Here is a 118,183-nt window from a genome sequence, read left to right on the forward strand (position 1 = left end):
AGATAATAGTAATACACCACAATTCAAAGAGAACACATTTGCTTACGAATGACCCAATTAAGACAACATTCAGATGAGATCACTTCTGTGCTCAAAATCCTGGACCTCAAAAATAAAAGCATGCTTATTTCCTATGACCAACAGGAGCCTAAATCTCCTGGCCCAACTTTACCTGACTTCATCTCCTAAAACTTACCCTTCTTTTCACTTTCAGCCAAATAGGAAACCTTTGCACTAGCTGTTCCATCTGCCTGGAAGGCTATTTCCCAAATTATCTCCTTCAAGTCTTTATGGAAAATTCACCATCACAGTGACACTGCGTTGGCCAAAATTTCAGTCCCCTGTCTTGAGGTTACATATCCCCCTTCTCTGCCTTCTTTTCCTTCTCAGCCCTCATATACGTGTATTGTCAGATTTCCTCACTAAAATATAAACCCCTGAAAGTGAGAATTTATCAATACTGCATACCCTAGAAGTGTTGGTGAATGTTTTCTGTAATAGATCAAACAGTAAATACTTTAGGCTTTGTGGGTCATGTGGTCTCTGTTACAATGATTCAGTTCTATCATTGGGATGCAAAAATAATCATAGATAATACATAAACAAAGAAATGAACATGGCTGCAGTCTTATAAATATTTATTCGCACAATTTTACATTTCATATAATTTTCAAGCACCCTGAGTATTATACTTCCTTTGTGTTTTTTCCATGCACTTAAACATGGAAAAAAAAAAACAAACAAACCTTTTTTTGGGTCACAAGCCATACAAAAGCTGGGAGCAAGCCAAATTTGGCCCAAGTCACAGTTCACGACCACTACTCCCCAAAAATGCTTGACATATGGTAGGTATTGAATGGATGAATGTGAAGATGTCAATATTTATACCTGAATATTTAATAGCAAAGATGAGTAAAAAATTACATTAAAAAAGAACTGACTAAAATGAAATAATCTATAAAATCATAACAATAATAATAGACCTATTTTATCATTATTAATCCTACAGATGAAAACATGGAGCATATCAGTGCAAGAAGTTGTACAACAGAGGTTGTAGGTAGATGCTGATTTTGCTTACTACAATTAGAAAGTACAACTAACTTGCAAGTACTAGAAGAACATCTATAAATGTTGCACCAGTTTTTAAAAATGGATAAACATTCATTCACACTCTTCACATTGAGGTAAAGTCTGTCCATTCAATTTGGATGGCCTTGGGACTGCTTTAAATAACAAAGTAAGCAGATGTGATGCTGTGTAATTGCTGATAGTAGGTCATTAAAGACCATGCAACTTCCACTTGTGTCACTGGGAATGCTCACTCTCTAAATGCTTCCACTTGGATACTACATCTCAGAGTCCAGCTGCCTTGCTGTGAAGCAGCCCAAACCATTTGGAGAGGTTACGTGTAAGCACTCAAGCTAACAATCCAAGTTGAGCCCAGTCTTCAGATCACCCCACCCTAGCTTCAAGGCATTCCTAACTAAACTCCAGAAGTCTCCAGGTCATTCAAGTTGTCCCAGCCCTAGTCTTCCTAGCTGAGGCCCCAGACATCATGAAGCATAGACAAGCCATTCTTGCTATGCTCTGTCTGAATCCCTGACTGAGGAAATCCAGGAACAAAATAAAATGGTAGTTGGTGAATGACCCCTCATTTGGGACAGTATTTCATCTAACAATAGTTCCTAGAAAACAATTCGTCAGCATACCAGGCCAAAAGAAAATTACTGTATAATCCAATAAAAAAATTCAGATTACCTATAAATAGAACTAAAAACTAAAGTGCTGATACAATACAAAATCTAAACACACTTTAACAATAGTGCCCTGAAAAGTGATTCAGTGAAGAACATGAGACTAGACTCTGTAGGTTCCTTAAATATGAATAAGCTGAAGTTTTAGAGAGTATCAATGAGTGGAATAATGCAATACAAACAAAAGGAAATTTTGAAAAAGACTCTGGCTCAGAACTACACTTTTTATTTGATTATTCCCATGACTAACCAGTTGTGAAATTCTGCAACTTTTACCAGTATTTCCATTATTTCTTCCTTTAAAGTGTTACAGACCAAATTCATCTTTTCTCAGCTCCTCTGCTTCATTATCTGAGCAACTTCTCTCTTGACTTCAAGCTTGTTGTTCTTCAAAATAGCTCTCCCTTGGCCTCCAGAGACTTTGATTTAAGCAGAAGCTGTATCATGTCACTCCCTTTTCAAAAACTTTAATGGGATCCTTTGTGTATAAAAGAATGCCTATAATCTTTAGCATCTCAAGCAAGTTCTTCAAAGGCTACCTCCTCCAAAATACTTATATCCATTCTCATTCCTTTTAAAAATCCCTACCTTCTAATCACTTAATATTATTATCTAATAATGTAGATATTATTTTTTAAGATTTTCTTAAGATTTTATTCATTTGTTGGGGGGAGGGCACACACGTGGGGAGGGGCAGAGGGAGAGGGAGAAACAGGCTCCCCCCCCCCCCCCACCGGCAGGAAGCCAGCCCCACTTGAGCTTGATCCCAGGCCCTGGGATCATGACCTGAGCCTAAGGCAGATGCTTAACCAACTAAGCCACCTAGGCACCCCTAATAATGTGAGTATTAGATGGATGCCTTATGCATTCACATTGCCCTAGCCGAGGGTGTTAATAATAGGGACAAATATAGTTAAGAATTAACTAGAAAATTAGGGCTTTTGCAAAGGATCATTTTGAAGGCAGTTCACAGAATACAAATAAAATTATTTTACTCTAAGAAAAAGGATTTGGTTGGTTCATGTATATGAAAAGTGGAAGTATATCTGGCTTAGGTAGGTCTTGGTCTAGGGATTCATGTGATGTCCTGGGTCACTCTCTGCCTCTCCATCTCTCAGTATAGCTTTCCTCTGTGTGGGCTTTATTCTCAGGCACTCTCTCTGCAGGTACTAATTCCTAGCAGCTCTGAAATTATATCTCACCATCTTTGCTTGTCAATACCATTAGTAAGTAGGCTTCTTTTTTCCTAGAAGTTGCAATGTAAGTGTTGTGCCCAAGATCGCGAATCCGAGAAACCACCAAGGAGCCGACACCGATGCAAACACACGAGGGTTTATTTACAAGCTCGAGCTTGGGTCCAAGTGTACCCGACAGAGCAGAGCAGGGATTTGGACCCCGAGGTGGGTTTCAGCTTAGTTTTAAGGGCTGGTCTAGGGGACCTCCAGAAGGGGTGGAGGAATTTCTCAAGTTCTGTTTACATTCTGATATGGGGCTTTCAAGCGCATTGAGCTCTGTTCTCATTCTGGTATGGATGGGGCTTTCTGCCCCTGGCTTGGGCTCTGTTCTCATTCTAATATGGGGCTTTCTAGGACGTTAAGCTGTAAACGATTTTCTTCCTGTAACTGAAGTAAGGTAAATTTCAGCTCTTATTCACCGGGTTGGGATGGCTGTACTTGTGCTAACGCTGAACTTAAAGTGGAATGGCCTTAATTTTCTCGGCCTCCACAGTAAGTCCTAGGATTGATTTGTATTGGCCTGACTTCAGTTGCATGTCCACCCCTATGCCAGGGGAAAGGAATTCACTGCTTCAGCCAGGCTGAGAGTAGAGTCAATACAACTCAAATACTAGAATGAAAATCAAACAAGAATAGTTACCCCACTGTGGTCTCACATCAGGGGTGGTCTCACATATTCAGTTGCCCCATGAAACATACCTTTATCTGTTCATACACCAACTTCCAGGGTTTTGAGTGAGCTGGAAGCAGGTCTGTGGAAACATCAGTCAATCACTGTATATCTAGTATAGGCCTACTATACAATTGTCAAATAAGTGATTCAGCAAATGTCTTAGATTTGAGTCCTCACAACACATTTAATTTACATAAATAATTTATTGAATAATTTGATCTGTAGGAGGCTCCATTTCTTCATCTGTAATGAGAAATAATAATACTTCCCTATCTGGGACAATGCTTTGAAGACCAAATAAGAGTGCTTCATCTAATGCAGTATTTAAATGCCCTTAGGATGCTGATTAACCACTCTGTCTTTTGCTCATAATTGGGGTAAGAAACTAGATATTTTTTACTTGACTTTGAGAAGTTTACAAGGGAGGAGGTGAAGAGAATTAACAAACGTAAAATAGGAATTAACCTAAATACTTAATAGTCATTTCAGCCCAATCTGGTAACTATGTTTTACAATCAATCTTATTTTACTCCAAAAATAATGAGTAACTTGACTTCAATTCTCTCTTCTTACCACCCACTCCCTACCCCCTTTCCATAAACTATTTTTATTAAGTATTTATCAATTCATCTGATGAGTTTCTCATGCAAAACAAGATAAAAGTTTCTCATTTCTTCTCATAGCGTCTGCTTGAGAAATGACTCTGCGTGGAATTCAGAGCAAAAAAATATGTTGCTAGAATATTAAAGCAACACAGATGATTAAAATATCACACCTTGCCTGTTTCTTTGGCAAGCTGAATGAAGAAAACAAAGATGAAATATTAGCATGTGTTTTCACATGAATATGTTAGGGGGGGAAACTTCACAAAATTTTTTTAATTTTGTTTTCACTTATATCAGATATTTTTAAATCTCAAAATTTATCTTGATGCTTCTCCTAAATAATAGCCAGATACAAAATATTTCATAAGTCAGACTTAGAACAGCATAACAGTATTTTTGACCAAGGAAAGAATACCAAATACTTTCTTCTCTTAGTATTCTGGCAGTTTGTCCTGAGTTCACAAATCTGAGTTTCATATACCCAGCTTTTCTTAAAACAAGATTCAAAATTAAGACTCCCTTTAGGGTCCCTTAAAGAATAAAATCCCTCAAGGGGCACCTGGCTGGCTCAGTCCATAGAGCATGTGACTCTTGACCTCGGGATTGTAAATTCGAGTCCCATGTTGGGTGTGGAGATTACTTAGAAAAATAAAGTAAAATCTTTAAAAAAACAAAATCAAAATCTCTTGAATCCGGCTTTATTTGGTAAAGGACCTTACAGTTTAGGTCATTTATCCTCATTAGGTCAAATGAGTTCTCCAACATAATTTTTTTAAAAATAATAATTTTGTTGAGATATAATTTACCTACCATGCAATTCATACACTTAAAGAGCAAATTCAGTGGGCATAAATATATTCACAGAGTCGTGCAACCATTGCCACAATCCGATGTTAGAACGTTTTCATCACCTCACGCCCATTAGCAGTCACTCCTCATTCCCTCCTTTGGCCCGGCCTGGCAATCTACAAACTCTTCTGTCACTATATATTTGCCTCTTCTGGACACTGCATATAAATGAGATCATGCAGGCCTTCTGTGACCAGCTTCTTTCACTTGGTATGTTTTCAAGTTTCAGTCAAATATGGTATACCAGTACTCCATTCCTTTTTATGGCCAAATGATGTTACATTGTAGGAATATGCCACATTTTATTTATTCATTCATCTGTTGAACCCCATTTATCTGTTGAACCCCAACCTCTGGGATTGTTTCTACTTTCTGGCTACTATGAATAATGCTATTTTGAATATCTATATACACATCTTTGCATGGACATACATTTCCATTTCTTTTGAGTAGACACCTAGGAGTGGAATTGCTGGGTCATATAGTATTTGCTTAACCATTTGAAAACTGCCACTTTGTTTTCCAAAGCAGCTGTGCCATTTTACATTCCTTGCACCAATATATGAGGATTCCAATGTTTCCACATCCTTATCAACACTTGCCATTATCTTTTTGATAATTGTCATCCTAGTGAATGTGAAGTGTCATTTTGGTTTTGACTTGTATTTCCCTAATGGCTGATGATGTTGAGTATCTTTTCATGTGCTTATTGACCATTTGTATCTTAATTGAAGAAACATTTATTTACGTCCTTGGCCCATTTTCTCAAGGGGTTGTCTTTTTGTTGTTGTGTTGTAAGAATTATTTATATATTCTGGATATTACAACCTTGCCAGACATATGATCTGCAAATATTTTCTTCCCTTCTGCAGGTTTTTTCACTTTCTTGATGGTATCCTCTGAAACAAACAAACAAACAAAAAAATTCAATTTTGATTAAGTCTAATTTCTCTCTTTTCTTTTGGTATCATATCTGAAAAAACTTTGCCTACTCTACAGTCACAAAGATTTTTTCCTATTTTTTCTTCTAAGTGTTTAGTAGTTTCAGTCCTTACAATTAGATCTATAAACCATAAACAATTAGATCTATAAACTATTAACTTTTGTGTATAGTATAAAGAAGTTCAAACTTACCATTTTGCACATGAATATTCAGCTGTCTAAGTTCCATTGATCAGAAATACTATTCTTTTCCCCCATTGAGTAGTCTTGGAAACTTGATATAATTTTTGATCCTTGAACTAGTTGTGAAAACACTAAATGGCCTAAACTGGACATTTTGAACTATAGTGACTAGATTATTACATTTTTCCATTAGATTTTTCTTTAATTTGATTGTCCTTTAAACGACACAGAGAATATCTCAATCCTAAACTTTAAAGGGGCTTTTGGATTATTTCCAAAACTTAATTTTCACTGTCTCTGAAAAATGAGAAAATTCTTGAAATTTTTCATTGACTTTCTTAAATCTTTGTCTCTGTTAGCTAGATAAGTGAGTATCCTAACTAATGCTTCCTTGTGAATTTTACAATTGACAAAATTTAATTTTTAATCCCAGTTTTATCCTTAATCGCAGTTCGATTACCCAGTCCTTTTCTGTTCTAGTGTAATATAAGGCAGGTTTGATGTACAAAGCATTATAAAGCATCACCTAGGCAGATGTATGTGAATGTAAATGGGAGTATTTTTAGCAATAATATTTTTACCACTAGATACTGCGTAATGAAGAGAGAGAGACATAAATTTTGTGTACTAAAAAACTTGTCATCCATTTTAAAGATTTACTTATTAAATATACACAATCAAGAGATATACTAAATTTGCTTGCCTAGTCATATTCAAGGATCATATCCGTTATGATCTTGTTAGTATTCACAAACTTTCTATGAGATGGTAGTAGTCAAAATGCCACTATTTATAAGAAGTGTATCAGTTAGCTTTCGCTACATAAGAAACATCCCAAAATACAAAAAAAATGACCACTTGCTTAGCTCACAACTCCATGGGTCCATTGGACAGTTCATCTGATCTGGGATTGTTCAACTGGTCTTGGCTAGGTTCACTTAGGAGTCATACAGGTAAACTGGCAGCTGGATAATCTAGCAGAGCCTCACTCACATCCTGGAGGTTGGTCATCTATCAGGGATTACTTGCTTTCATCATTCAGCAGCCTGCCCAGACTTCTTCACATAGAAGTCTCAGGATTCAAGAGTAGCAAGAGAGGGTAAGCCCCAATTTACAAGCACTTCTCAAGCCCTTTATATACATTTGCTACTATATATTAGCCAAAGAAGTCAAGAGCCAACCAGATTCTAGAAGAGGGAAAAATCCAGTTACAGAGAGGAACTGCAAAGTATGTGGCTAATTTTGTTATCTATCACAGAAAGCAAAACACGAGATTTCATAGGGGTAACAAAATAAGGTCTTTAGCATGGGACTTCCAATCATAATTTCTGTATACCTACTACTATTTAAAGTTTTCTGCTACTTCTGAATAATTCCTTTAACAATTATTTTTGCCTTCATTGGGAATTTTTGTTGTTATTTAAAAAGGCATAATGCAAGTACATAGAAAGAAAATATAAAGAAAAGAAAGAGATACAAAATGAAGAGAAAGACTCTCCCTCAATCTTTCTCATTCCCTCCCCACTCCACGCTTGCTCCTTATGGATCATTTTTGTATAGTTCTCCCTTCAGGCCTTTGGAGGTAATACTAAATAAAATGTTTGTGCCTTTATGTCCACATTTACCAACACTAAGCAGTGTCTGTTCCAGCCCTATGTGGACATAAGAAATATTTAGTTTATTTTCTCTATAGCTCTTCCATCTACTTTCTCTTCCTTCTTCTATGTTTGTTGATTACATTTTTAAATTTTAAGTCACATACTAAGATCTCTATTTCAGACTCATCAGCTCCAAGCTGTAGCTCTCAATTTCTCACTGTACAAGATGAGGTATTTCATGTTCTGACATCTTTCCACTTGGCTTTCACAGCCCACACCTCTACCACTTGTCAGAATCTGCCAGGCATCGCATTACTTTGACAATGTTGTGTACCATTTATATTCTGACTTCTATTTATAATAAAGTTCTGCATCCACAGTTTGGTTCTGAAAATCATGAACCAATAAACAATATTAAAAATATGCTGATCATGCAGAAATCATTGGCTAATTGAACTCACAAAGAGGTAATCCTGTGTCTCTTAACCTGAGTCATTTGAAGGAGAGTATTTCAAACATCAAGGTCAAATGTATTTTATGACATTCTGTCACTTGTTTGATATAATGACCCAGTTCAGTTTGCTTCAAATTTATGACGATTTTCTTATACTTTTACAAATCTGTCGAAGAATTTTATTGCATTCCCTTTGTTTTTCTTGTTGTCTGAGAGAAAGTATTCATATTTTATCACATTCTTTAAAGCACCAACTTGCCTTATCATGCTACTTGTTGGATGATATAAAATGCTTCTAGGCCATAAGCACAGCTGTCTTCTTGTTTCTTTTTATTGTTCTCCTGGGTTAGTTCTATTGTTTCCTAAAGCCTTTGGATTTCTCTTGGATTCTTTTAGAAATGGTGTATAGGAGTTGAGTTTAATGAGTCCTTACACGAATGAATGTATCTTTTATTTCCTAGAATTCTAGACCCCTGTTTTTTTTCTTCTTATAATTTGAAGGCATAGTTATACCATCTTTTAAGATACAAGGTTGCTGATGTGAGAATTTTAATGCCAATCCAATTCTTAATCTTTAGTATGCAATGAAGTTATGTTTATTTAAAAATTTTTAATGAGGTATAATGTACAATCCAAAAGTGGACAAATTATAGCTTGATGAATTATCTCAAAGTGATCAAATAAGAGATAAAACAATATCTGTGTCTCAGAAGCCCTCTTTGAGTCTCATTTCCAATTACTACCCTCTTCTTCTAATAAGGCATCATTTTCCTGATTCCTAACAGCTTAATAGTTTTAACTGTTTTTGAAATTTATAAAATAAAAACAAAATAACATATATTCTTTGTGACTAGCCCCTCTCACTCAACATTAGGTATGTGAGATTTATCCACATTGTTGCTTATAAAATTAATCTATTCATTTCAATTTCTGAAAAGCCTTCCATTTTATAAATATACAAAAACTCATATTTTTTAATGTTTATACACATTTGTTTGTTTCTAGTCTTTGGTTGTTGAAAATAAATTATAAACATTTATGTTAGTGCACATATATTTGCTTTTCTAATGTGTTCTATTTTATGCCATTTAAGGTTGTACAATATGATTCTGTTAAGTTTTAGAAGATATTATCAAACTATTTTCCAAAGTATTTTACCAATATCACTCTTACCAGCAATGTATAAAAGTTCTAGGAGGATCCCTGGGTGGCTCAGCGGTTTGGGGCCTGCCTTTGGCCCAGGGCGCGATCCTGGAGTCCAGGGATTGAGTCCCACATCAGACTCCCTGCATGGAGCCTGCTTCTCCCTCTGCCTGTGTCTCTGCCTCTCCCTCTCTCTCTGTCTATCATAAATAAATAAATAAATAAATAAATAAATAAATAAATAAATAAATCTTTTTAAAAATGTATAAAAGTTCTAGTTCCTCAAAATCTTCACCAGCACTTGGTATCATCAGTAGCTATTCTGACTGGTGTATAGTAGCATTTTGTTTTTCAAGCTTTGAGTATCTCTGTATTATCAATGTTGGCCATTTGTTATATAGATGATCAAGTTTTCTGCGAATTTTCCTAGTGGGTTGATTGTATTGCTTAATTGATTTGTAGGAGTTCTTTGCATATTCTGGAAAACTATAACCCTTAGTTGATTATAACATATATCTTCTCTCATTCTTTGGCTTGCCTTTTATACTCTTTCAACAACATGTTTAATGAAGAGAAATAGTTTATTTCATTCATCTTTTCCTCTGTGGTTAGTGCTGACATGCCTTCTTTAGATTCCTTACACAAGTCATGAAGATAGTCTATTTTATGGTCTTGCAGAAGTTTTGCTCTTTTATCATGCACATTTGATCTATAATCACTGGAATTGATTTTTGTGAAAGGTAGGGGTCAGGATTCAAGTTGTCCATATTGACCCAATACATTTATTAAAGGGAAAAAAGTTTTTTGTTCTGCCACCTTTGTCATAAATCAAGTATTAATACATGGATTAATACAATTAATAATATTATTAATTATTAATATTATTAATACAATCCATTAATACATGGATCTGTTTCTGGACTCTAGGATGTTCCATTGTTCTATCAGCAAATCCTGGCACCATGCTACCCATTTTTAATTTATGGTAGCTTTATTTTTTTATGACTTTATTTATTTATTCATGAGAGACATGGAGAGAGAGGCAGAGACATAGACAGAGGGAGAAACAGGCTCCTCGCAGGGAGCCCGATGTGGGACTTGATCCCCAGACCCGGGATCATGACCTGAGCTGAAGGCAGAAGCTCAACCACTGAGCCACCCAGGTGCCCCAATTTATGGTAGCTCTAAACTGAGGCTGTAGGTATTGTTGGTAGTGTAGGTCCTCTAATTCAATATTTTTTAAGATAGTTTTAATTATTCTTGGCCCTTACATTTGCATATAAATTTTAGAGTTAATTTGTCAATTTCCACAAAATCACCAGCTATGATTTTGATTGAAAATGTATTGAATATATATATTTAGGAGAATTAACATCAACAATATTAATTCTTTCTGTTCATGAAAATGATATATATCATTATGTATTTTGATTTTATTTTCTAGCAACAATGCATTACAGTTTTCTATGCAGAAGTCCAATACATTTTTACTAGACTTATTCTATGTGTTTGATATTTTCAATGCTGTTGTTAAGTAGTATTTTAATTTCAGCAAATTGTAAATATTTGCTGCTGTAGTACATGACACGATGATTTTTAAGGATCACCTTATATCCCTGACCAAATGTTACTTCTGAAGATCCCTTTAGATTTTCTATGTAAAAAAATCAAAGTGTGTTGTTTCCAAGTAGTAAGTTTTATTTCTTCTTTCCCAATATTAGCCATATTTATTTGTTTTTGCCTCATGCAGTGGAGAGAACCTCTTTTTGCAGTGGAGAGAACCTCTTATACAAAATTGAAAATATATGTTAATATCAGACATTCTTGTCCTAATCCCAACCTTGGGCATTTTCCCTAGACACTCATATTTAGATTAAGAAAGTGTCCTTAAAAAAAAAAAAAAAAAAAAAAAGAAAGTGTCCTTATGGGCACCTGGGTAGCTCAGTGGTTGAGTATCTGCCTTGGGCTCAGGTTGTGATGCTGGAGTCTTAGGATCGAGTCCTACATTGGGCTCCTCACAGGGAGCCTGCTTCTCCCTCTGCCTGTATCTCTGCTTCTCTCTGTGTGTCTCTCATGAATAAATAAATAAAATCTTAAAAAAAAAAAGTGTCCTTACATTCTTGGTTTGCTAAGGACTTTTTAAAAATTAAGTAGGCTTCAGTACCAGCATGAAGCCCAGCGTGGGGCTTGAACTCACTACTCTGAGATCAAGATCTGAGCAGAGATCAAGATTCAGATACTTAGCTGACTAAGCCAACAAGGCACCCTCCTGCTAAAGATTTTTTTTATCACAAATGATAAATTTTATAAACTGTCTTCTGCATTTATTGATTATTTAATTTTTCTCCTATATTCTGTTAATGTGATCAAATGAATTGATTTTTGTGTGTGTTTAACCAACTTTGTCTTCCTGGAATAAACTTAAATTGGTCAAGATATATATTGATATATATATCGATATTAAGTTTATTGATTATTGATATTGATATATTGATATATATTGTTAGTTTTTAGAGGATTTTTTCATCTATTTCCATGTAAGGTATCAGCTTGTTATGTTTGGAATATAACTGCCAGGTTTTGTTATCAAAGTTATGCTAGCCTAATAAATGAGTTGCAAAATGTTTCCCCTCTGTTCTTTGGAAGAGTTTGTATAAAATATGTATTCTTTCTTTCTTTTATAGAGAAGTTTCTGGAGAAGGTAACATTGCCTGAAGAGCTTTTTTTTTCCCTCTTCTTTATGTTATATTTTACTAACAGATTTGATTTATTCAATTATGGATTCAATTTAAAGATTATAGGTAAAATGGCATTTCAAATATCTCTGAGGATTTAAGCTTAAGTTAGCAACTCTTCCCCTAGGTTATTTATGCATCCTCTTCAGTCTGTTGTCTTTTTGCTTATCTTGTTATTTCTCCTTTCCATGGCCATTTGTCTTCAAATACTTGGAAATGTTGGTTATCCAGTGATTTACTGCAGAGGACCAGATTAAAAACATCAACAGCTGGCTTGAATATGCTCAGCCCTTATCAACTCCTACACTAAAGGACACTTGCTATAAAATCTGTGTGTGTGTTATGAGATGATGTCAACTGGCAGGCTTCTCTTTTACTCCCTAATAGAGCATGAAAGAAGAAGCTGTTCCCCTCCTCCAAATGGCATAATTAGAAGGGTCCTAATATACAAAGCTAACCCCTGTTCTGGATGCCCACTTTCTGACCAAAACTTCTGTTTCTTTAAGGAGTATCTCTCTGGCTTTATCCTGGAAATTAGTTCTGCAGCTGTACTCAAGGGATGATGAAGAAGGGTAGGAGAGGCTATCCTAAAAGCCACTTAGCAAAGAAGTCAGCCAGGCCCCTACTCTATCCCTTCTCTCAGTTCTGCTCTCCATATCTGCAGTTTCACTGGTCACAGCATGAATCCCACACTCAGCTAACAACTTCTGAGCTCATTCAAATCACCTGTTGGTATGATCCTACCTTTCAGAAATTTCTAAGTATCTTTGTTCCACTGATGTTCCCTTCTGTTTTAATTCCTTCCTGTCATTTCAATATTTTCCTTTTTGTTTAGCTTTTTAGATTTTTATTTCACAAGGTTTTTTTTGTTTTTTTTTTTTTTTGGAATATATAGGATTAAAAGATGTATTCAATCACAGTTCTTGAATTTAAACATATTTTTAAAAATTTGAATAGTATTTATTACTTAGTAATATTATATAAATAACATGAAACTAAGGAATTTAAAGTGATAGTGGAGTATGTTCAAGATTATTTTTAGAACATCCAAGAAATACAAAAACACCAACATACATGTAGGTAGGGAGAAGGGAGAGTAAAGACAAGAGAGAGAAGGTATAAAATTTAGGACAATATCCAGCCAGCTCCCTAGGGAGTTTCTTTGTTTTAATGAAAAAGAATAATAAGTATGCTGGAATAAGATTTAAAATGTGCCTATGCTATAAATCTTCATATAAATCAGAAATTAACAAGCATTTTAAAGGTCCATGTCTGCTAAAAGTACTATTTTATCTTCATTTTACTCATACATATCAAATAGATTATGCATATCGCGTGTAAGATATATCACCAAGAAATACCCTAATTTATCAGTAAAATCATTCATTCTATTAACATGATAACTTCATGCTTATACTAATTTAAAGGAATGTATGTTATTGGTCTTGAAAATAAAAACATACATCTTCAACCTCCCTTTCCCTGCCTCCTAACCCAGTGGCAACCTCACTGGCTAATCTATATGGACCTTAAAAAGCTAACAATAAAACAAAGGACAACCCAGGGCCCAGGAGTGATGAGTAAGTGACTTAATTGGAAATGCCCTATTTACTACATAGGAACCACCCTGATAAATTATTTTATAAGGCATAAAGAATTCCCATTTATGCCACTTTTTAATTTTCAAAACATATTTTCTCGATCTGAAAAAAGTGTACCATTTTCAAGATGTGACGGTTCTTCTCCCTCTGCCTACTCCAGCTCCCTCTCCCATTCTCTGCCCTACTTTGTACCCCAGGAGGACACTTCCCTCAGCACAGCCTCTTGTAGACCCCCTTGCCAGCTGGCTTCCACTTGGGTCAGGCCACTAGGAAGTTATGGCAGGAGATCACAAGCTGGGAGGTGAGAAAAGTCAAAAGATTTCTCCCTACTCCGTCTTAGCTTCCCTCCCTGGTCTCTGACCCTGCCTGCCTATTTACAGCTTCCTCTACACTCCAGTGCTCCATGGACTCCAATGACAGCAATTCCTTCCACAGTGGTAATGACCTCCCATTAGGGCTAGTCTCCTTCCCTGGCCTGTTCCCTTAGCCCTGACCACATTTCTGTAGCTAGTCTTGTCACCAGAATCTCTTGTCACCAGGGTGAGCCCTGTTTGTGGTTGGAATACTGACAGATACACTAGATTTCAGAAATGATATATATAGTTCAAATCCTAGTCATATGGGGCCCTAAGTAAATCTCTGCTACCTTACAGTTAGAAATTCTGTTGATGTCCTCTGATTGTGAGATCATTTTAAATGACAGGAAGGAAGGAAGGGAGAGAGAGAGAAAAAAAAAGAAGAAAGAAAGAAAAAGAAAAAAGAAAGAAAGAAAGAAAGAAAGAAAGAAAGAAAGAAAGAAAGAAAGAAAGAAAGAAATCTGAATAGGCCTGACCTAATCATTCAAGCCTTTTAATGGGAGTCTTGTCCAGTTGGTCATGGAAGAGAAGTCAGAGAGATTCGAAGCATGAAGGGTTTTGACACCAAGGAGGTTCTCTGCTGCCAAGATGGAAAGGGCCAGGTGACAAGGACTTCAGAGTGACTTCCTGAGAGTGATTCCCAGCCGAAAGCTAGGAAGACAACAGTGACCTCAATCCTATAACCACAAGGAAATTAATTCTGCCAGCAACCAGTGAGCTTGGAAGAGAATCAAGAACCCCAGAGAGAACAGCCCTGGCCAACAAACTGATTTCACCTTGACGAGAATCCAGACACTATGCCCCTGAACTTCTGACCTATAGAAATTGTGAGGTAAGAAGTTTGTGCTGTTTGAAGCTGCTAAATTAATCCAGCAATTAAGCAGATAATGTGTTAAATGTAATAGAAAATGAATACAGCGATACCCCAACCTCCAAAATTCTGGGAGTTTTGGTTCATCTGGGTTGGGGTCCAGGCTTGGGGAATTTCAATACTTTTTATCATAGGCGATGCTAATATTCAGTCAGGAATGAAAATTATTTTTTCCCCTTTCAACTGAACTGGAACTTGCTGAAAAATAAACCCCTAGAATAGTTTTCATCTTTCCAGTTCGCCGAGTCAACAAATAGTTATTGAATGTTCACTGGGTGCCAGGTGCTCAGACCTGGGGATTTATTTAAAGGTAAACAAAATCATGGGATGCCCAGTGGCTCAGCGGTTGAGCATCTGCCTTCGGCCCAGAGCATGATACTGGAGTCCCAGGATCGAGTCCCACAGCAGGCTCCACGCAGGGAGCCTCCCTCTGCCTGTGTGTCTGCCTCTCTCTCTCTCTTTCTGTGTCTCTCATGAATAAATTAATAAAAAATATTTTAAAAAATAAAAAAGGTAAACAAAATCAGACACCATCATTTCCCTCATGGAGCTCACAGTCAAGAGTATGAGAGAACACATTTTTTGAACACCATGTTTTTTTCTGCACATAAGGCTAGGTTTCTTTTTACAGAAATTGGCAGAAAATAAGCACTTGCTTAATACTTCGGTGGTTGCACTGCATCTCGTATTTCAGGGTGCCTTCTCAAATATTTTAGCTTGAACCACAGAGTCCTGTGTGGGGAAGATAAATTTGCTGGAAATGCCCTTGATCAGCAGGAGTTTGGTATGCTTACAGAGGTCATTTGATTAATTCAGAAAAAAAAAGTCGGATAAGAAGTCAACATAGACTCAGTCATCATTCTCGGCATTAAGACACCGGGATTGCAAGTGTTGGCTGTCATAGTAAATAAGTCTTTTAAAATCACCTTTAAAAAAAGAGTTTGAGGGGCAGCCTGGGTGGCTCAGCGGTTTAGTGCCGCCTTCAGCCAGGGGGTCTGATCCTGGAGACCAGGGATTGAGTCCCATGTCGAGCTCCCTGCCTGGAACCTGCCTCTCCTTCTGCCTGTGTTTGTGTGTGTGTGTGTGTGTGTGTGTGTGTGTGTGTGTGTGTGTGTGATGAATAAATAAATAAAATCTTTTAAAAAAAAGAGAGTTTGGAAAAGAAAAAGATTAAACAAGTAATTTCACCAAGAAATGTAAAATAACTACTGTGATAGGTGTTTCCAGAGGGAGGTACACATAAAACAGAGGGACAGGAATTGGGGTTGGGACAGGGGAATGTCAGGGAATATGTCTCTGAAGAAGTATTCTTAAGCAAGGAAGTCAAAGAGGAGGCCATGGGAAGCAGGATTGAAAGGTAGGCTGATAAACAGATTGCTCACACATTGGTTCTCAGGCCTGGTTGCAAATCAGAATATCCTGGGAAACTTCCCAGAGATCCTGATTTAACGTGTTGGAGGTGTAGTCTGGGCAGCTGGAGATTGTCCCAGTGTACATCCAAACAGAAAAAACAAAAAAAAAAAACAAAAAAAACAGTATGTGTAAAGTCCTTGTGGCAAGAGGAGACTTCTCCAGGAACTGGAAGAAGGCTGGGCATAAGGAAGTCATGGCCCTCCCCAGATTTTCAATAGCCATGTTACAGACACATGTGACACAATTTGCCCTATTTGAGTCACTCTTATTCAAAGTATTTCTAACATGTTACCTTGTATTGAAAAGTCCTCTCTAGGAATTCAATATGTGAAGTAAGAGAGATTTCACCAAAATTAAAAGGATTGTCCCAGGTTAAAAAGTAAAGGATCTTGTAGTTTATTTGTACAACCTGCCTACCACCCCCACCACCCCTACGATCCCCACTCCCACCACTCAGCCTTGGTCCAGACAGAGACATGTTTCTAAATTCCAACATCGTGTGATTGGAGAGGGGCAACAATGCTCTCCTGAAAGAGAGAAAGAAGGCAGCATTTAATGGTGCATGTCTTTTCTTTCTGGCCTGCCCAACAGTGTAGTCAATATTACATTCCATATAGCATATAAAGAGTTCACTACTGACCAAAGTGCAAATTGTCCTTTTAACGGCATTTTGATATCAGCTGCATAATTTGCATACAGCATAGAAAATAAACTTGATTGATATGGGATAATAATCTAAAAGTCTCTTTCGGCATAAAAAGACCCAATCACTCTCAAACTACCAAATCAAACAGGGTTATGCAACAAACCTTGGTCACTGTTGCCTCTTATTCATCTTAAGCAAAATTGGCCTAGTTGCTACTTCTCTGAAACCCCAGTATGTTCCTGCCTCAGGTCCTGTGACTCAGTATCCCCTCTCTTGGGATGTCATCCTCCTGTATCGTTGCCATTCACTTCCTTACTTTCCTCAATTACCTCTCAGAGTTTCCTTGACTACCCAATTAACAGCACTGCTCTGATTCTCTATACTTCCTCCTTGCTTCAGTTTTACTTGCACTATGTATTATTACCCTGTGATGTATTATAAAATTGCTTACTTTTTGTCTTTCTCCTCAACCCTGACCCAGTTTGTAAGCTCCATGAGATCAGTAGCTGTATCTCATTTGGTTGCTAATTCTTAAAACCTAGAATGGTGGCTAGTGCATACTTAGTGCTCAATATATACTTTTTAAACTAAAATAGGACCATTGATAGTAACATAAAAAAACAAAAAAGTGTTTTCACAAAGAATATACTCTTATAAAAAAGTTAAGATTCTAAGAGAAATGGACACATGAAGGAAAACTATGAAATATTTCACGGCTATTTTCTGGATAGTTTGTGATTAAATTTTACAGAATGTCAACCTTCCTTGAAAATTGCTCTTTTATAGATAGGGCCACTTGCATAAAAATTAAATTACTTTTCTGTAGCATATTCCATTAAATTCTACAGGCATTTTATTCATCAAGGCAAATAAAAATAATATGATTTGAAGTTGAACAGTTCCTCATATTTCTGTTAGAAATCTCTGTGGAATGGACAGTGATAGATCAAAAGAAAGTTACATAACTTTTTAAATCAAAAAGCAATATACAAGATATAAAGATGTTCAAAGTGTGGAAAATAAAAAGTATGAGTAAATACATTTTCGGTTCCATTCTTAGTTCTTCCCAATTTTGTTTAGTATTGTACTAAGGTATCTAGTATAATAATAAATATATTTCCTAGTGATAAGAACTGAAATCCTTGCTTAAGCTACCCCCATTTCTCATCATCTCTTGGAAACCTCATATAAGCATTTCTCATTGAGTTTGGAGTAATGTCATGTGACTGCTATTTAGTCAATGTGGGCATTGCTTGGATGCAATTAACTGTTCATTATTTGAAAAGAAGTTATGACAATGTTTTTCAAAGCTGGGCGTACACTAGAATCAGCTGGAGGGCAAGTTAAAACAGATTGCTGAGCTCCACCCCAAGTATCTTTTTTTTTAAAGATTTTATTTATTTATTCATAGAGGCACAGAGAGAGAGAGGCAGAGGGAGAAGCAGGCTCCATGCAGGGAGCCTGACGTGGGACTCGATCCCAGGTCTCCAGGATCACGCCCCAGGCTGCAGGCGGCGCTAAACCACTGTGCCACTGGGTCTGCCCCCACCCCAAGTATCTTGATTCAGAGGTCTGGAGCAGAGCTGGAGAATTTGCGTTTCTCTCAAGCTCCCAGGTGATGCTGATGCTCCTGATTTAGGGACCATCTTTGGAATAACACTGGTCAGTTGGGTTTAGAGGGTTCCATTTCCTTCATCTACTCCTACATTTCAGAACCACCCTATGAAGTAGGCCAACCAGAGAAAGAATGAGTTAAACATATACACGTAATTGCCTGTGAAAAGTGTGTGTTCTTTGTTTTAATTTTCATAAATAATATCATTCTCTATATGTCGTTCCTCAACTTGTTTTCTTTATTTATGAGAGAAAGAGAGAAAGCAAGGGGAATAACAGAGGGAAAGGGACAAGGAGACTCCCTGCTGAACAAGCACAGAGCCTGATAAGGGGCTCAATCTCAGGACCACAAGATCATGACCTGAGCTGAAACCAAAAGTCAGACGTTCAACCCACTGAGACACCCAGGCAGCCCCTCAACTTGCTTTCTTTTACTTAATATTTGGTTTTGAGGATTCATGTGATGTGCTCGCTAAATATCTAGTTTATTCATTCTCACTCTGTCATGGTATCTGTTGTATGACTCTATCAAAATTTTAACTCTTCTCTTGGTGGACGTTTAGGGTCTTTCCAATTTTTTTTATAATTACAAACACTACTATAATCAATACACCTATACATGTCTTCTTATACATATGGGTCAGAGATTTTATGAATGGAGTTGTTAAGTCATAGGATATTTGAATCTTCCATGCCACTTAATGCATCAGATAGATTGTGTGAATGGTGTCAATTAATGGAAACAGTGTGAACTGTTTCCTATAATAGTGTAACCCTGAGCTTGGGTATGTAATTTCTTTGGCCAATTGGATGGTAGGAAATACGAAGCAAACAGAGGTTTGGAAAGTGATTCTATGATTCTACTTGCATCATTACATGATTAAACATGCTCACATTTGCTTTTCTGAGACTGCTAGGAGAATGTATCTCACCTGCTGGAGCAATGTAATAGATATATAGACATAGATATAGATATAGATATCAAAGAAAAATTAAGAAAAGCCCAGGCATCTCATTGGCCATCTTAGACTGGCCTTCAGCCAAAAATCAACAATGCAACTTATCTACACTTGTTTGACTTATCTAACTGACCCATAGCTGACCACAGATGTATAAGTTGACCTAACAGTAATAAATGGTTCCTGTTTTAAGACATTAAGCTCTGGAGTGGTTTCATACACAGTATTATTGTTGTATGACATAACTGATATACTTGATATTGGTAAATATTTTCCCAAAGTAGTTGAACCAATTTGCATTTCCATCAATGATGGTTTCTCACATCCTCCTAACACTTCATATTATAAGACTTAAATGCTTTTGCCAATAAGACAGTTATGAAACTGTACCTTGCTAAGAGTTTTATTTTTACCTCCATAATTACTAGTGAATATGAGCATACTTTCACATGCTTTTTGGCCAACCATTCCTCTGCCTTTTGTACTTTTTTTTTGCCTCAGCATGAATCAACAAGAGTTAAAACCATTCTAAGATCTTTAAAAATTAAATTTTCTGAGAAAAAGAATAAAACTTGACTAAGTTGGAGTGAATCCAAAAATTAATTAATTAAAATAAAATGTCAGTGTTCCCCTCAAAATTAGACTTTCTGATAAAAGAATGGGAATATGATCAATGGAAATCATCCTCCCAAAGACCCACTGGATCATCAATTATTCTGACTACTAGTAATAGGGTCTGTGTATGTGTGTGTTTGTAAGACAGATGTTATAATATCAAATTTAAGTGTAGGGTAATATCGCTGGATTTGCCGTAAACAATGCTAACAATTGCATGAAATTGCAATTTGGGATTGTCTAAATTTGGGCCACCAAAGCACCAAAGCTGATTTGCTAAACTTGGGTGAATCTCACTCACACCAGACATAGGAGAACATCAGGACTCCTGGGTACCAACAATCAACAGCTACCATTGGGCTTGATCAGTGCTCACCCATTGGCATTCTGATCATGTGACCCCTGGCAGTCTACAGCACCCAAAGGCAATGGGTGTGGCAGAGTCATCCCTTACCCTATGAGATCCTTGCAGCTGGTCCCCAGGATCTCCCCTCCTCATGCCTTGTGTCAGGAAGAAGTTGGCCATGCCTATCTCCTCCAAATGGTTTGGTGACCATTAGCCCCCAGTTCCAATGGACTCTTCATTCCATGTGGGAGAGTGGTGCTTTCCTAAGTCAATCTTTTTTGTTTTTTTAAGATTTTATTTATTTATTCATGACAGACACAGAGAGGAAGAGACACCGGCAGAGGGAGAAGCAGGCTCCATGCAGGGAGCCCAACTCGGAACTCTATCTGGGTCTCCAGGATGACCTGCTAGGCCAAAGATGGCGCTAAACCACTGAGCCATCCGGGCTGCCCTCCTAATTAAACTTAAGCCATGTCTCACAAGGGATGACTATTCCTTGCTTTTATGAAATTGTTCCACTTGTTCCTTTTCTCCTCTCTCCTCCTCTCAATCACATCTTTTTCTGTATCCAATTTTGACAAATATTTGTAAGGTATCTACATGTGCCAATACTACAGTGTAGAGACTAGCCAGCCATAGCTGCTACACCCTTGCCTAGCACAGAAGAATGCCATTTAAAAGGTAATTACAGTTCTCCTGGGGATCACATTAGCCATCTATTATTAGCCCATAGCTGAAGTCACAGTTATAGTTCAATGCTTTGCATTGAGTACCTTGGAACTTAAAATACAACCCATATATTTAAGCTGCTATTTTTAAGATTAAGATTGATTCCTGTCCTCAGTCCATAGCCAGAGCCACATTTTCTCATTCTCATTCTCATCCTCTCCATAGTAAAGAAGAACACACACACACATAAAAAAAAAAGAATAAATTTAATTATGAATCTGAACATAGTGTCATATTCATCTCAATCTTGTGGAAAACCTGGTTAAGCCTCCCAGAAGATCCCTCTCTGTGTCACAACATCATCTTCCTTGTGACAGATTTCACATTTCTTTTATATCATGAGGTAATGACTAAATTGCTGCTCAGGGAAATGGTATTTGGCTAAAGGAAAAAAAAATATTGGTGCAAGGGGAGAGATTTGTGCAGTCTGAATGCCTAGGTCAATTTCTGATCTGAAGAATAGAATACAAATTATGTGATGAATCAATATATTCCCCCACACCACAGCAGAAAAGAAAAGGGGCTGGGGCTAATCCCAAATGAGATACTTTGTAGAAGAGAATATGACACCAACTCATGGAGATTTTCTACTACATGTGTCTCACGCAAAAAAAAATAAATAAAAGTGTGGGGGAATGCCTTTTATACCAAACATATATCAGATAATGACATATAATGAAATGCACACATCTTCTTGGGGAAAAAAGAGAAGCTATTATATTCCACTGAGAGGCATAATGTATCAAAGAACTAAAAGGCTCCCTTCAATGCCATAATTTTCTCCAAAAATTTTCTGGAAGCATTTCACCACTTTAAAATACACCCATTAAGACCAATACTATCTAGAATAATTTGGAAGACTATAGATTAAACTTTAATACAATGCTTCATATATATTCCTTTGCATACTGATCGCGAGGGAGCGACAGCAAATTCTGTGTGCCATAATGCATACTGCCAAAACTTCAGAATAGTTCCACATTTCTCTATAGATGCTTCATGATGGGTTTTTTCACCCATCCATTCATTACTATTCAACAAATATACATTAAATACCTACTGTGTACCAAGCATCCTTCCATGATTAAAAATAAAATGATGAAAAGAGAGACGAAATCTCAGGCTTCCTGGTGTTTATACTGGGTAAAGAGTATTAAACTTTGAAACAAGTAAATTCAAGGAGGAATAAGTGTACCAAAGAAAATAATGAAGGGGAATGAGATAGAGAACACCGAGAGGGGATGGGACCTACATTAGATAGGGTAGTCAAAGAAGGCCTCTTTAGGAAGTACAACGACATGAAGGATGAAGGGGGCAGCCATGTGGAGATGTGAGGAAGGAGTGTCACACATAGAAATAGAAGCCCCAGATGGCTGTGAAATGTTCGTGAAGCTATACTCCTTCTTTGATTTTATCTCTGTAGTATGCACTATTGATAATCTGACCAGATACCCAAGATCAGCTTCCTGTATTCTTTATGTCTAACTTTGTGTACCTGCAGCTTCATTCAGAAGTCTTCTCTTGGGCCACTTTTGAGCCACATTAAGCAAAAAGTCAAAAGTTTGTGTCCTCTGAGAGGAGCTGGAGAAAGACATAGGCATGAAGGCTTAGCTCTGTAGCCTTGAGTGAGGGGTTGGAAAAGTCTCTGCAGTGTAATTTGCACTCCTGAGATCCCCTGGGATCAGGCTGAGGCTGAACCTTTGCCTTAAGTCATATCCCTGCTTGGCTCCCTCTTCTTCCTTGACCTGCTTCTTCTGAACTCTTATTGGTTTCTCCTGGGAACACATTTTAAGTGAATCACCTTCACTCAAATCCTCATTGGAGGATCTGCTTCATCCTCCATGCCGACGTGAATAACTGAAAATATATCATGTTGCATGCTATGAATTATCCTGGTATCTGAGAATTGTGGAGTTTGGGGAAGATACCTTGTTGATGATGATGATGATTGATGATGGGTTCTGGTTCCAGTTTTTCTAGCATGTAATCATGTGACCCTAGACAAAGTCATAACTCCGGACTTTAGTTCTTCATCTATAAACTGGGTGGGTGAAGGGATTGGTGACCTCCAGAGAAATTTTCCTAGGACAAAATGATATGCTACATGTATGCATGGATGGGAATGATCTACTGATACATAGTCACAAATGCTGCATGCATCTAGAGGGATAATGGTGGTATACCCAATGGGATGTGGAGAGATCAGTGAGTGATTTTTCCAGTAAGTCTCTAAGTGGTCTTCACTTTGTTTACTGCTGTGAGAAGTAATGAAGAGCGGTTGGTTAAGGCCAAGAACAATGATCAACGGAAGTTGCTGGGAGTCAGGAGAATTTGGGTGTAATTATGCTTTTACCTTAGACCTAAGTAAGATTGAATGATGGGAAACCTCATCAATGAAGGGAAAGAAAAAAGGCCAAATGAAAACACACTTAAGAAGTGTCTATTCTCGGGATCCCTGGGTGGCGCAGCGGTTTGGCGCCTGCCTTTGGCCCAGGGCGTGATCCTGGAGACCCGGGATCGAATCCCACGTTGGGCTTCCGGTGCATGGAGCCTGCTTCTCCCTCTGCCTGTGTCTCTGCCTCTCTCTTTCTCTCTCTCTGTGACTATCATAAATAAATAAAAATTAAAAAAAAAAAATAAGAAGTGTCTATTCTCTTGGTGGGAAGAGCAGAAGCTAAGAACCAAGACAAAAGCTGCCCAATGTGATTGCACCTGAATCCCTGAATCTGGACATGTCCACTAATTCCTGTTCCACTGTAGCTAGAAAGTAATTTCCAAAGCTTTTGAAAAAAGGAAAAAATGGAGAACAAGCAAAAAGAAGCTCAACTTTACATTATGCAAATAACTATATAACAGATATTCAGAATGTATTATTTAACATTACCTTAACAACCATTGCAGTAGAAAAAAAATAGATCTAAAAATAGCTGAGTGTAGGCAGCTAGGTGGCTCAGTCAGTTAAGCATCTGCCTTCAGCTCAGGTCATGATCCCAGGGTCCTGGGATGGAGTCATGGATCATGCTCCCTGCTCAAAAAGAAGTCTGCTTCTCCCTCTCCCTCTGTCCTTCTGTCTCACTTATGTTCTCTCTCTCTCTCTCTCTCTCTCTCAGAATAAATAAATAAAATATTTTTTAAAAAATTAGCTGTGTGGTGTCAGTGACATAACTGAGTCTCAGGTTTCCTACTTTGTAAAATGGAGGAAATCCCTGAATTCCAAAGGGGCATCCTGAGGTTTAGAGCAGAGAAATAGTTGGCATGGGAGGCACCACAATCAGCACTCCCTCTAGGACTCACTAAGCATTTTCCACCCCTACTCTGTTTCTCTGCTCTTCCCATGGCTGACTCTGTCCTTACTACTCAGTAGTGGCCCCTTGATAAAATACCAATTATTAACATGTTATTCTAGGTGTCTCTTGTACATTTCCTCAGGGCACAGATTCTGACATTCACTCCTAACTCAACATATGGTAACCATGGATAGAACAGACCTCACACTCTCCCACTCTGTAGTCTCTGAACTCCATTAGCCAGGTATATATCAACATTGGAGAGGGGTACCTGACATCAATCCACCAGGTCTTGCCTTTACTGCACTTCTGGTGAAAATCATGACTTTCTAAACTTATCTTGTGCTTCCTGCAAGCTTTTCTATACAATTTGATCTTTTAAGGAGGAAAGAAAACCACATCTTTATATCCCCAGGCATTTTGTGTCCTTCGCTAAAATTAGTACAGCTGCTGCTATGCTATTTTAGGAAATGCAGGGTATCTCTCACTCTTCAGACCTACCAGCTTAACCAGTTTTGAGTAGCATTATGCAATATGTAGTATGTAGGTTAGGCACCACCAGTCTGTTCTTTCTACCCCAGTGCACCAACATAGTTAGCAAGAGTGTGATCAGGTAGGTGCAAAAGCCAGTAGAATGGATACATGTGATATGAAGAGAAGTGGAAAAGTGAAAATCCCAGAAAGATAATGTTTTAGGCCAGTCTCCCTAGAAGCAGAATACTAGATGGAGATTCTTGACAAGTGATGGAGTGTTCTCAGGAGAAACCTGTCAGGGAGTGAGAAAAGTGGGGTAGTACAGAGAAAGAAGGTAAGCAAAATATATAGTTTCAGGTGAAGTCTAATCTCAGTTTGACCCCACAGGGAGTTTAAAGATGTGAATGACACCAAGATCAGTCTGTGTGAAGGCTGCCTCAAGAGAGGGGATGACCTACACACATCTCTTGATGGTGCAGCTCCTCGAAGCCTAGGCAATTCTCTGGAGAAGTGGGCAGCTGTGAGCCAGTAACAACCAATACTCACAGCAGCTGGGAGGAGAGGCTCCATCCTGGTAAAGGGGATTTGTGTGGGTACTCATCCTAGTGGCAAAAATAACAGAGACATCAGAGCAATGTTAAAAAAAAAAAAAAAAAAAAAAGCTTTGAAATCTTTAAATTCAGGGATTGTATCTTTTACACAGAATAAAATCTCCAGCACTAATATTGGCCCAAAAGTGAAACACATACTCAATGTTAGGTGACCAATGATTAAACTAAACCACAATTTATTTGGCATAGAATAAACTGGAAGAGGAAATAGTTATTAATCTCCAAGTGAGGACATCTGAGTTAAAAGAACATGGAGTTAATTTCAAGAAAAATGGAAAATTGTACCTAATCAAGTCTTCTTATTTTACCTGTGTCCTTCAGTGGCAGATAAACTGTGTGGTGAGGAAGAAAAGTATTGGATGTGGTATAAAAAAAGTGGGGAGTCATAATCACAGCTTGGTCACTTACTAATTTGTATGTCTATAGATTAGCCTCAAATAAACAGTCTCAGGTAACTCAATTCCCACATGGAAATTGTAATAACTAAGATGCCTACCCCATGAGGTTCTTCTGAAGCTCACACGAGTTAATGCACTTGGAAGGAAACCTGTGTCATTTCAATGCAACTAACAGACCCCAAGGACAAGGGCAAAAAGTGATGTATTGTGTAGGGTCTGGGTTCAGCTAGCCACATTGGCGGCATGCTGTTCCCCTCATATCTCTCATGTCTCTTCCTATCCTAATGTCAACTTCATTCTTGTGGACTGAGCTGCCATTCTTATGAGATTGATACTTGACAGTGAAAAGCTTTAAACTTTTATCACATAAGAGGGAAGAACCTTCTTCCTTTGGTTCTTAGTAAAAAAAAAAAAAAAAAAATGCTGACTAGAACTCTATTGCACTGATTGTAAACCCTGTGAAAGAGACAGTGTTTGAAAGCCACTCTGTGATATATGAAATTGGGGAATAAATAGTTTCCCAAAAAGGAGGGCTGGTTCCAGGAGAAAAGATTTGCTGGGGAGACACAAAAGATGACTATCCACTGGGATGCTGGAAGTGGTGTCAGAAGATGGAAGCTCAAGTATCTTTTTTAATGTATTGTGTCCCTGAGCACATCAATAAATCTATCTGAACATCTTCTTCATCTACAAAATGGGAATACTAAAATATATTTCACCAGGATGTCTGGGGATTAAAATAGGTAATTTATGGATGAAGATGCTTTGAAAAATGTAATATGCTTTCACGAGTTATAATAAGGTGTTATTATGAATTATGGTGTATTAAATACACAGTGCTTCCCAGGCATATATGCATTTTGGATTCATTTTTTAAGTGAAAAGAGAGAGAGAATGTTTTAATGCCTACCTTCTCAAAGTTTGCAGCTGAATCCACCACGCTGTAAGAAAATAGACAAACACTGCAAGGAAACAGCCTTAGCTGAAGATGGCGCTACCATCAGTCAATTCACCCTCCAGAATAGCTGGGCCCTGTAGGGAGTGACTAGGGGTACTGTTTAGAGAAGTGTCAATTCTATCGAGATTTCTCCTTTCATTCTGAGAAATCGAAAGTGATCCCAGCATAAAGCATTTGCAGCTGTGTTGGGAAATGAGCTAGTCACGCCTCGACAATTTATGGCCAATTTTCCATTAATAAGAGAGAATGGAGTGTGGTTCAATCACTTTACAATCCAAACACTTGTTCTTAAGAATGGGGGAGACAGAATACAACGGTTTTGTTCTGTTTCTGAAAGAGCATTAATTCAATATTGTGTATCTTTGAAGAAAAACATTTAGATGGCTTTAAATGATGGGAAGGTAAGCTTTATAGGAAAATACTTATAAAGACATGCATTAGAAATACCACCTAGAGTCCACCTGTGGGCCTGAGGCCATGACCATAGTACAGGTAAGAATAGGGGCAGGGAGGAAAAGAGAGAGAGTTGGAAGTTTTAGGGCATACATTTAAGAGTGGGGTCTCAGCTAAGTGATGGTTTCCCGTAGTCCGGAGCCCAGAACCACCAGTACATTGAAGGCTAGGTGAAGCAGAACTAAGAATCAGAGTGGGAAACAGAAACTGGGACACAGATGATGCCAAAGGCCCAGGATAGACAGTTTATAACGTTCAAGGCAAATGGAGTGAAAGAGACGAATTCGGGGAGGAGGCTTGTGATGATAAGACACCAATCAACTCTTGCCTCAGCGAGAAGCTTGTAACATATTCCCTAAGACATGTCTTCTCAAGGTTTGCCACAAAGAAAGCAAAACATTGGTTGCAAGAAAGCACTATGTGTATAAAAAATGAAGAATGGAAATTGCTTACAGGTCTGAAGAAGGAGAGACCAAAGTTTTCCCAGAATAGTGGAAGGTTCTTCTGTGGCTTCCATTCAATTGACTTGCCAGGTCCACTCTCTCAGTTCTCTCAACACAGCATATTGCCAGGTTGTAGGTTCCTACACAAGAAGACCTAGAGTTGAGAATTTGGGTGCAAATTTGGGAGGTGATATGAGGAAAACCCCTGAAAGAACAGGGAAAAGAAGCCAGTAGGAGAGGAAGCCAATAAAGGGGATACCTCTGTGGGCACCTGGGGGACTGAATAGAATCTGTCCCAGAACCATCCCCCAAAGCACAAGGGAGCCAGAGTGCTCATCCATCAACTCCTGCTCCTCATGAATCACATTCATTGAGGGTGGCTCCTTGGGAGGCTCGCTCTCCAGCACTCTCAGTCTGTCCTTGGTCACTAGAGGGAGGAGGGCTTCAAGGCTGTAAGTGATGTCCAAGGTGGATAAAGGGGCCTAGGGAGAGGCGAGGGAGCGGCCGAGACAGCACCTGCCATGAAGCCCCAAATATCCACACCCTTCATTCAAAGGCTTCTCCCTAAGTAAACCATTGCACTTCTACTCCGACTTGAAAACTTACCGGTGCTTTCCAAGAGTCAGCGGAGCGTCTTACCGAGTATGTTAGCATTCTAATCATTTTATGTGAGCAAATTAATTGCATATAAATTAAGTGTACAGAATCCATGAAATACAAGTGCACAGGAAGAGATGTTTCCATGAAAAAATAAGTCGAATTCTTCAGAAGAGTTTGATGTAAGCAAGCCAGTAAAAATGTAAGAAACTGTTGGATTGGGTGTAGCTAAGAAAACTGAGAAGAGCTCAGGGCGAGATTGTAACAGTCGTGGAAGATGATTCAATCAGATTGCTTTGCAAGTCACTTTAATTCTTGCTTCAATGTAAAGAAACCGAAGTTGAGGATCTTAAGGGATGCATTAGAAGTGTGATTTATGAAGAAAGACTACACATCATACCAATTAAGAGAAAAGACCTTCGCTTTACATCAAAGATTGGCAAATGAATGTCAATTTATATGTTTTAAGTTAAAATAAAAATGTTTAAGGCATGTATGAATCATTTTTTATGACCCCCTGCTTTCTGTTATTTTTTTTCGATTAATCAACCAATTGCCAGCCTTGCATGTGCTGCCTGAGAGGTGCCTCGACACTACTCCCAGGAAAATGCTCTGAGACGATTCCTCATACAACGTCAGCTGCCAAGAGTGTTTTATTTTAAGCATCCCACGAAAATTGAAGTACAAGGAACAAGTGCTTCCTCAGGGGGAAAGGAAGGGATTAGGGACCAAAAGGTTAAGAATTCGCTCTGGGAACTGCTGAGCCCAATCACAAAGAATCACAGGAGAGCAAAGCTAATGAAATAAGCAATGACAGGAAGGTGAATCCCGAGGCCTCTCAGCTGCACCCACACTGCACTGAGCTCTGCAGTTACCAGAGGCACAGCAGTACAGTTTTGAGCATAAACAGAAGACCCAACAAATCAACTTTTAACTAACTTTCAGAATAAGAAAGGCGTCAAACTCTTCGAGCCGCAAGATGTAGATGCTCAGTCTACTGCCTGCAGTCCCCTCCGCTTCTGATCATTTGACACCGAAAGCCGTTTATTTCATGCTTTGGCTACCTGGACGCTTGTCACTTTAGAGAAACTCATTATGTGGCGCTCTGGTTGGCAAGATTGAGAATCACTGAGGTTTGCTACAAGGCTTTGTGGTTCAGAACAAGTACCCTGGCTTACCACAGATATGTTCTTACTACCCTAGAAATGTTCTAGCAACATCAAAATAAATCTAATGGGTCTGCTTTTCATAATAACTCAAAGTTTCAGGACAATAGGGTAACCACAGAGTGATTTCTCCCTCCCACCCACCCCAACCCTAGGGTGCTTTCACTGATAATGGGGCTGTATTCAGAGTACAGACCAGATGAGTTTAGGTCTGTTTAGGAGGAGGATCCTGGAGTCCTGGTGTGGTGGGCAGAATACGGCCTCTCGAAGATGTGCACACCCAAATACCTAGAATCTGTGAATATGTTAGGTTACTTGACAAGGGACAAATAAGATTATTGCAGATGGAATTAAGGTTGCTAATTAACTGACCTTAAACTAAGATTAGCCTGAATTATTACGTGGGCCTAATGTAGTCACAAGGGAGGCAGAAATGTAAGAGTCAGAGTATTTCAATGTGAGAAATCCTAGACCAGCCACTCCTGGCTTTGAAGAGACAAGGGGATCAGGGGAATGCAGGTGGCCTCTACAAGCTAGAAAAAAAGCAAGAAAACGCATTTTCCCCTACAGCCTCTAGAAAGAAACCCAGCCCTCCCAACCCATTGGTTTTAGTCCCATAAGACCCACCTCAGACTTCTGACTCCTGGATAAATTTGAGTTGGTTTAAGGTACTAAGTTTGTTATAATTTGGCATAGTAACAATAGGGAACATATACAACTGGATTCCTGCTGCTTGGTCTCAAAGGTGTAGGGCCTCTGGGTAGGTACATTCCTGACCCTGCAGACTCCTTGTCCTTGGGGGGAATGCATGCTAGAGATGAGCTATAGGTTGACCTCCAGACAGCAAGGGCCTGAATGCCTGGGTCACTGCAGGAAAACGCCACAAGGAAAGAAGAAAGCCTTACTGGACAATGACAATGGGAAGACCTGAGTCTGTCTGCCAGGCAACTTGGAGGTTATCAGGTAGGCCAGTTTACTGGAAGGCATCAAGCCTTCAAGCTCTATCTCCTTTCAGAATTGGCCTTTGGCTTCTGGATTAGAAGGGGCCATATTCTGCTTTGCAGAAGAGAAGGAAAGTGAAGAAGGGAGATTCTGAAAGTGGGAGATGGGGACAGAACTGGGGGAGTGGAGAAAGAAGGAAATGAGCCAAGGACATGGTGGAAAGACCGCTCCCACAATCTCCAAAACCTGGTTAAATTATGCTCATTAAATACTTTACTTGGACATATTTCTTATGGAAACTGGCCAAGCAATGGAGCTTTATGCCTGCAACAACATGGGTTATAATGGATGCCAGAGCATATCATGCAAAGCCTCTCATCCTCCTAGCTTTCAACATTGTCAGCAGCTATTGGTGTAGAACTGAGCTCCTCCCTGAGAAGTGTCCTCACCAAGATCATGTCCCATCCAGGGTACAGCCTGTATGCACTGAATGCCAAATCAGAGTATGAAGGCCCAAATGCATGCCCCAACTGGAGACACAGGGCTACCCTAGCTTAGGTCAGATGAGTCCTCTGTGACAATTGGATCACAACCCAAATTCTCCCCGGGTCCAACCTGCCTCTTTCACTCTCCTACACAGGATCCCAAGAGAACCCATCAAAAGAATTCCTGCATGGAAATCTCAGAGTCTCAGTCAACTTCTTTCAGAAATGGATCTACAATAGGGGTGAAAAGATAGCAAAATGACCATGAGGGCCATGGAATTAAAAGAAAGTTGGGGGAGAACAGTCCTCCATTAGAGAGAAGTCAGGATTGCAAGTGGAATTGCATGAATTGGATCCTTGAGGGTCAGAACACCATCCATATTGTCACCAGGAGCCACAAATGCCTTGTAAATCTGTGTAAATCTGTGCGTGGCCCACCCAGACTGCACAAGAAAGGGCATAAGGAAATCTTCATTCTTGGGTCTCACAATCATTTCCAGGGCCTTTACGTTTCTATGTGCTTCACTAAAAAGCTGCCTTTTAGGTTTTAAATAAAAAACAAAATGGGTTAACTGGATGATGGGCACAGAGGAGGGCACTTGATGGGATGAGCACTGGGTGTTATATGTTGGCAAATAGAACTTCAAAAAAAATAAAAAATAAAATAAAAAAATAAACTGGAAGGCAGTGCAAGGTATGATTAAAGAGGTTGAGGAGTGACCACATAGCGGCAATTTGCCTGCAAAGTCTTCATTCATTCAGAACCTAAAACCCTACACAAATGTCCCAGGCCTGATAATCAGTCTAATTTGGCTTGGCATTTGTAAAAAATAAAGAAAAGTCTTAACAATTCAGATTCATTAATCCATTCATTGCAACAGCAGGAATGGCAAGAATAGTACTAGAGTATTTACTTGAGGGAGACCATCAGTTTATTTTTGAAGGTATGCTTAAATTGTTATTTATAATTCTCAACTTTAAAAATAAGAAACTTCTTTGATTAGAGCAAAACACAAGAAGGTTTTGCAAATTCTGAGATATCCATGTGATAGTGTTGTGCCTCCGATGAGAAATCCCTGGTTTTTTGCTGTTTTCTTTAAGCAGGTTCCATGCCCAGCATAGTGCCCAATATAGGGCTCAAACTTACGACACCAAGATCAAGACCCAACCTGAAATCAAGAGTCAGAGGCCCAACTGACTGAGCCACCCAGGCACCCCAAGAAATCCTGTTTTTAAAGGTGTTGGAATGCTGGGAGGAAACACATAGGATATTAAGCAAAAATAGGAATAAAATTGTTTATACAGTCTGGTATTTGCCATGTAAAAACATATGAATATTAATTATTAGGTGTTTCTTTTTTTAGTGGGAGAACTAAAAGCATACAAATGACTCTTAAAAAGGCAGCCTCTTTTTACAATAAAGATTAACTTTTTAAAGTGATTTTTAAAGGCCAATTTCTAATATCCGTCAATCCCCTGGAAGAACATTGTTCATGTTTTAAATAGTTCGGTTGCAAGATATGAATCAATACATGAGGAGCTATTTAACACTGCTATTTTGATCCCAATGGTGCCCTAAGAGAGGCATCAAGAGTGCAGCAGTTATAATAAACACAAATTGAGACTCTTTAGTGACTAAGCCTCACTCTGGAAAAATTGCAGAATTGGAGATGCATGATATAGCAGACCTAGTGACAGAACCATTAATCTTTGGTTGAGAGCAGTGGTTTGCCGTATCTGGGTCCCTGGGCCAGCAGTATCCACATCACCTGGGAACGTGTCAACCTGTTAAAAATGCAGTATCAGGTCCCATCCTAGCTCTACTGAATCAGAAATTCTGGGGCAGGACACAGCAATCTTTGACAAGCCCTCTAGGGGAATATAATACAGGCTAATGTTAGAGAATCATGATCCTTTCTTGAAATTCATGAACTAGAGGGCAGATGGGGGGAATGCCCCCTCCATTTATCAAGGGTGTTGATCTAAAGCTCTCATTACGTTCTCAGAAGAATTTGTGATCCATAGGGCACCTGGGTAGCTCAGTCCGTTAAGCCTCTGCCTTCAGCTCAGGTCATGATCTTGGGATCCTGCAATCGAGCCCTGCGTCAGGCTCCCTGCTCAGCAGGAAATCTGCTTCTCCCTCTCTCTCTCTGCTCCTCTCCCTTCTTGTGCTCTCACTCTCTCTCAAATAAATAAAATCTTAAAAAAAAAAATGTGATCCAGAAAAAGAAAAAATACATATATATATATTTATATATGTATTTAGACATTATAAATGTATAAAATGACTCATATATACGTGTGTGTATATATATATACAGACACACACTCACTGGCACAACAATAGCAACAGGAACAAGGACGTAACTATTCTAAGCAGACATCTCAAAGCCCCCAGTGGTTCTACTTGTCATCCAACGTGACAGAGTTGGATGCCTGATTGTAACAGCTTGTGATGATTCAATGCATTAAAGTCACCAATTATTGACCTCCCTGCACCCTGCAAATGTACAATCTGTAAAAGAGTGGTCTCTGCTTTTTTGGTCTGCCCAGCATCCCCTCCCCTTTCTAGTGAGACCACCTCCCAGTTCCATGTGATACTAGGGGAGCCTAGTTCATCACTCTATCCCACCTCTGTGGCCACAGGAATAAGTACATGATTTACAAAAATAGCAGTCCATCAGGCTGGTCAAAATGGCCAAGAGAGGTTCCCTCAACCCAAAATGGGCCAAAGGAGCCCTTTCCTGGGATTTTATATTTATATATTTATAGACAAGATGTGTCCCCTCTTCTCTGAAGCTACTAACTTGAATAGACATGAGCCTCCGCCTGTGCGTAATGCACCCACACACAGGGAAGCCATGTGTTAGGAGAATGTGCCCAGTAAAAATCACAAGAAAGAGAGACAGAGAAAGCCAGTAGACTCATTCACATTCTGGGTGAGAAAGGAGAGAGAGAAGGTGGGAGGCCCTTTTTTATTATCTAACTTTTTAGTTTAATTTTGTTGTAGTGTAGAGTTCTGTGAGTTGGAAAGTGTATGTAGTTGTGTGTTCATCATCACAATCAGGATGTGGAATCGTTCATCACCCAGCATGTCTGTCGGCAGTCACTCCTCCTCCTACATCCTGGCAGCCATGGATGTTTTCTTTGTCACTAGAGTTTGCCCTTTGCAAAACTGTCATATAAATAGTTCATATAGTATGTGATATTTGGGGTCTTCACTCAGTACAATGTATTTGAGATTTTTCCGTGCAAGTATCCCTATAAATACCAATACCATTCTTATCACTAGTCTGTTCCTTTCTATTGCTGAGTATTATTCCATTGCATGGATAAACCTTTTCCCTGTTGAGAAACATTTGCTTCCAGTTTGGGGCAATTATGAAAAGCTTCTAAAAATATTTGCATACACAGGTTTTCATCCAATTTAGGTAAATGTCTAGGAGTAGGATTTCTCGTTCATATGGTAAAGATATATTTAACTGTATAAGAAACTGTAAAGCTGTTTTCCAAAGTGGCTGTCCCATTCTGCATCTCTCCCTGCAGTGCATGAGACTCTCTGTTGGTCTCTGCAGAAGTTCTTAAGGTCAGTCCCTCCCCTTAATCTCCTAATGGAGTGATCAAATTCCTAACTTGTGTTCAGTTTCTATCACTTACTTCCAGCCGCAAAGTCTTGACTAATATAAGAAGTTTCTAATTACTGTGGCCAGCATGCGTTGTCTAATTTGTTCTTCCTTTGTATTCACCTTGTCATTCCTAGAGACATTTGTTGAATATCTACATGAAAAATATCATTCTAGGAATTGCAGAAGAATACAATTTTTAAGGTTTTTAAATGTTTTTCCCTCAAGGGATTCCAGAACCTGTTGACATCATTAGCCAGGACAAAGTCTCTCAGTGGCCGGGATGGAGAACCCTACCTAGCACATCCATAATATGATCTAGCCCACTTTTGAGTCTGAGGGGAAAGACAAAACTATCACCCCAACATGCGTTACTAATGTTTGCTTACAGGGATGGGGACCCTTCCATGGTTATATCAGAAGCTGTTATGTCATATATTATGTGGGAATAGTCTTTGTTATGTCATATTTTATGTGAGAATGTTCTTTGGTAATATTAGAGATTTTCAGGGGAAAGGTATTTTTGCCCAGACAATTTCTATCACCTAGATATGGTTGAGTATCATCTTACTAGACATTGTTTCCCAGTAAGATACACAGAAGTCATGCTATAAGTAAGATCCCCTTGTCCTTAGGGAGAATTGGGCAAAAGGGACATCTATCTGGGTCCTTGAGCTGGAGAGTTTGTTAGTAGCAGAACCAAGAGAATAACAGTTTAACAACTGGATACAAAGCTCCTATATAATGAATTGAGAAGCATCTGTGTCCTTTCTTAGCAAGTAAAATGTCCAGTTACTTCTAATATCAGCTGCATCTGCAGCAGACATAGTGGGGGAAATGGGCTATCTTTTCTTCCTCCTTCTCCTGCTCCCAAGAACAGCCTGTAGAACCTTTATGTGGGGCTACTAGGTTCTGTCAAAAATAAGGTATGAAAGATCTTCATATAGAATCTTCGTTCAATGTTTGTTTAGGTTTGAGGTTAGTTGGGAACATTTTTAAAATACAGTATACATTAACTAAATCACTGAACTATTTCCTTGCTACTAAAAAGGAAAACCATTAAGTATGGGTGCTTTGCCTGCTGTCCAAATAGGAACAGAGGGTTGGACTAAACCATTGCTCAGTGTCAACTTCAGTGACATTAATCTCTGGAAATGAAGACAAAGTGAAAATAACCAAGAATGTTCAGTCTGCCCGAGTTATAATGTAACAGAGAATTGTTAATTTCACAAAAATCTATGAACTGATAGACAACAACACAGGTTAAATTAGAATTTCTGAGGGGGCACCTGGGTGGCTCAGTTGATTAAGCATCCAACTCTTGATTTCCACTCAGGTCATGGTCTCAGGGTCATAATATCAAGCCTTGTGTCAGGCTCTGCACTTAGCAGAGAGTCTGCTTGGGATTCTCTGTCTTCCTTTCTCTCTGCCTCTCCCCCTACTCTCCAAATGCATAAATATGTAAATACATAAAATATATTTTTTTTAAAAAAAGGACAGACTTTCTGAGAATATTAACAAGTGATCCTAACGTTGGTAGAATACAAAGAAGGCATTGAGAATGGTATGTGTTTGTGTGCTTCTTGGCATTTCTTACGCACTAAACGAATCATGAGTTTTCTGATGAGACAGCAGGAAAGGATTTCTAGCATAAACAGCTACAACTGATCATACTAGAAGTACATACTGTGCAAAGACTATGAAAAAAATAACCAAGTTCTATATTCCTTAGATTTAACAATGTTTCAGAGTCAACAGATTTAACCAATGTGCAAGAACAGCAACCATGACCATATGCCCACTATCATATTAGGCAATGTAAGGGGATAAAATATAGGTAGTATATAGTGCCTAATCTCAATGAGTGTATAGCTTATTATAGTCAAGCTAAAAAAAATAAAGCTTTTGTGGCTGGATGATATTTTTTAAAATATCAACTTATGGTTTTCTCTTATTTTATTGTCCTCCTTTTCTCCCATTCAACTATGTATCCATTTGAAGATATTAAAAGTCAAATATAATTACTTGGAGATACCCATTTATGATTTCCTCTACTTTATGTTCCCCATCTCTTCTCTTGTTCAGTACTCCCAGAGTAAGATGAAGAAGGAAAGGAGGCCAGTCCAAGGGCATGTTATCTAATTACATGGCTCCATCCTGCTAGGAACCTCATTAGTCGTGGCATAAAAGCACCACTGACTGCCCTCAGGAGGAGAGAAGAAGGGAGTATTTATCCATTGGCTTCACAGCGTATGTGTGTGTGCGTGCGTGTGTGTGTATGTGTGTGTGTGTGTGTGTGTGTGTGTGTTTTGGTGGGGAGGTGTCTTAGATGATAAATATGTAGATGTTGTCTGAAAGACACTCTGGTTTTTGTGTCCAAAAACCTAAATCCAATGAGAGGGAGGGGATTGAAAGTAATAAACCGAGTGATCTCAAGAAGCAGGGAGACTTTCTCTCCCAATGAGTCAAATAAATGATACTATTTAAGATTTGGAAGGTAAAGAGAGGTGAGCAGGTGAGCAAGCATTTGGGAGCTGAAATCATCATTAGAGTTGGGTGGGGATTGTCTGTGAGGTTATCAGGGTAAGTAGAGGGTGAGATGTATCAGGGTGAGATGTTTCTCCAACAACACTGAAGCAAGAGCTTCAAAAATGTTGGGATTTGGAAGAAATAAGAAGCAGGGAGCTAGCCTAACATTTACTCTGCCTTCAGCCTCTGAGGTACAAACAGCTTTAGCTGGATGGGCTCTGTAACCCAGCCTCCCATCACCTTCTCACCTTTTGTCTCTCTCTTCCCCAGACCCCACCCCTGTACCTTAGGATCATTTTACATAATAAACTACCTGCACTCAAGCCCTTCCCTTGGCCTCTATCTAGGGAGGGGAGTGGGGAAACCCAAACCAAGACAACGGAAGAGATGAGCATGACTTGAGAAGCTTTCAGACCCAATTTGAAGACATTTATTCCCATTTAAACTTCATCACTACAGGTCACTCTGCTCCCATTCAAATTGCTTTCATTAAGACTCTATTAAACCTAGAAAGTCCCCTCCTGAATATCACACTCAACCAGCTGCTCCTACTTTTAATCCTTCTTGAACGTCTTTATAATATCTAATAATTCCTTCAAGCTCAGGTCTTTTTTGCCTCCCAGGGTACTGCCCCTGACTGTGTTCTTGACCTTCCTTTCCCAGATCGCCTCCTCTGGACTCTCTTTCTTGCTTCCATTAACCTTGAGAACAGGCTTTTGAACCTAATTTGTCTCTATCTCCATTCAGTTCAGTTGAAACCTTCCACTGTGTCTTTTCATGGGTGGGTTTCAAATTCGGATTTCCCTGAGATTTCTCCTGAATTCCAACCCCATGTTTACACCCATCTGGTGAAAATTCTGCTTTGGATATTATACACAAGCTCAGTAGATCTATGACTAAACCAAACATTCACTCCAACCTGGAAATGTAAACATTTAAAAACAACAACAGAAAAGAATGATTATGAGAAAAACAAGATAGACGTAAATGGCACATCTAGAGGTCTAATTTTAGGGAAAGACAAAAAGATAAAATACAAAGAAATAGAAGGAATCAAAATAGAATATTCCAGCCTGGTAAGCCAGAAGAATGGTGACATTTCAGAAGTAGATTGGGGGAATGGATGAAATTTTAGAATGAAAGGAAAGACGAAGACTTCTATGTTGACCGTACTAGGTTTCTTTTCTGTACTGACTTTTCTCCTTATTCTGTCTCATTTGTATCAGAAGACCTGGGTCCTTTTCTATTTTTCTCACTGATCTTTGTCAAATGCTGTTACCTCATTGATTTCTTTCTTCAGTCTCATGGGGATTTCTTGAGGAAAATGTCACCAACTTCCACAAGGCATTTCTTTTAGTTTTCTCCTGAAGCCGAACTTGTTTCTTTATCAACAAAACAGGAAAAAAAATATTTTTAAGACATAAATAAATTCAAAAATAAAAATGATAAGAATTAAAATATACCATGTATAAAAACAACTACCAAAACTCACACCTGGAATCCTACAGCTATCAAATCTTCTAAAACCCCTTCTTACTTTCCAGAAATGACTTAAAGTTTGCTTTGCATCATTTTAATACTTGAGATACACAAGGAAATATCATTCAACCAAACAACATAAGGGCTGTGACTGGAAGCAGGTCTATACATTCATGTGAAGAGTCCAACAGCATAGAGCATACATAGAGCATACATCTTATTTTATTTTTAAATCCTTCAAGCTTTCCACTCTGTTTAGAGGTCTGAAAGCAGCCACCTTCCTAATAGCCTGTTTTACTTGTCACCACCTTTGTGCCATTAGAAATCTGTTAATTGCTGTCTTGGTAACAAAGGAAAACAACATCATTGTGCTACTAATAAAAGACTGTGTGAATTGCTTTCCTTCTCAAAGGCAATGATTTTAATTGACTTTATTTTCTTCCAAAAAGAAATAGAGATGCACAATCATGGTGAGGTCTGCCCTCGTTAATGGAGATGCATCACTAATTTAAAATGAAAACTGAAGTCTGGTGAAAATCCATCTTGCGGTTCCCCAGTCTGCAACACACAGAATCTGGTACGTGAGCTTCTCTTATTCCCTTCCCTACTCAGCTTGCTCCTCCCAGACCCAAATAAAGGACCCAGGAGAAAGGGAGAAAGTAAAAAGCTGCATGTTATTCTGTAGCTTTGTCCTGGCTGCTCTTTGGAAAACAGATCTGCAAGCTCTGAACCAACAGGCAATAAGTCACTCAGCCCATTTTCTCAGAAGTACGGCTGTGCGGCTGTGCCGTTACTGTTTGCTTCCCAGCAACTATAATCACGGACAGTAACAAATACACCGAGACATTTTCTTCTCTGCACCTCAGAAAGCTATGCCTTCATGAATATCTCTTCTTTAGCTATTTCCTAATCCAACTTTTTCATGTCAGAGCTGGGAATTTGTGTGACAGGGTACTTGCATTTCATAAGGCTACAATCAGCCACGCTCTTGCTGATTCCAGGAAGCTTCGAGTTACAGCTTCACTGGTTAAGTCTGTGATAATTAGCTGGATTCTCAGGTCTGGGAGTGGCCATATTAATAAGAGCCCCAGATTATAAAAGGAAGCTAGGGGACAAGTATCAGTGGTGGGTATGAGATACATCCCTGTTTTGACCTGTTGGAAAAATTAGTTGATAAACATTTCATGTACTCAACAAATACTTAACAGTGTACCAACTGTGTGCTTATGAGGTCCCTACTATGCTGTGGGGGTTGAGGAATGTAGCTGTGAACAATATCCCTAAAATTCTTGCTGTCTCAGAAAATGCATACTTGGCAGGGAGTGACATTACAATTATGCGATTAAATAAATGCATTCACGGAGAAGTCTAGGTAATTGTGCTATGAAGAAAATCCAAGAAGTATTGTGACAGACAGTGATTGTGGGGAGGGCCAATCAGGGCCTCTAGGAGGAGATGACATTTCAGATGATGTGATTGTTTTAAAATATGTCTCCCTAATTCTTTCATACTTCTCCCATCAAGAGGTGGAATCTATGTCCCTATCCCTTTCCTTTGAATCCAGGCTCTCTGCTTGACAAACAGGATGAAGCAGAGGGGACACCATGCCAATTCCCCAGCCCAGGCATTAAGAAACCGGCAGCTTCTATTTCTGTGTCTGGGGAGAGGAGGGAGGAGCGAAGGTGGGGATGATGCTTGTTCTTGGAACTTGGCCAAAATGTTGTGAAAAAAGCCTAATCAGTACAGAGTGAATTTTCTACCATATAAAAGTCAGCCCCACGTTGTGGCCTCCTGCCACGTCACTTCCCAAAACAGAGTTCACTTCTATCATAGACCCTTCCTAACCCAAAATGCCACTTAGCATGACAGTGTAGAAATGTAGCCACTGAGATGTAATTCTATCCTCCAGGCCATTTGTTATATATGTGGTATCTATAGGTCAATATATTTATGGTCCGTGTAAATGCCTTATCCTTTAGATAGAAAAAGGACACCATGGGATCCCTGGGTGGCGCAGCGGTTTGGCGCCTGCCTTTGGCCCAGGGCGTGATCCTGGAGACCCGGGATCGAATCCCACATCAGGCTCCCGGTGCATGGAGCCTGCTTCTCCCTCTGCCTGTGTCTCTGCCTCTCTCTCTCTCTCTGTGACTATCATAAATAAAAAAAATAAAAAAATAAAAAAAAAAAAAAAAGAAAAAGGACACCATAAGCCTGCTACCACCAGGATGTAAGCTTCAAGTAGCTGGCAAGTGATAGGTCAATGTAAGAATTTCCTCAGGGTCAGACACTTGAGCAGCCTTTGGACGTATGGCACTTCGTTGGCTTCTATGCACTTTCCTTATGTACATCTTTGCTCGTGGACCAGATAAGACAAAGGGAAGTCAAACTCAGATCCCTCTTCTTGGAATGTTAGAAGTTGAATGCTTCATCACGATTTTATTTTTTTTAAAGATTTTATTTATTTATTCATGAGAGACACACAGAGAGAGAGCACGATAGAGAGAGAGGCAGAAACACAGACAGAGGGAGAAGCAGGCTCCATGCAGGGAGCCTGATGCAGGACTCGATCCCGGGACTCCAGGATCACGCCCTGGGCCAAAGGCAGGCACCAAACTGCTGAGCCACCCAGGAATCCCCCTTCATCATGATTTTAAATGTGATTCAAGACTCTTTCTCATTTATTCTAGGATGAACTGATTAAGTCGTTTTTACTTCATGAGCAACGGAAGGGTTTAGAGTTGATTTTTCTCCTAGCAACAGTTAATTCTGGTAAAACAACATCATGAAAATATTGATGGAGAATAACAATATTAATCCCTCAGACATTATTTATTAGTTATGTGCTATGTAACAAATACAAACCATAAATTTAAGGAAATTCAATGTTATTAATCACTCACCTTTTATAATGAAGACCCACAGAACCTCATTTGAACATTCTCTTCTCACAATCTGTTGATCACAAGCTCAGCTGTGGCTGCTTTTTCTATTCTGTGACAAATGTCCTTCCCTTCTTTACTTCTTAGTAACTAATCCTCCTTTATAATTCTATGAGAAGTAACTATTCTTTCTATCTTTTGTTATGGCTTACCAGCCTAAAGCAAGTTCTCTCTGTCTTTTTGCTAAAAGTAACCTGAATTTTTGTGTTCAGGTAGTAATGTGCCCAACTCCTAGGCAACACATTCCATTTACCTCTAATTTGTCTAGATATAGATAATGTAACAAGTTCCATCCAATAAGATGAATGGAGGATTCTGCTGGGGGATTTGGGTAAGACTTTTCACACTGAACAGGAGATATGAGGGGAAGAAAACCTGCTTGATGTCTCCTCGCTTCTTGCTCAGAGCACTATCATCAGACAGTGTGATATCAATAGCCTGATATTTACTCAGGCAGCCATCCTGTGACATGAGGTCAGACACCCCTATTCTGAAGATGACAGATGAGAAGGAAGGCAATGCCTGAGCCTTTGATGCTACTCAAGTTATTCAACCAACCCAGAGACTGCCTGACAACAGGATTCTTATTAAGTAAACAAGAGCCTCTTCATGAGTATAATTTGTATGTATCCAGGTATCTGGCCCAATGAGATTGTGTTTAGCAAAATGAGTGAAAGAAAAAAAAGATCAGGACCATTCCTATTACTTACGAGACTAGGACAGGATAGTAACAATGGCCCACATTGCATATGCCTGAGTACTTAAAAGTGATAAACCACTTTAACCACAAACCACTATATAAAGCATGTTCTGACCTTATACCTTGGAATATATTATTCCATCATAATCATCTGAAAGGCCAAATTGCAATTTTGAATGTTTGGACCCCTTTTGGATAATCATATTGGAACACAGTGGTGCAAGGAGAGCCAGCTCCAGTCCCAGACCTGTGGGTTAGCCCTCTTCCTTTCTCATTCCCTAGCTCTATCCTCCCTGTAAAGTGTCTTGAGTAAACATCTTCAGATACTAGCCTGCAAATTTAATTTTCATCCACATTCTCCCATACTTCAAACAGCCACCTTTGGCTACCCCCTGGGCATCAGGGTATATATACCTTTGGAAGGGTGGACCTCAGAAAGAGGCAAATGGGGGCTATGAAAACAAAATTTTTATGGCCCTTTGGAAAGAAATTTTAGGGCCCTAGCTGCCCAAAGAGTAAGGTAGACAAGAAGGCTTTGCCTCAGGACCATAACAGGCATGGGGCCCCCCAAAGCACAGGGCTTAGAGCAAGGGTCCTTCCTGACTGGGTCTAAGATGATACTGAGGAAAAGCCCATCCACAGATGATGTTAACCCAAGCATGACAGGAAGATGGGCTGAAATGTAGAGACCCAATCAGTATGTTGGTCCCAGAAACACCAAAAATAACTCTTCCATTTTTTGCTTTATTTGTAAGATCAGAACTTAGGTGATTTTCAGCAAATAGAAAAAATAGTTGTTTTAGACATAAATACACAGAGATGGGTTCATCATGAAGCTAATGAACTTAAGCTCAAGACCCCTCACTGCACAGATTCTGAGAAAGAAGCCTTGATAATATGCTCACAAGATGCTGATGCCACCATTGTGAACAAGAGGGCAGACATCACCATATACTGAAGGTAATAGAATGTTTTTCTTATATGTAAAGATAGAGGTGCCTGAGTGGCTCCGTTGGTTAAGTGCTTGACTCTTGATTTCAGCTCAGGTCACGCAGGTCATGAGATTTGAGCCCTCACATCAGGCTTCACACTGAGCACAGAGTCTGCTTGAGACTCTCTCTCTCCCTCTGCTCCTTCCCTTGCTCACTTGTGCTCTCTCTCTTTCTCTTCAATCAATCAATTTTACATATATATACGTAAAGGTAAAATTTTTGAAATTCTTAACTTTAAAAGTGATGTCTGGAGTGATGAAAAATTCTGGAAATAGAGTGTATTAGTCAGAGTTTTCCAGAGAAACAGAACCAATAGGATATATATAGCTATATATACGAGGAGATTTATTATAGGAATTGGCTTACACAGCTATGAAGGCCAAGTTCCACAATATGCCATCTGCAAGCTGGAGAACCAGAAAAGCTGGTGGTATAATTCAGTTCAAGTTCAAAGGCTTGAGGACCAGGCAGCCACTGGTGGAAGTCCCAGAGTCCAAAGGTTCAAGAACCAGGAGCTCTGATATCTGAAGGCAGCAGACCATGGATCAAGAAGAAGGATCTCCCCCTTCCTTTGCCTTTTTGCTTCATTCAGACCCAAAAGAACTGGATAATGCCCTCCCACATAGGTGAGGGCGGATCTCTTTCCTCAGTCTACCAAACAAAATCCTAATCTTTTCCAGAAACACTCTCAGAGACAGGCCCAGACTTAAGGTTTTACCAGCTGTCTGGGCATCATCCCTTAGCCCAGTCCAGTTGACAGATAAAATGAACCACCACAGATAGTCATAGTTCCACAATATTGTGAATGCTTTCAATGCCAATGAATTGTACATTTAAATGGCTAAAATAGTACATTTTATCTTATGTATATTTTACTGCAATAACAAGCATCCCCCAATTTATCATGTTAGGCTCCACTAGATTGGTTTCTCACTGTTTGCCAGTCATTCACTCCTCTCCCAGCTCCTGGAGGGCTTTGTGACAAATTCTAAGGGAGTACAGACTGATACATTTTGAAACCTATTAAGTACTTTGCCAATTTTATGCTCTGCATTTGGAGAAAATCAAGGAAGGAAAATATCATCGCCTATCATCACCTATTTCCTGTAAGTGCTGGACTGGAAAGAACACAGACAGGAAGGAGTAGGTCTAACTCTGCTTGAGGCTGGCCTTCTCCCATGGCTTCCGGGACGGAAGGTACAAGTGTGTTGTTTGCAGGTGAGCCTCAGAAGCACCTTTAGGGAAGTGGGAAGTGAGACTGGCAAGGGAAGGGGACCAAGGCAAGGTGAGTTGATGAGCAGGTCACCACTATGGGTAACAGGAGCTCAGCTCCGTCGGGGACCCTGGGGAGACACAGTGCAGAACACCTCACTATGGCCCCGCCTGGGGCAGAAGTGGTGCATTGACCTTCCAGCCCGTGCCAACCCCCCCAACACACACACACACACACACACACACACACATACTGTGGGCTGAAGGCAGCTTCTGGAGGTGTTCACTTAGCACATCCAAACTGCCTGCCTCATGAACCAGAAAAGGTGCTCAGGTGGGGAGGTACAGGTGTCTGCTGATGATGTGATCAGCCCATGCTGAAGTAGAAGGACTGAGGTCTCTGGGATAAAAACCCTCTGTATGGATTCCTAGGGCTGCCCTAACAAAACACCATGCAACTAGGGGCATCTGGGGGACTAAGTCGGTTAAGCATCTGAGTCTTAATTTCAGCTCAGGTCGTGATCCCAGGGTCCTGAGATAGAGCCCTATCGGGCTCTGCACTGATAGTGGAGCCTGCCTGAGCTTCTCTCTCTCCCTCTCCTTCTGCCCCTTCCCCCACCCCCAATGGCACTCTCCCTCTCTCTCAAAACAAAACAAAACAAAACAAAACATTCCCACAAACTAGATGGCTTTTAAAAAAATAAAGTTATCTTCTCACAATTCTGGAATCATTTAAGTATCAATAAAATCAAGATGTCAACAGGCCATGCTCCCTCTAAGGCTTCAGTAGAATTTTTCCTTGACACATCCTAACATCTGGTATGGTCTTCAATTCTTGGCAACTCTCAGCTTGCAGTTGCATCACCCCAATCTCTGCCTCTCTCGTCACATGGGGTCTTCCCTGTGTGTCTCAGTCTTCACATGGCATCCTCCTCTTCTTATAAGGACAGCAGTCACATTAGAATAAGGGCCCACCGGGATCCCTGGGTGGCGCAGCGATTTGGCGCCTGCCTTTGGCCCAGGGCACGATCCTGGAGACCCAGGATCAAATCCCACATCGGGCTCCCGGTGCATGGAGCCTGCTTCTCCCTCTGCCTGTGTCTCTACCTCTCTCTCTCTCTCTCTCTCTCTCTCTCTCTCATAAATAAATAAAAATTAAAAAAAAAAAAAAGAATAAGGGTCCACCCTGGTGACCTCATCATAGCTTGATTACTTCTGCAAAGACCCTATTTCCAAATAAGGTCACAAGTAAAGGTACTGGGGGTTTAGAATGTCAACATATCACTTTAGGGAACATAATTCAATCCACAACAACCTCTCTGGCTTCAATTTTTTGTTTGAAAAGTAGAGATAATAATTTATATTTTATCATTTTGTTTTGAGTGAGGAAAAAAAAAGCTTGAATTACATAAAACACCACTGAGCAATCTGTGAGGATCATACAAAGCCTGCTCTCTGGTAAATCCAAGGAATTTTGAACTAAAGGAAACAGAATTGTCCACTAATAGTTAAACTTTGAAACAAACAAGGGGTCAGAGCAGAAATATACAAGATCATTTTTAAAAAGGCAAAATGGGTAACCTAACTGAAGTATTTACCTCTCTAAAGAACACTTAGGGGATCCCTGGGTGGCTCAGCAGTTTAGCGCCTGCCTTTGGCCCAGGGCAGAATTCTGGAGTCCTGGGATTGAGTCCCGCAAAGGGCTCCCGGCATGGAGCCTGCTTCTCCCTTCTCCTGTGTCTCTGCCTCTCTCTCTGTCTCTATGTCTATCGTGAATAAATAAATAATTTTTTAAAAAATAAAGAACACTTAAAGTAACAGAGTCAGAGAGCGAAGACTACGTGTTCCCATCCCGGTGGAGAGCAGGAAAGAGGATGCCCTGGAACTTCCCCTCCATGCAAAAGGTCCTCACTGCTAGATCTTGAGCCCAGAACCTTGTCCCTAACCACTGGGCCTGGCTTTTGTTCACCTGTGCACCTGCTGAGGCTGACTGGCTTTCCCATGTCACTTGCCTTCTCAGGGAGGTGACCCAACCTGTGCCACATCTGTCATCATTTTTATTTTTCTCATAAATTAATATTTCAGCATTCTGATTTTATGCCTCAGACCTAACAACTTACTGTTCTGTTCTTGAGAAACATACTCCTTCCCTCCACTGCTTAGGATGTGGCAACTTTGGTCAGTACCCTGGAGAGGAGGATAGCCAGGCCCTCTCAGCTCAACGTGCTTCTTAGTTGCCTTCAAAGCCCCTGTCTTTCTTGCTCATGCCTATCCCAGTGCCTCTTCTTCATGTGCACTTGAGTATGCTGGGAACCTTTTTAAAAATGCAAATCCTGACTCAACACCTCTGGGACAGAGTCTGAAAGCCCGGATTCTACATATTCGCCGATGCTGCTGATGCTGCTGGTATGGGGTCTACAGCTTGAGGGCTACTAGACTTGGCCCCTCAAAGGGTGGTCTAGACACCAGCAGCCGGGGCATTGCCTGGGTACTCGTTAGAAATGCAGCTCCTCCGGCCCCAGTCAGACCTCCTAAATCAGAAATTCAGTGTTTCCACACTCCTCCCAGATCTCACACTCATGAGAATACTGGGCTACAGCTTGGGCTTAACATGTGTATATATTTTTAAACTTATTTATTTATTTGTTTGTTTATTTATTTATTTATTTATTTATTTATTGGAGGGGAAGGGGAGGAGCAAAGGGAGAGACAGAATCTCAGGCAGACTCTGTGCTGGACACAGAGCCCAAAGGGAGACTCGATCTCACAACCCTGAGATCATGACCTGAGCTGTCATCAAGAGTCTGATGTTTAACTGATGGAGCTACCCAAGTGCCCACATATGTATATTTACCACAGATTCATTTCTGCCTTGTCTGCCATAAAAGATTCAGGGAAGGAAGTCACGTATATGATAAATCCAACAAGCATCAGTGAACACAAAGAACAGGATTGTTCGGGGGACCCTGGAGATTCTTTGTGATTGTATCAGATGAGTGAGCTTATGCATGCCTGAGGGAAGGGGAGGAGAGGGACAAATCCTAGAGCTGTCCAAACTCACGTAGCCTGAGGACTGTGCTCCATTGTCCCAGAGAATACAGGCAACATTCTAAGATAAAGAAAGAGGCCCATGACTAGGGGAACCAGGAACCCTCACTCAGCAGAAAAAGAATTGTCCTGAGGATGTGTACAAGATGCAGGAAAGCTTCTCTCTTTCCTTTTATTGACTTTCCTGTGGTTGCAAAAGTAATACTTTATAGTCATAGGATATTTAGAAAATACAGAAAGACACAAGGAAGATAAAAATTATCTGCAATCCCACTTACCAGATATGACCACTTTATCCATTTGATATTTGGACATATTCTATATCCTATCTAGATATACAGACATATACACACAGCTGTATATGTGACACATTTTTGTAAATATCAATATACACATATATACACATATTTATATATGTTATATATAAAATATAAGTATGCATTGACACTTATGGTATACACTATAGATACATATATATTATAGGCATACATGCAATACATATATTTTTAAAGATTTCAGAACATAAATGTATATATATGTATATATTATACATATAAAAACATGTGTATATTATAAATATATTTTACATAAAATATATGTATATATACATAGATAAAAGTATTAATATACACTATAAATATATACATATACAGAATATATAAATGCATAATGTAAATATAAACAAATGTATAAAAATAAATATACTCAATTGTATAACCTACTTTTTTACATTTAGGACTAACTGTACTTCACCCATTTATACAGGACATTTATGAAGTGCAAATTTTAAACTCCCCAGGTGTCCACCACTAATCATTCCCCTCACCACCCCCACCCCCAGCTAGAGGCAATACAACTTTGCGGGCTATGTGAAGACTCAGCAGAAAGTGAAGAGGTAAAAATCAACTCCTCCTTCCCATTAGAACCAGTGAACCAAGTAATTACATTGGGAGAGCCAGCTCTAATCCTCAGGTGCCAGGTCACCACCTCTCACACTGATGCCCTTCACACCCCAGCCCACATGCTGGAACCAGGTCAGGGGACAGAGCCACCCAGCTAGCCTCTCTAGTGCTTTCCTGCACATTTCAAGTAGCTGCCTCAACTCTCCAGTGTTACATAGTCTAAAAATTCCAAGTGAACTGCAATCAATTGTGCTTTGAGGTTTCTGTGTGTCGGGGGACAATTTCACATCATGTCTTGAGCTAACAGGGGGATCCACTGTGGTGTCTTAAACACGGTTAGAAATCACAGTCATAAAACCATGCACAGGCAATCCCAGAGGGTTGTCCCAAATCTACCACAAAACCTAAGCCCTCTTCTTTCCTTTGTCTTTATCAAGAGGTCTCTCCCAGCAGAGTTGAAAAAAATTTTAACCAAAATGATGCAGGCTTTCATTTAAATCCTTTAAAAATAAATGATTTCACAGAGCTCATTTCCATGTTTATTCTATTGATTCAATTTAAAACAAATTGTAACACAGAGCTCATAATAAGCCCAAACTGTCCAGGGATCATTTTCATTTTTGGAATAATAAGTCTTGCTTTTTTTTTTCCTCTGCTGCTGCAATTATGATAGAATAGAAAATTAGATTTTAATTAATCAGCAAGTGTTCCTCTTCTCCAATCACTGGGAATTTTGAGGCTGTAAAGCTACAGTGTTGAGAAGTCACATGGCTCCAAAAAAAGCTGGAAAAAACAAATGCTTCCTTGCCCTGGCACTTTTCTCAGAACAGTTCAAAGCACGTTTCCCAAGCAAGGGTGGGAACCCCACACAAGGGTGGACCAGGGGCAGGTGAGCAGGGATGCTCTTGCTAAGGATGGAAACCAGACACAACACTCCAAGTCCCACCTAAGATCTCCGAAGGGCAGTTTAGCTGCTTTTCTTGTCAGAGGAGCTTGAGCTATCAGATTTCTTACCCAGAGACACCCGCTTCATTCTGTCAAGCCAAGTCGGTGTGTGATATGAATACAACTGTAAACTATACTTCTCTGCTCTCTCTTTCCTGCCACCCAGAGATCTCTTTTGTCTCGGATACTGGCATTATAAGCCTTATTAATTATAGATCAATCTTTAATTTGAAGGTATGAGCCAAGGCTGTAGGGTGTCTCATTAACATAAGATTAAAAGCTGACTCAGAGACTAATTATTTTGTAACAACAATAAAAAAACAACTCAGGCTGGATTTAGGATTGAGCAAAGCAGTTTCTCAGCGATGAGCACATCTCTAAGGGATTATTTTAAAATACACATGCCATTTTCGAGTCTTTCCGTGACTCTACCTTTACTTCATTTTTCATTGCTGATGGTTAAATGTGCATATGTGTGCTTCAGCGGGGACCCATGTGTCGGCACACAGCAGGTGAGAGCAATTTGTGATCTGACCGAACGAACTTCTATAGGAAGGTGTTGCCTAAGAGCCAGAAAGATATAGCCACGTCCAAACATACTTATGAAATGTTAAATGAGCTTCACTTATTACTGAATAAGCTAAACAGACTATTCAACAAAGGAATATCTTTATTTGCCTGAACTATAGCTCATTAAGGATATAATATGTCAACCGTCTGCTAGCCACTACCAAATGTTGGTCTGGAGATGTTGGAAGACCTCTGACAGCTTTTCACTTATCTTCATCAAACTGAAGAACAAAGCTGTTTTCAAAAGCTAGATTCAGTGAATTAAATTTTCCTACCCTTTTTGTGGAGGTTAACATGCCCATTATTATACACCACGATGATGGTGCTAAATGGTAATTTTATAGTTTTCCTATGTTATTGGATTTTTTGTTTTGGTTTGGTTTGGTTTGGTTTTATGTTCTAACTTAAGAGAAAAAAAGTCAAATAAATAAATAAATTAATTAATTAATTAATTAAAAAAAAAAGTCTGATGACCTCAGGCCACTTGTTAATTTTTTTAGTTATACAGATGATTTGTTACCAGTTAGAAGTGGTTTGGGCTATAATTAACAGAAAACTCAACTTACTGTGGCATAAGCAATGGACTATTTTCCCACATAATGCAGCATCTGAAGGTAGAGGTTTTAACACTGGCTCTGTATTTTTTTTAAAGATTTTATTTATTCAACAGAGAGACAGCACACACAAGCAGGGGGAGCAACAAGCAGAGGAAGGAGAAGCAGTCTCCGCACTGAATAGGGAGCCCAATGTGGGACTTGATCCTAGGACCCCAGGATCGTGACCTGAGCTGAAGGTAGTCACTTAACCAACTGAGCCATCTAGGTGTCCAGGTTCTATATTTCTAACCAGCCACTTTGCCACCTTTATTTTGTATGTAGCACTTATGGTCCTAACAAGGCTACTTCAGTTCCAGGCATCCTCTCCATGTTCCAAGCCTGAGAAGGGGAAAACAGAGTGCTGAGTGTGCTATTAGGGTAGAGCAATAACCTTTCCAGAATCGCCCCACACCTCTTGCAGACTTCTGCTTAGGTCCCAATGGCTAGAATTTTGTCTGAGTATCACATGCTCACTCCTAGCTATTGACTAGTCAGAAAGAGAACATTTACCTTTTCTTAGGTCCCACATTGAATAAAGCCATGGGGAAAAATGGGTCCAAAATGAGTGTTTGGTTGGCCAACCAACAGTGTCTGCCATATCAGTGATATCAAAATCTGACCCACATGACAACATTTTGCAAGCCCTAAGTTTAATGTTTGTCAAAATGTGATCCCTGAACAAGCAGCATAAGAATCAAGTGAGAATTTGTTAAGAAGTTCTGGGATACTATTCTTTTTTTTTTTTTTTTTTTTTAAATTCATGAGTGACACAGAGAGAGAGAGAGAGGCAGAGACACAGGTAGAGGAAAAAGCAGACTCCATGCAGGGAGCCCGATGTGGGACTTGATTCTGGGACTCCAGGATCACACCCCAGGCTGACGGTGGCGCTAAACCGCTAAGCCACCAGCGTTGCCCTGGGATACGATTCTAACGCAAGTGAACCATAAATTGAAGGCTAGGCTCAATAATCAGGTGATTTGATATACTTTCAAGTTTAAGAAGCAGTGCTTTGGCTATTGCCAGAATCATTTCCAGGGATGATTCTTAGCTGGAAAGGTCAAAGCATGCCTTCTAGAAAAACGTCAAAATAATCACCTGGAGGTAAGGGAGTGTTTCACACCATTCATGACTCTTTTGCCCAGATTTTGTTAAGCTCTCAACCACCAATTCTTGAACTTAAGCTCCCAAATCACCCAGATTTGAGGGCACAGACCTCAAATCTCTAATTCAGCAAGTCTTGGGTAGGGTCTCCAAATTTGCTGTTCTAATAATTACCAGATGAAGCTGCTGCTGGTCTCAGCTGTACACTCAAGTGTGGTCAGCAGACCAACAGCCTTGCCATTATCTGGGAGCTTAGAAATGCAGACTTTTATGGCCCCACTCAGGACAACCAAATCAATCTCTACAATAGAGCCCAGCAATCTGTTATTTTAACAAGCTCTCAAGGTAACTCTGATGTAGTAAAAGTTTGAGAACCACTGTCCTAGACTAGTATTTCTCAAACCTTCTTATACACCCATATGACCTATGAATCTTGCTAAAAGTTCAGATTGTAGGGGCACCTGGCTTGCTCAGTCAGTAGAGTATGTGACTCTTGATCTCTGGATTGTGAGTTCAAGCCCCATGTGGGGTGCAGAGATTACTTAAAAAAATAGTCTTTTAAAAACTTCAGATTCTAATTTAATTGGTATATTAGTCTGCTAGGGCCCCAAAGTACCTCAGACTGGATGACTTAGACAACAGAAATGCATTTTCTCACCATTCCAGAAGCTAAAAGTCCAAGATCAAAGTGTCATCAGGGTTGATCTTTTTTCTGAGGCCTCTCTCCTTGGCTTATGGATGGCCATTGCCTCCCTCTGTCTTCACATGGTCTGTGCACACATATATGTGTCCAAATTGCCTCTTCCCAGAAGGATACCAGTCATATTGGATTAGGGCCCATACTAAAGACCTCATTTTAAATTCATTACCTCTTTAAATTCCTTATCTTCAAACGTGGCTACATTCCGAGGTATTGGGGATTAGAACTTCAAATAAGAATTTGTGAGGGAAAATGATTCAGCCCCTAACAATAGATATAGGGTTAAGTCTGAAATATTGCATTTCTAACAAGCTCCCAGGGGATATCCATGCTATTGATCTGTGGACCATCCTTTAAGGCCACTGCTCTAGGAACATGCAGCTGCCACCTCCATGACACTGCCATCATGCACAGCTGTTATTAATGGAAGGGTGTCATATTCCTCAGATGTGCTGAAGCAAAATTAATTTCTATTGTTCTGGGACAGTTACTCTGCAACTTCAGTGTGCATCCAATTCATCTCAGGAACACATCAAAAATGCAAATTCCTGAGTCCCACCTCCAAAGATTCAAATTGAGTCGGTTTACGAAGGGGCCAAATATATCTCCTTCCTTTTACCAGGCACTGAAGGTCACTCAAATACAAGTGGTCCTCCAGACCATGCTTTGAGAAGCACTGATCTATCACATTTGTATCTTGCATCCTCAACCAACCTACTGGGGGCTCTTTAAGGCAGGAAACATGTCTACATCAGGGTGTCTGAAAATATAATATGCATGTGCTTCACCTGGAGACCCTGTAAAAAAAAAAGCGGATTCGAATTCAGTAGTTCTGGGATAGTCTGAGATCCTGCATTTCTAACCAGCTCCAAGGTGATGCTGATGCTGCTGGTCTGTGTACCACAGTTTGAATGACAGTGACAAGATTCTACATCTCACATGATGCCTGGACAGGGACTGATCTCACAGGCTCGTTTATGGAACTCTTTGTATAATTCATGCATTGACCATTTATCTTTCATACATCTTTACACTTTAATGCAGTACATAATATAATAAACCTTCCATTATCTGATCTTCTCAAAATTGATTCCTCCTCCTGTTCATATAATTCTTAATTCAATTGTCCTGGGGACTCTCCTTGAGTAATAGAAATTAGAATGTTGGACTGCAGGATCAGAATTCTAAGTAACTTTGACAAATTGAAGAAATGTTACATTATAAATGAACAGGATAAAGTCCAATAGGGATAGGTGCAAGTCAGTGCCCTTAGGCATGAAAAATAAAAGATATGCCATGAGGAGACCTGTAAAGCACACATGAAGTAGAGATCCAGAAACTCATCAGTCAAGGTGAGAAATTATACTAAAAATGAGCATCCAGGCAAGAAATTGCAGAGGAGCAAGACAGCAAATGTCTCTTTTATCATGCAAAGCCCCAAGTTAGGAAAAAATATAGAAGAAGGCATTAAAATTACTCTGAAGATTACTACATTTTAAATATTATACTTGTGATAATTATGTTTGCATGGTTCTTAAACTGATTTTGACATTTTCTACTCAGGTTATACCTGCTATACATTTATTTCCCTTAATAGTTATGAATGCCAATCCTGGCACATAGAATCATCTAAGCCACTTTTAAAACTACTGCTACCCAAGACCATGTATGCTAATTCCTAGAGCTGCTCTAACCAAGTACCACAACCTAGGTGGCTTATCACAACAGAAATTTATTGTCTCACAGCTCCAGAGACTAGAAGTCCAAAATTTGTGTATCACTCATGCTCCCTCTGACACCTGGACAGCAAGGATCCCTCCTTCCCTCTTCCAGCTGCTGGCAGTCCAGATGTTCCTTGTCTTGAAACAGCATAATGCCAATCTAATCTTGCCATGGCATTTCCTTTATTTCTCTTCATGTAACCTCTCTACAATTCTTTGTATTCAAAATTCCCCTTTTGAAAAGGATGCTACTCAAATTAGGGTTCATACTAATGACTTTAGTTTTACTTGATCACCTCTTTAAAGATCGTGTTTCCAAATAAGGTCACAGGGATTAGGACTTTAAACATCTTTGGGGAGGAGGGGGAGATATTAATATCCCAGACCAATTACATCAGAGTCTCTGTGGTGAGGCCCAGACACCAGCATTTCACAAGCGCCCCCAGGAGATTCTAATAACACAGCTAAAGCTGAGCATCACTTCCCTGGGAGAAGTTCTTTAACAGCCACATTGTCACGGGAAGCCACTGGTCCTGAGAGTAGTGAACATTTGGGGGCTAAAGCACCAAAGCTGAGGCAATAGGAAATAAAGGACTGATACTCTAAAGCAGTTTTGCTTAATCTTAAATGCACATGGAATAAAGAAGGATCTCAAAAAGAGTGGGGCAGCCTAGGCACACCCCAGAGATTCTGATGTTGAGGATCTGGGGTGAGACATAAGTCTGGAGAATTTTAAGTTCCTCCAGGTCATCATACTGTTCATTCAAGCTGTGAACTACTGTTTACCGAGACAGATTTGGTACAAAGTGACCAGGCTGGCCCTCAAGACTGGAAAAGACGGGATGAGAGCCCCAAGCACCTGACCCCAGGACTATGCTCTTGCCACTCACCACCTTACCTTTTCAACAGGTCATCTCATAACATCACCCTGAAGGAGCTTTAAATATTATCTTTCCATTTCTCATATAAATGTGAGCAGGTCTTTCTCATCCTAAGGAATATAATCTGGGGTGGCTCAGTCCATTAAGCGTCTGACTTCAGCTCAGATCATGATCCCAGGGTCCTGGGACCGAGTTTGGCATCAGGCTCCCTGCTCAACAGGGAGTCTGCTTCTCCCTCTGCCCTTCCCCTCTGCTCATGATCTCTCTCTCTCTCTCTCTCTCTCTCTCTCTCTCAAATAAATAAAATCTTTTAAAAAATTATATCTATACATAATCTTTTTAAAAAAGATTTTATTCATATACATATATATGAAAAAAAAAAATCTACCCCTAACTCTACTTCCAAATCAATTACCTTTAATCCTCTATCAGGCAAAAGGAAATACTCTAAATTCATCTTAATTTCTCACTTTCCAGGTATTTCATAAGCCTCTGAAACATAATTTCTATCCTGTTTCCCTGAAATGGAACTCACCAAGGTCACCTGTTAGTGGCCAAGAACAAAAGACAGGCTCATCTTACATAAACTTTGCTACGTGGTTTTCAAGATCTTTGGTGTCTTCCTCTCTCTTATGTGCTTCTCCTTTGCCTTCCACGGAATCTTCTCTTCAATTTCTTTTGGGGACTCCTCTTGTTTGCCTGCTTGTTAATCAAATTTTTGTATCCATTTTAGACTTATTTTTGTCTCATTGTGGCTTAGGTTGAAGCATATAAAATTATGCTTTTTGTAGGCCAAAACTGGTTAATCACATCATCCTGCATAATCTAATGCTTTGTCTCAGTTCACTGTTGACCACATTACCTATGACTTCAGCCATCACAGAGGTGATACTCAGACTAGTTGTCAAAATATTATAATTTTTTCTACCAATTGGTAAACAGTTGATGCCCAGTACCCTTCTCCCGCAAGTGCCATCTCATGACCCTGTCTACCCTGCCTCTTTTCCTGGGACTCCTATCATCTCCCAGTGATTCAAAAACTAGAGGGAAAATGCCTAGCATAACAGGGGATTCCCTGAGACTGTGCTTCAGACCTATTAGCCTGACTCTGTTCTGATTGGTTGTTGTACTGATTATGGAATATTTTCTTTTTTTCTTTTTCTTTTTAATTTTTATTTATTTATGATAGTCACACACACACAGAGAGAGAGAGAGAGAGAGAGGCAGAGACACAGGCAGAGGGAGAAGCAGGCTCCATGCACCGGGAGCCCGACGTGGGATTCAATCCCTGGTCTCCAGGATCGCGCCCTGGGCCAAAGGCAGGCGCTAAACCACTGCGCCACCCAGGGATCCCTGGAATATTTTCATATTACCCCTATATATTCATGATTTCCAAAGGTACCTATCAAGCTAAATCACTTTTTCCTAGCTTCAGACCTATTTTTGCACATGACTCTTCTTACTTAGATATCACATAGACATATCAGAATCGATATGCCAAAGATGGAACATCAAACCTCCCTATAGTCATAGACTAAGTTTGATGACTCCAGTGGACTACATCTCCAGGCATCCATGTCCTTATGTAGTCCCCTGTCACTGACTCTAGACTTGGCCACCAGAATTGCTTTGGCCAATGGTACAATATCAAACATAGTGGAAGCAGAGGTTTAAGAAGTGCTTGCCCACTTGGAATGCTTGCTCTTGGGGGCATCTGCCAAACTCTAAAGTAGCTCAAACTAGATTTCTTTGTGATAAGACCATGCAGAGAGAGGCCAGAGGGAAGAGCACTGAGACTCCAAATATCAAAGAGCATTCCTACTCCATCCTGCCAAATATCTGACCTATAGATTCTGAGAAGTAAAACAGCTATTGTTTTAAGCTTCTATATTAGCCAAGTTTTTCTAGGGAAATAGAACCAGTAGGATGTGTATGTACATATTTAGATGTACATGTTTATTTGTTATAAGGAATTGACTCACATGATTATGGACACTGACAAGTCCCAAGATCTGTAAGGTAAGTTGGCAAGTTGGAGACCCATGAGAGCTAAGTCAAAAGGTCTGAGAACCAATAAAACAGATGATGTGGTTCTGTTCCAAAGTCAGGAAGCCCAAGAACCAGAAAGAGTTGCTGTTTCAGTTTGAGCAAAGGCAGTACAAAAGCTGATATCCTAGTTGAAAGGCTGTCATGAAGCAGAAGGAATTCTCTTGACTCAAGGAGAGTCAGCCTTTTTGTTTAATTCAGGCATTCAGCTGATTGGATGAGGCCCATTCACATTAGGAGGGCAATCTACTTAACTCAATCAATAAAGATGTTAATCTCATCCCAAAATACTCTCACAGAAATGCCTAGAATAATGTTTGACCAAATATCTGGGCACTCCATGGCCCAGTCAAGTTGACATGTAAAATTAACCATCACAATTTATAAGCTTTTGGTTGGTTTGTTATACAACAAGAGATGACAGAAAAAAAAAATATGTGCTCCTTTTGCAGTGTCATATAAGACTGGCTTATGCAAACAGACTCAAATCTACTCCTTATATAATATGACCCACTTCTAGAAATGACATTATCCTTTATCTAGTTTCCAAATCCAAAATCTAAGCCTAACCTAGAATAATAGTTTTCCTTCATTTGCACTGGATCACCAATACTTTTTAATTCTGCCTCCTCATTAATTTCAAAAAGACTCTTCAACCTCACTTCACCACCCTTGATAGAACAAAAATGGCAAATAGCTGGCCCTGTGTTGTCATTCTCCCCATCGATGACCATGGCAAACATGACCAATTCATCAAAGCTCTGTGTTCAGCTCTCCCAGGAAAGTGGCCACATAATTCTCCTCAATGCCCCACTCCAGGCATTTACTACAAATAAGTCACACAGTATGCAACCTATTTGCTATCCCTGTTCTAGACACACCTGATTTATCACTTATATTAAGGCAAAAGCCATTTTGCGGGTTACACAAACCTCCCCTACCACTACTTAAATCAATTTATCTCCTACCCTTTGAGAAGGATTACCAAATTAATCTTTTTAAAATACATTTAACATTGTCTGGGTTGCCAACCTGTGCTCACCTCAGGACTCAGAGGTGACTGGGTCTGTGGTAGTTAGATTGGTATCAAAGATGGCTCCAATTCTCTGTCCTCCCCTGCATCCATGCCCCTTGCAATGTGATTTTGCAGCTCCTCCTACCAAGAGATAAAGTGTATGTATTTCTCCACTCCTTGAATATGGCCTGGCGACTGACTTTGAATAGTAAAAAGTCACATTGCAGAGATTCTGAGCCTAAACCTCAAGAGATGTTGAGTGCTTGCTCCCTTTGTCTCTTAGAACTTAGCCTCCATCATGAGAACAAACCTGGGTTAGGCTGCTGGGGGATGAGAGGTGACATGGATGGAGCCACACCTCCTAAGCTAAGTGCCCACCTAGGTAAGTCAGAGAGTACAGCCAAGAGCAACAAAACCACCCAACTACCCACAGCTGACCACAGAGGTACAAGCCATAGCCACTCAGGTGACCCATAGACTTATAAAGCTTTGTGGTTTTTTGCTACACTGTATCTCATGGCCACAGGGAACTAATGCAAGGGTTATATGAGGGACCTATGAAGCAGACCCATCACAGCTCTATTTGCATGAGGAACTAAAACACTACTGCAAGACAATTCATCTGAGTCAATAAAACAAATATAACAACCAGTAAAATCCATCGGTGGTCATTGTAGTAAAACCTTTACAAGGCTATAAGAATACAAGGGGGCACCTGCAGACCCAACAATGCTGATGCTAGCACTTTCATCCCCGGTGGGAGACAAAGTCTGCATCACACCTGTATCCCCAGAATCTTCAAAGAGCATTTGCCAGCATCAGCGGCCTCAGCAGCTGACATCCCTGCAGGGGACTGAAGCAGAGAAAATGGTAGACACCACGTAGTAGCTAAGAAGATTGGATTTGTAAAAACATTTGGAATGCCTCTGGGAACTTCCAGAAATGAAAGAAGGCACCTTGAAAGGTCCTGCTAAAGAAAGAATGCTTTGTGATAATGTTTTGCGATCTATCTTAACCGACAACCTGGTATGCACTTGGGAAATGATTTATAAAAGTCTAAAATTGTTCAATGATTCTCCTTTTCCCTCAAAGGAATAAAGCTGGCTAACACTGAACTACAAGTTCATTCATCCCTCACCTCCCATGTACGCATGCCCACAAGTTCACACTCACGATTTCCACCTGCATTATTTCTACTCATTTCTATATTCTCCTTGCTGTCCCCACACCTCTTAGATCATATGCACTCTCAGTCCCTGCTGTCTCAACTGATGAGGTGAATTCCTTTTCTGAAAGAACATCTCAGAGACCCCACAGGTGACCACCCTGTAGGACACAGGATTTAGGCAAGGAATAGAAGCTACAGCTTTTTCCTTTATGCTACAGGGTAAGCAAGGGGAGGTAGTCCCTTCGTCCTGTAGCAGCAGCAAAATTGAACTTGCAGTAGAATACACAAATTTTTAAAAAGCCTCAAATTCAAAATTCAAATTCATTGCCGGTCCTGCCTTTAAGAGTGAAGTCTACTTCTCCACCCCTTGAATCTGGCCTTGACTGTATAACTTGCTTTGGCCAATGCAACATCAGCGAATGTAATGCCAAGAGAGGCTTGAACAGTGCCTTGCACTCAAATAAGGCTTGCTCTTTTTTTGCTGTACTTGGAACTCTAAATAATAATTTGAAGGAGCCCAACCTAGCCTATTGGAAAGGCCAATTGGAGGAAAGACAAAGCACCCCAGCCTTCAGCATGACAACCAGCATGTGAGTGAGATCATCCTCACCCACTCGATTCCAGCTGAGCTTCCAGATGCAGCTACTACATGAGTGAGCTTAGGCAAGACCAGCTGAGGAATGGCCCAGGCTAGCCCCGCCCAAATTGCCAAACTACGTAATTGTGAGCAAATACATAATTGTTGGTGTAAGCCATGAAGTTTTGGGATAGCTTGTTTATGCAGCAAAGGCTAATAGGCACATCACTAAAAATAAGGTATATGATGTCAGAGGTAAATAGAACAGTGGAGAGTCATAACAATTCCTTGTATAAGACAGGCTTTCCACACCACAGCAAATTGAAAAGGGGTTGGGATGGGAGAATTTATTTCTGTCTCTATCATCAGAATCTTATTTTAAAGCCTATATGGGAATGAAGACAAAATAAACAACACAAAATAATATAAGATAAAATCAAAACAAAAGCGCCTTTCAAATCTTAGAAAATAAAACAAGTGTATTTTCCTAAGGAAAGTAGTCACACATATGCAAATTATGTAGCTGTTCATGTTGTCTTCTTTCTTTGGCTTAAAAAAATTCAGATTCCACGTGGGACCTCTAACACATGACTAGGACTTTTCAGAATACAATGTGTGTACTGGTCATTTATTTATTTGGGGGATCACATTTTCCACATGTTATATAATTTTTACTTACTGTTTTTCACCCCTTACCTATTATGTTATATGCTCTTAAAGCATTCCAAATGGTTTCTGGGGTGCCTGAGTGGCTCAGTCGGTTTAGCATCTGCCTTTGGCTCCAGTTGTGATCCTGGTCATGATCCCAGGGCCCTGAGATCAAGTATTGCATCAGGCTCCCCACTCAGTAGTGGAATCTGCTTCTCCCTCTCCCTCTGCCCCTGCTCATGTGCTCTCTCTTCCCCACTCTCTCTCTCTAAAATAAATAAAATATTTTTTTAAATGTTTTCTGGATGAAGATCTGATATATGCAACATTCACTTGTTCATTTGTTCTATTTTGACCTAAAGAAAATGCACAATGTCCATTTTTTCTTGTCATCACCTTCTACCTTTTTCCATGTGGCCATTGATAGAGTCGTGAGAAGGGAGGAGGAACTGGGAAATAGAAGTGGTAAAACATTTTGCAATTTTCCAAGTGCTAGATATAATCTAAGAGATGTGCATTTTCTATTGATATAGTTTCCCCCATAACAATGCACATGCTTATTAGAACCGTATTTTTGCTGACAGAGCCCAGTTACTTCACTCAGCATCCCGCATATAGAGGAAAAAAAACACAAAACATGCTCACCACTGTGGTATTAATATACTTTGATTTGCTCAGTCTCTTATTTATTTTTTAGAGATCCACAGTCTTCTTTGACACTTCCAAATGACTCCAGGACTGACTGCATTTGAACCAACTTATTTGAATTTTGATCTACGTCTTTAATCAGGCACATTGCTTTGAATACATTAGTTTGAAAGTCAAATGGCTATTGTTTTTTCTATAATGTGAGTAAAGAAATTAATAGGATTTAGGGATTAGCTTGAATGTCTTTTTTTATGTGACCCAAATAATATAGTGTCTTCTTATTACTGCCTTCCTGACAATAAAGCATATAGTATTTTCCAAGGAGTTAAAACAATAGCCATATAAATATAAAACATAATACTCATGTCTGTTGTGTATTTAGTTATCCATTATTAATATTAATCATCTTTGCTTTCTTCCAGAGAGCTTAAAGTCCCATATATTTTACAATCAAAACCGTCAAGAATTATAACACTACTCTATGTGATCTCTATAAAAGGAGATATAAATGCCAATCAAAAGGGCCATTGGTTGCTTCATTTATATTCAAAGTGCTTCTACCCATAAATTACATTAATAGTTTATATTCTTACCTTGTCTCAGAAGGAGCTCAAAGCATGTCAGTCCCTTTCCTTCTTATAACCTCTGCTTGGGGAGGAAGCAGCCCTGGAGGAGCCCTGGGAACCCTCTTGCCCCCACACAACCCACCAGACACGGGAACAAGAACAGGCCACTCTTTGCTTCTCTTCTGGACCTTCCCAGATTCAGGATCTTGGTGCAACAGGAAATGATGGAGACCCTGTATGCTGCTGGACTGGCTCAGGTGACACATGTAAGTCACCGTTATGACCCTGTCCATCAAGTTGAAGGTGTCTGGGGCCATGGCTCTTGTTTCTCCCTGCTTTGGCAGAGGGAAAAATTGTCAAACATTATACATGTTGAAATGTCACTGTAAGCCTGTCTCAGAACAGACTCCTTTTGAACTTCTGGAAAATATACCTGATGATGGGTCTGGGGCATCCCAGCCTGATTCCAACTTGTATGCTTTAGTGAGTACTATTTAAGAGAAATATACAAGTTAAGGGACCCTCTGTTAATTTCAGAATTTTTGAAATGTCACTACTTTACTCTAAATATATCTGAGAACATGCTAACAAGCACCAGGCAGGGAATGCCTGTCTAAAGAGCCAGTTAGAAACAAGAGAGGCCATCCCTCAAGGACGGCACAAGAGCCTCATCAACTGCATTGATAACATTTGAAGTAATTGTTTTTCTGTTTTCTTCCCATTTTCTAGGACATCTGAAGTGCAAACATTAAACCAGATTGAGGGAAAGCCACCTTCCAACTGACTTACAGGTAGGTCAACCCCATCATATGACAAACAGTGGAGGCAAGATCAAGGAGACACCTAAAGGTTCACTGTCAGAGCTATGTCTGTTTGGGTACCCCCTGTGATTTTTCCCTCTTTCCATTCTTATAACCTTCTGGCTCTAACTGGAAGCTGGAGTAGCACTGTTAGAAGCAGAATTTAATATCCACCTTGGCTGGAACTGTAACTTTGCAGATGAGGAGGGGGGATTAATCGTGAATGCATGACTATAGATGGAATACTGCTGGTTTATTGTTGATTTTCTCAAATTGTGAAAGTTTAAAACCACTATATTTATTTAATTAGTTCATTAATTAAATCATCATAGAGCGTCTATATCCCTGGCACTGCACTCAGGATCTACAGATCAAAGTAAATGAGAACAAATGGTCACTGCCATTTCTTATGTCTTATTAAGGCATATGTTCATTAATTTACTCAAACAAATATTTACTGAGTCCATAACTATGTGTCAGGCATTCTACTAGCTCTGCGGAAACAGCATTGAATAAAACACTAAAATCTTTTCCCTTAATGGAAGCTTACAATTTAATGAAGGGAACAGTAAAATTTTAAATAGAAGAATAAATAAATAAAATATACACTATGTAGATTGTGCCAAGCTCTATAGAGAAAAAGCAAGCAGGAAAGGGATTAGGAAGTGGGGCAGGTTTTCATTTTGCACAAGCTACCCAGGGAAGACCTTGAAGAGAAGAAAATATTTGGGCAAAGAACCAAAGCTATCAAGGAAGTGAGCCACATGCATATCTAAGGGAAGAGCATTCTAGACAAAGAAAAAGCAAAGGCCAAGCCTTGAAAGAGAACATGTCTAACGTAATGAAGGGACAGTTCCAGATTTTGTATTCCAAACATGGCCACCACAAAATGTCCCATCCCATATGACCCTCCAGAGCCTTGTCATCCCCTACCCTCTATCAAGAGGTGGAGTCTATGTCTCCTCTCCTTGAACCTGGACAGGGCTTTGTAACTGTCCTGAGCTATAGAATATGGCAAGTATAACAGAAGTGACACTGGGTAACTTCTAGGCAAGCTCATGAAAGGGAGTACAGCTTCTGCTTGGCTCCCCTTCTTAGGATGCTTATCCTGGGAACTCAACCACCATGCTGTGAGGAAGCACAGGCTACATAGATGCCCACATGAAGAGGGACTAAGGCTGAGCTTCTAACTGATGGCCAGCAGCCAGGTGAATGAGTGGTCTTGTAAGCAACTCCTCCAGCCCTTCGTTGAGCCCTTATACCGTGAGCTTATACCATGCACAGCAGCAATGAGCCTTCTCCACTGACTCCTTGTCAAACTGCAGAGTTGTGAAGAAAATAAATGATCACTGTTGTTTTCAACCACTATGTCTTGGTGTAATAAAAAGGCCAGGTAACCAAAACAAGTGAGGACAGCATGGTAGTTAGAACTAGTTTGATTAGGAGGCAGTCAAAGGACAGGAGGGGGGCCAGACCCTCCAAGGTTTTATAGACCTTTGCAAATCCTTTGCCTTTCACTCCAAAGGGAAAGCCACTGGATTAACAGGTAAATGCTAGTTCCTCTTGGGATCTTGGGTGTCCTTGAGAATATAGCCTCCAACGGGCATATGGCTTCTTAAAAACCCTTGGGCAAAGATTTTTTTTAAGAAAGGGAGACCTCGTTCTACTTCCCACAGGCAATGTTTTGCATTCATGATGACAAACTTATGCACAAACTAATCTGACCTGTTTCTTGAAGCAAAATCTTAATATTCACCAAGAGGATATCCTCAAGAATGCCCAGAGAATGTTGGCCAGCCACAGCTTCTAGTTACTAGGGAGATGTCAATCTCCATGCATATATAGGTTTCAGCCAACTTGTACCCATAAATGCTCAAATGGGGTAAGAAAAGGGTGATTTCCATAGAGGCTCCTGGACTTTGTTTTCCCTCTGGCTTAATAAGCCTTTAGTTTGCTGACTTTGAGGGCTACAGTGTGGCCCATCTGTCATGGAGACATTTGCTTCGTTGTGTAGGAGGACAGGCAAACACAAACCTAGAAACAAAGCGTTTTTCATTGCTGAGAGGCTCAGAAAGACAAGCATTAAAAAAAAAAAAAATCAATCCTTGTGAGGTTTTAAAAGGTTAATGCACCAATGTGATGATGTGCAGTATCTGTCCCCACTTGGAGCCAAGTTTATAAAATTTCCTCAATCTAGAAGTTTGTAAATCTGGACACCCTTCAAAAAACGGGATAAAGTGAAGCCCCATGATGATGGGAGCTAAGATGAATCTGGAGGGAAACAGGCCACTGCTTCTGAGTCACAAAGGAATTAGGGTCATGTCTGACTGTCCCTGGGGACAAGACTTCTGGATTGAGGTCTAGGACTAGTGGGAGCAAGCATTCTATTACTCACTGGTTCACTTTGAGGGAACTAATAACAGTGATAAATTACCAAACATTACATTATGTTCCTGGGCAGATTCAAAGGGAACATTTGGGTAGGTGGATGAGCAATAGGATTCAACAAAATACCCATTAGATCAGGCCCAGTCAGGAAGAAATAAATACTTCTGTTTTTGCTGTTTTGTTGTTGCTTTAACAAACAGGATCATAGACAGGATGGCACTATGCTGAATGATGTTTGGGTAAATGTCTTTCAGGGCTGCCTTGAGAACATTAATGTTGTCATGGTGAGATGGAGGAGGGTCATGCTGGCAGTGAGAAACCAGGAAAGCAAAAATGATGACAAACTTTCTGATTTTCAATTCATCCCCATAGATGTGAAATGAAGCCGTTCCACCAGAAGGATGTTAAGCCTTTCCTAAGAGAATCCAGTCACAGGAAGTAGAAACTAGAGGATTTCTTCAAGATGTTCTGATTTCACAGATGAGAATCCTGAGGCTCAGACAGTTACATGTCTTGTGCAAAGTTCTTAGCTGTTTGGAGACCATCCTAGAGTTTAGGACCCTTATAACTATTTATTTCAGTGGCTGATGCACAAGCCAGTCACTCCAACATCACTAGCATTAGCAGCTAGTATACTAAAGTCACTCAAAACAATGGCCTCCCCACACAAGCCTATAAGATCTCTCAGGGCTAGATCTTGTTGATGCTTGATGCCCCACCCCCAACCCCCAGTGCCTAGCAAATTCCTTCCATATAATAGGGGCTCATTTTCAATAGATAAATGGACAGATGTTGGAAATGTTAACTCAAAATGTTAACATTTTTGTTGTATCTCAGTGCTAGAATGCCAATTTAGTATTTATTGATTGCCTGCTCTTCTTCATCCATTGAATAGATGTGATTGAGCACCTTCTCTGTGCTAAATGCCATGGATATAGAAATGAGCACAGCAGATGGACAGCCTAGCCTCATGGAGCTGACATTCCTATGAATGTCCAGCTATTGCTGAGCAGTCAAAGCAGTTGACCTGACTTGACCTGGACTGACAGGCTAATCAGATGAGATGTGATTGCATACCTAGACCTGCCAGACAGCTACTTAAGACAAAATGGCATCAGTAGGTTCAGCTAATAAGTTACAGGGGATCCCTGGGTGGCTCAGCGGTTGAGCGTCTGCCTTTGGCTCAGGGCATGATCCCGGAGTCCCGGGATCAAGTCCCACATTGGGGTCCCTTGCAGGGAGCCTGCTTCACCTTCTGCCTGTGTCTCTGCCTCTTTCTGTGTGTCTTTCATGAATAAATAGATAAAACCTCAAAAAAAAGATAATAAGTTACATGGCTATTCAAGGGATGAAAGGATTAGTGTGGCTCAAATAGTCTCAGGAGATCCCAAGGGCAGTTTGAGTAGCTTTCTAAGAATATGGTAGGATTTGAAAGAGCAGAGGGGAAAGGAAGGGGATAGCATTTCAGGGAGATGGAGTAAGTGAAACAATGTGAGCATGAATAAGGGACCAGGAATGACTCCAGACAAGCCAGATTTTAGGCCAGAAGGGGTAAGAGTAAGTAGGACCAGATGGTGAAGGCACTAATTATGGAAAATCCCAAAGATAAAACTATATATTCAATATTCACTATAAAAAATGTTTGGAAAGTGAATGACCGTCATCTGTAGATATATAATCTATTTCAATGTGTTTCTGTCCAGATTAAAGAGACACCAGGAGACTCACTCCTTCATGACCTTCCACTCCCTTCAGAACAATAGTTCTTCAGGTAAGTAAATGCATGGAAATATCTCAAGGCTATGAATTGTTAAAATGTGAGAGATTAAATTCCATGATCACTTTCTTAGAACATACTCAGCTGTTAATATTTTACAATTAATACTCCATAATTACTACTTTAGAAAATGAATTTCAAGTATTTGCCTTCACTTGTCCGTGTATCTGTGGATTTACTCTCTGTAAATTGAGTCCAGAGCACAAACATAATTAAAGTGAATTAGACTTTGAAAAATAGAGAATAGATGCATATTGTATGTTAAAATGTCTATGCCGTGGCTATAGGTCAAAGTTCAAATTCTGCCCATAATGAAGAGGTGTGAATGACAAGGGAAAGGGTGGAGACATGAACAGATGTGTGGATAAAATATCTAAGGCTTAAATTAACTGCTTTGACAAGTCAGTTGTCCCACATAAAGTTAGAGATTTAGGTCTAAATGGTAGATTGAAAGCACTGTTAGCCTCAGTTATAGACCTCCAGCCTTGGGACTTTCTCTGGCCAACAGAATGGGGTAGAGGGAAGCCCTATCAATTCTGAGCCTAGAACTCAAGAGATTTTCTGTGTTTCTGCCTTATTTCTTGGAACACTGCCAGGTCACCATCTGAACGTGCTGGGGTACCCTGTAGGATGAGAGACCACATGGAACAGAATCTTGTTGTCTCGGCTACAGTCACCTTAGACCAGTTACCAGCCAGATGACCCCAGCCACATGAGACCCTGACCAAGATTAGTGGAACCATCTACCCTAGACACAGCTGACCCCAGAGGCATGAGCATGCCCAGCTAGACCAGAAATACTGTCAGTTGATACCCTCGGACTCAAGAATGAGAACAAATGCTTGTTGTTTTAATCCACTGAGCTTTGGGCAGATTGCTGAATAATAACAGCCATCTGAGAGAGAACAGATCCTGGCTGTACATTATAGTCTATTGGGAATTTTTAAAAATAGCAATGCCTACTGATTTTCTCTCTACACCAAGATTTTGTTTAATCCACATAGGTATGGTTGTATTTTGTTTAAGTTCCCCAGATTTCTAATATGAAGTCGGGGTTAAAATTTCCTGACTACAAATCTTGCCCCCATCTTACCAAATATTAAAATTCTAGGTGGATCAGGCATTTATTGTCTTAGGTCTGGATAATACTAAAATGTGTTTGCTTTTGCACATGAATCATTGAGAAGATGAACATGAATCTGTCTTCCTACATGCAAAATGATCCTCTAAATATCCACCAGTGTGTCCAGGCAATAAGAAGTGATTTCTGTCCCAAAAGCCAGAGCTATTATTTATGGGATGGATCCCAAAGGCCCCTCCATCCTCCCTCTGGATCCTGACTATAACAGACATGAACCCTTTAGCTGTTTAATATTTAGTTTAGGCTGTGAATCAGGCACAACCAGGCACAAAAGGGATATGATAGCAGTCGATCATTGGGGAGTAGGGGAGGGACTTTTAGAAGGGGGCAGATTACACTGTTTTTACCTTCTAATTAAGCATCTGTCAGAGAGTTGGTTTGTGAGTGTAAGTGACCTACTGGGAGGAGAAACAACTTGAAAATGAACATTTTATTGAGAGTCAGAAGATCTGTGTGGTGATCCTTTGGCGCCCTGTCCAAATCCTCTTTCCTGAGCAGGGGTAACCCTGCTCCAGAGGTGTAGATATTGCCTGCCATAGGCTTACTGCCTGCTCCCTTTGCCAGAGAATTGCCTGTACAGAAAGAAGCTACCTGCCTGAAAATACCTGGGAGGTTGCACCCTCCCTCACCCATCCTGGAGACAACGGGCAGCTGGCTAATGACATGACTGATGAATGATGGACATGGAGTATGAAAGCCTGACCCCTTTTCATCAATCAGAACAGCTCTCTGGTGCCACTGACTCTCTAGAACTCTCCATGGGCCTGAGTCTCAACTTTAGGAGAAAGAAAGCCTGTTTTTGATTACTTCTTCCCTTGCCCTATCCTGCGTTCCTCCCGCCCTTTCTCCTAAGAGCTCTCTCTCAATAAATCAGCTATACCAGAATCCCCATCTCAGGCTCTGCTTCCATGGAACCCAGCCTAAAAACATCTGCTTTCCTGAAAAGTCTCTGGTGGAAGTCCTGTCAACATCTCTCTCTATCCCTTCTTCCCTGCCACCGCCTCTGATGACGAGCATCCCTCTTCTAGCACAGTGCTACCCACAGATCCTCACTCTCATGTTGTCTTCTCAGGTCCCAGGAATAGTTGCTACACTGCCAGTTCCCTTTGCTTCCTTCAAGGTCATTTTCTACTAACCTTCACTCTGACTTCATACATTCTGGATAGCTTCCATCTTGGGCAGGACTCTAGTGAACTGTCTCTGCCTCTGGCCCCTCTCCTTTTTAAGAAAGTACTCAAGGTCACAATCGAGCCCTGCTTCCTCCCCCAACTCCCGTCCACACTGATCTCTATTACATCCTTCTTCATTTAACATCTGCTCTGGCAATTTAGCCCTGAAAGAAATCCCTATATGCTGTCTTTATGCACCACACTTGCTTCACCATGTGTTTTACTCATTTGTCTTGTCTCTCTAGCAAAATAGCAGGTCCTTATGGATAAGGACTGTACCTTTCTTATAATTTTGTATTCCTTAGTGCCTGATTCTATAAATATATATTAACTCTTGAGCTAAAAGGAAAAGGTCTAGAGTCACACTTAGGTCTCCTAATGCAGGGGTACACAATCTAACCTTACTGTCAGAGCACAGGTTAAATAAGTGGTTGGGACTCACCATTTGAGAATATCACATCTTTAACAATTATATTCCCTACTAAAAGGACCCAATAGACTGAAATGTCAAATTGTCAAGTTTCCTAGTTAATTGTGAAGATAGATACATGGTTTCTCCTTTGCAAACGCTGCTGTTGTTTCACATAATGACTTTAACTGTAATGGAAATGAGTCCGGACAGATCAATTTTTAGCCCTCAGCAAGTTAAGTTTGTCAATATAGAATGTAAACAGCAATAGAGATTGGTAATTAATAGTACAGTTTTCTTCCAATATTATAACACCTCTCCTTTCTCTCTCCCAGTTAAATTAAAAAATCTTTTGTAATTAGCACAATTTATACAACTAGTGCAAAAGCCAGTTCTCTAAGTGCACATTACGCAAAATGATCTACAATTTCAACTTATGTTTTGCAAGAAACAAAATATACAAATGTGTTCCATGTATAGAAAGGAGGCTTTAAATTCTCTCCCAGAATTTTCGTACCACTAATGTCAAATTATTTTAAATTAAATTCCAATAAGCATCCTTATCTTGGGCTTGACTATATTTCGCAGAAATAAAGACACGGTGAGCTAATGAAAGGGTGAAAATGTAATTTAGTTGTACTCATCTGAAGGTCCATCTTCTACTAGGAAACTCCACTCAAGAAAACAACAGACATAGCTGAGCAATCCCAAGTTATTTTGCAAAAAAAGAGAGAGAAGGAGAGAAGGAAGAAAGGGGAGAGAGGAAAAAAAAGAGGGGGGAGAAGAAGGAAAGAAGGGAGAGAGAGAGAGAGAAAGAAGGAAGAAAAGAGGGAGAAAAAAGGAAAGAGGGAAGGAAGGAGAAAAAAGGGAAGAAAAACGAAGGGGGGGGAGGAGAGGATGGAAGGAGGAGGGTTTAAAGGAAGGAGGGAAAGAGTTACTCTGGGTTGTTAAAATGGCTGTGATAAAGCACAAAAGCTGAGGGTCATGGTTTAACAGCTAGGCCCTCTCTCAGCTCCTGAGCCCTTTTTTTTTTTTTTTTTTTAAGATTTTATTTATGAGAGACACAGAGAGAGAGAGAGAGAGAAAGAGGCAGAGACACAGGCAGAGGGAGAAGCAGGCTCCATGCAAGGAGCCTGATGTGGGACTCGATCCCGGGTCTCCAGGATCAGGCCCTGGGCTGAAGGGGCAGGCACTAAACCGCTGAGCCACCCCGGGATCCCCTCCTGAGCCCTTTGATGTATTTTGCATATAGTTGTTGCATACTTGGTTATCTAAGTTGCCAGCTCCAGCAGATTAAAATCAACATATCGTGAAGGCAGGAGAGCTGCAGGAGGCTAGCTAGCCACCTACAAGACCCCACCTGGAAGCTGGAGAAAAGACAGAAAAACACTGCATGACACAAAAAGTGGCATTTGCTCTGGTTGTTGTGAGTTATCAAGGAAAGACAAGTTTGGTTCTGAATCTAAAGTACAGAAATGTATGATATGCTCCTGAAAGACTTTCAGCAAACATTTCAAAAATTGGTCATGCTTTAAAAGGAAGAGCCTTGAAAATCCAAATTATTCATGGATGCTTAGATGCCTTAATTCCATGGGTCAGTTTCTGTTTCAGGTACACTGACCCAAGTCTTCATTAACTTAAGGAATGTCCCTTAAATATCCCAGACTTTCTGTTAGACCTAAAGATTTTTACTAGGAAGCCAGGTGACCATAATCATTATGGTTAGCTTATTAGTTGGTGGGGCGGGGGTGGGGGGGTGGTCTTAAACAATAAGATAGAATAAGACCGTCAAGTAGGATTTTCACTCCATCTGTGAAGATGACACATGGGTTTCAAAAGCAGTTGGGCAGAGCTGAAAAAACTAGAGGAGCATCCAGCCTTAGCCCAATTTATCCCAAGAACCTTCTGTATAGATTAAACTAGATTATTTCAGGTCCCCTTTATAAATCTACATTACCAAAGTCTTTAAAATAATGTAATCCTGCTCTTCATTCATCCATGACCCATGAGTTGTAGCCATGTTAGAGGTCAAAAAGAAGTAAACAGTTTTTTCGGCTGAGAACTTGGCACTTTTAAAAACAGAAGGGCACTTAAATGCTTGCTATGGCTATAACTAAATCAGAGAGTATAAGAGGGGCCAATGTCAGAAGAGACCTCCACAGATACAGAAGTGGTTGTGGCAGGGGCAACCATAGGGGTCATTTCTTAAATGGACACTGCTGGACATGGCACCCAATGGGACAAAAGAAAAAGGATGAGAAAATTGAGCAAATGAACTTTGAGGCTTCAATCTTGGCTACCTGTGGTAAAGGAGGACTGGTTTTGTTGTTATTGTTATTTTTGTTATTTTTATTTATTTTAATTCTAGTATCATTCACATACAGTGTTATATTAGCTGAGGTGTACAATATAGTGATTCAACAGGAGGCACTGTTAGTAAACACAGGAAGGTGAGAAGATGGGGCAGTGATCCTGAGGGCAGTCTACATATGAGACTCTAGTCGGTCAGCCAGGAGAGCCCTCCAGAAGGAAGTTTGAAAAAATCAGTTTCAGGTTCTTGAGAAAGCTCTAGAACATAATATCATCTACCTAGATATAATTCTCTGAGTTCCAGAGCAGCACCACTTCAAGTATGACCTACAAACCAGTAGCATCTTCTGGAAAAAGATTAGAACTGCACCATCTTGAGGTCCACACCAGACCTACTGAGTTAGGAGTTAGGATCTCTAAGTTGGAGCTGACAGTCTGTATTTTAGCAAACACTCCAGATGATTCAGAATGCACTAAATTTGAGAAGCACTCTTGGGCCAGAGAGTAGATGAGATCAGAGAAGGAGAAAGCATACACATCAAAGAAAAGAAGTTTGCTCATTAGGGTATTCTTTTAGGAGCTGAAGGACCTGAAAAGCAGGAGGGGGAAAAAAAAAACACCATAGAAGGACTCTCAAAGAAGCATGAGAAAAATTATGGTGCATTTCAATGTGAAAATCAAGGAAAAATAAAATCACTCGTGCACTTAGTTTAGGCTCCCTCACAAATTGTTAAACTCTGAGTGATGGGACTAGTTAGGGATCAGGTAAGAGTTAGCCTCAGTGGCTCCAAGCATAATCTGTTTATGTGGACAAATCAAGACTGTGCTATACAAAATAGGGCTTTGGTCACCTCTAGACAATGGTGGAGCCATGAATGACAATATTCTACCAAATATTCTGGCTGCTTTGGGCTGCTATGCTAAGGACACGTGTCTCTAATCTCACATTCAAACAGACAAATCATTTGTCTAAGAAGCTACAACACAGGAAACATCAGAAATCTGTAGTGGGTCCCAGAGGAAAGAAACAACAGAGCTCACTGGTCTCGCTCACCTGTAATTTATCAATTTTATTATTTCTCACACAAATATTGAATTAGAGTGTTTTAATAACTTTCCCCTAGCAAATGAATTTCTCTCCAACGTAGACTAATAACAGGCACAGAACAAGTTGTCTGTGGTCCCTGATGCTGGGAGAAAATTACTTCCGGCCATTATAGCTCAGTAATGACAGCATTTAGTATTACCCCATCATCAAAGCAATCACAAAATCATCCAGAAAAGTACCTATTTTCACAGAGCACTGAGCTGGACTCATAATTCTGGAGTGAAGGTGTCTGGCTTTCATGCAATACAGTGGCTAGCATCCTCGGGCTGACTATCTGCTTCCTTAAACAAATGTGAGAAAATTTTCTGGACATGTTGTTGGGGTGGGAAGACACTCCCAGTTTATTTTTGTTCCACCACAGAAACTTGTGAGTTCCATTTCAAGGGCTGAAGAGATATTTGTTCGGTGAATGAGTTCTTTCCAGCAGCCTCTGTCCTCACTGGCTTCATTTCATAGCTACACATATCAAGGTTGGTAAAATTCTTGTTTAAGTAGATAGAATGCTGACTCTAATACCTAAAGAAATAATTGGGATATATTTGTTTAATTTTTTTAGGATTTTATTTATTTATTCATGAGAGACACAGAGAGAGAGCAACAGACATAGAGGGAGAAGCAGGCTCCCTGTGGGGAGCCCAATGCAGGCTCGATCCCAGGACCCCTGGATCATGCCCTGAGCCGAAGGCAGACGCTCAACTGCTGAGCCACCCAGACGTCCCTATTTGTTTAGTTTTTTAACAACAATAACAAAACAACAACAAAATACATACATATATATATGTATATATACATTGTATATATATGTAGACAAACTTTGGTTATTTACTTTATTCACCACAGAACCTTGCCCTTTCTCCTACCCTGTTCACACCAAAAGGAAAAAGTAAAATTTGAGTCCAGAAATAATCAAAATCAAAATCAAAAATTTTAGGTGTGGAAAAAAGATGACAACAGGATGTTGCGAAGTGAGGTCAGGGGTCAGAGAGACCTGAGAGCCAATCTGAACTCTGATAATCACTGTGTGACCTAGACTACATCCCTTGTCCTGAGAAGCCTCAGTTTACTGATCTGAAAAAAACGAGAATGAAAATCCCATCTCCCAATAGAAGTGTTTTATGGATTAAATGAGATGATATATACCTAGTGTTTAGTTTCAAGAACCAAGAAACTCCTGCCACTATCTAGTACAGTTTCCGTATGTTGCTACACAGACAGCATAATGGAAAATATGGCCCCAGATTCAAATTCTGCCTCTACTGCTTATTAGCTAGCATTTTTAAGTTCCTGGACTCCTTTTCCTCTCCATTGGCAAAATGGAGGGAATGGGTTAGAATATTCTTAAGTTCCCTGTATCTTTAATATTTTGTACATTATATACCTTTATCAATTGCCCCGAGACTTTGCTCTCTTCAAAATTAATTAAATTAAGTAAGCTATTTATTGACAAAAGACATTCAAATAGAAAAATGACAAACTGGGATCCCTGGGTGGCGCAGCTGTTTGGCGCCTGCCTTTGGCCCAGGGCCTGATCCTGGAGACCGGGGATCGAATCCCACGTCGGGCTCCCGGTGCATGGAGCCTGCTTCTCCCTCTGCCTGTGTGCGCCTCTGCCTCTCTCTCTCTCTCTCTCTCTCTGTGTGTGTGTGTGACTATCATAAATAAATAAAAATTTAAAAAAAATTAAAAAAAAAAAAGAAAAATGACAAACTAAAATTTACCAGGTTGGATGGTAACCAATGCAATCAGCACCCAAATCAAGGATTAGAGTTTTACCAGCAGAGTCTCAGATCATTATGTTTCTTTAGCACACACAAAGAATATCTGATAAATACATATAAGGGACTATTAACATAAAAGTCTTGCTTCTAATTAAAACAACAATAAAAACTAAATTAGAAGAAAAAAGCCAATTGAATAAAAAGCATTCTGGATAGGAAAAATAAAAAGATAGATCAAGACAAATGATCTCCATATTAAAACCTACCGCAAAGCTAATTTTTAGGATCCTATTATGACACATTCATTTAGCCATCAAGAAGAGATCCAAATGCAATATGCTGTTCAAAATAAAACTCATTTCTTTACATGCCCACTACCACAGTTGGCTTCCCGAGGTCCCTCCCCTAAGCCTCACTGTGCTCTAGCCAGTCAGCCGCTTGCATTTTTACAGTTTGCTTCTCAGACTTGCAGCACTTTCCCCTGCCTGTTGGTAGAAAGATTTTCAATACAGACAGACCTGCATGCATTTGGAAATGGCAGCCAACACGCTGAAGGAGATCTTCCCTTCTGGCTGCATCATTATCTTTTAAACATACCTATATGCTGAGTTCCAGAGAACAGTTCTCAATGTATGCACATTTTCCCTGCTAGCACACACTAGCTTTAAACATAAAAAGACTCCATTAAAGTCACAATAATATTCTCCCAAGCTTGACATCTAAAACCACGGATAAGAGAAATATTTTGTAGGAAATGCAAACTCCCCTACGTTTTACTTTTGCTTCAGCTTACAAAGAATTAAAAGGAAAAGAGGAGAAACTTCTCAAAGCTATTGACAATTGAAAATAAAAAGACTATGGGCTGTCTGAGAATGCTGTTTCTTTGAATTCAGAAGAGAAAAGGTGAAGTATCTTTGACTTTATTTATCTTGCTCAATCTCCTTGGCCTGGCAGCCTGACCTGTAATTCTGCAGAGAACCCAGAACAAAGGACGACAGGAAGAAGGGGACAAAGGAAAGGCAAAAGGCAAATAATCGGAGGAGGAAAAGAGCAAAGGAGGCCTGTATAGGGGCCAGTGACAAGTTCTGCAGCTTCATGGGCCCAGAAAGCACAGTGGTGTGATAGTCTGAAATATTACCCAATATGTTTTCACTGCTAGTGATTCACATTGCCCTTTCCGGCCCACCTCCCTCCCACTCCAGCTGAGGCTGCCAGTGCTTGGGGGTGGAGCTTGGTGGGGAGAAGAAAAAAATTCAGGTTGGGTCCTAATTCCAAATTTGCCTCTGGAAGCCCATTTCAGGGAGAGAAAGGAGTAGTTGTTCAAACCAAAGCTTTCATTTGCAAAACCAGAAATGTAAAAAAAAAAGAAAAGAAAAAAAAGTTTGGAGGGCTCAAAGGAGAAAAAGGAGTATTTTTACTTTTGTTTGTTTTGCTAACCAAAAGCCATAAAGTAGGGAGGATTCAGAACAGGGTGTGACTTGGGGCACTTCCTGAACCACGGTGGCTGAGGCTGAAAGGAACCTTCCTGGGATGGGGCTGGTAGGGAGGACCCAGAGGCAATCTATCAGCCGAAGAGAGGTGTCTGGGTTCTCCCTTTTGGGAGAATCTCCCAGGAGACCCCACAGTTTGTAGGGCAGCCTCGGGGGTGGTAGGCAGGCCCTGTTAAGGCAAAAAAGTCCTAAACTCCCACCTCAACCCACCTCCACTCCCACTGCCCACAGCACAGGGAGATCCAGAAAACTCCGAGAGAACGCACCGAATGCACCCCTGAACCAGCAGAGAAGATAGACATTCCAGTTGGAAACCATGGCCCAGGACGACAGACAGGAGCAGCAGGTACCAGAGCAGGTCCAATGGCCAGAGCTGATATGACATGGAGGTGGAGGCAGTCCACAGGAAAAAGCAGGGAGGACTAACTAAACATGCATCAGATCCCCTCCTCTCTTTTCAGATGTGCACCCTCTGAACCTAGCTGTCCTTCTTGGGACAAAATAATGATTAGTGCTTCCACATACCTGTATGCTAATGTGTCCACATCACAGATCATAACAACTTCAAAAGCCTCCTTGGTGGTTCTTGCTGCTTCCTCATATCCCTACATTCTATTAAAGTCATCCCCTTCCAGGCAAGAAGGCTCAGTGTTGGTAACTATGCCATCAGTCTAATTAGCCCTCCAGCAAGGGGGTGCGAGGCAGTCCTGCTGTGAACAGGGAGCTTAGGAACCTACCATCCTTCAAATGGCGAAAGATGTTTAGGAAGCCCTTCTCTTGACTCATACCTGCACTCCCAATATCCTGTAGCATCACGCTGAATTCTGCTCTCCATTTCACCTCTGGGGGCTGAATGGGGAAGAAATCCTAAAAAATAATAATAATAAATAAAAAATAAAATAAATAAAATAAAATCCTTTAAAAAAAAAAAAAAGAAAGAAAAAGAAATGCAGTCTTAGGCTTCACCCTAGACCTATCAAATCAAAATCTGAATTTTAGCCAAGAACCCAGGAAATCTGTACACTCGTTAAAATTTGAGAAGCAGTATCTGTAGCTTGGCTGTCTGCTTTTAGTTCAGGCTGAATTTTAGAGTCAATTGGGAAAGTACTAACAAAGTACTAATGTGCCCCAAAGATTCTTATTTAACTAGTCCAGAATGAGTCCTGGGCACCTGTATTTTTTTAATTCCCCCAAGTAATTCTAATATGTAGCTTGGGTTACAACCCAGGGCCCTGGCTAAACTAACAGACTCGGAAATGTCAAGTTTTCCTGGCTGAAAATTTGCAGGTGACTTAAGGCATAAGGAAGGAGACAAGGGGGATGGATGTGCCAAACACATTGCAAATATTAGCTCATTTGCCTCCATGAGTAATACTGAAAACGTGCTATCAGTAGAACCTTTTAACCAATCATGGAAATTAAGGCTTTGAGAGTTTAACTTAGACAGGATTCCATATCAGCAATTCCAGAATTAACAGGTTGTGGAGCCAGGATTTAAAGGCTTGAATTGAAAACCCTATCTGCTAAATACAGAAACTAAGCAATACAAAAATGAAAAAAAAAAAAAAAAAAAAAAGAGGTATGCAGTGGAGTTTCCACGAGATAAACCAATGTTCTAACATGCAGAGCATCACAGTACACAGGATTCTGAATTGGTTCACTCTATGATCAAATATAAATGTTAGACAAAACGCTAGACTAAGGGGGGTTTATCTGAACTCTTCATAAAAGATTTGCAAGATCTGTATTCTTTCTCCAATCCTCCCTCTCAGGTGTTGCTCTAGAGGTGACCTACCCAGTGAGGGATGTAGTACCAGCTTGCAGTACCACTTGCAGAAAATTTAGTGTAACAAACACCGAGCAGTGACATATAGCACTTCTCTATGCAACCTGATGAAGTGTCTCCCATGTCACCTTCTTGACTGCTGACTACCCCCAGAGAGCTGGGGGCAATAGGAAGGCAGTATGATTAGCAAACAGAACATATACTCCCCCTCAAACCTGCCATCCCAACTCCTCCTCCATTGACTATTCAACTTTGGTCAGGGCACTTAACCCTCCCACATCTCAGATAACTCAACTGTAAAATGGAGGAAAGTACAGTGCAATGCTCCCCTCCTTGCCTGGCTGTTGTAAAGATTGTGAGGATATATATAAAAAGCATGGAATACAGTCATGGTGTAATTTATTACTATTTCATGATAGTAATTCATGATAGGCTTTCACAAGCCTATTTCAATAGGCTTCTGCCCTCTTCCTTCCTTGTTAACTAAAACCCTTACAGCCATCAACACGGATACTTTCTGACAGCCCTCTGTCACACAGAGCTATAGGCCCCATGTTCACCATTAGCACATCTAGAACATATTACCCAATAAACTGAACCAAGTAAAGTTGTCTGCATAACTGCCTTGGTCATTTTGACCAGGAGTTCCCTGAAGACAAGGACTATCTTATTGTCCTTTAAACTTCTAGCACCTAGCCCAATGCCTGCTTAAAAAGGTACTCAAATATTTGTAGAATATATGAACAAAATATAAATATTTGGGGCTGGCCCTTCTGGAAATAGCTGGTGCTTTCCCCACCACCCAAAATCTCACTGCTGGGTCCCTGGGTGAACAGAGACATTATCACTCATCATCTTCTCTGTAGCTCCTTATCCATCACTAGTCCATAAATCTAGTCCTCTAGATAGTTGTTTCTTACTCATAGCCAAGGTAAGACAGAGTCCTGGGCTATTCTATACCCCCCAAACCTCTCCTGCCAAGGTCTTGAGCAAAAGGATTCCCACTCACTTGGTACAATGGAAGGACATCCGAGGGCATTCTTTGCTCTTCAAATCAATTTCTGCCCCATGAGTCACATGTTGGATACACATAACCTCACCTTCCAAGAAACATTCCCATAGTTTTCCTTAAAATGATCCATTACTGATAAATATATATACATATCTGCCACATAACCTCATTTCATCCCCATACTACCCCATCAAAATAAGTACTTTACATGATTTAGGGATGAGGAAGATGCTCCTGGGAGCCTTCCCAATTTTCCTAGTCCTAGTCCTCAAAAAAAGAGCCTCCCAAAATCCTACTTTCCAGCCTCTTCTTAAAACTAAGACATGAGAAAATATCACAGTTTGGCCAGTGGGACCTGAGGGGAAATCTTCCTGGAGACAGATCATAGATAGCAAAACTTTTTCACCTCAATAAAAAGAGACGCAAGGAAAAGACACCATCCTTCTTCAGCTGGATATTGCCATGGCTGCCTGTGATGCCTGGAACAGTAGCAGCCATCTTGCAACCATGAGGAGAGTGCTAAAGGACCAATCCAATATGGCAATGGTGGGGAGCAGAAAGAGAGATCCTTCATGACACCGTTAGTCACTCTCCCATCCCTGGAACCACCTATTGACCCATTGCTATGCTTGCTGCGATGTGATATAATAAACATTTTCACTGTTTAAGCTACTTTTAGGTAGGTATCATGTTACTTGTAGCTGAAATGTCCTACCTAATACAACAAGGAAGAGGACATGAGAAACTAATTACCTTGGCCAAAAAGACCACATTGCAATCAGCAAAAGAAAAGAAGATTATAGCAGAGGAAAGGAAGAAATATTATTTACTCATCATGAGCAACACACTTTATCAAGAGCCATATATGAAATACACCATTTAATCCTCACCAAAACCCTATAGAAATATAATGAGGGGGGCACTTGACGGGATGAGCACTGGGTGTTATTCTGTATGTTGGTAAATTGAACACCAATAAAAAATAAATTTATTTTAAAAAAAAGAAATATAATGCATATTTTATTTTGTAGAAGAAAATTCAAAAAGGTTAAGTAACTTACTCATGGTCAAGTAGGAAGTAGCAATTTTGGTGTTTCAACACAAGTTGATATGACTCCAATGTCAGGAGGGATCTGCCACATTACATACATGCAAAGGTGGTGTTCCATTAACCCATCTTTTTGTATGACTGTGTTCCTCAGATCTCTTCCTATGAAATTATTTTTCTAGGGAATATTTAAAACATGAGGAAAGGCAACCGTGTTCTCAAAAAAATAGGGAGAGCGTACGATAAAGGGACAACAGCAGAGCACTTGAGAGCTACCGGGGAAGACTTCAGATTATATACAGAACAGACCTAGACAAATACTGCTCTTTGATTAAAAAATACACAAATGTACTCTTGTATACATATGCATTTTCAATATTTTGCAGTTTTTATTAACCATAAGCTATTTGATATATTTATGACATAATTAAGGAAAACTTTCACAAATAAATTAGATCTATTTTTGGCTGGATAACAATATATCTATTTACTTTTGTTAGACCTTGGAAATTTCAATACACTGTAATTGTATTTCTAATGACAGAAGATTCATCTCAGCTCATAGTGTATGCATTTCATTATTCACCACATCTATATTCGAGTAAATGAACTTGTTCATTATACATTGTAATCTTTCTGTTGCACAATGTTTCCATTTTTGAAAGCCATGTAATCACTTCATTGTGGTGTTGGCAACTGTCATTATATAATATATAAAATTTCAAAAGGATGCAATTGAAGGATTTTGATCTTGCAGCATAAATATATGCATGACATGCAATACAAATAAACTTATTCCAGATGGTTGCTTAAAACAGATAAATCAAATTTCCCAGTAGTAACAAACTAAATCTGCAACCAAATAGAGTTCTTTCACTGATAAAATGCCCAGACATTCATGTTACTCCAAACAATAAATGTGACAAAACTGAGGTGGGTCATGATAAAACTAACTTGGATTTTTCTGGCTATTTTAAGAGGTTTTTTTTGGGGGGGGGGCTACTGAAGATGAAGGCCCTCTAACCTGAGAAAGTCCAGATTTTAAGTTCAATTCTGTTATATTTCAAAGACAGGCAAGCTCGGTATGTCTGCATTTCACGGGGAAAAGAAGCAGACACAGTGAGTTTAATCCACCAACATGAGGTTGGCAATACTTTTCCCTTCCACACACCTTCTAACTATATTTACAAGGCTTTCAAACATAGGCAAAAACAGAACACTACAGAAAATGTTAACTAGGAAAAACATATTGGCTCAGTAAAACAAATAACCCTCAAAGCCAGAGAACTGCATGTTTATTGACTCCACCCCCGTTAGCCCTGCCTTGTGTGGCCCAAGTGCATTAACAAACAGCCCAGCTCTTTCTGCTCTGTTGCTAGCGACCTTACTGCTTTCAGCAGCTAGTGAAATTAAACCTCTTCCAAATAATTCTCCTGTGCACAGACTGTAAAGTGAATGTAAATTAAAGTAACACATTACCCGAAACTTCAACTTCTTTAGAAAGCTGCCTCCTAGTCCCACTTTTACAAATATTCTTCATTTACTCCATATGCAAACACTTAGGAGTGGTTCACAGAAACCCACCTTTGCCTCTGAACAGTCCTCATTATATAACCAACTGACCTGGCCACAAAGCTCATATATGCTTCTGAGTGCCCTCATACCCATGCTACTGACATGGTTCAAGGACCAACATCTTTCAAGGCTCAACAAACTTTTGTAAAAGAATTATTTCCAATGAATAACAAAGGATGGCGAAAATACCAATAGAAATGTTGGTGAACAGACCAGGAGGAGAGAGAAAGAAGCAAACAGCCAACAAATATAAGACAAAAATACATCTATTTCAGTAGTGGCCAAATAAAGGCAGATAAAAAAAATAGGTGTGATCAAAGTTGATCAATTTTTTTTACATAATATTGTTTTATCTTGGAAATGCTGAAGAAAAATGGGAGAACTTCAACTGTTGCTGCTTATTGTGGTAAGTAGTGGTAGTGAATTGGTACTTACTAACTGACCTGATAGCTCCCTTTCCATTACTAAAAATCTTCCTCTCAGAAGTCAGAGTTACACACCACTGTGACCACCCACTTTAAGCCACAGAGCCCCATCAATGAGGAAGCATGGCTAAATTTTGACCATCAATCAATTAGTCCAAACCAGAAACACTAGGGACATTAAAAATTCTCAATTTACCAATAACTTTAGTCAATGCCAAATTATACCATCTGGTACTTAATATATTCATTAATCCTCATGTAGGATTATACTACAAGGAGCATATTCAATCAATTTCTCACATCATATCTAATAGGTATTATAATAGTATAAATATTCCATATGGGAGGGGTCTATTCACCAAGTGACGCTTGACAAATGTTTGTCTATGACTTTCATTAATGCCTAACAAGGTCATGGTTAAACTCCAGCACACAATGTGAGACTATAATCCTATGGCTTTTTATGCAGAGATATCTCAAGCAATTCATAGCATACCCCCATTAATGTAGGATATAAATACTCATTAGATAATCTTCGATAACAATTCTGGAAGTAAATATGATTATTGTATTACATCCAAAACATCTGCAGAGATACACCAGTGGCCAATGCAGGCCCAGATACACGAAGGAAATGCCTAACACTGTCATTTGCAACCATTATCTTTTCTCACTAGCATCTCTGCCTAGGTGAGTCCTTTAAATTGAATAGAAGCAAGATGTGTGAGTTGCTTGATTACGTGAAATCAGGCTGCACAGAGTCCCACCTGATGTCTGGCTGAGACTCATCACCACCTTTTAGGAAACTTGTCATTTTTTAAGAAAAAGGAGCTGCTATCGCTGGGCAGCCATGACTGTTATCTGCACTGCAGGTCGCTGGCTGAGCCACATTTTCTGCTAATTAAATTCACTGTGGGAGATTCCTAACGCGTGTCTCCATGGGAAATGGATCTGAAAATCTGGATGATGCCCCTAATTGCTTCTGGTAACAAGGTTATGAAACCCAGGCTGTCATACCTAGGGAAAGCTGAACTCAGTTAAGTGGGTCTATTCTCACAGACCATATGGGTTTCTTCAGCCTACAGCTGAAAAAGCTAAAATAGGGCTCAGCTGCAACTGGGCACTTTCTGAACAAGGCTTGTCACGTTGCACTTTTCAATTACTTACCTGGAAACACAGCAAGCAAGTAATTGTGAAGAAGCACAATGGTAAATCAGCAGATACTGTTTGCCTTACCTGAGTGGAAGATCACCTCTGGCCTGATCTATGGCAGGGCTACTCAAAATGTGGTCAACAGATTGCAGCACCAATGTCATGGGGGAGCTTGTTAGAAATGCAAATCCTTAGAGACACTGACTCACAGTATCTGAGAAGTGAGCCCAGAAATCTGCCGCTTAGCAACTTCCCCACTAAAATTTGAGAAGTCCTGGTCTCAAATACACTGGATTACAAGTCAATCAAAGAATGTGGCTCTCTTCCTGGCTCAGTCACCAAGAGAGTTTGCCCTTGGGTGTGGGGGGTGCTCATTTAGCCTCTGTGACCTCAGTTTCTTCCTTGTTCCAATTATTTACTGCTGTGTGAAGGTTGTGTGAAGGTAACGATGGTTTTGTGAGTTGAGTGGACCCAGCCGGCACGTTTTCACTTGGGGTTGAGGTCAGGTGGCAACTGCACAGGAGTCATTTGAATGACTGGCTCAACTGGAAGTTCAAGATGGCTGTTGTATACATATGCTTGGCATCTGAACTGGAATGGGTCTCATGGCTAGCTGGGCATGTCTCTCTCCACATGGTCTCTCCACATGGATAGCTTGAGCTTCCTCATAACATGGTTGCTTCAGAGTGTTGGACCTCTTACATAGTGGCTAACTTCCCCCAGAGTATGTATTTAAAAAAGGAAAGCAGAAGCTGCAAGGTCTTGTTAAGATTTAGGCCTGAAACTGGCACAGTGCCATTTCTGCCACATTCTCTGGGTGAAAAGCAAGTCATGGAGTTAGCCCAATCTTAAGGAAAAAGTGTGGGATTGTATAAGAATAGGATTTGGAAGGCATCTTTAGAGACGAATTGGTATACTCATTTATAAGATGAAGGAAGTGGCCTTTACTCCTAAAGGTTTTTAGTCTATGGTTTTTATGGCTTTCGTAGTATATGATTCTCTGATATGGGCAATACCCATATTTCTTGGAGTCCATTACATCTATCTCGAGGTGGCCTATTTCTCCATAATATCACTGCCACTCATTTTGCACTAAGCACATGCAGTCTTGCATATGATTTACCTTATAAATGTTACTCTGACTTCCCAACTCGATTATAAAATCCTCAAGGCCTTTATGCCTCCTTGAAACTCCATTACCTAGTGCACTGACCTATATATCATATTAGGCTTTCAATGAAGATGTGATAATGATGATGGTGGTGATGATGATGCTGATAGAATCACTGCTATTAAATTATCCTGTCGACTTAAATGAGTACAAAGCAACCATTTCCAAAGTTGAAAAATAATATCAATGCCTTTGTAATTTTTTACAGTTTTTTTTAAAGTACACTTCCTATGATGGACAAAATAGAACTGTAAATATGATTTCCTTTGAAGTACAGTTTGCTTTAAAGATATACTCTCCTTTTTTATTTTCTGGTACAAAAGGGACACTGTTCAGTGGTCATGAAACCACTTCATTTTCCTCCTAGGCATACAGGAAGGCCACCTTTCTCACCCCCTTAAAACTAGGTAGGACCACAAAACTGAATTCTTGCGCATAATTCTAATCATATCCCAGTACAATCCACAAGACTGAAAAAACTTGGTCCCTGATTTACTGCTTAGAGCACTGCTACCAACCAAAAACGACCTTTTTTGCATTTTGCATGAGTAACAATTACAGTGCCATTGAGTCAAGGCATTGGATTGTTTATTTGTTATGGCACTAACCTACATTGACTGGTATATCTACTTTATTCCCAGAGTCAACCCCTTGAGTCCTTGTCCTACATCAATTCTTTAGATTGGCATTTAAATTGAATATTTTTTATCAATAAATCTATTTCTACATCATTTTAATGGGAACCTATAAATGCGTTGTTTAGATATTTCATATTTTAATCAAATTCACAGTATTGTGAATTTAGTGCATTTCACTACTGAAACAAATTGATTGACCTTGACAATCAATTTCTGCAACATATTTTCCACAATATCTCCAATAAGATCTCATAAGCAAGCTGTGTATATTTGATTCTCCAGGTTTGTTATCTTTGCTTATCCATCCTTCATCTTATTCAATCATTTATTCAAAAACCATTTGTGAGCACCTGCTATGTGCCAGACATTATCCATGCAGAGGAGGCCAGGATAAACAGGACATGGGCAGAAGAAAGACAATCACAACACACCGAGCTTGGAAGAGGGGGCGTATGAAGTGCAACCAGAATATAAAAGCTGGTTCTCCTAATGACAATGAAAAGGCAGAGGCATTTTTACAAAGGTCGTGGCATCCATACTGAGTTTTGACAGGTGAGTAGCAGCAGTTCATCAGATAGAGAAGGCAGTAAAAGGTAAGTCAGACCAAGTAGGAATATGAAAAAGGCCCAAAGGTGGGAGCCATCATATCTTGCAGTATGGTCCTTATAGCAGTCTAATAATCTGGTTAGCATGACCCCAGAGATGACTAGATAACCAATTAAAATTCAGGAATGATTTTTAGCTGGACAGCCTTGTCTTAACCACAAGAGTGATACATAAGGTTTGTGTTCATACCTGATCGTTCTGGGATTTACATTGTTTAACCCCAAGATTGAAGTGAGGCACCTGGCCCAGGTGAGGTGATTCCTCATATATTTCCACCTAAACTTAGAGGAATGACTTACCCAGTCTTCTGTAAGTAAGACTGGTCTTCAAGTTAGGCCTCCCAGAGATCTACCATGAGGCTCACTTATTCATACATTATGATTATCCTCTACTGCACATTCCTTTGGTGAAGATGTTGTACCCAGAAGATTGCACCTCCATCCTCCTTGGGGAAGATGGCTAGTCTCTCTCTGCCTTGAGTGCTGACTGTGGTCAACTTCTCCCTGTATCCTTAAGTTCCCCCAAATAGTACCAGCAACTATTATTTCTGCCCATTGAAGCCAACAAATATTATTTGCAATTCAGTGGTGCTGCACAGGACACCGTGTGTTTGGGGAAACTACAATTCAATTGATATGGCTAGGAATACATTGGTGATTTGTAAAAAAAAAAAAAAAAAAAAAAAATTATGTAAGAAAAGGAAGTCAGGGACCAGATCATGAGGAATGTTGTACACCATGCTAAAGAATGTGGATGTAATCTTATTAGGCCAAAGGGAACCCAGGATATGGGTGTGACATGAGAAAAACAGAGTTGCAAAACAAAAACAAGAACAAAAAACCTTACTCACACTGGAAGGGAAATGTAACATAAGTCAAAAGGAGATTCTTGAAAAAAATCTGCAGAGATATTTAACTAAAGGCAGCAGTGGAGAAGAGACTATATATTTCCAAGATAATGAGGAAGTAGAATAAATCAAGGCTGATAATTTTAAGTTTAAAGAGGGAGAAATCTGGGATGCCTTCAGAGTATATGCCATCATGGGGGACAATGGCAGTGTCATAATGTCATTAGCCAAAATTGAAGCTAAAACTTGGAAGAAAAGAAAGTAGTAGGAGTGGGGGAGATGATGAGCTTATATTTAGTATATTAAGTGTGAGAGGACTTTGAGATTCAAAGGTGAAAATTGTTGCCAGTTGGAAATGTGTGCTAGAATTTTTTTTTGTAAGATTGTATTTATTTATTCATAAGAGACACAGAGGGAAAGGCAGAGACATGGGCAGAGAGAGAAGCAGGCTCCCTGTGGGTAGTCTGGTGTGGAACTTGATCCCAGGACCTGGGGATCATGACCTGAGCCAAAGGCAGATGCTCAACCACTGAGCCACCCAGGTGCCCCTGTGTGCTTGAGTTGAAAACTGATGTCTGTCTTGGTAGGAAAAATGGATTTGGGAATCATTTGCACACAGAAATGGTAATAAAAACTTATGCTGTTGACTGAACCAGAGGTAGAGAACATGATGAGCAGTCATCCAAGCACACAGAATCCTGAGAAAAAGGAGCATTAATAAACCAATGGAGAGAGAAGATACCCCAACAGAGATCCAAGAAATGTCATGGAGGCAGAGTCGAAGGAGGAACACTCACACAAGGACCTTCCTTGGGTCTCCAAATCCCCTTCATCCTTCAAGGTCTGGCTGAAATTCTATGTCCTTCATAATGTGAAGCCTTACAGTGTTATCTCCTACCCTACGTGTGTCTCTATCACGTCATACACCAAATGTTACCTAGTATTGTCATCTCCCCACACAAGCTCTGGGGAAGCTATCCCCCTAGATGGATGCTCACAGTTCTAGGCCTACAATTTATTTTTCACCGACCCCAATGGGAAAAGACGTCCTTACTCTTGGTGATTGTCAGCTCTTGTTAGCACTCATCAGACCACATGCCTATCTTTAACCAATCACTGAGACCTGGGGCGGGGAGAGGATGCTGGGGGGAGGTGCTAAGCTCCAACTGGCCAGGGTAGATCACGTGACAAGGAAATGGGAGCAGAGCCCACTTCACCCTGGAAGGACATCGATGTGAAGCAAATGGCATACATCCCCCCAAAAAGAAGGATTACCAGAAAAAAAAAATGAAAATTGATATTGGATAAGCAAATAAGAATTTTGCATTGTGAGGCCCATACATGCAGTGGGACATTCAACAAATACATCTTGACTGCCTGGTCTCGAGCCAAAAATGTCCAAGTTGCTCTCATCATTAGAAGACAAGGAAACCTTATCAAGAGAAGTGACTTTTGTTTATGTGATAAGGAGGAATCAGAAAGAAAAACAGCTGATATTTGCACCCACTGGCACCCTGATTGGTGCCGGAGGGAGTGGAGAACAGGTGAGAAAGAGACAAGCTGGAGTGCTGAGGACAGTGAGGAAGGTGCAGGGCATTTGAAGGTGAGTGGAGACAGGATGCCTTGGTTTGAAAGCCACCCAAGTTCTAAGGCTTGGCAGTGAGAATAACAAGCTTGGCTGTATAAATCAAATCTACATTATTAGAAAAGTTTGACATTTGCTAAATTACCAATGAAAACTTACCCTAGTTGTTAAGCAGAACCAAAAAATAAAATAAAATTGTGTTCATCTCAAAGCTAAATGTCAAACTCCCCTAAAGATCTAACACCTACAGATGAAGGAGGGGGTGGCAGAGGAGGAAATGCTGTGCAAATTAAAGGCAATAAACTTTCCAGACATCTCCGTCTCCATAACTGCTCAGAGATGTCTCCTGGCATTCTGAACTGGGAAATTGTCTTTCTATTGTGTCCACCTGTCGGCAAACCCATTTTTGAAAGGTATGCTCACAGAACAGCCTTTGAAAACTAAATTGAAACACTGAAAGATAGACACAGCAAAATTGACTCAAACTCATTTTATTTACAGATGCAGCCAGAGGTGTGGTAACAGGGAAGGCAACCAAACAAATGATTCCAGAATACTGAATTAGCAAGTTCTCATACTGGAAGACTCCATCAAACAGCCAAAACCACTCTTTACAAAACTAGAATTAAGAAGCCCTTCACCCTCGTATGCTTCAATGAGTCCATTACTGAACTGCACCATTTATTAGGAAGAAAGTGGGAAAAGTAAAAGTACTTTATACTGAAATATATTGCTGGAATGGATCAGGTATAAATATTTCCACGTCAGTAATTTGTAAGAAAATGTGGCCTGCTAAAGTCTTTCAAATCAGAGTATACCAGTTTCACATAAGGATGGTTATTCTTGAATATTTACAGAGGACAGATGCATGATGTCTTAATTATACTTTTCTGAAACCCCAAAATACATTTATGTGTCATAATGTACATGTACATACACACACACACACACACACACACACGTCTGTTTTATGCAAACACATGAAAAGGCTCCCCAAAGTACAACAAACTTTGGCGCCAAAGTTAAACTTACATGGTGGCTTTCATTTATTTCCTAATGTATGGGAGTTAATGTAGGAGAACCTTGAGTTTACTAGGAAGGGAGTGGGGATGCTCATTGACTCTGAAAAGCTGCAGGAAAAGAAACGGGAGTATGAGTGATCCTCCACAAAGCGATTCAGTGCCTCCAAATACACTCTGTGCATGAACACACTCTCTTCCAAACTGTGTGGATAGATATTTAATAGTGCTTGGGCGATACTTAAAATTTTCTCTTTTAAATATGCATAATTTAGATCCTGGATAGAAGAGAAACCATTAGTACTCATATCCATATCCATACATGTACCTACATCTCCTAACTTACATTGTGTTCCTCTTTCTTTTTGAAAACCATACTCTCCAGTTGAAAAGAAAATCTTTCTTAATTACCCATAGGACTTCTTCTATACTCTAGAAATATATGACTAAAATGCTTTAGTGGAACCAAAAGTGGCTGTCTTTCAAAGAGAAAAGGGGTGGATTTCTTTTTTTTCTTTTTTTTCTTTTTTATGATAGTCACACACAGAGAGAGAGAGGCAGAGACATAGGCAGAGGGAGAAGCAGGCTCCATGCACCAGAAGCCTGACGTGGGATTCGATCCCGGGTCTCCAGGATCGCGCTCTGGGCCAAAGGCAGGCGCTAAACCACTGCGCCACCCAGGGATCCCAAGGGGTGGATTTCTAAACCAGTGCCACAGAATTATTTGTATAGAGACCCCAGAAAAGGGCAGCACAGGAGCCATCAAAGCCCAGGCCTCACCCATCATGTGAGGACCCAGAGTGACCATGGGTTGAATTAACATAATGCCATTGCCTCTATTGGATTAACCTGCTCAGTGAGATCCTGTCTTTATGAAGACCACAGCTCTTGGCAACAGAATGGGTATGACTTCCTCCCATGCCTTTCCAACCTTTTCCAAAAAAGGCGTTGATTAAAAGGAGAGAAAGGAAATTACACTGAGGTTCATGGCAATGTCTTCTGTCCAAATAGCAGTGTGGCCCCAGAGGCCTCTGACAAAGTGCAGGGACTTACTGCCCCTCATCATCTGTTCTTCCACACTCCGCGGCATATCTTTGCTACCTGCCTGGTATTTGAAAGGCATAGGAGTCCTAATGCCATTACATATAGGATCATCCCAGTCCCTAGGAACAGCTCCCTAATAAAGAACACAGACTCTATCGGACAAAGCAATTGCTATTAGTAGGGCTACAAGAGTCTTGATTGCATTAGCCTATTTAAGAGCCAAAAAACCTTGGGAAATGGCCCATCTTGTTCCCTTTCCCAACCTCAGGTTGTGACCACTATTTCTCTGGCTTTTGCCACCTAAGACCATCTCCTTTGGGAGAATTCCAAGGATAGCTGTATGGTCACCGAATTCAGTGTTCTTTTATTTGTTGTTATTGTATAGAGAGCTAGAAAGGGCTGGGGAAAGAAATCGACTTTATTTTTCTGCATACTTTTGTGATTTATGAAAAATTGATCTATTCCCTTCAGTTAGATAACCATGAGTCAGAGAAATACAGTTACAATAAAGTGGCAGTGTCATTTCTAAAGTAGACCACGCTCCAGTTCATGAATGATGGCCAATTAAAGTAAGTTATTCCTGTCTGGTGGGGCTGTATGTGAGATGAACTATCACCCAAAATGAATTAAAGCCCAGGCTTGGAAGATTTCCTGTTGACTAGCCTGAAGTATAATTTATAATTACTTCTGTTTACATGTGAGGTGGGGCAGAGTTGCCAGGAAGAAAATTGACCTGGAGTTTTCCTGAATACGAGTAAGAGCAATGAAAAGGGCATCTGCTTATTAATGTTTTGATTCATAAATATTTTTTCAGTCATCATAGTATCAGGGATCTACATGGATATAGACATATGGGAGGATTCTCAGAAACAAAATATCCCAACACAATGGCTTGCCCGTGAGGCCTAACACCCGGACCCAGCTTACATCCTGCAGGACTAGAGTCCATCTTCATGCACTTTCTGTGTTTCTGAACTTAATTTTGTCATCATAATGACTCTCTTTTGTGAAGAGTACTTTTTTCTATTTTGAGGGTACTTTTCTTTCTTCTTTTTTAAAATCTTAACTTCTCTAACCTTCCTAAAATCTAACAGAAGTATACCCCTAGAGTTTCAATTAAAATCAGAATCACCCCATCCTCAGTCATGCCAACCATATGAGTAATTGTGGGCAGAAGGGAGGAAGAAATTCCACTAGGCTGTCCTTGACTCTTTCTATACCTTCATTTTTCTTGTTCTGTTTGTGTGTCTAAATACCTCTGTATCTCTCTATCTTACTATCTCTCTATATCTCTGTGTATCCCCAGGAATGAGTGTTTCTCTAATCCCTCCTTCTGTCTACTCCCTCTACCTGAAATTCTCTCTTAAAAAGAGATACATTAAAAAAAAAAGAGAGAGATACATATTCATATTCTTATACACACTCCACTTAAGATTTGAAGGCAAAACAGTGACACTAAATCTCCTTTCCTACCTGCGCTCTTAAACAAGGCCCTGAAATATGAGTTTGCCCAGAGCCAGTTGAGTTCCAAGCAAAACTGGTTCCTACACTATTCAGATCTGTTTAGCTGTGGCCTTTTGTACCTGCCCTACATATTGCTCCATTCCAAGCTCAGACAACAGCCCTATGTCTAATCAGCAGGAATGTAAAGGCCATTGGCCTAAGGATGAGACATTCAGTATCAAGCCAGCCATGCAACTAACTTTTTCTTGTTTTAATTGTGATAAGAACACATGACATGAGATCTACCTTCTTAACAAAACTTTAACCACAAAATATAGTGTTGTTAATTATAGGCACTATGTTGTACAGCAGATCTCTAGAAGTTGCTCTTTTTTACCCACTGGACAATAACCCTCCATTCCCTGACCCAGTATCTGGAAACCACCAACCTATACTGTTTCTATGAGTTTAACTATTCTAGATTCTGTATACAAGTGGAATCATGCAATATTTTTCCTTCTGTGACTGGCTTATTTCTCTTAGCAAAATATCCTCGAAGTTTATCCATGTTGTCACATATAGCAGGATGTCCTTTTTTTAAAAAAAAAAGGGTGAATAATAATCCATTGTATGTATATACCACATTTTCTTTTATTTTCTTTTTTTTAAGATTTTACTTATTCATGAGAGACACAGAGAGAGAGAGAGAGAGGCAGAGACACAGGCAGAGGGAGAAACAGACTCCATGCAGGGAGCCTGATGTGGGACTCGATCCCAGGACTCCAGGATCAGGCCCTGGGCTGAAGGCGGCGCTAAACTGCTGAGCCACCCAGGCTGCCCAGTACCACATTTGCTTTATCCATTCACCCATCATGGATATTTAATTGTTTCCACATCCTGGCTATTGTGACTAAGACCATAGCAAACACAGGGATACAGATATCTCTTCAAGATCCTGGTTCCAGTTTTTTTGGAGATATATACCCAGAATCTAAGCACATTGGATTAGAACTCCTGCTTGGTTCCAAAAAGACCTCCTTGTCTCTGTGTGGAACCAGAAGTTGTATGATACCCCTGTTCTACTCAGAGTATTGCTGTCTTATGCCCTAGTTCCCCAGAACATGTTCTAGTATACTGCCCAGTTCCTCCAGTTTCTATTACAATCATTCAACTGATAAATATTTGTTGAGCATCAACTATATGCTGGACTCTGGGTTAAGGCAGAGGTGGTATCAGAGCAAAATGGTACCCTTATCTGGTCTCCTTCTAGTTTCCAGCTAGTTCAAAAGCACACATTTTATCTCCAACCCGGATTCTAGCGCCTGTGATCCATTTCTTCTCCCAACTTCTCCAATCTCACCTGACTTTGACTCAGTTCTCTGGTTCTCCTGACGCAAACCTTGATGACATTACTTTCCACATACTCCTGTGACCATTCTGCCCTCAAATGTGTCTAGTTCTCTGACCCCTCTCCACCTTGCTTGCCTATCTCCACCTCCAAAATATGCCAACATCTAGGTGAAGGGTTAAATTTTCTCAGCATGAAGGTTATTCCCCTCTCTTAGAAAGCATGTACTACTTTCCTTCTTGACTTTAATTATAAATGAGGAAACTCCTCCACCAGGGATGCACTGTGGCTCTCTGTGCAAAGTGGAGCGCTCTATGTTTGGTTTTCTTCACACATTATAAGAGGGGCAAGAGTTAAGCTTGGCTGTGAAAAGAGATGCCACCCTTCATCCCCAAAGCCTCCTAAATAATCAGATTCCATGAAAGTCTGAGTAGAGAGTCTCAGGACCCCAGGTACCTGCTTGGCCTCCTGAATAACACCTCTTCTCACTGTAAAAAGCCAGTGGGTGTTAACTTACTGATGTCAAGATTGTGTGTGTGTGTGTGTGTGTGTGTGTGTGTGTGTGTGTGTATGGGGGGAGGGGGGTGTATTTGAGTACCATCAACCATTTCCTTGAAAGCTGAGATATTTATTCATCATGTCATCTTATGTCCCTAACACAGGTCATCAAGAGCCTTGGGACTTACAAAATTTCTTGCACCCCATGCTGTGACACCTTTTCCCAATGAGTCTTTATGTTGCCTCATTGTATAGCAATGGGAAAGGAGTTCCAACTCCCGTGGGAAGCTGATAATGAAACCATATTCATAAATCTGTTCACTCTTTCCACCACTTCGCTTTTACCAGAATCCTTGTAAATGTGCTTTCTCTGTCTTACAGTTCATATATTAAATGAATAAGTAACAAAGGAAAAATGCTGAATTTCAGAGCACTTTGCAGAGACCAGAAGATAAGATAGTTGTAGAAATCACTTGTGCTTGTCACTGCCAAACTCTGGGGTGTGACTGCCACAGCTATGGGGGTGGGCAGGGTGCTGGAAGGGGTCCCACTCCCCCCCTGGGGTCTTGATACCATGAGCAAAAGCTTCCAGAAAATCAAAGGAATGTAGTGTTGCATCAGTTACCATGTCTGTGCTTAACATTTCATAGAGTCCAACTCAAGGCGAATAAATATTTCAGCAAATAGAACTGCCCTGTGATATATGTGAACATCACTGAATTAAGAAAGCCACTAAATTCACTGTAGTCGCAGAGAAGTAGGAAGAAAGGACAGGAGAAAATAGGTTGATTTATTCCATCCTCAGCTCTTCCAAGATCTTTGCTTTCCCCTGTATTTTTTCCTCTCCTACTTCCCCATGCCTGTCCTCAAACATTTTCCTTGATTTTATCACAATTACTCTCCTTTTCTTGATTCAGACTCTGGAAACAGAAGAATAACATGAGTGTGAATTTGTACACTCCTTTTTCCCAGAGGAAAACTTGAACAGTAAGCAATAAGCATTTCTCTCCCCCTCTTTCTGGCCCCCTCCGACCCCCAGCTGAGCATTTCGAACACTTCTGGGAATGCAGAAAGCTTTAGTTTATTTAAGCACGGACAGGCAGGGCATAGGGACTAGAAATTGGTAGTAAATTCCACAATTAGGGGCCAGAGCTGCTAAAAGCTCTTACTCAAAGGGACCTGAGATTATACTGTGAACAAATTAAATTGCCTGCTGCTTCCATTCTCACCAGGTGACTGGGGACGTGTGGTGACAAAAGATCAAGCAAATATATTCAGTCCAGTCCTTGGTTTAAAAAAATTTGGAAAAAACTGAGAGTCCAACATTGAATTTTTTAAAACTGCAATTTCTACCAATGGAGGGGAGGGAGGCTTGACATCTAATACTTTTTTAAAACATGGGGACCTGTTCTTTGAGTAACCTATGTTCAGTAAGTGCCACACTCTGCGACTTCTACAGGTAGAGAGTTATGGCTCTCCAGCCTCCAGATACAGAAAGCCTTAATTAATCTCTCCAAATCTTCTGCGAAGCTGCATTCTCACCTGGCAGTGTTTCCATAAATGATATAAAATTTGAGGCGGGGGTGCCCAGGAGACACAGAGTCCACTCAAAGATCTGATGACAGTGGGGCACCAAAGGCTGCTCTATTTCAAGATGCTCTCCCGATATTTTAATCAAACTGAGATGCCAACAAAAGCTCAGGCCAAGCAACAGAATTCCTACATCATCAAATTAGGTGACCTTCCATGCAGGAAATCATAGGCTAAAAGGGAACCTAGACTGAAATTCAGTCATTTAATCAAGGAATTATATCACCTTTGCCTGAATAACAGCAAAAAACTCAAGCATTGCACTCATCAAGCAAAACTGACCAATGGAACCTACTAAGGCCCATTGTCGTGAGGACCTGTCAAGGTCACACAGTGCACAGACTACTTGGACCGCACAAGGCTAGAAGTAGGTCAGTTTGTGGTAATGGGAGACTTTTACCAAACCCTCTCTAGTGTGAGCCTCCAGGAACAGAAGAGCACATCCCACCATCAGCCTGTCAACCATAAATTTGTAAGGTCACACAGGCCGGATTTCCAAGTCTGGTTCCCTTTCTGTGGCAATCTACTCTGCCCCCATAGAATGCAGCCCCCAGAATGCAGCCCCCAGAATGCAGAAGATCTCCACTCCCACCCCATCAAGAGGCTTATTTACTTAGGGAACTTCTTACAAATCACTGCAGGGAAAACAGAAAGGAGAACAAAGCAAATTAAGTAAAGGAGCATTTTATACAGTTCTTCAAATCTTCATTGTCTATAATGTAATCCAGATACCTCCGTCTGTTCTTAGTTGCTCCTCCTTAGAAGCTTTCCTGACTTCATATCTTTCTTTGTTGTTTCAGTATCTAACCTGCACCCCTTCACGCACATGTTTGTGGGTGATCAGAGCAGGGATCAGATTTTCCAGCTCCCGCAGGACCTGGTCCCAGGACTGCCCCCCCTTCTAGGGGAAGACCTGAATACACAATCAGGAGAGTACAATAAGCGGTCATTGATGTCATGGGTTCCTCTCTCACTTAAGAGGGTAATGGCATTTGGGGGACATCCCAGGCTGAATTTATTCATCAAAATGGCCTGTGGGCCATACCCTTACATGCCAATAAAGCAGACAACACCCCAGGTTGCTAAATAATATGTTGTGTATAGGTAGAAATATCTGGGATACTATATATAGGTAAAAATTCACTTTAAGTTTTAGGAGTGGTCTTTGAAGTCTATTACATTTCACCATATAACCCAACATTTCTAAACCATAAAAATAATGTGGATTTAGACACAGACCTTTCACATAATCCAGCAATTTCACTCTCAGGTTTCATTCCATGGAAATGAAAATAGAAAACCCCACCAAAAGTCTTGGACAAGAATATTTATGGCAGCTTTATTCATACTGGCCAAAAATCGAGAATAATCCAAATATCCATCACCAAGAGAGTTGAGAAAGACACCACTATATAATCAGACAATGGAAGACTATTCAATAAAAAGAAACAAACTTGATGTACACAACTACACAAATGAATCTCAAAAATCAAATGTAGAGATGCCTGGGTGGCTCGGTGGTTGAGCATCTTGATCTGCCTTTGGCTCAGGGCGTGATCCCAGGTCCGGGGATCAAGTCACACATTGGGCTTCCTACAAGGAGCCTGCTTCTCCCTCTGGCTATGTCTCTACCTCTCTCTCTGTGTCTCCCATGAGTAAATAAATAAAATCTTTTTAAAAAATCAAATGTAATACTGGGTAAAAGGAGCTAGTGAAATTCAAGAATAAGCAAAACTGTTCTGTAATGATGGAATGCATAGGAGTGATTGAAGGCAGGGGAAGCTGACTAGAAACAGGAGAGGGTTTCTAGAGTGATGAAAATGTTCTGTACCTTGATCAGGATGTATATTACATAGATATATACACCCATTGGTCTATGCACTTAATATCCATGCATTTTACTCCTTGCAAACAATATATCTCCATTATAAAAAAGATTAGATCAGAAACATAATATTGGCATACCTAGAAACTATATTCCATAACACAAATGAGTTTACACACTTGATGTCAATAAGTTCACTTTGTGTTATTAAATAATTAGCTCATCATTAGTTAGTCCTTCTGAGTGTCCTTGTTACTTTTCGTTCAACATCCCAACATCTTGATAGTACAGTCTACAATCAGGAGGACCTACAGAACCCTAGGTGATACCCCAGGCCTTCCTACCAGTGGACATTAGCAGAAAACACATCCAATTAAATCGACTGCAAGGAAGAGAAAAGAGTGTTTTGGGATCTACCAAATATCTCTAATAGCACTGAGTGCATCTAAAACATTCCCCAAATGCACCAACTAAAAACTGAGAGAAAGAGTTGGAGTTGGCAGTATTCAATAAATCATTAAATACTATTAGCACTATTGTCTGCTTGGGATGAGCACTAAAACTTGATTGAAATTTCTCCAATAAATCAATTGGAACAAGGTGATTTTTCAATCACCCATAAATAGTATTTCTGTCCTTATATCTTAGACAGAAAGCTAGGATTTGAGAGCTGCTGGCAATGAGACAAGGCCTCAGATGGCAATGCAGCAAACATGTAATGGAACCATCCTTAATAATGTAAGAGCAAGTCCAGATTTGAAGGGAATCATCACAACTTAAAGAAAGGAGTACTATCATTGCCAGAGAATATTCTCACATAACACAAAACAGGATTGATTTCAATGCCTCCATTCTTAGGTCTACCCCTGGAAAAGTAAGCACGGAGAAGGAAGGGGGCAGAGAAAAATCCAGAGAAGTACATATCCAAGGGACCATACCCTATTGTGTGGATTTTGTGAGCAGAATAACTATGGTGATTCATAGTCCCAATGCAAATGCACTGAATATTTTAATTTATATGTCTTTTTCAGCTCTAATTGCTCCTCAGTTTGAAAAGCGAAATGTTTGTGGGGAGCTTCATTTCCTGCCAATGAGATAATATGGGCTTAAAATGTCATAATTGGAGTGAACTGCATGGGTCTTTAACTTCCTGGTCAGGACCCAGCCGGTCTCAATATTTTCAGGTAATAGCAACAAGATTTAGAATCTCAATTAAAAATACTATTTCCCTTCACATTAGAACTAAAAACAGAATGCTAATCAATGAATGAATTTACTGGTCGCACTCTGCTTAAGAATATAGGCTAAATTATCTTTATGAGGTCAAGTTATGAGCCCTAAACTATTTATGAAATAAAGTGTGGAAAATTAAGGTGTGAACTATCTTTTTAGAAGGTCATTGGAGCAGACGATATTGGTGCTTCAGTAATAGTGACCTGCAGCAAGCAGCTGCCAGCTTCCTGTGGAAGGACTGTGTCTTTGTTGCCCCCGCACAGGGCTGGCCAGAAGTGCTACAAAGTTAATACCTCCAGAAACTGGCCTCAGCAGATGAAGAATGGGAATCGGTGAATAACTACCCCAGCTTCTCACCACTCAGGTGGGACAACGCTGAAGTATTCTACACTGCCCCCTAGAGGTCCCCCGTGGTACAGAGCCATAGTTGCTCAAGGTGGAGTTTGTCATTAACACATCCTGGGCTTTCTTCCTTTCCTTGTCTCAACCCTTCACTGCCCTTTAGGTACATCCTACAATAATACCCGACATAATTGACTTGCACTCCAATCCTAGTCTCAGGGTCTGCTTCTGGGGGGGATCCAAGTATAGATAACCATAAACATGATTTTGGTTAGACCCCAGCCTAGCTGCCTAGATCTTGCTAAAAGCTCTCCGTGATTCAAGAAAAGTAAAAACAAAACGAAACACCTTCCCCACTGACCTCTCAGAAGTATAAACTGCTTCTGTGATATGGGAGAAATCCAGACTGACCTTCTAATTGCAGACAGTGGGGATGTGTCTGGTTGTCTGACATTAAATTCAGAAAGATTAGGAAAATTATTTTCCCTCAACAATGTGTGCCAAAATAAAATTTCCCCATAGTGTTCATGCTACTCAGGAACAGGGGAAGGGCGTGCCAGCAGGAAGTCAGCTGTTTACCCCAGCTCTCTTGGAGCGTTTATTATTATTGTTGTTGTTGTTATTTCCTTTTTCTTAAACATTTTCTTTTTACTTATTTTAAGTAATCTATATGCCCAACCTGAGGCTCCAGCTCACCACTCTGAGATTAAGAGTAGCATGCTCCATGGACTGAGCCAGTCAGGTGCCTTCTTAATTTGTAAGCAGCATATCTCTGTCAGGATATTTTCTCCCATTTCTGTCCCTATTAGCCAGCCTGTCGGGTCTACATGTCCATTCCATCCATCAGGGTAGTCAGTGGATTCTAATCTAAGACCCTTTATTAGTATTTGGAAGTGCCTGGAACTCTGTGATACTGGTAGAGTTCAGACTGGAAGGAATCGCAGCAGAGTGTTGGAGGTGGATAATGCAGTTCTGACACTTCCTATTCACCTCCAAAAAAAGAAATAGTAGCTATTCAGGGCTCTAAGAGACAAGGACAATAGACTATTCCCGCCAGACTAGAGGAGACTCTGTCCTCACATTCTTTTTTTTTTTAAGTTTTTTTTTTTAATTTTTATTTATTTATGATAGTCACAGAGAGAGAGAGAGAGAGAGAGAGAGAGGCAGAGACATAGGCAGAGGGAGAAGCAGGCTCCATGCACCGGGAGCCCGACGTGGGATTCGATCCCGGGTCTCCAGGATCGCGCCCTGGGCCAAAGGCAGGCGCTAAACCGCTGCGCCACCCAGGGATCCCTGTCCTCACATTCTTTAGGCAGGGCCATGTGTGTGGGAAAGAACTGACTGGGTTTGGAAGATGTAGATGTTGTCCTCACTCAGTAGGAGCAAGCCCTGTAACAGTGGTAGGTCCACTTGACCCATCGTTGGCCTTGGTTCCTTTCTCTCTGAAATAAGAAGAAGTAAATTAAAGAATTTTTCAGCTCTTCCATTCTATTCTCGAAGAGTAATGTTAATTTATTATTCAAGTAAGTGATGTAATTGTGAAAAAGTTGGGGCAGGATGCGATAATCTCCTAGACTTGAATGTGTCTTACCTAATAGATACTAGCTTAGGAAATTGTGACTTTTGTATTTCAAAGGCACCCTAACCTAAATGCTTTAAGAAATTCCCACAACAGCCTTGCTGGTGAAATTCAGAAAATACCTCTCTCTTTCAGCAAGACAAATCCAGAAGCTAAGAACAGGAAATGTAAGGGAAGAAAAAATATCCAAGACTTTACAAAAGATTGGAGGTTAGATGAGTAAGTTAAAATATCCATTTTGAGAAAAAGTGTACTCTAATCGCCATATTAGTTGGGAATAGATATAATTAATATTTTTTTTTTTACTTCTAGCAACTAGCAGTAGTAGCAAGAGATATTTGGGGTGCAGGTGGGGCTTTGAGCCCGTCCTGGATCTCTGGCCTCCCATTCCCTATGGTTAGATACACACATTCTTAGGTTTCATACTTGTATGTGAACTACTTTTCAAATCAACTACAGGTATACACCCTAGCCCTCACCCCACCCCTGTTTCTCTACAGTTTGCTGTACCTACAACTCCTCAATATAAAATTTCTGAACATATAATCACCTCAACCTACAGAGGTAGATGTTATAGCCCTTTCACAGGTAGAAAAAGTACAGTTCATAAATATATACTATAAATAATAGTGGTAGCTAAGACTAATACATATCATTATGGCTCCAAAACACAGGCAATATTTTTCTCCTTTAAATATTATTCATTTTAGGGGTGCTTGGTGGCACAGTCAGTTAAGCATCCGACTCTTGGTTTCGGCTCAAGTCCTGATCTCAGTTACCATTTGTACATGGTTCTACTTCTCTACTATTCAGTCCGTTGATCTATTTGCCTGTTCTAGTAGCAACAGGTTTTGATTACCGTGGCCATGGTAAGCTAAAAAATGGCCCTCCAAAAATAGCCACACTTTAATCCCTGGAACTTGTACATGTTACCTTCTTTGGAAAAAGGGTCTTTGTAAATATGATTCAGTTAAGGATTTTGAGATGAGATTATCCTGGATTATCAGGGTGGGCCCTATATGCTGTCATAGGCGTCCTTATAAGGGGAGACTGAAGTTACCAAGACAGAAGAGAAGGAGGCCATGCAATCCGGGAGGTAGAGACAGGAATGGGGCAGCCACAAGTCAAGGATTGCTGGCGGCCACCAGAAGCTGAAAGAGACAAGGAACAGATTTGTTCCTTGTCTCTTTCAGCTTCTGGTCATCTGTTCCTTGTCTCTTTCAGCTTCTGGTCTCCAGAGGGAGCAGGTCCTGATAACACCATGATTTCAGACTTCTGCCTTCCAGAATTGTGAAAGAATAAATTTCTGTTGGCTTTTTAAAAAGATTTTATTTATTTTGTTTTAAACTGAGAGAGAGTGCTCGCTCCAGCTCATGTATGCAAGTTGGCGGGAGCGGGGGCAAGAGCTGACACAGGATAGAGCTCCATTCCACCAGGAGATCAGGACCTGAGCCTAAATCAAGAGATATTTAATCAACTGAGACTGAGCCCCCCAGGCGCCTTTAGATTTCTGTTGTTTTAACCCACCAAATTAGCAGTATTTTGTTACAGCACCCACAGGAAACTAATAGAGGAATTGTTGCATTTTTAGTAAGTGCTAAGTCAAGTCCCTAGTCATTACTCTTTTTCAGAATTGCTAGAATTTCTTAATCATTTAGTCTTCCAATGGAATTTAATGATTTTGATCAGATCCAATTCAAATTGAAATTGCATTAAATTTGTATACATTAAATTGGGATGAATTGGTATTTTTATGATATTGATCCTCCCATCCAGAAATATATTTTCCTCATTTTTTGTCTTGTTTTATATCCTTGAGTAATATTTTATAGTTTTCCCACCTAACCTATATTTTTCTCATTTTATTTATTCCGTTATTTTATTTTTTTTGTCACTATTATAAATAATAATATTTTCCTATTTCTAACTTGATATTTCAGTTATGAAGAAAAGCTATTGATTGTGTATATTTATCTTGGATATTTTCCCTGTTCTCTTAGTGATTTTAGTAGTTATCTTAGTTGGGGTCTCTTGAATTTTGTAAGGATACAATAACTGAGACTCTTTCTCTACTGTATTTATGCTGATTTATTTTAAATAAATAAATGGCTTTATTGCATCAGTTAGCACTCATCAAACATTGTTCAATTTTAATAGTAAGAGAAGTTTATCCCTAATTTTTTCATATTTTAATGGAATTAGCTTCAAGGTTTTACCATTTATTTTCATGTTTTCTGTTAAGTAAATGGTCCTTATCATGCCTACTTCTTTCCTTCTATCCAAATTTTACTTTGAATTTTTAAGAGGAATGGATGCTGGACTTTATAAAGTACTCCTTCAGTCTCTAATGCTATAATCATATAGCTTTCCCTCTCTTTAATTTATTGAGGCAAAAAAACTAGGTGATATGTTTCAAAATTTGAAATCCCTTTGAATCCTTTGAATAAATACTATTTGGGTGTGCCATAAATATTCTACTATTTGACTGAAATCTCTTCACTAACACTTTACTTTAGAAAATCTGCATCTATATATCCATAAGTAAATTGATTAAGAGCTTGATTTTGGTCTTAAGATTATATATATTTAATAAGATGAGTTGGACAGCTTTCTATCATTTCCCTGCAGTTTCTAGTCACCTAAATTACAGAGAAATGTTCATATTTTTAAAAGTTAGGTTAAATTTGATTATAAAACTATCTGGGCCTAGTGATTTTCTTTGATTGGTAGATATTTGGGCATCCCAGGTGGCTCAGCAGTTTAGTGCCGCCTTCAGCCCAGGGCCTGATCCTGGAGACCCGGGATCAAGTCCCACGTCAGGCTCCCTGCATGGAGCCTGCTTCTCCCTCTGCCTGTGTCTCTGCCTCTCTCTCTCTCTCTCTCTCTCTCTCTCCTGTGTATTCTCATGAATAAATAAATAAAATCCTTTAAAAAAATGGTAGATATTTAATTATTTTACCATCAATTTACTGGTTTTGGGCCTAACCAGATATTTTAATTTGTGTTGAGTCCATTTATTCAATTATACTTTTTCAGATAATAACATTTATTGTATTTATGTATATGTATAATATTTATGTGTAATATGTGTGCAATACATGATTTATGTATAATATTCTACATTTTTAAATCTCTCACAGATCAGTGGTTTCTCTCCTTCCTCAGGCTAAACAGTGCACATTTTTGCCTTTTTTTTCTCACCAGTCATGCTTGCCAGTCTATCTTATTCATCTCTTCAGTGAAATTGTTTTTTATTTGATTTTTCCTATCTACAATTTTTTTTCTAATTCCATTTTTTAAAATAAATCAATCGCATCTGTTCTCCTCATTTATTTTGGTTTACTTTGTCCTTTGGATTTCTTAATTTGAAAATGAAGTTCACTTACTGATCACCCTTCGTAAAGAACAAATGCAATAAAGAGCTCTTTTTGCATAATACAGCTTTAACTACACCCCACAGTTTTTTCTTTTGTACAAAGTGTTCTTTTTTACACTATTTTCCAAATACCTCAAATAGTGTGTAATTTTAGTTTAATTTCCTTATCGATCCAGTAATTATTTAGGAGAATACTTTTAACTTCCATCTAGTTAATGTGCTTTCTGGCCTTTTTATTACTGATTTCTGGCTTAATTGTGTTGAATCAGTGAATATGGTCTATAAAATGTCTATTTAGGATATTTCATTAAGATTTTCTTTGTGGCTAAATACACGATCAATACTAGTAGTTGTTCCATCAAAATAGGGAGGAACGTATACTGTTTCTAGATCACAAAGAAAAAGGTCTATATTCACTGTTTGTCATGTCCATATCCTCACATGTTTCTACTAGGGTTTAATGATTATATTCTTCAACACATCATTTCTCACTTTTCATTTACTTGATATTTGGAATGCAGAAAGCCGTTTACCAACAGCTGCTTTCTAATTGTACTTTGTCCCAGTTTCCTTACATTTCTAGTCTGTTTTGTTTTCGTTCTGTATTTGGCAGATGTGATGTTTGATGCATATATCTTTACAACTATCGTATCTCCTTTGCTGAATAAAACTTTTACCATTATCTGTTCCTCTCCTTTTCCCTATTCAATGCTTTGTCCTTGCATTTCATTTTGTTGAACATTAAGAGTCTCCCATTTGCTCCATTTCGAGTTGATTTCCTGGCATCCTTTTGGTCCGTATTTTATTATCACTTGGTTTTATGTACAATAATTCCAAAAAGCATGTAGTTGATTATTTTCAATTTGTACAATCTGATCATCTCTCTCCTCTGAAAGGGGAATTCAGCTGATTTAAATTTATTTTACAAAGTTTATTTACTAGTTTATTTGCCCAGATTATTTTATGTTTGCTATCTGTTGTGTTGTTTTCCTATTCCCTCTAATTATACATGTATAAAAGCAGGGCCATTGCTGGTCTTGCCCTTCTGTGTTTTGCATATTTCCTATCTTGAGATCCATGTTGTGAATCAATCTTCATTCATTAGACTGTGCCCTTGAGTATTTCCCTCATGGTTCATGTAGTTTCATTTTCTAGAAATACTCTCTCCGTACTATTCTCTGGGACTTTGCAACTCTGAAAATAGATGCCTATTACTGGCCCTAGCCTATGCTATCTTGGCTGGGTATAAAATCATACTTCCTCTAGTTTTCTCTACGTTGCTTATAAATGAGAAGTCCAGTGCTGGGCTCCTCAGGTGCAAATGCTAACCCTTTCCCCACACAAGGCCCAGTAACAACCCAGTCTGTTGGTCTTCTCCCCTAGATCAGCAGAGTCACAAGCTCAGAAAGTACCTCCAAAGGCCCCAAGTATATATGTGCATCTCCTCTCCAAGGCTTCTGTTGGGTGGGCCTCCCTAGGTAGCAGCAAAACCTATAGACTTCAATCTGGTCCTCCACAACAAGCCAGCCACCTCTGGATGGATTCCTGGATTCTCCTTCCCACTGGCTCCCTGAAAAGCCACCGTGTGTGGCCTCAGATGTTCCCTTCTGGTCCTCAGTCTGGTCCTCAGACTATTTTGTTTCTACATAGAGGAAGCAGAAGGGCTAAGGGTACAGAGAAGAATTCTGACATATGCCTCCAGGGTACTATGGGGCCTGTATACTGCCTATTTGTAGTATTTTTGTATCCATTTTCTCATTTTATCCTCACAACCACTTTCAAAATAGAGAGGGGGACTATACCTTCATTTTGCAGAGGAGGGCATAGAGGCTCAGGAAGTAGTTGACTTATCCAAGTTTACATAGCTAGTGAGTCATCAGGACAGAACAAGGGTTCAAGTGTTCTGACACCCACTCCAGTAATACCATTACCCTAGTGGTTTTCCAAAAGTGCAGTTTGCTTTACTCAGTTCCCAAACACATCAAACACAATATAGCACCAGGAGGAAAAATCTCTTATCCTATTATTTTAGCAGCAAAAAAGCAGATAAAATTCTCAGATATTCAGTAGCCATTCCTCATTTATATAAAACATATATGTATATATTTTAAAATATTTATATACACATATATAGGGATTTTATTTACAGAGAGAGAAAGCAGGGGGAGCAGCAGGCACAATGAGAAAGAGAAGCAGGCTCCCTGCTGAGCAGGGGCCCAATGTGGGGCTCAATCCCAGGACCCCAGGATCATGACCTGAGCTGAAGGCAGACATTTAACTGACTGAGCCACCCAGGTGCCCCTATATTCTGTATTTCTACCCAGACAAGCCCTCATGATTCTCTTTGAATTATGACTGACTTCTTCTGGGTCAAAAAGAATGTGAAAAATTATCTCCTGCATCACTTATAATTATCATTAATAAAATTTGTCTCAAAGTTGCTTTTTTTGTAAGGTCCACAAGGAAGGGACACGCTGCAATACAGTGAGAAAGAAAGGACATGCTTCCACAATGTAAATTAGTAGCACAAACATTGTGAGTGTGTTGCAGATGGGGTACACACTTGCTAAATTCTCCTCATGTCAGAGCAAGTCTAATGTTTTATAAAACCAGGCTTCTGCTACTCTTGCAGAAGTTGTCATGGATGTTGAACCAGTAGTTTAGCGCAGTGCTTCTCAAAGTCAAGGGTACATCAGGATCACCTGCGGGGCTTGTTGAGACACAGATTTCTGGGCCCCACCCCCACCAGATCTGGGGCAGCCAGAAATTCTGAATTTCTATGAAATTCACAGGTGGACTTTTTCAAGGCCTTTTGTGTTATTTTACAGTCCCTCCCTCTCCATCTCTAAGCCCTGAGATCTTTCTAGTTTTTAATAGCCCTGCACAATTCCTGGCTAGAGTGGGAGGAACTGCTGAAGATAGCACCATTTTCCAGAGTGTTTTGATATTAATAGGCTATACCTGAATGCTACAAAACTCAAAAATGAATACAGAAAGAGATGCCTGGGTGGCTCAGTGGTTGAGCATCTGCCTTCGGCTCAGGGCATGATACCGGAGTCCTGGGATTGAGTCCCGCATCGGGCTCCCTGCGTGGAGCCTGCTTCTCCCTCTGCCTGTGTCTCTGCCTCTGTCTCTGTGTCTCTCATGAATAAATAAATAAAACCTTTTAAGAAAAAAAAACGAATGCAGAAGACCCTAGAGAAACTTATGCATAAGCTTCACTCAGCCTCCTGGGGTGAGGAACTGCACACCTGCTGCGCCATTCAAGGTGAGGATCATTTGTTTCAGAAGGGGCTCAGCATTCCGGGGAGAAGCAAGGGAGGGAGGGTGCTTCCTTCATTTTTCTTAAAGTTGTATCTTCTTGGGAGTACGCACTCACGAGCTGCCAGCTTTAGAAGTGATAATGCATATTTCATAAAAGTAGAAACGATCTGAAGATGGAAATAAGGGTAAGGGTTGCAGAAGGAAAGTAGAAAAGTAAAATGTTTGAAAGAACATTCAGTGCATTTTCCTTGAAATGTCCAAATCCAAAAAGGCTCCACAGAGATCTGTGAAAACCTTAGCAGGAGATCTCTTGTTTTGTAGAGGAAAAGGTTCTGGAATAGTTGATATGTGGCATCATTGGGAAATAGGAAGTCATGATAGTGCTGCCTCTGTCCCAAAAAAATCAAAATTGTAACAACCCTAAAAGGTCAGACCTTGGCTTTATTTTTCAGTTGGCAGAGATAATCAAGCTGTAAGGGTAAAAAGTCAGTGATATCTGGCTGCCATCATTTACTTTCAACTGACCCAGAGAAAGACCACAGTACTGCCCGCTTACCTTGGGAATGTACCTGGATTTGGTTTTGAACGTGAAGAGTTCTCAAAAAAGGTCCTGGGTCAGAGGTCTGGGAAATGTGAACCCCATTTGTTCAAAGTTAATAGTCAAGCATTTCTCTTAGTCAATTTCCCTTTCAAATTCTGTTTCTAGGAGCAAAATTCCTAGTTAATACCGTATCATAATAATTTACCTATATTTTCCACTCACCCTCCAATTTCTAAATTCTTTGAAGGTAGCAGGTGTGTCTGACTCATTTCTTTGCCCCTAGCCTATAGCATAGCACCTGAAACCAGAGAGGGGTGAATTAACCCTTCCTGTTGTGGTTCCACTGGGTCAAGACAGTATCCACATATTAGGTTATCTCTAATGAAAGCAACTGAGAAGGAGTAAGGATAAGAAAATGGAAACTCATTAATAACCATCATCTTTTGAGTGTCTGCAACGTGCGAGCCAATTTTCATGTATCCACCCATGCAGTTTTGACCACTCAGTGAAGCAGAAGTGATACTGCCATGCTATGGCTATGGAAGCTGAGTCTTGGGGATAGAACTCATCTGGGATGATGCAGGTAGGAAATAGAAGACCTGGAATTTGTCAACAGAACTCTCAGGTTCCAGGCTCTTATTCTATTTGCTCTGCTGTCCTCACCTCTTGTTCCATGAGATGTAAGTAGGGAAACCAGTAGAAAAACACTTCAGGTATGTCCTTTGGTACTTAACAGTTTGGAGTTTAAGATTTTATTTATCTGAGACAGAGAGAGCATGAGAGAGCATGAGCAGGGAAGGGGGGAAAGGTAGAGGGAGGAGGGCAGAAGGAGAAGGTGGAGGGGGACAGAGGAAGAGTAGGGGAAAGTCAGGGAAGGCAGAGGGAGAAGGAGAAGCAGAGTTTCTGCTGAGCAAAGAGCCCAACACAGAACTCCATTCCAGGATCCCAGGATCGTGACCTGAGCCAAAGGCAGGCAGACACTTAACCAACTGAGCCACCCAGGTGACCCTGGTGCTTAACAGTTTTAATGACATGCCTAGAATTAACAGCAAAGTAAGTCAACAGTGTGGAGCAATTGTCCCTTCCTTAAATGGAACCTGTGTATCTGAGCCTCTCAGCCTTTATTCAACCCACATATATCAAGTACCTTTTTTGAACTAGACACCATACCAGAAACTGCAGAAACGACTACACCAAATACTAATTTCCCACTTTCAGAAATTCCCAATTATCAGAGAAATAATCATAGGCAAATGATAAGCACCGAATGCCATTTTTAAGTACAATAAAGTACAACAGAAGAGTCTGGCTTTCAGAACAACTGGGCTGCCCATATAAAACCGGAAAGTGGCACACACTATGAACCCTCCAATTTCTCAAGTAATAGTAACAGGTGGTCAGGAAGCTCGGGCCAGCCAGCAGGAGTCATCTCAGCTCACCTGCATTCCCAGCCAGCACATTTTCTGGCTCACCCTTACAACAGTCATGCAGGCAAAGCCCTCTGAGAAGGCAGCAACTTCTGCTCTTGGTCATTTTTAATTCTCTAAATCTTTGTGCACATTTACTTCTCTTGATGGAAGATCTGATTGAATCCGGTAGCCCCATGGTGCTCACAGATGGCAAATTCCTGCAATCTATGAATCTTCAAGTATTCCCCTAGTGTTGGCCAGACACACAAAGGGGTTAAATTAGGAACAGACCACTCATTGTAAAAGCTAATTATATTTCTTCCTCAGGAACAAGAGGGGGGCAGTGGTGTGCTGGAGCCAGCTCAGGGCAGCCCGGGAGAGCCGACTGTGAAATTTTCAGTAAATCTGTGAGCCGGTTGTTAAACACAGCCATTATAAAAAATTTAATTATATAAACTCAAAGTTAAATAAATAATAACAACAAATACAAAAATAACAAATACTTAAAGCTTATCACTGTCTAATTCTTTTACTGTCATCATGTGCTTGAGGCTATTTGCAGCCATTATATCCAAATGGTGGGAATACTTCCCAGTTCGGTGCTCCTTGACTTCAGGTTGGTAATTTGAAATTGACCATGGTGAGAGAATTTATGCCATGATATTCAGGAAACACTACAAATCAGGCCTTTTTTAACCCAGAGAGTCAGTTTTTAAACATTTACCAGCACAGCATTGGGGAAGAGGGTTTTCTCCCGGAGAACTGCCTTTGCAAGCAGTATAACTTTAACCACATGCCCAAAGCAAACACAGGCACAGACACAGCTGTGAAAAAAGGGCAGCAGGGAAGACAGATGCAGACAAGACAAGGTGAGGGTGACAATAATGCCAGTAGCATAGGGTATAACTCTATACCCTACAAAGGGCGAAGGGCAACCTTCTCAACCATGCTGCCCAGGCTGGCCTCTGGTCCCCTCTAAGAGGGAGGGACTCAGTCCCTGGAGCTTTCCCAGATTTCCAACAACGTACAACCCAGAACAGGCTGGCAGCAGCCCCTCAATACTTGCTACTTGTAAAGAAGTCCTGATGATTGCTGAGACAGAAATAAACCAGACTGTCCATGAACCAGAAATAATCCGGACACAGAATCAGGAAGAGCAAAATCTCTGTCATCTCAGGGACAGGAGAACCACTGTGAGAACTCAGAAAGGTGAGGTGGGTGCTGCTGAGCATGAGGTGAACTAGAACTTTTAGGATTCCATGTTTTTATTCAGTTGACAATGAGGAACCACTTTAGGTTTTAGGTCTTCAAGGGAACAGTTCCTCGTGCAGCTAGATCTTTCTGCGAAGATGAAAACATTCTAACCATCCGCATGGCCCCGTACAGCAGCCACCTCATAGGCTGTCGAGTACTTGAAATTTGACCAATATAACTCAGGTCCCGAATTCTAAATTGTGCTTAATTTCAATTACTATATAAATTTACATTTACATGACCATGTGTGGCTAGTGGCTATTGTATTGGACAATGCAGCTCTAAGTGCTTTGAAGCTTGGAAACAGCATTCAGTCAGGGTGAATGCAAGTAATAAAGTTCAGATGCTAATTAACAGAACAAAGTGTAGTTTCTTGGTGTGGCTAAGCTTATTATATTCGGCTCATTCACTACACATCCATGATTATGGATTCCCAAAGGGTCCACTTTGAATACTAAATTTCTGTCAGACTTCTGAAAAATCCAGTCTCATCCACATAAGCATGCCACCTCAATCAGCATCCCAGGAAATGGCCAGGCACTGGGGCGAACTCATCTCTGCTGGCCCTTGTCTCTACTCTCGTCACCCATTCTGAGTCCATCTTGACCAAGGCAGGCGGAAAATCCCATCCTCAGACTTATCAAATCACAGAGTCCTCCAGGTACTTACTGAGTTGTGGCCTCCATCTGATCCCTGCCATATTTGCACTCACTGTGGGGCCAAGTGTTACCCTTGTCTTCACATCTCTGCGGGTTTGAACCATAAAGTACACGGCCTGTACTTTATGGCCGTGATAATGTCCTCTATCAAACTCTACAAACATAACCCCCTGGAGAACTGCAGCAGCGTGTATGGCCCCCTCACCAGACCAAACTCCTTAGGTTCTCAGGCCACCCAAATACTATTTATGTTTAGTAAACCCATTTTCTCAAGGTCAAATTAAACTTTAAGTCATCCTTCTGAAGCCCCCTGAGATGCCTCCTTGGCCAATGTGACAGAATTGGCTCCAGAAAGAGAATCCTCTACTTATTTTGGGGGGACTTTCATGCTAATTTCCAAAATAACTCAGGCAGTTTTTGAAGCTAAATGGAGTTTTATTTCTCGCTCCCTTTTTTAAAGATTTATTTTATTTTAGAAAGAGAGAGCAAAAGGAGGGGGAAAAGAGAGGATGGGTGAAAGAATCCCAAGCAGACTCCATGCTGAGTACTGAGCCGAATGTGGGGCTCGAACTCATGACCCCAAGATCACGACCTGAGCCAAAACCAAGAGTCAGCGGCTCAACCAACAGAGCCATCCAGGGATACCAGAGCTTTATTTCTAATAAGGCATAATAGCTGGGATCCCAGAATAACAAAGGCTATATTTATTTTTACTTTGGTTATTAAATGAGAGTTTATGATTTTGATTGGTTTGGAACTTTTTTTAAGAGCTGGTATTTTCCGATTCTTGTTTTTTTCTCTGTAGTCACATTTACAAAGGTATAAATTACACACAATAAAATAAACCTTTTTGGCATACAATTCTATGACTATTGACAAACTCATACAATCCTGTAACTACCACCACAATCAAAATATAGAACAGTTCCATCACAACAAAAAATTCCTCCATGTCCCTTGTAGTCAATCCCTCCATCTACCCCCAAGGAACCACTGATGTGTTTTTCATCCTTATGGTTCTGCCTTTCCCAGAACGCCATATAAATGGAATTAGACAGTAGCTAGCCTTTTTGGTCTCACGTCTTTCACCTAGAATGATGCATTCAACAGTAGAATCTTCTACTTCACTTTTTCACAATCTAGCTATCAGCTATAGGGCCCTGTGACAAGTGCTGTACTAAGGTGCATCCAGAAAGCAACAGAGACACCAACATTGCCAAGAGCTCACAGAAGTCTTCTCAGATAAAGAAATATTGGACTGAGGTCAAAAAAGAAGCCAGAAGGGGGAGGGCAGGGGGAGTAGGAGGAAGGTGGTCAAGAGGTACAAATGTTCAGTATAAATAAGCACTGGGGTTATAACATACAACAGGATGATTATAGCTAACACCACTGTCAGATACGTAATTAATTTGCAAAGAGTAAATCTTAAGGGTTTTCATTACATGGAGGATTTCCCCCCTCTTCTTTTCTTTCTTTTCATTGTATCCTTATGAGAAGATGTATATTAACTGAACCTATGGAGGTAATCAGTTCACAATATACATAAATCAAACCATGATTGTACACCTTAAGCTTACAGAATGATGTATGGCAGCTATTTCTCAATAAAAACTGTGAAGAAGAAGAAGAAGAAGAAGAAGAAGAAGAAGAAGAAGAAGAAGAAGAAGAAGAAGGAGGAGGAGGAGGCGGAGGGAGGAGGAGGAGGAGGCGGAAGAGGAGGAGGAGGAGGAGAGACGTAGAGAGCATAAGAGAACGAATAGAAGAAGACATACGAAGAAGCAAGACCAGAAGAGACGAAGAAATTAGACTAACCCTCTCCAAGCAGGATTCTTCTTCCCGCTTCTCCCACTGCTACCTGTGGTTTCAGCATCAACTGCTAAGGTAAGGAAAGACCCTGACAGAGGAACCAAGGCGCAAAGATGAGGAGACATGGGGAACCTGGCTGGCTTAGTTGGTTAAGTGTCTGCCTTCAACTCCAGTAATGATCTCAAGGTCCTGGGATCGAGCCCCACATAAGGCTCCCTGCTTAGTGGGGGGTCTTCTTCTCCCTCTCCCTTTGCTCACTCTCTTTCCCCTACTCATGCTCTCTCTCTCTCTCTCTCTCTAATGAATAAAAAAATTAAAAAACACAAAAACAAAAAAAAAAGATGATACATTAGAATAAGCTTCCTTCCTAAAAAGAATTGCTGCTAATTACAAAGGGCCCTATACTTTGGTCTAGACACCAAGGCGTCTACTGCCACTGCCAGAAATATGCAGCTCCAAGACTCAAGTAATATGCCTGCTTCTAACTAGCAAGGATTTCAGCTTCATCCCCACATATGTGTCTCCATTTGCTCCAACAATGATGAAGAGGTAGAGATCTTTCAAGCTGGAAATACCACTGAAAAAACACATTCTACATCAAACTTCAGCCTGGACTGAGGATGTGCAGAGGGGCAAGGGACTGGGCAGGGGTTTTGAATCCCACCTTTAAGCTTTTCTTTGACAGGAGAAAATCATTTATCACTAATGGAATTGTACATCCATTATCTCTCCCATAGGAATGTAAACAGGACAAAATTGGGGAAAAAATAATCTTCTGAGTTTTGGTCAAATGTTTCTAGATTTGGGGGCAACAGATCAACTAACTCTGGCCAACCAACTGCTTTATCTTGGACATATCTCTTGACTTTCCTATCTTCCTTTTCTTCTTTTGTGTTACCAAAAAGAAAAAGAAAAAGAAAGGAAGAAAATGAGGTTGGATCAGACCATTTCAGAAATTCTTTCCAAGTCTTCTATTTTATGATTTTGGAAGTTGACGTCAAAACCATTGCACTTAGGGAAACTTGCAGCACACTTAGAAATGTGGCTGGAATAAAGGCTCCATTCATGGCACCAGGATTCAGTGAACACAATGAGGCTTTTTGTTGGGGGGTGGGTGGAAGGGGAGAGAGAGAATCTGGGAGGTCTGGTGTTCACTCTCTCCACCACAGATCCCCAGTGAGTCACTAAAATTGTGGCAGTAATGGTGAGAGTAAAAGGAGAAGAGAGAACCCCCACCAACTCTAGTAATCTCCAACCTCTATGGGGTCCATCGGAAGCAGTTCTACAGGTCACTGTACCAGGCCAGATTCTTAGCCTTTGCTACAAGTCAAATTCAGACACTTCCACCCATTCCTTGTCAATTCAAATATTGTTCTAGTCTGTTTACCTGAGGACTATTGAAAACACGATTATAAATGAAGCTGGAATCAAGTGTCTAGGGCTTTGGAAGTCACAGAGCTGTTCCCTAGTGCAAGAACATTCCTCAGTTCTCCATTTTTACCATCACTCTTCTGCTGAATCCCCTCACTCTCTTATCTCTACTTTGTCTATAGCCACCCCACTGCCAGAAGCAAGTCCAGGCACACCCCTGTCCCCTGGGCCCTCACACCCAGCCCCCTCTGCATCTACGTGGGACTCCGATGCATCAGGGGACTCCAGGATGGTGGAGGCTGTGGTCCTAGCATGAGCCGCAGGTTCCTGGAATGGCAGGGCCAGAGGGGACCCCAAGGAAATTGAGTCCACAGGTATTCAAACCTTTCTACTAAGTAGAGCAAAGCTTCTTCTCAAGTAAACCTTGCAAGGAAATCCAAAATGGAAAAGTGACAAAATCTAAAGAAATGAGGCACAGAAGTGAAGGTGGGAATCTTAACACGTTAAGTCCCTCAGCCTCAATGTCTGCTCGTGCATACACACACACACGCACACACACACAGTCCGGGAAATATAATTTAAAAAATAAATCCTCGGGATCCCTGGGTGGCGAAGCAGTTTGGCACCTGCCTTTGGCCCAGGGCATGATCCTGGACACCCGGGATCGAATCCCATGTCGGGCTCCTGGTGCATGGAGCCTGCTTCTCCCTCTGCCTATGTCTCTGCCTCTCTCTCTCTCTCTGTGTGTGACTATCATAAAAAAAAATAAAAAAATAAAAAATAAAAAAAATAATAAAAAATAAATCCTCTCCCAATCCAGAAATCCTCTCCACAAAGTCAGTAGAAAAAGAAAAGAGTTCTACTACTGGATAAGATTGAAACCAGAATGTGATACGCATCACAGGCCATCCGCTAAGAGACTCAAAGACGAAAGAAATCGCACCACCCGTTTGCGTTTGGGAAGCCACGCAGGGACAACCAGGTCACGGGCACGCTTTCAAGATTAGCAATAACGAGTCCTCAGGTGAGAGGACTGGACAGCATGATCCGTCACGCAGAGTTCATCCTAACTTTGCTTGCTAATTGGGGCGACTCTTCATGTTAGCTAATTGACTTTATCCAGAGGAACAAAATACCAACTCCCGCCTCAATGACAGGGGATAATTTTACAACTTGAAAGGAGGTGCCCACAAAGTTAGGCTCCTGCCTCCCACAGAGACTGGGGGGTAGGGGTACTGTCCACATTTCAAGGAGATGGCCCCCAGGTCCTTAAGAAACACTCCTGAGTCATAAAGCTGACAAAAGGCTTATTTGATTTCTGAAGGTAAATGTTGTGACAGGAAGAGAAGAGGAATCTCTTCCTTTATTTTCAACAGGGGGAATTAAGCCTCTTATTCTTAATTCGAATTTGTCCTTACACTGTACTTACCACGCACGCACACACAGCCCTTATTTGAATCATCCATAATCCTGAACTGAACTGTCTGACTCCTGCTGTTCTGAGACAACTCGAAGTCGTTCTGGGTGAGGACTTTATCAGCAGTGATGTCAGGGTCAAGGCCATATTGCAAACCCAGCTCATCTATCCCCTAGGCGCTCAGCAGCATTAAGAGTTAGAGCAATGACCCCCACCCTGACTACACACCGGAACAACCTGACGCTTGGGCCTCACCCCAGATCAACTAAATCTGAATCTTGGAAGATGGGCCTTCACTACCAGTATGATTTAAAGAGGAAACTGGTGCTTCTCATTTGCATCCAGGGTTGAGAAACACTTAGTTACAGACTTGATAAGACACCAGCCCTCAGTCCTGGCTTCCCATTAGAATCCCAGGAGGGCTTAAAAATCCTGATGCTCAGGGTATACCCTAGACCTAATATATAAGGATCTCTGGGGCTGGAATCAAGTATAAATTTCTTAAATCTTCCTGGGTGTGTCCAGGATGCAGCTGAAGCCCAAAACCACTAAGATGAGAGCTCCCCTCTACAGAGCAGCCAATTCAAAGCCGAGTTCTGGAGCTATGGTCTCACTGGCAAGGACCTCACCCATCATTTATATGCGGCTAGCTGTAGCACCAGTTTGAATCACATTTAGTGCAATGCATGTCATATGTTAAACAGAAATAGTGGCCAGTATTATTATGCATACATGTAATATTTAAATAAAAATGTTAAACTCTGTTTCAACAAATTTTTGCTCTGGGTATAGTTTACTCCCTTCTGCATGACTCTGTTGGCTTTGTAAGTGTCATTTCTGTCTGTTATTCCTTCTTTTTTTTAAAGATTTTATTTATTCATGAGACACACAGAGAGAGGCAGAGACATAGGCAGAGGGAGAAGCAGGCTCCATGCAGGGAGCCCGACGTGGGACTGCATCCCGGGTCTCCAGGATCACACCCTGGGCTGAAGACGGTGCTAAACCGCTGAGCCACCCGGGCTGCCCAAAATTGTCAGTCTCAGCAGACTCAAGCTTTAGCATACATTGGAATCTCCTGGAAGGCTTATTACAACAAAGATTGCTGGACCCACCCGTAGAGTTTCTGGGTTAGCAAGCCTGGGATAAGGCCTGAGATTCTGTTTTTCTAATGAGTTCGTAGGTGATGCTCAGACTGTTGGTCTAAAGACCACACTTGAAGAACCACTGCTCTATCCCATTCCTTTCTGTCAGGCGAGCTAGAAAAGAACATTCTAGTGTCTGACCCTCGTTCCTTCTGCACCTCCAATACCACCCCAGCTTGGGAAGGGTTTGGGGAAGCCTTGAGAAAATGCTTCACAAGACTCCACTTTGGGCAGTTTTCAAAAGAAAATAGTATCTATGTAAACAGACTCCGTGGTTTTGAAAGAGGTCCCGGCCCGTTCAGCACCCCATCTGAAAAAGCTCTTTGTACCCAGCACAGAGAGAGAAGGTTGTCGGTGGGCGCTGGTGTCAGACGGAGTTCTTGTTCTCCTTCTGCTATTCTTCATCTCCACCCTCATCTGTTTCTCCCACACCCTGAGCTGACTCCCTTTCTTGCCTCAGGAAACTGTTCTTCTCGAAGTAGAGAAGAATGGAGCACTTGAGAAATGTAAATTTATGGACAAGTCTGCAAGGCTGTGGTGCAGCTAGAATATGGTAAATAAATAAGAGCTGTTCCAAAAATACCAACGAATTTGAATTGGCGTTAGGAATAAGAGCTTCTCTTTTACCAGAAGTGAAGGGCAGTGGAAAAACAATAAACAACCCAGTCAAAGGAAAGTTCGCTTTAAAAAAGAAACGAAGGGAAGATGAAGGCGAATGGGGGAGACCCAAGAAAATTGGAAGACGTGGAGCAAAGAAAAAGTATGAAAAACATAAAGAGAAAGTAGTTCTGATTTAAACCAAATGTAGGTAAGATGCCCCCGTTCGTTTTAAGCACAACATCCTTGCCAAGACTTCTGACAGCTCAACACTAAGTCTTTTTATGAGGCCTCAGAACCTCAGCTCCTGCCTTTCAGGAACCAATTGAGGGTTCATCATAAAGTTGCTGGATTGAGCAAATAAAAACACAGGGTATCCAGTTAAATGTGAATTTCAGGTATTTCAAATATCATATAGTGCATACTAACACTAAAAAGGGTTTCATTGTTTATCTGAAATTAGAATTTAACCAGGTGTCCTGTATTTTATCTGGCAACCTATATCATCACCCCACTCTGAATCTACCTTTTCTATATAAACTCAGGCCCTGAGCTCTGCCCTTATTCCTTATTTTCCATAAGAGGAGCCAACCACGTGGAGTCTTTACTACAGTTCTGGGAAGACAGAAGTCTCTAATATCACAGAAGCACATATAATTTAACATTCAGTGTGGGGACTAGTTCTCCTCCGAAGCCCCTCAGCCATTTCACAGTTGAGGTTCTGCTTGCATTGGCCTCTTCCTCTGCCTTAACTCATTTCTTACTCCTCTGGCACCCAAACTCCAGTTCTCCTCCCATCCCGAGGATCTCTAAGATCCTCAAGGATCTCCGTCCCTTGACTCTTCTCCAGATCTCACTTTGCACCCCTCAAATGGTATATCACAGTATCATCTAGGAGCTTTAAAAATATACAGATGCCTGGACTTATGCCTAAAGATTCTAATTTCATTGTTTAGGGTGGGACTGGGCATTGGTATCTTTAAAGGCCCCCATGGGGGCACCTGGGTGGCTCAGTCAGTTAAGCATCTGCCTTCAGCTCAGATCATGATTCCAGGGTCCTGGGATCCAGTACTGCTCGGGCTCCCTACTCAGTGGGAAGTCTGCTTCTCCCTCTCCTTCTGTCCCTCCCCTCCCTTCATGCTCTCTTTCTCTCTCACTCTCTCTTCCCCAAATAAATAAATAAAATCTTTTTAAAAATAATTAAAATAAAGGCCCCCGTGGAATTCTCATGTATAGCCACAGTTCTGTAGGGACCTAGGGTAGGCTGCCCCAAGATGGGCCACTTTGGCATAAAGATTACTTCTAATTAAAAGTAATCCATACCCAGCAGGAAAAGCTGTTTGTCTCCCCCTCAGCTGCCTAAATTTACCTTGAAAAGGAGAGCCTGTACCTGGAAGAAAGCTATCAACAGAGTCTCAAAAACAAAAAACAAAAAACAAAACAAAACAAAACACAAAAAACAGAGTGTCCCCTTTACCTAAGACATTTATCTGCATAATAAGGCAACCTTGTTTTTCAAAACGTCTC

The 118,183-nt window shown here is 40.3% G+C and overlaps 1 long non-coding RNA gene across 1 annotated transcript; it reads right to left on the minus strand.

Moving 5' to 3' along the window:
• Positions 1-5,843: 5,843 nt before the first annotated feature.
• Positions 5,844-87,178, minus strand: LOC112673360 (uncharacterized). The gene is made up of 4 exons (XR_003144745.3): positions 87,112-87,178; positions 38,570-38,672; positions 27,959-28,088; positions 5,844-6,018 (listed from the first exon to the last, which is right to left on the minus strand). It is a non-coding gene; the product is annotated as an uncharacterized LOC112673360 (long non-coding RNA).
• Positions 87,179-118,183: the final 31,005 nt, after the last annotated feature.

This window comes from Canis lupus, chromosome 24 (assembly GCF_003254725.2).
Source record: "Canis lupus dingo isolate Sandy chromosome 24, ASM325472v2, whole genome shotgun sequence".
Lineage (NCBI taxonomy): Eukaryota > Metazoa > Chordata > Mammalia > Carnivora > Canidae > Canis > Canis lupus.